The sequence below is a fragment of the Haliotis rufescens genome, unplaced genomic scaffold (genome assembly GCF_023055435.1).
Source record: "Haliotis rufescens isolate VD_foot unplaced genomic scaffold, xgHalRufe1.0.p SCAF_8, whole genome shotgun sequence".
Lineage (NCBI taxonomy): Eukaryota > Metazoa > Mollusca > Gastropoda > Lepetellida > Haliotidae > Haliotis > Haliotis rufescens.
In genome coordinates, this window is record NW_025964372.1 from 45857311 (window position 1) to 46001489 (window position 144179).

The 144179-nt window shown below is 42.0% G+C and overlaps 4 protein-coding genes across 5 annotated transcripts in view; 3 read left to right on the forward strand and 1 right to left on the reverse strand.

The window, feature by feature from the left end:
- Nucleotides 1–5567: 5567 nt before the first annotated feature.
- On the forward strand, nucleotides 5568–36885 carry LOC124143629. Its single transcript, XM_048389606.1, has 17 exons — nucleotides 5568–5651; nucleotides 8262–8569; nucleotides 9086–9240; nucleotides 11616–11850; nucleotides 13241–13340; nucleotides 14134–14230; nucleotides 16470–16565; nucleotides 17741–17791; nucleotides 23604–23688; nucleotides 26070–26129; nucleotides 27252–27428; nucleotides 28536–28662; nucleotides 29337–29445; nucleotides 32184–32256; nucleotides 32519–32683; nucleotides 33896–34032; nucleotides 36551–36885. Exons 1-17 carry the CDS (start codon nucleotides 5591–5593, stop codon nucleotides 36858–36860), a joined length of 2346 nt encoding a protein of 781 aa, XP_048245563.1. The 5' UTR covers nucleotides 5568–5590; the 3' UTR covers nucleotides 36861–36885.
- A 4770-nt stretch (nucleotides 36886–41655) lies between these two features.
- On the forward strand, nucleotides 41656–73160 carry LOC124143575. Of its 2 annotated transcripts, XM_046512600.2 has the most exons (17): nucleotides 41656–41873; nucleotides 45573–45856; nucleotides 46767–46912; nucleotides 50370–50610; nucleotides 51802–51901; nucleotides 55130–55226; nucleotides 56434–56529; nucleotides 57039–57089; nucleotides 57630–57714; nucleotides 61049–61108; nucleotides 62292–62468; nucleotides 63078–63204; nucleotides 64832–64940; nucleotides 66263–66335; nucleotides 67238–67402; nucleotides 68965–69098; nucleotides 71690–73160. In XM_046512600.2, the coding sequence occupies exons 1-17, from the start codon at nucleotides 41819–41821 to the stop codon at nucleotides 71991–71993; spliced, it is 2304 nt and encodes a 767-aa protein (XP_046368556.2). In that variant the 5' UTR covers nucleotides 41656–41818; the 3' UTR covers nucleotides 71994–73160. The 2 variants fall into 2 exon arrangements, with proteins under 2 accessions (XP_046368556.2, XP_046368557.2); XM_046512601.2 differs by lacking the exons at nucleotides 41656–41873; nucleotides 45573–45856 and having other exon boundaries at nucleotides 46801–46912; nucleotides 50395–50610.
- A 2759-nt stretch (nucleotides 73161–75919) lies between these two features.
- LOC124143576 lies at nucleotides 75920–98136 on the reverse strand. The gene is made up of 6 exons (XM_046512602.2): nucleotides 97769–98136; nucleotides 93941–94028; nucleotides 83375–83634; nucleotides 81030–81107; nucleotides 79340–79534; nucleotides 75920–78145 (listed from the first exon to the last, which is right to left on the reverse strand). Exons 1-6 carry the CDS (start codon nucleotides 98069–98071, stop codon nucleotides 78023–78025), a joined length of 1047 nt encoding a protein of 348 aa, XP_046368558.2. The 5' UTR covers nucleotides 98072–98136; the 3' UTR covers nucleotides 75920–78022.
- Nucleotides 98137–137319: 39183 nt separating this feature from the next.
- The window catches only part of LOC124143611 (beta-1,3-glucan-binding protein-like), a 20922-nt gene continuing 14062 nt past the window's right edge, over nucleotides 137320–144179 (forward strand). The window contains exons 1-2 of the mRNA XM_046512636.2: nucleotides 137320–137469; nucleotides 142013–142096. Coding sequence (XP_046368592.2) covers nucleotides 137387–137469; nucleotides 142013–142096 — 167 coding nt within the window. The 5' untranslated portion in view covers nucleotides 137320–137386. The remainder of the gene's footprint in view (nucleotides 137470–142012; nucleotides 142097–144179) is intronic.

Sequence of the window (144179 nt, forward strand, 5' to 3'; positions counted from 1 at the left end):
AGGACGTCAGTATCCTGTGTCTGAGTGGAGTATCCATTTTAAACTGCGGCATGGTATCTCAGTGGGCTGTCACCGACATTTGTCCGGTCCAGTACACACATACACCCACACGCACACAGACTCAAACACACACGGACTCAAACACGCACGCACGCACGCACGCACGCGCTTACTAGGGTGCAATTATCTTGACCACGACGTTGAACCACATCTCACCACACGCACGCACGCCCGCACGCACGCACGCACGCACGCGATTACTAGGATGCAATAATCTTGACCACGACGTCGAACCACATCTCAGCACACAATACCATATATTTCTCGGGGATAGCAAAGATATTTTAAAATAGAGTGGAGTGGAGTGAGTATGGTTTTACGCCGCTTTGAGCAATATTCCAGCAATATCACGGCGGGGGACACCAGAAATGGGCTTCACACATTGTACCCATGTCGGGAATCGAACCCGGGTCTTCGGCGTGACGAGTTAACGCTTTTAACCACTAGGCTACCCGACCGCCCCTTTTTAAAATAGAACAAAAGTGCATTTATTTGGGGTAGTATTCTGTGAGGTCATCCTTAATATTTAAATGTCTCAGATCACATCGAACGACATTCAGCAGGGAAATCAGTGTGCAAGAGGGAGTGACTCTGCCGACTGTCGCGCATCATATAACATATCCAGCGCAAGTGCTGTCCATTAGGAGCCAGCAAACCGATGCTGTAGTGGATTCAAAAGGAAATCATCATTCCATAAAATGATAAATGCAGTACATATATAATGAGCGCTGGGCGAGATGGCATCTGATACAATCTGCGAGTCTAGTCATTATTTCCTGTACACAACGTCAAGGACAAGCATATGTGCAGTTAGGTCATGTTTTATGCGTGCCAAAAAGCAAAATATAATTCACAGGGTAAAATACATCACTTTCCGAGCTTTGGGTGAATGAGTAAGTGAGTGAGTTGGGTTTAACGCCGCTTTTAAGAGTATTCCAGTTATATCACGGCATGTCAGCTTAATGTGGGAAGAAAGCCCGAAGTGATTCAGGTCTCAGACGTTTACTATTTCGGTGAAACCCACGAGCACGGGAACGGTGCTGACAAACCTAGAAACATAATCGGGGCGAACTGGGATTCAAAACCGCAATCATTGGTCTCTGGCGTGCCCCAAAGAACGCAACTCTACACACCGAATCGCGGTGCCTAAGACGACTTGGCCACCCGTGCCCCCTTCGAGCTTTGAGATATACAACTAAGGTCAAGTTCTCATCGAGGTACGATCCAACGACACTCACTTGGTCCGGCCCATGTGGGTTGTTTGTGTGGGACCGACATCATTGTTCCATCCTGCCCATGACGTCTTCATAGGGTTACGTTTAAGTGGGAAGTCGTTCCACGACAGTCTGGAGCACAGCGTGGTGTGTGTGTGGTTGGAAGCAGGAAAACAAGCAGACGGTTGTAGTATACAGGGCGTTGAATGTGTCCCAAAGCGCCATCTTTAGACTTTAGTGTCCGCTTGTTGTGGAATAAAAAGGGACAAAAACCTTTTCAATAACCGTAAGAAATCTCTACTAAAAGCTAAGTCCATTGTACAATTCCGACTACAGTTAACTACGTTTATAACGAACACGCTTATAACGAACTGACGGATATAACGAACTTACTTTTTTGTCCCGACTATCTGCTGTATTATGCTGTATATATGCTTATAACGAACTACGGTTATAACGAACTAAAGTAAGTGGTCCCTTTGAGTTCGTTATAACCGTAGGTTACTGTATATCCATAAAACTCTTTCCAAAGCCACAAGAAATCTCTGCTAAACGATTCCGACTGTATCATGAGCATGTGTTTAAGAATCACTATCAAATAGTGATGATACCAGGTGTTCAAGAAAAGATGGCGTATCCTGTCCCATCGGTTGCTCGCGTCACAAACACATGCAAAGGCAAGTCAAGTGTTCACCTGTGGTAACACGGAAACATATGTTTGAATAACAGATGGGGACTTCTGGAGACGTCTTGCCACTTCTCCGATGGATATTGCAGCCACCCTACCGCACGACCTCTGACTAACTGACTTTAATGACATGGTTTCCAAAACAGGCGGGGGAAGGACTCACCAGTTTCGACCTTTAAAGCAATGTGTGCATTTGATTCAAGCAAATCATGCTGAGCATTTCATTGTTGCATTGGGGTGAAAAATGATTGCATGTCTAAAACAACTGCGTTCGAAAATGACACATTCAAGTAGGTTTCAAGCCATTCAAACACAATTCACTTCATGTACCCATACCTTGAGTTTTCTATATTGAATTTGTCACATAGGGCACATTGCACATTTGTACTCACGTATTTTTTATCACTACATATATTTGATGTTTTTTTGGTTTTGGTTTGTTGTTTAACGCCGCACTCATAAATATTCCAGCTGTATGACGGCGGTCTGTAAATAATCGAGTCAATCAGACAATCCAGTGATTAATATCATGAGCATCGATCCACGCAATTGGGATCGATGACATGCCTCAACCAAGTCAGCGAGCCTGACCACCCAATCCCGTTTGTCGCCTTTTACGACAAGCATAGTCTCCTTTTATGGCAAGCATGGGTTGCTGAGGACCTATTCTACCCCGGATCTTCACGGGTCACATATATGAGCGTTATTTAAACGGTAAAGACAGACAATGGCATGAAACGTTAAATATCAGCTCGATATCTATGAAGTAGTATACAGACTTTAAAACAATTTTCTAAAAAGACGTACCAATGAAATAGGATTTGGAATGATACATCATCTCGGAGATTTGGGCTAAAGGGGGAAATATGAAATACATGTATGTTATTTTGCATTATAGACCGCCTCCGTGGTCTAGTGGATAGTGTCCGCCCGGAGAGCGGAAGGTCCGGGGTTCGATCCCCGGTCGCGTCATATTAAAAGACGTTAAAGGATGGTACTTGTTGTTACCCTGTCTAGCACTCGGCATTAAGGGGCTAAAACAAGGACTGGTCGGCTCGGAGTCCGGAGTCCGGACTAGAGCACACACACACACACACACACACACACACACACACACACACACACACACACACACACACACACACACACACACACACACACACACACACACACACACACACACACACACACACAATCGCAAAGAACAAAGAAGAATGAGACGTGGGCTATTTCACGATAAAACTTTGTTCTATAATGACGGCATTTGTGACATAAGGTCACACCTTGATGTCGTAAATTGGACGAAGCGGGTATTTAGCAAGGTCGACAGATCATACGACAGTCTTACCACGAGAGGTGATATGATGCATTAACCTAGACAAACAATATAGATAACCATCCCTCGTTGTATTTGCTTATGTACCACGACAACCTGGGTGATAAGTAACAAATGTGTTTCATATATGTAACCTGTAGTTGAAGCACAGTTTCTCAAATAATTTAAACATGTACCTGTCAATAAGCTCTGTCGAACATGGAATAATATACCCCAAAGTACATACACACACTGTGTGTATATATATATATTAGAGTATATATTTACCTAAAATATAGCTCAATCTTTTAAGAGTTTAGAACTATTCTGACACGATTTAGATGAGGTTAGGTGAAATGATGCTATTTGTCGCATTCAAGATCGTTTCACTCACCCACACCCCCACACCCCCACACCCCCACACCCTCATTTCACACCCCACATCCCAACCAAACATGATGAAAATGCAAGTATCAACATAAATAACATTAGAATATTTTAACCTATTGCTAGTTTTATTTATCCTAGGATCGGATACACTAGTGAATTCTTTACATTTGAACAATCAATTCAAAGAAACACAACATTTTTTAAATAATATTCATAAAGGGAGGGATGTCTGTTTTTCTTAGCATTTCCCCTTGGACGCTCAGGTTGATAGGTCTGATCCATCTGTTCCATCCATGGTTGATCAAATCAACTGACAATGTGTCAAACCTCAAAGTCATGAAGTCATGTGATCAGCTGATCACCGCTATATTTAAATATCTTTTGTTGTATTGTACTGAATGAATGAATGAATGAATGAATAAATGAATGAATGAATGAATGAATGAATGAATGAATGAATGTGATTTGGTCCGGTCCTGGTGATTTTCTCATTTTTAAGCTTTGTTTCAGTCGTTTTAGTTCGTGTATTTCTATGTCTGTCTTCAGTACAGGATCATCGTCCAGAAGTGGTATCTTTGAGATGTTGTTTATTCCAGAGTCCGTCTCAACGCGAAAGTCGCTGTCAAACTCCGGCCGATCAAGAGGTGATAAAAAATCTGCATAGTAGTCTGCCCACAAGTTGCACACCCCTGATGGTGTATTGCAACAGCGTTCTTTGTACCTGAGGTGTGTATTTACAGTCTTAGATTGTCTTTGTTTCTCTACAATCCTGTAGAATTCAGCAATATCTACTTCACATGATGATTTGTATTGTACTGTATGTAGTATGTAGCCCGCATATGAAATGAATACCCATCCTAACGTGTTGTACAAGACATAACTGCCAGCACCCACCCTATCCACACAACGTTCTTTGCGGGTACAGTTCAGAGTTAGAGATTATGAATTCGGTAAAGTAGGTGTATCTCCTCATTACTCACGACAACAACGTCCCCAATAAATTGTCTGGATTAACGAATCCACTGTGTATACAGGTAAGCAGAAGACATCATCTGGAAGGTGGGTTGTCCAGATTAACCGTATCCGGATTAGCGAGGTTTTATTGTACTAAAGGTATTCGAGATGGTATTTCCGCATACTCTACATGCAACTGATTAAACTAACATACAGTGAGGTGTAAAGTTGAGTAAAGAAAAGGGAACACTCTATATTTAGGAAACCCTCAAATCTCTGAGAATGGGATGAGTTTGGCTTCTGGAGCTGAGGAGGGAGTCGGGATAGAAGGGAGCGAGTTGCTTCAATAACTATTTGCTCTGAGATCTGTAAAAGGAAAGCTGATATTAACAGTCTGCCATTACATATATCTAGCTACATATAACTAGTCCGTGTATCTATCCTTTGTATGTAGTCCGTGTATCTATACTTTGTAGCTAGGCTGTGTATCTATTCTTTGTATCTAGTCCGTGTATCTATACTTTGTATCTAGCCTGTCTATATATCCTTTGTATCCAGTCTGTGTATCTATTCTTTGTATCTAGCCCGTGTATGTATCCTTTGTAGCTAGGCTGTGTATCTATCCTTGTATCTACTCCGTGTATCTATCCTTTATAGCTAGGTTGTGTATCTATATTGTGTATCTAGCCCGTGCATCTATCCTTTGTAGCTAGGCTGTCTATATGTCCTGTGTATCTAGTCCGTGTAACTATCCTTTGTATCTAGCCTGTCTATATATCCTTTGTATCTAGCCCGTGTATGTATCCTTTGTATCTATCCTGCGTACACAAGTCGCTCTCTTCATAACGCCCCATCACAAACTCTGATAACGAGAAGTCACTTAGTGTTCCAAGTGTTATCTTTAATATTGAACCTGGTGATATGATAACACCTGTTATCTCACCAACCAGTCACGTGGCCGGAGACAAAATGGTGGCGACGAACCTCATCCTTCTGACAACGGTCAGTTTAATGCTTGTCATAATGACAGGTAAGTAACATATTCATTGTTGAATCTTCAGTGTTGTGACGCTGTCATTATTGCTGGTCTGTCTAAAACGATGTCTCCCATCATGAAGTCGTACAGTGTTGAGATCACGTGACGATAGTGTCCTGTCCCATACGCTCTGTGAGTGGCGACGATCATTTTACAGCAATCCAGTAGTGGAAATATAATATTCTGCATGTACAGAATATCTCCCTTGTGTCTGTTGATATTAAATGTATTAACACGAGTCGATAAAAATTGAAACCTCCGAAGCTTGTCGATAAGCTTTAGTGAGTGAGTGTGGTTTTACGCCGCTTTTAGCAATATTCCAGCAATATCACGGCGGGAGACACCAGAAATGGGCTTCACACATTGTACCCATGTCGGGAAGCAAACCCGGGTCTTCGAGCGAACGTTTTAACCACAAGGCTACCCGACCGCCCCCCGATGAGGTTTAAACTTTTATCGGCTATTGTTGATATCAAAAGACACAAGGGTGAGATTTTATCATCCAAAATCGTTCTTCCTACTTCCTATCAAGAGTGTAATAAGAAGGTGAGGTGAGGTGAGGTGAAATTTGGTTTAACGTTGCGTCCAAGATTAAAGCACTTATATAGCGACGTGCATGCACGTGTGTGTGTGTGTGTGGCTGCTTGTACTAGACCGGTCGATGCCGATTGATAGTGCTAGCCCACTGAGATACCATGCCGCAGTTTAACATGAATACCCCGATCAGATACAAAATACTGACTCCGAGCTGACCAGTTCTTGCTTTAACCCCTTAATACAGGGTAACAACAGGGTAACAACAAGTATCATCTTTTAACGTCTTTCGGTATGACGCGGCCGTAATAAGAAGGCAGCTAACCAGCTTCAGTGACAGATAGATTAGATTGCGACTGATACTTAATGGTAATCATACTCTTATCTCTGTCCTTTTGACGTTGGTAACTCCATTACCGCCTTCAATTTCTATTTCCTTAAATATATTCATCTTGAATAGGAAATTCACATAAACGTTGATAAATCACCAGGCAGTCTATTGCTTGCTCTCTTCCGGATTATGGTCGTACGTGTAGTGTGTGCAGATGTAAACTATTACGAAAAGGCGCCAAGATTGGTTGGTTGGTTTGTTGTTAAACGCCGCAATCAGCAATATTCCAGCTATATGACGGCGGTCTGTAAATGATCGATTTTGGACCAGACAATTCAGTGATTGATATCATGAGTATCGATCCACGCAATTGGGATCGATGACATGTATCAACCAAGTCAGCGAGCCTGACCACCCGATTCCGTTAGTCGCCTCTTACGACAAGCATATTCACCCCTTACGACAAGCATAGTCGCCTCTTACGACAAGCATAGTCACCCCTTACGACAAGAATAGTCGCCTCTTGCGACAAGCATAGTCACCCCTCACGACAAGCATAGTCGCTCTTACGACAAGCATAGTCACCCCTTACGACAAGCATAGTCGCCCCTTACGACAAGCATAGTCACCCCTTACGACAAGCATAGTCGCTCTTACGACAAGCATAGTCACCCCTTACGACAAGCATAGTCACCCCTTACGACAAGCATAGTCACCCCTTACGACAAGCATAGTCGCTCTTACGACAAGCATAATCACCCCTTACGACAAGCATAGTCACCCCTTACGACAAGCATAGTCACCCCTTACGACAAGCATAGTGGCTCTTACGACAAGCATAGTCGCTCTTACGACAAGCATAGTGGCTCTTACGACAAGCATAGTCGCCTCTTACGACAAGCATAGTGGCTCTTACGACAAGCATAGTCGCCTTAAAACAAAGTACAGTGGGTCTGTAATCATATGTCTTCACCATAAAGAGGGTTTATGGAAGGCTATATTTTCGGTTATTGCGTCTGGTAAGTATGAAACATCATCGCCTAGACATAACGAGTGATGCAAATTATATCAAAGAATCGATGGAAATCAGTGATGACACCAGGTGTTCGCAAACGTGGAAGCATATCGGTAGCACCCGCCACTCACACAATTTGCTAAAAAGTGTGTTTTTGTTTGATGCCCAACATACATGCGTTTTCCCTGAAAGTAGAAACAAACAATCTTGAGGTTACTTCATAACATACTCTTGACATCCAGCGTGTTCAGTGGACAATTTCTTTGGTGAAATCTGGGCAATAGATAATTCTTTACCATATAAATAATGTTATCGATGTCACATACCAATCCGATAAACGTGATACCACCATCCTGAAAAAGTAGGTCACCTTGCAGGAACTACTTTTGTTACATCGATGTGACAACTACTTGCTACAAAGCTGTTGCATAAATTTCCCCAACACTTTTAGATGTGTGAGTACTCATGTCAACAAATGTCGGCACAATATCATGAACGAGACTGTCCACTCAAGCTTTGTATTCCTACGCGGTTTGTAAGTTACAGTAGTGAATAGCAATATGTCCTAAGTTTTGATTTAAAAAAAAAATGACATGATTTCGTTGACGTAGATCTCACAACGTCAAAACCTCGCATTATACAATTTGGATCTTTATATATGATACTTATGACACGTGAACACTCTCGGCTAATAATCTCTATTTCCCAAACCTCTATTTTCCAGAACAAGCACCTGCGGATCAAGCCCGTATTCCTGCCTTACAGGTGGTTGTCGCCAGTAACGGGACCTATCAACTGAAGGTCAAGGGTACGGTCTGGTTAAACAGTGCCCCAACGTTCTTCGTCCTGAACAACCAGAGGTATGGCATTGACGACGGAACTCTGGTGGTTGAGTCCGTCAAGAACATCAGCTTCCCAGGGGATCTTTTGGGACCCGGCGTAGAGACCCGAATCACCTTCAACGCCAACAACGTCACCATTGTCGCAAGTGTCCTCGCATACTCCTCGGACGAGCTGTTGACATTCAAAGTGGTAAGATCTAAGATAGTTGCTGAAGGAGGTAGTGGGTTGGTAGGATTTTACGTCGTCAAGGGCTCTCGTACATATATGTTGCCCAGAGCACCACGGATATGATTCTCTGCGAAATCGAACCCGGACCTTCGACGTTACGAGTTGACCCTTTAACCACTAGCCTACCCAAAATCCGATATCTCCTGACCGATAAGGGTATTATATATGGATTCAGATTATCTATACTCATGTGTTTATTTATAATGTGATTGTTGGAGGTGGTTGTCTCAAATAGTTACCACTGTCATGAAACCCACGAACGTGGGTATGTTGCTGATAATCCAGGGTTCGTAATCAGGGCGTGTTTGGGATTCGAATCCGAGATCATAGGATTTTGACACGTCTAAGGGATGCGTCTCTGCATAGCGATTGTGACGCCTCGCCCGATAGATGGTGACAGTTTTCTGAAATGGTTCCGCGTTTCACAAGCCTTGATGACGCGATGTTAAATTTAACTTTTTTTTCTTACACTTTCAGAACTTCCCCATGGGCGCTACAGACATTAACCACATCAACTACGACAGCGTCATCTGTGGCTTCCCGGGCTTCGTGATGGAGAACGACTTGTATCCCCTCGGCTTCATGTCTCTGGGTGGGGAGTTTGCCGGCTACACGGAGCAGATGGTGGGCAGGTGGGAGAAACAGTCAGCTTAGGGACCGACCATTGTCTCGCAAGCAATCGAGAAGAAATTACCCTTTCAACAGCTTGATTGTTTCCGGTATTTTCTGGAACAAATTATTTTTGTCAAGCAAATCGCACGCCCCAAAATAAAGAATGGTCGGTCCCTTGTAAACATCATGTTTTACTGTCGGCGGCATAACTCTACAACTGGTTTCACTTGTTTTCCAAATTGATAACCCAGTCAAGAAGTTGTTGAGGCCTTGCCTCGATTCGTTGGGTAAGCGTCAATGTAAGGCTTTATTTGTGAGGCATGCATGTCAGTGTAAAGCGTACTGTGCCGTATATGTCAATGTACAGCTTAGTGTGCCGTGCATGTCAATGTACAGCATAGTGTGTCGTGCATGTTAATGTAAAGCTTAGTGTGCCGTGCATGTCAGTGTACAGCTTAGTGTGCCGTGCATGTCAGTGTAAAGCTTAGTGTGCCGTGCATGTCAGTGTACAGCATAGTGTGCCGTCCATGTCAGTGTAAAGCTTAGTGTGCCGTGCATGTAAGTGTAAAGCTTAGTGTGCCGTCCATGTCAGTGTGAAGCTTAGTGTGCCGTGAATGTCAGTGTACAGCATAGTGTGTCATGCATGTCAGTGTAAAGCTTAGTGTGCCGTACATGTCAGTGTACAGCATAGTGTGTCATGCATGTCAGTGTAAAGTTTAGTGTGCCGTGCATGTCAGTGTACAGCATAGTGTGCCGTCCATGTCAGTGTAAAGCTTAGTGTGCCGTCCATGTCAGTGTAAAGCTTAGTGTGCCGTCCATGTCAGTGTAAAGCTTAGTGTGCCGTGAATGTCAGTGTACAGCTTAGTGTGCCGTGCATGTCAGTGTACAGCATAGTGTGCCGTGCATGTCAGTGTAAAGCTTAGTGTTCCGTGCATGTCAGTGTACAGCATAGTGTGCCGTGCATGTCAGTGTACAGCATAGTGTGCCGTGCATGTCAGTGTACAGCATAGTGTGCCGTGCATGTCAGTGTTCAGCTTAGTGTGCCGTGCATGTCAGTGTACAGCTTAGTGTGCCGTGCATGTCAATGTAAAGCTTAGTGTGCCGTGCATGTCAGTGTAAAGCTTAGTGTGCCGTGCATGTCAGTGTAAAGCTTAGTGTTCCGTGCATGTCAATGTAAAGCTTAGTGTGCCGTGCATGTCAGTGTAAAGCTTAGTGTTCCGTGCATGTCAGTGTACAGCATAGTGTGCCGTGCATGTCAGTGTAAAGCTTAGTGTGCCGTGCATGTCAGTGTACAGCATAGTGTGCCGTGCATGTCAGTGTACAGCATAGTGTGCCGTGCATGACAGTGTACAGCTTAGTGTGCCGTCCATGTCAATGTACAGCATAGTGTGCCGTGCATGTCAATGTACATTTTGGTGTGCCGTGCATGTCAATGTACAGTTTAGTGTGCCGTGCATGTCAATGTACAGCATAGTGTATATAATGCTATTATTAATATTTCGGACGGACGAAAGGCGTCAAACGATGGTACGTATTGTTACCCTACCTGTTCAGTAAGAAAGGGCTAAAACAAGGACTGGTCGGCTCAGAGTCAGTACAGTGTGTCGTCGCTGTGCGCGTGAGATATTCTTAACATAAACCCCATGTCACCACACCTCGTTAATATCTTGCTATTATTATTAACACAAAGCCTACATGTTTTCTACCCTTTAATCACTCACATTGTGACTCGGAAATGACCCGAGTGTGTTCCATCATGAAGATATAGGTACAGACATAACGCATATGTCTGAGTCAACGACAAATGAAATGGTTTGGTCAAGACATTATAACTGTCACTCGCTGTGTTGCAGAACAAATGTATTTCTTAAACGTTGCTCATTACCTATAAACAGCAGAGTCTCTGCACTTTACACGGAAGACGTGTCAGTAAGTACGCTAGCATATCACTGGATTGTCTGGTCCAATTGATTGTCTACAGGCCGCCGTATGACAAGAGTACTGTGCAGAGTCAGGCAACAACCACTTACATTTTAAGCGAGTGATTGATTATGGTTTTAAGCCGCTTTTAGCAATATTCCAGCAATATCACGGCGGGGGACACCAGAAATGGGCTCCACACATTGTACCCATGTCGGGAATCGAACCCGGGTCTTCGGCGTGACGAGCGAACGCTTTAACCACTAGGCTACCCGACCGCCCACAATTTAAGCGTCTAGTGTGAGTGGCGTGCTAGGACAGTGCATGCTTACCCTTTTTGCGAACACTTGGTGTCATCATTGTTCCGTTCATTAAGGTTTTATCGCTATTTTCTCTGTTACGCCCTGCGGAATCCGTTTCGGTGAATAAATGAGCCTGGCTGTTCTCTGTGGTTGACGTTTTATATTCTCACCAGGTGGAACAAGACGGCCAACATTCAGGACGGCCTGGAGGGGTCGGCTCCCCTAAACCTTTTCGACAAGAGCTTTAACGCCATCACCATAGGTCCACAGGATAACTTCATGTCCACGTCGTTGTGGCGGGACATCGACAACGACTACGTATACTGGGGAATCATGAGCGGTGTTACCCAAGTTCCAACTAATTTCACATACCAAGTTTTAACAGCCTATTCAGCTGACGTCACACAGGTATTATTACAGTGGTTACATGTCTTGATAAACGATATAGAGTTTTAGAACCATGACGATCCGGGTTAAAATAGATGTTCAGCAACCCATGCTTGTCGTAAGAAGCGATTAACGGGATCAGGTGGTCAGGCTCGCTGACTTTATTGATGAAGGTCATCGTGTCCCATTTGCGTTGATCGATGCTCATGATTTCAATCACTGTATTGTCTGTCCAGACTCGATTATTTACAGACCGCCCTCATATAGCTGGAATATTGCTGAGTGCGGCGTTAAACAACAAACCAACAAACAAAACATGCGTATTTTTATGAGGGAATCAGTTGCGTTTGACGCCGCTTTGATCAGTATTCCATTTATATCACAGCTTGTCAGCTTGATGTCGGGGAAAGTCCCGCAGTGCATATATTAGACGTTTATTACTTTTGTTGAAACGCACGAGCACGGATGTGAGGGTGACAAACCAAGATACATAATCGGGGCGAACCGGGATTCGAACCCACAATCGCAGGTTTCTTGCGTTCCCAGTGGACACAATTCTGCACAGAGAATTGCGGGCCTTGCACGACTGGGCCACCCGTGCCCAATATTGTTATGATGAACTTCGAGCTGCAAGCTCGTATGTTATCCGTAAAGATAATAGCGATGTTCACACCGAACGCTTTCCCTTTATCGCAATTCAGTATGCACAAGGCACCGCAATTCGCTGGTCAGAGTGGCGTCCCTTAGGCATGCCATCATCCTATGACATTCTTGACCAACTCGTGTTATTCCGGGACAAGCCGAAAAGCGACTCGTGCCTCCCTCGTGGCAATTTTTGCGACCGGGTTCCGTCTTGGCGCAAACGGGCATAGCTAAAACAATTGTCAACTCGTTGCGTAATGGTTCACATATATTTCCCCATATATTATATATATTTCAGATGCAAATTAAAGCACATCGGAACATGCCGAATTATACAGTATGATAGACCACATTTAACTGTGTCTTGGGTATATTTTTAGAAGCAAGACATATGTAAAATCAAACATTATTTCTGAGGGATTCTTTGACGAAGAACTTGAAATCATACGCGCATTTTGATTGGTTTGTCGTATTTTCGCACATAACAGTCATCGATAGGGGGGCGAGTTTTCTTGCAGGTCACGGAAAGAGGCGAGTGGTGACGAATGCATCCTATGATAGAGATTCTAATCTCAGATTCGCCCTTATTATCTTATCCATGCTCGTTGGTTTCACAAACCAGGTAAAGGACCTTCCCATAGTCCCTCCCACATTAAGCTGACGCTCATATCTTTGACTGAAAGATTCATAAAACCCACCTAACTCACTTATTTAATCCTATAACGACCAACAGGATGGTAATCTGGTTTGGTTTGATCTGTTTGTTTAGAGCATGTTCGTGTGGGGCAACTCAATCGCCAGCTTATACTACAGGCTGAGCCGCCCCTCCGACCCAGTTGTCAACAACATCGGCTACTGGACCGGAGAAGGTCAGTGACACTACACGAGACAATGTGAGATTGCGTGAGATTATAGATTGAAACTGATAGGTCAAACATGAATACCTCCTTATATCCTTCAATATATGGTGCTTATTATGATGGTATTGCCTTATAGATAAATTTCGGTTGGCCTTTGTTTAACCATTGTTGCATTGTGCGCGGATCCATTGTGAAAAAATGTTTTTAATAATAATTATTATTTATAGTTGTAGGTAGTCATCGACCATCTCTTTAAAAGCTGCAGCTTATTCCCATAGCGAGGCTTATATTACCGTAAATGTTTATATTAAAAAAGAAGAAGTTTTAAATCATGGTAATTATAACGCTAGCGTCAGGTACAAAAAGTGGAACTCAGTTTGGCGAATTTAGACCACACGTTACGTTAGTTCTTTCAGCTTTTGCGTATCGTTCGCTGGCTTTATTCGACGAGTCGTGTGTTGTCATCGTGAATCGAGTACTCTCTTTATCGTGAGCGACAATCACCAGTTACTGAAAAATCAGTGTTCGACTATACACAATCACGAACCGTATCGCTCGCAGCGTGGAGCCAAAAGCACGGGCATGAGCCCAACATTGTGAGAAGCCCCTTTCAGATGTCTAGCGCCGTGATGTAAATAGAGCACAATGTACTGTCAGTCAGTTGTATAGTTGATCACTCTCACAGGTACTGCTGTGGCAAGTTCAGCCGGTAATTTACAAGCCACCGTCACGTTACTCGAATATTTGTGATCGCAGCGAAGACAAACATCCACGCTTTCACTCACTGTGTCTATTTCTGTAGGGTCCTTCTACTACGAGGAAGGGAGTTTCGAGGGTAACTATGAAGACGCCATCACAGCTGTATTTGCAGCTGCAGCTAATAGATCACTGCCATACAGGTAATTCTCCCCGCCGTACAAGTAATTCACCCTGCCATACAGGTAGTTCTCCCCGCCGTACAGGTAATTCTCCCTGCCATACAGGTAGTTTTCGACGCCATACAGGTAATTCTCCCCGCCATATAGGTAATTCTCCCCGCCGTACAGGTAATTCTCCCCGCCATATAGGTAATAATCTCCGCCATACAGGTAATTCTCCCCGCCGTACAGGTAATTCACCCTGCCATACAGGTAGTTCTCCCCGCCGTACAGGTAATTCTCCCTGCCATACAGATAGCTCTCCCCGCCATACAGGTAGTTCTCCCCGCCGTACAGGTAGCTCTCCACGCCATATAGGTAATTCTCCCCGCCGTACAGGTAATTCTCCCTGCCATATAGGTAATAATCTCCGCCATACAGGTAATTCTCCCTGCGGGACAGGTAATTCTCCCCGCCATACAGGTAATTCTCCCCGCCATACAGGTAGTTCTCCCCGCCGTACAGGTAGCTCTCCACGCCATATAGGTAATTCTCCCCGCAATACAGGTAATTCTCCCTGCCGTACAGGTAGTTCTGCGCGCCATATAGCTAATTCTCCCTGCCGTACAGGTGGTTTTCCACGCCATACTGGTAGTTCTCCACGCCGTACAGGTAGTTCTCCCCGCCGTACAGGTAGTTCTCCCCGCCGTACAGGTAGTTCTCCCCGCCGCACAGGTAATTCTCCCCGCCGTACAGGTAGTTCTCCCCGCCATATAGGTAATTGTCCCTGCCGTACAGGTAGTTCTTCCCGCAATACAGGTAATTGTCCCTGCCGGACAGGTAGTTCTCCCCGCCATAAAGGTAATTCTCCCCGCAATACAGGTAATTCTCCCTTCAATACAGGTAATTCGCCTTACCATGCAGGTAACACTCCCCGCCATACAGGTAATCCTCCCTGTCGTAAGGGTAGCTCTCCTGCTGTACAGGTTATTCTCCCTTCAATACAGTTAACTCTGCTTACCATGCAGGTAATTCTCCCTGTCATACAGGTAATTTTCCATGCCATACATATAACTGTCCTTTTCATTCAGGTAGTTCTCCTTGCCATACAATTATTCTTCCTACCGTACAGGTAATTGTCCCTGCCATACAGGTAATTGTTCCTGCCATACAGGTAATTGTCCCTGCCATACAGGTAATTGTCCCTGCCATACAGGTAAGTGCCCCTGCCATACAGGTAAGTGTCCCTGCCATACAGGTAAGTGTCCCTGCCAAACAGGTAAGTGTTCCTGCCATACAGGTAATTGTCCCTGCCATACAGGTAATTGTTCCTGTCATACAGGTAATTGTCACTGCCAATATGATTGGATCTATGGAATCGTACCAGAAGAGCCTGGGCAGCATTGCGGATATGATGATCCCGGTGTTGGGTAGTTGAATGTATCCGAAGGATTGGGGCTTCCCTGAGTTTGCCCCCCTTGATTATGCACAGATCCTGGTGAATGATGAGGGCTCCGGGGCTACGCTGTGTCGCCTCGACCTGTGCATCTAATACAGTGTCAAGCATTCCGAATATTATACCGAGGTTGGTTGGTTGGTTGTTTAACGCCGCACTCAGCAATATTATACCGAGGGTAATGCAAGATTGGGTGGCGGGGTAGCCTCATCACTCTGAGGGCCTTGGTAGACCGTTTGTTGACTGGTAGACTGTTTGTTGCCTGTTGACTGGTAGACTGTTTGTTGACTGTTGACTGGTAGACTGTTTGTTGACTGTTGACTGGTAGACTGTTTGTTGACTGTTGACTGGTAGACTGTTTGTTGACTGGTAGACTGTCTGTTGACTGTTGACTGGTAGACTGTTTGTTGACTGTTGACTGGTAGACTGTTTGTTGACTGGTAGACTGTTTGTTGACTGTTGACTGGTAGACTGTTTGTTGACTGGTAGACTGTTTGTTGACTGTTGACTGATAGGCTGTTTGCGACCACAATATGAATTAGAAGATGACCCTTATGTTTGCTAGTTGCTTGTTTCAAAGCCTAAATGGTTTGGATACCCGCAATAAAGCCATTTTGTTGTTTGTACTAAATGCAAAATAATTAAATACAAACACATCGCTAATGTGAGCCGTCCTATATTTCAGTATTTAGGTATTTATTCTGTTTTATGCGACGATTGGATGGAGGTGATAATACCTTATCAAAGTGGGTGAGGAATGATACTCCAAAAGTCAACCCTGTGTTCAGGTATATCCCTTTGCCCATCTCGCTTCTTGTGCTGCAGCTATGTGGAACTGGACAACTGGTGGTTCACAAAAGGTCAAGGAGGAGGGGTCAAGAAGTGGACAGCACCCACGGACATCTTCCCCAATGGAATCGAGTACGTCTTGAGTGATGTAACATTCAGAATCGAACATGTAATGCACAATACTTGTCGTGACCCTTACAGTAATGTTTTAAAATGACAGACCGCCTTCTTGGCCCCGTTCCACAAAGCGATCTTAGCGCTAAGTCGATCGTAACTCCCATTCTTTAACACTGACTTACGACAATCGTAGCGCTAAGATCGCTTTGTGGAACGGGGCCCTGGTCTGTTGGATAGAGCGTCTGCCCGGGGAGCGAAGCTCGGTGGTTCGCGTCATACCATAAAGTTAAGAGATGGTACTTGTTGTTACCCTGTCCGGTGCTCGGCTTAAAGGGGTTAAAACAAGGGCTGGTCAGTATTATGTGTCTTATGAGGCATGGTATCTTAGTGGCCTTGCACTGTAAACTCGGGTAAGTTCGGGCCAGTACAAGCAGCCACAAAGACACACATATGAACGTCGCTGTATAAGTGCAATAACCTAGAACACGACAGTATACCCCAATTCACCTCAACTTTGTAATTTCAAGTCATCTTTAAAGGATACTATCCCAGTTATTCTCAGGTGTAAACCCTCCTTCAGCAATGTATGCACGATAGGGATATATTGTCATGTATTAAATTCACAAGTGTCATACAGTAGACTACGGTTAAAACGAACACGCTTATAACGAACAGACGGATATAATTAACTTAATTTTTTGTCCCAAATATTTGCTGCAGTTAAGCTGTATAAATGCTTATAACGAACTACGGTTATAACGAACTAAAATTAGTAGTCCCTTTGAGTTCGTTGTAACCGTAGTTTACTGTATTATAATTAACCAGTGTTCGACCGTGATCTTTGCTGCGGCCATGTTCAAGGAACTGTAGTGTTACATTTCACCAGTGGTCGATGAAAGTTGTGCTTTACACAAGGTATAGGAAAGTCCCTTTCGAATTCTCGATCAATCACTGGTATCGCATAGAAGATATACATGCATGGGCGCGGACTGTGCCGGTTCTTTTTTGGGGTGTGGGGTGTGTGGGTAGGGGGGGGGGGGGGGGGGGGTGGTTTGGGTAGGGGGTAGCTCAGGCTTAAAAAACATTGTGTGGGAGTTACCGAAGGTGCACATGGTCTGGATTATCTAGGCCTGTGTTAAGTGTTGCGGTTCTTTGCGTGTAACCTGACGTCATGGCCTCGTCTGTTGTAGGCAGCTGCACAACAAGATTAATAAGCCGATTGTTGCCAAAAATAACTTCTGGTAAGTAAATAGGAACAGTTGTCAGCGGCACTGACAGACACATCATCCCTTCACTATATTTCTTTAAAGTATAACACCATTTATCTCCAGTATGTAACACCATCGTATATCTATTGTATATAACACAACCACGTATCTATTGTATATAACACAACCGCGTATCTATTGCATATAACACAACCATGTATCTATTGTATATAACACAACCATGTATCTATTGTATATAACTTGCCACGTATCTATTGTGTATAACACAACCATGTATCTATTGTATATAACGCAACCGCGTATCTATTGTATATAACACAACCATGTATCTATTGTATATAACACAACCATGTATCTATTGTATATAACACAACCGCGTATCTATTGTATATAACACAACCATGTATCTATTGTATATAACACAACCATGTATCTATTGTATATAACACAACCGCGTATCTATTGTATATAACACAACCATGTATCTATTGTATATAACACAACCATGTATCTATTGTATATAACACAACCGCGTATCTATTGTATATAACACAACCATGTATCTATTGTATATAACTTGCCACGTATCTATTGTGTATAACACAACCATGTATCTATTGTATATAACGCAACCATGTATCTATTGTATATAACTTGCCACGTATCTCTTGTGTATAACACAACCATGTATCTATTGTATATAACGCAACCGCGTATCTATTGTATATAACACAACCATGTATCTATTGTATATAACACAACCATGTATCTATTGTATATAACACAACCGCGTATCTATTGTATATAACACAACCACGTATCTATTGTATATAACACAACCATGCATCTTATGTATCTTATGTATATAACACAACCACGTATCTATTGTATAGAACACAACCACGTATCTATAACGTTTATAACACCACCATCTGTATATAACACAACCACGTAACTATTGTATATAACAACACTACGTATCTATTGTATATAACACCAACACGTATCTATTGTATATAACACAACCACGTATCTATTGTGTATTACACAACCACGTATCTATTGTATATAACACAACCACGCATCTATTGTATATAACACAACCATGTACATTCAGTATATAACACCACCGTGTAACTAGTGTACATAACAGCACTATGTACATTCAGTATATAACACCACCATGTAACTATTGTATATAACACCAACATGTACATTCAGTATATAACACCACCATGTATCTATTGTATATAACACCACCATCTATATTCAGTATATAACATCACCATGTATCTATTGTATATAACGCCACCATGTATCTATTGTATATAACACCATCATGTACATTCAGTATATAACACCACCATGTATCTATTGTATAAAACACCACCATGTACATTCAGTATATAACACCACCATGTATCTATTGTATATAATACCACCATGTATCTATTGCATATAACACCACCATGTATCTATTGTATATAACACCACCATGTACATTCATTATATACACCACCGTGTATCTATTGTATATAACACCACCATGTATCTATTGCATATAACACAACCATGTATCTATTGTATATAACACCACCATGTACATTCAGTATATAACACCACCATGTATCTATTGTATAAAACACCACCATGTACATTCAGTATATAACACAACCATGTATCTATTGTATATAATACCACCATGTATCTATTGCATATAACACCACCATGTATCTATTGTATATAACACCACCATGTACATTCATTATATACACCATCGTGTATCTATTGTATATAACACCACCATGTATCTATTGCATATAACACAACCATGTATCTATTGCATATAACACCACCATGTATTTATTGTATATAACACCACCATGTACATTCAGTATATAACACGACCATATAACTATTGTATATAACACCACCATGTACATTCAGTACCTAACACCACCGTGTATCTACTGTAAATAACACCACCATGTACATTCAGTATATAACACCACCATGTAGCTATTGCATATAACACCACAATGTACATTCAGTGTATAACACAACCATGCATCTATTGTATATAGCACCACCATGTATCTATTGCATATAACACCACCATGTATCTATTGTATATAACGCAACCATGTATCTATTGTATATAACTTGCCACGTATCTCTTGTGTATAACACAACCATGTATCTATTGTATATAACGCAACCGCGTATCTATTGTATATAACACAACCATGTATCTATTGTATATAACACAACCATGTATCTATTGTATATAACACAACCGCGTATCTATTGTATATAACACAACCACGTATCTATTGTATATAACACAACCATGCATCTTATGTATCTTATGTATATAACACAACCACGTATCTATTGTATAGAACACAACCACGTATCTATAACGTTTATAACACCACCATCTGTATATAACACAACCACGTAACTATTGTATATAACAACACCACGTATCTATTTTTCTATAACACCAACACGTATCTATTGTATATAACACAACCACGTATCTATTGTGTATTACACAACCACGTATCTATTGTATATAACACAACCACGCATCTATTGTATATAACACAACCATGTACATTCAGTATATAACACCACCGTGTAACTAGTGTACATAACAGCACTATGTACATTCAGTATATAACACCACCATGTAACTATTGTATATAACACCAACATGTACATTCAGTATATAACACCACCATGTATCTATTGTATATAACACCACCATCTATATTCAGTATATAACATCACCATGTATCTATTGTATATAACGCCACCATGTATCTATTGTATATAACACCATCATGTACATTCAGTATATAACACCACCATGTATCTATTGTATAAAACACCACCATGTACATTCAGTATATAACACCACCATGTATCTATTGTATATAATACCACCATGTATCTATTGCATATAACACCACCATGTATCTATTGTATATAACACCACCATGTACATTCATTATATACACCACCGTGTATCTATTGTATATAACACCACCATGTATCTATTGCATATAACACAACCATGTATCTATTGTATATAACACCACCATGTACATTCAGTATATAACACCACCATGTATCTATTGTATAAAACACCACCATGTACATTCAGTATATAACACAACCATGTATCTATTGTATATAATACCACCATGTATCTATTGCATATAACACCACCATGTATCTATTGTATATAACACCACCATGTACATTCAGTATATACACCATCGTGTATCTATTGTATATAACACCACCATGTATCTATTGCATATAACACAACCATGTATCTATTGCATATAACACCACCATGTATTTATTGTATATAACACCACCATGTACATTCAGTATATAACACGACCATATAACTATTGTATATAACACCACCATGTACATTCAGTACCTAACACCACCGTGTATCTACTGTAAATAACACCACCATGTACATTCAGTATATAACACCACCATGTAGCTATTGCATATAACACCACAATGTACATTCAGTGTATAACACAACCATGCATCTATTGTATATAGCACCACCATGTATCTATTGCATATAACACCACCATGTATCTATTGTATATAACACCACGTATCTATTGTATATAACACCACCATGTATCTATTGTATATAACACCACCATGTACATTCAGTATATAACACCACCGTGTATCTATTGTATATAACACCACCGAGTATCTATTGTATATAACACCAACATGTACATTCAGTATACAACACCACCGTGTATCTATTGTATATAACACCACCATGTAACTATTGTATATAACACCACCATGTACATTCAGTATATAACACCACCGTGTATCTATTGTATATAACACCAAAATGTATCTATTGTATATAACACCACCATGTGTCTTTTGTATATAACACCACCATGTACATTCAGTATATAACACCACCATGTATCTATTGTATATAACACCACCATGTATCTATTGTATATAACACCACCATGTACATTCAGTATATAACACCACCATGCATCTATTGTATATAGCACCACCATGTATCTATTGCATATAACACCACCATGTATCTATTGTATATAACACCACGTATCTATTGTATATAACACCACCATGTATCTATTGTATGTAACACCACCATGTACATTCAGTATATAACACCACCGTGTATCTATTGTATATAACACCATCATGTACATTCAGTATATAACACCACCATGTATCTATTGTATATAACACCACCATGTACATTCAGTATATAACACCACCGTGTATCTATTGTATATAACACCACCATGTACATTCAGTATATAACACCACCGTGTATCTATTGTATATAACACCATCATGTACATTCAGTATATAACACCACCATGTAACTATTGTATATAACACCACCATGTACATTCAGTATATAACACCACCATGTATCTATTGTATATAACACCACCATGTACATTCAGTATATAACACCACCGTGTATCTATTGTATATAACACCACCATGTACATTCAGTATATAACACCACCGTGTATCTATTGTATATAACACCATCATGTACATTCAGTATATAACACCATCATGTAACTATTGTATATAACACCACCGTGTATCTTTTGTATATAACACCACCATGTACATTCATTATATACACCACCGTGTATCTATTGTATATAACACCACCATGTATCTATTGCATATAACACAACCATGTATCTATTGTATATAACACCACCATGTATATTCAGTATATAACACCACCATGTATCTATTGCATATAACACCATCATGTACATTCAGTATATAACACCACCATGTATCTATTGCATATAACACAACCATGTATCTATTGTATATAACACCACCATGTATATTCAGTATATAACACCACCATGTATTTATTGTATATAACACCATCATGTACATTCAGTATATAACACCACCGTGTAACTATTGTATATAACAACACCATGTACATTCAGTATATAACACCACCGTGTATCTATTGTATATAACACCACCATGTACATTCAGTATATAACACCACCATGTAACTATTGTATATACCACCACCATGTACATTCAGTATATAACACCACCATGTATCTATTGTATATAACACCACCATGTAGATTCAGTATATAACACCACCATGTATCTATTGTATATAACACCACCATGTATCTATTGCATATAACACCACCATGTAACTATTGTATATAACACCGCCGTGTATCTATTGTATATAACACCACCATGTATCTGTTGTATATAACACCACCATGTACATTCAGTATATAACACCACCGTGTATCTATTGTATATAACACCACCATGTAACTATTGTATATAACACCACCATGTAACTATTGTATATAACACCACCATGTAACTATTGTATATAACACCACCATGTACATTCAGTATATAACACCACCGTGTATAAGACCATGTCGCAGAATATCTTTAGCACTTTATTTTTCAATATAATCTCCATTCACCTCAACACACTTATTCCATTTGTCCTTCAAGCTTTTAACACCACTTTAATGGAAATCCGCAGATTGACCCCCTAACCACGCCTCTGTGGCAGCCTTTATGTCCTCCTCATTCTGGAAGCGTCGCCAGATTTCATTTGCCGGAACAGGAAATAGTCACTGGGGGCAAAGGACAAATGGAATTATGATCGCATTACAATTTACTTCGCTGTGAGCGATATGTTATTCGACTTCGTAATACACAGAGTTGGTTATATATTTCCGTTGTGAAGGTCAAGTGATACAATCTACGCAACACAAAATCAGGGGCAGTACAACTTCGACATATCCGGTGACATGGCTCTACCCAAAGATGAGGTACAGTACAACACAAGTTTTGTACATACTTTCAGAGAATAACTTACAAGGAAATACGGATAAACTTCCAAGTGAAGTCATCTTCCCAAGGCAAGACTGTCAACTAGCCTTTTTTATCAAAGTCTTGTTTCCACCCTTGCCGCATCAAGCCCACTTTCCTGTGCTTAATATGATTGGACTCTCGCACATATCGATAGTCCAATCAGAGAGCCTTCCACAAAATCAACATATACGACTGGTACACCTTCGCATGAAAGTGATTTACCGGTGGAATATGTCATTTTCATCCTTTAAGGAATGTGGCCTTGTTGTGACAAGGGTAGAAACTAAGCTTTGATGTAGGCTAGTGGACACGCTTGCCTCGGGAAGATGGAGTGAAGTAGGTCCTGATCCTTTCTGAAGAACACAAACTTCGTGCATCTTACTCGCGAGGAGGTTATTCTGTACAACTATTTCTATATAATTATGTTTGTTTCACCGCGAAAACTTCAGCTGAGTCAAGCAAATGTTGAATTGACGTTATAAATTCAGCAATGACGAATCGAACAATATACAATAGCTACGCGATAAATCACAAAGAACAATAAAGAACGAGGCGTGGTTTATTTCACGATAAAACTTTATACCACCATGACGTCATTTCATGAGTTTCGACCAGACGCTCGCAACTGGATGACATCGTAAATTTGTCGACGTTATTGTTTAGAGGGGAGTGAGTTGTTTCCCTTAGATGTAGCTGTGCAAAGCGGATAGATGCAATGGCCGAACGATCGCATCCATGTCATAACGCTGTGAGAATTGTTAGAATATTTAGAAAATACCAAACGTAATACCCTGTTTATAAAATGGACTTGTCAGACATTGCCGAGATCGGATTATAATCAGGTAGTAATCTTTATTTACATACGGGCAAATATTTATAGAGCTTGTAAATTGTATTAACATCCTTAAGAATCCTGTACATAATGCTGATATCTAATATGATAAATAACATGTTTTATTGTGCGATAAACAACGACCACGAGTCGTATATTTTTTATATCTATGACGTCATCTTTAATTACTAATGCCTTGGCATGACGTCACGTTGCTAAGGGCAGCTTCGCAAACAATACTAATTGACCTTCACTTTGTGTGAGTTCATTGGAATATGAACCTTCATAGAGTGAGGGCCAAACTGTATGAACGTCGGAGCTTGGTTCATAATGAACTCACACAACGTGAAAGTCAATTCTTATAAAAAGAAATTATCACAATTTCTTACCTCAAAGGATGTAGGCCAAGATCTAAACACAATTTCATTTAGTACGTGTGACTTCATGTTTACATTGACAGTCATACAACAACCAGCTATATCGCGGAGTAAAATAGTTCCTCAAAAAGAGAGGTGACATGAGCGTATGGATGCACAACCTGCTCTTCAGAAACATCTTACGCAGCACATGTGTTCAAATCATATCCTCATCAGATGAGAAATGTCTGTAAAGAACTACCCCAGTTAGTCAGTCACAATGACGGCGCGTCGTAATACATTTACATCAAGTACAAGACGTCAAAATGGCTGACACGATAAACGTGACGGGAGAGATTTCCAAAGTCGTTAATGAACCTGTAGCGGTTAGATGTGTTAGTCAGCATTGATCAACTGACCGATTATTGAAAGGTGATTAAAGATGCGTCAAACCAAACACTAAGGTAAATTCGTAGATTGCTGGAGATGGTTACTGTCAGCCAAGACACGGATCGAGTCGATACTGACGATAGTTTGGATGTGCATTTCTTCGTTTGCTCATTAGGATGGGCCGTAGCGAGGATATTCGTCAACAATCATGCAGTCAAGCTCTCTGACGTTTTTCAATGTATACTGGAACGCTGAGACCAAAATTAAAGGTTCTAAATGATCAGAAAGAACGCTTTTGTATGTTTTCGTGCTAGGGAATTCCCAGGGGGTTCATCAGGAATGTTGTCAGTCAGCGTTTACGTCATTTCAAGAACACTATCTCGTGAAAAACGTATGAACGTAAAGTTGTGTCGTCCATACACTTATGAACGTCAATTTCGCGGTCATGCGACCGTCCTCTCGTCCAATGGAAAACGTCAAATTAATTTTTGTTATAAAAAATAAGCAACTGGCGTGAGCTATCCAATTGGCATAAAGCGTAAGATTATTCTGATAATGCCCGTGCCCCTATGTGTAAGATATAGGATATAACATACCCATCCACATGGGTTTCACCAAGGTGTTTAAACGTCTGAGACCTGCATTCGGACTTTCCTTTCACATTAAGCCGACACGCCGTGAATTGACTAGAATACTGTTAAAGGCGGCGTTAGGCCCAACTCACTCTTTGTTCACTATATGTGTATTATTCCATGTGCAGGCATTTTGGGACTTCCTGTTCGGGGAAGCAAAGCAATGGGGCATGACTACCTACATTCAGGTAAGTTTTTCATGCAGTGTTGTTGTTGTTTAACGCCGAATCAGCAATATTCCAGCTATATGATGGCGGTCTGTAAGTAAGAGAGTTTGGACAAGACAATCCAGTGATTGTCACCATGCGCATCGATCCACGTAACTGGGATACGATGACATGCATCAAGCAACTCAGCGACAAGCATAGTCGCCATTTACGGCAAGTATGGGTTGCCGAAGACCTATTGTACCCCGGATCGTCACTGGTCTTTTTATGCAGTGAACATTATTAGGTCATTAAAAACATTTTATTTCAGTTTATGGAAACATAAACGCCGCAAAAATAATTGCTTGGTTAGCCCATCAACATGGCAGCTAATTCTGAGAATGTTAATGTTTATGGTTCATGAAGTTAGGTGTACAATGTCAAATGGAGCAACATTGAAAACTGGTTTTCGACTTCCGCCAGTTTGTGTAACATGACGGACACGTCAAATCCATTTCCAATGCTCCCAACGCTGGGCGAAATGAGGTGAGCCGAGTGAAAAAATATGAACAAAACATGATTATTCGCTCAGCTTTCATTTACTGGTGTGCCCGTTTCACACTCGATTATGTGCAGAATGCCTTAATGTGGCTTGCTTAATGCTGACTGCCGCGTTACAATCTAACATTCACTCACTCAATCAGTAAATTACTTTGCAGACATCTGCATATCTGATTATTTCGATAAAAGCACTTAACGATTCCGACTGCATGTACGAATCACTGCAAAAAGTGATGATACCAGGTGCCAGCGAAAATATGCCCCACCCGTTACAAACACATGCAAAGGGAAGTCAACTGTTCAACTGAAAAACCAAGGGGACATATGGTCAAAATAGGGAATTGCATCGTACATCATTTTTGTCACTGATGCGTCACATTTGGAAATCCTTCCAAAATGTCTGCCGTAGACCGTTTTGAAAGCTTTCCTGAGATCTTGAACTTTTGGAGAAGGAATGGTGTGGCAGTCTTTAAAATCTTCGTAGGAAGAGCATGCGCAAAATCCTTTTCTTGGAAATTGGTCAGTATTGATTTATGATGTTTTGAAGTATGTCTACTAATACAAACAAATTAATTAATTGGATCCAATCTTATTTGTTTTCAGGACAACATGACAGAAATATTCCGTCAGTTTGATTACCTGAAGATGGATCTGGACTACGGCAGGGACTGGTTGATGAACATGGGCACCGCTGCCACGAAACACAACATCACCATCCAGTACAGTGGCGCCCTCCCGCGGATGGTCATGCAATCTCTGGAGATACCCGCCGTCACACAGGTAAGTAATAAATACTGTTATGGGGCGGGTCACACAGGTAAGTAATAAATACTGTTATGTAATCAGTTACTGTGTTTGTTTGTTGTCTCACGCCGCACTTATAGGTATATATAATCTCTTTGACGGCGACCTGAAAATAAGTTTTGTTTATTTGTTGTTTAACGCCGCACTTAGCAATATTCCAGCTATATGACGGCGGTCTGTAAATAATCGAGTCCGGACCAGACAATCCAGTGATTGACATCATGAGCATCGATCCACGCAGTTGGGATCGATGACTGCATCAACCAAGTCAGCGAGCCTGGTCAGTCGCCTTTTACGACAAGCATAGTCGCATTTTACGGCAAGTATGGGTTGCTGAAGACCTATTCTTCCCCGGATCTTCACGGGTCCTGAAAATAAGTCTGAACAAGACAATCCAGTGATCAATTTTGTGAATTATATGGAAATTATATGGAGAAGGAACGTTCTTTCTTTGTTTCATTGTTGTTTAACGCTGCACTCAGCAGTATTCCAGTTATATGACGGCGGAGTCTAGAGTCTAGACCAGACAATGAAATTATTGACATCATGAGCATCGATCTACGCAATTGGGTTACGATGACACGCAATAAACCAAGACTGACAACCGATCCCTTTGGCAGCCTCTTACGCCAAGTTACTTGCCACAGAGTTGGTTGGAAGCAATCGTGTCAGAAGCACGCATACAATCGTATGAAATAACGAGACTGACTTTTCGAAAGCTGGTTGGCATCCCGAGCCATGTTTAATTGCGGGCACCACGTACGCGCGTCAAACGTGTGTGAAGTCAAGGTTATAATTAGTTCCTGGTCAATACTGAAGGAAACGCCTTAAATGGCGGTGGTCAGGCTCGGTACATGGTTGGTCCTGCATTACCGTACCCCGACGGCGTGGACAATCACACAATATCAATCACTGGATTGCCTGGCCCTGATTCAATCATATACAAGCCGCCGTATAACTGGAATATTACCGAGTGTGGCGTTCAACAAGAAACAAATTGAATCATAATATTCCTGTATATCCCAATATATTTATTGCGCCGTTGTAATCAGTCGTTATTGTGAACTTTCTCCACGTTGCAAGATTCGAGTGAGCCCCAACTACGGCGCGTCCGAGGACCAGTGGAAGATCGGTCTGACGTCTATATTTGCCAGTGGTCTACAAGTCGCCATATCTAAGGACGGGTTCCTGTCACAACAGCACGAAGGGGGTACTAACTATTAATACTATAATAAATGATAACCTGAATTTACATGTTTTTGATCATTTCTAACTATTGAACGTTTGAGACCCCGTACATTTTCGCCAATTGTCACAGTCTGGCACTGATCATGCATTTTCTCACTACCATACCCCTTGCAATGAAACTAAAATCACCTAGGACCTGTATCACACGGGCTTCCCTCTTCACTAAGCTGATATACCGTGTTATGAACGAAATACGTTAAACGCGGTATTATACCTTATCTATTCTGGCCGATGAAGTGTTATAATGCCCCGATTCTGGAAACTGATGCTCATGGTATCAACCTCTGGTTTCGTTTTTTATTTGCTGATGGACCCTGATAGTCAGGGATGTGGAATAAAAAAATCCCGTTTAAAGTGTATTTTTTTATTTATGCCGAGCCTGATCATCTCGCTTGTGAATACATGCGTGAAGTCCAAGTATTGATGACTGTTGGCTGTTCTGTTTGTAAGTTCCCAGGGAATAAATGTGGGATTCCATGTATTGAGGACAGTCAGCTGTTCTGTGTGTACGTTCTGGGGGAATACATGCGTGATCATGAAGTACGCATATTGATGACAGCTGTTTTTTAGTCATTTCGTTGGGCCTTAGTGCGGGAGCACAATTTATTGATGATTGTTTGTTGTTCTGTTCATAAGCACTGGGGGATCCCAACTCAGAGCGGCAGGGTCTGATATCGTCCCTCAGTAAGGGGATGTTTGAAACTGGCGACGAGGCGTGGAAGTCCAACACCACCCTCATCATGAAGTGAGTACAGCTGAACGAGGGACACGTGTTGACATATACACAAAGAAAAAAGTTAAGCATACCCTAATATATTTCATTATTGTTTGGTCCCGATATTGGTAACAGTCATGAAAGATATAATTACGGGAAGAATTATATTTCTCGAGATGATGTACTCAGTCATGCGTCACGAAAGCTCGGTTTTAAACAGTTATTCGATGACATTGTGTGACCATGGCATAAGGGCAATGATCAGACGCCACACGATGGCAAATAATCGGTATGCATAACGCAGAAATGTCTTGTAATTCCATTGGTCGGGATTTGGGGTATCATCACACTGTCGTTAGCCGTTTAGTCGAGAAATGGGTAATGTACAGGACCGTTCCAGATCCGGAAGACCTCCTGTGACGACACGTCGCGAAGACAGGGACCTTCTTCGTCTCCTTCGCCGAGAACCCTTTTCAACAGAGTACTCGTCTGAAACAGCTGTGGTTACCCAATCGTCGTTTCAGCACCAGAACCGCCAGGAACCGTCTGAAAGCAGCAGGACTGAGGGCTAACGAGTTATAAAGCGTCCCTTGTTGAGAGATCACCACAAAGCTGCTCGTTTAGCATGGTGTATTGCGCGACAGAACTGGAATCTGAGAACTTGGAGACGGATCCATTGGTCAGACGAAAGTAACTTTCTTCTCCACGTCACTAATGGACGAACGAGAGTTTGGGGGCACTGGAACACGGCCTACACCCCCAGGAACATAAAACCGACAGTTGCATACGGCGGGGGCTCGGTAATGGTTTGGGGGTGTATCTCTCATAATTTCAGGCTGGCTTTGTCGCCATAAGAGGCAACTTAACAGGGGCTCAGTACATCCGGGACGTTTTGAGGCCAGTCGTCGTTTCTGATTTTGACAACCACCCTCTTGCTACTCGACCTCAGTACATGGATGACAATACCAGGCCTCATCGTTCGCATGCAGTCGTGGATTACATGAGGGTCAATGCAATAACGACTCTAACCTCGCCAGCAATGAGCCCAGATTTGCCCCCCCTTGAACATGTTTAGGATATTCTGGGGCGGCGCATACAGGGACGAGATCCTCCTGTACAAGACTTACGCCAATTGGAAGCAGCATTGGACTAGGAGTGGTTGTTGTTGACGACACATCAACAAATCCAACGTCTGACTGGAGGCATGAGACGTAGGGTGGAATTCGTCATCCGGGCACGTGGCGGTTATACCCGCTACTGATCTGTTTCACATGTCATGTCAAGTAGAGACTTTAAGGAACATTTTCACATGAAACATCATACGTAGCTCGTTTACTTAATCCTGCAGCTCTATACTTTGTTAGGTATTGTCTAAGGTCAAAAACAGTACCTGTGTTACCGTGATATTTTGTCAGTATATTTCAGTCACAACTCACCAATATCCTCTTTATTTGTTATCAAATGTTTGTTCTATCCGATGACATTGGTATCGCCCAGCTCCTGTGGTCAGTCATCCCATGCCATGATTTTTACCATTTGTCATGGTTCAGAAATAGGGGTGTGCTTAACTTTTTTCTTTGTGTATATAATGATAAGAAAGGATAAATGTTTCATTTATTATATATATTCTCACTTATCTCATAGGTCTTACGATCGCCTCCGTGGTCTAATGGTAGAGCGTCCGCCCGGAGAGCGGAAGGTCCGGGGTTCGATCCCCGGGCGCGTCATACCCAAAGACGTTAAAAGATGGTACTTGTTGTTGCCCTGTCTGGCGCTCGGCATTAAAGGGGCTAAAACAAGGTCTGGTCGGTTCGGAGTCAGTACACTGTGTCTGATTGGGGTATCCATGTTAAACTGCGGCATGGTATCTCAGTAGGCTAGCACTGTAAATCGGCATCAGTCCGGACAAGTACAAGCAACCACACACACACACACAGACAGACACACGTGCATGAATAAGTGCAATAATCTTGGACGCGAAGTTAAACCCCATTTCACCTCACCTCACCTTGTACACTCATGTAATTATTTACATACCGTCGTCATATAGCTAGAATATTAAACGCGTTAAACAACAAACAACAAACAGGCGACTTTATTTACCCCTCAAATCATTAATGTTTTAGTTGTCCGTTTTTAACTGATTTTTTAATTTGATTTTTTATAATTTTCTAATCCACCAAATGAGATGATCGGCAAATCAAATATATATATGGTGTATACTGATAGTTATGACGCTTTTGTCGTGTGCAAAACGGAATTCCATTGTGACGTTTCTAGGTCGCGTGTAACTTAAGGGTTTCAAGGCTGCAAGTATCGCTAGATGGCTTCCTTTAAATGCTTGGGCTCTGGATGATATTCTATAAAATTGTGATAGTTTACCTCCTACGGTGGCCCATAAGGGACATGGAGTGGAAATGTTATCACCGCGATGGAAATAGTTTTCTGTATTTTCGTTTTAGTTTTTGACATTTTCGCTTTTGTTTTTGACATTTTCGTTTTTGTTTTTGACCTTTTCATATTAGTTTTGACCTTTTCGTTTTTGTTTTTGACATTTTCATTTTAGTTTTTGACATTTTCGCTTCACTTTTCAGCAATTCAATATCTACTTTATACATGATTTATCACATATTTGTATGACAAATCATGTTAATTTGCAAAGGGTTATGATAACAGTAAGTGAAATATCAAAATATTGAAAAACAGACTCCATGTCCCTCATGGGCCACCGTAACATCGTGTCAATGTACCCCACAATAACCCACCAGGAGCTGCCTAAAGGATGGAACGATTCTGAGACCGGATTTCCCCGTTGTGGCAGTTGACGCCCAGCTCATGCAGGTGGGAATACGAGGGATGGGGTTAAACTGTTTTCAAATGGATTTAATGGATTTATCGAATATATATATATTATCCAATATATCCAATGTTATTTCCATCTATAATTGAAACTGTAACGTCTTGTCCATGGAACATTTACATATCGTAACATTTACATTGATTGATATCACAAAACCTAAATATTTTTTCGAACTGTTAGACTTATCCCTTAAACCTGCTTACCAACATCATTATGAATGTATGCAACGTTCTCCCATTGTAGAGGGCGTTCCAAGATGGCAGCGGCCCAGTTGGTGAAGTGTGGGCGACGCTCTCCACCGTCACAAGGATGGGGGATGGCCCTGAGCTTAAGTTTGGAATTATCTTTGCTTCCAATCTCCAAGGATCATACGCCATCACACCCTCCATCGCCGGCTTCACGTTTGAGGTAGATCAAAGAAATACATGAGTATACAAATTAATTGGTAAAGCGTGTTTCTTGTTTGACGCAGCACTCGGCACTATTCCACAGCGGTCTGTAAATTATCGAGTCCGTACCAGACAAACTGTTGCCTGTTGCCTGAAAAACAACATCGTTTGGTGACGTATGAATCCAATTTACTGGCGTATTACGACTAGCTCATCACTTGATTGCCTGGTCCAGACCAAATTTTGTACTGACAGTTGTCATAAAACTGGGACATTGCTGATCGCGGCGTTAAACAACATCGTTAACAACAACAAAAAACAAAACAAAAAAAAGCATGCTGAGGGATGAATGCTGACTTGAGTTTCCACTGTGTGTATTTATTAAAACACATTCTCCTTTCACAGAAACAAATGGCGTGTTTTGAAGCAGCAGCATTCCACATGTTTATTGAGAGGCTTGGGCGGATAGCTCATTGGTCTATAGCGCTGCCATACGCTGTGTAGATGAGTGAGTGAGTGAGTTCGGTTTAACGCCGCCTTTAACAGTTTTCCAGTTATATCGCGGCGTGTCAGCTTAATGTGGGAGGAAAGCCCGAAGTGATGCAGGTCCCAGACGTTTACCACTTCGGTGAAACCTACGAGCACGGGTATGGTGCTGACAAACCTAGAAACATAATCGGGGCGAACCGGGATTCGAGCCCACAATCATAGGTTTCTGGCGTGCCCATGGGACGTAATTCTGCACAGCGAATCGCGGCGCCTTAGACGACTGGGCCACCCGTGACCCCGTTGTGTAGATGAAGTTCCGCTGTCGTCGGTTCGAATCCTCGAAACACTGGTGTCCATCCATATATATATATCACATTTCTTAACATTTACGCAGGGACGGTGGGGTAGCCTAGTAGTTAAAGCGTTTGCTCGTCACGCCGATGACCCGGGTTCGATTCCTGACGGGGCTTCAGTGATTGCAGCCCATTTCTGGTGTCCCCCGCCGGAATATTGCTTAAAGTGGCGTAAAACAATATTTGCTCGCTGACTAACATTTACGTAAGTTCGGGGGTCATTCTACATCACGTTAATATGCATGACTATTGTTATCACTGGAATACTGTTCAACGCAGCGTTAAACACATTTACTAACTCACTAAGTTATTGCGTTAATGACACTGTGAGTTATGCTGGATCTCTCTGTATTAGCCCACCTCCACTAAAATAAAACTCTGTCTTTCAGTTTCCAAAAAGTAAGATCTTCAACGCCAAGGATCCCCGAGAGCAGCACGACTTCTCCGAAGACAAACCCTTCACGCTGACCGGCTGCACCGCCGACACCTTCTGCCTCTACTACACGTCTCCTGTCATCAGCCTCAAGTGAGTATTACGACTGACTGAATATGTCTGTTTAGGTGCACATTGAGTGAGTGAGTGAGTTGGGTTTAACGCCGGTTTTGACGTTATTCCAGTTATATCGCGGCGTGTCAGCTTAATGTGGGAGGAAAGCCCGAAGTGATGCTGGTCTTTGACGTTTACCACTTCGGAACCGGGATTCGAACCAACAATGATAGGTTTCTGGCGTGCCCAAGGGACACAACTCTGTACAGCGAATCGCGGCGCCTTAGACGACTGGGCCACCCGTGGCCCCAGGTGCGCATTGACGACTCCACAGAAAAGACATATATAAATCCCTAAATTTTAAATCCCCGGGAACAATTATATAACGGCTTCCACTCAGTGATTAAACCCATGGATCACATATAGTACGCCTCGTTAAATATCTCCAATGTAAATTGTGCTGCACGTGCTGCACCGCATGAGACTATAAACACTTACTTGCTTATGAAAACTGTGTGAATGGCGGCTGCTACCGGTTGGGCAGGACATGAGTACCCTTTTAACGAACACCTGGTGTCATCACTGATTGTCGTGGTCCATTCATATCGTTTTTACAGGTATTTTGCCTTTTCGCCAGTTTGAATCTGTTTTGGTAGATAGTCTAGACTGGTTATTCTCATGCGCTGACAATATATATTTCCATGCAAAACGTGAATATTGGCTTTGCGTCGAACGTAAGTCAGAACATTAAAGATACCACCATATAAAAGTACCCTGTCCGAATCTAGACAATCGGCCTCTCATCGCTGCACTTTGTGATAAAAGCATGAAACTTGGCACTGCAGTATGTTGTGATATCCTATTTTTTTTAATTCCACATAAATACTCTATTCCAAGATTTTTTTGGGGGGCACGGGTGGCCTAGTCGTCTGAGGCGCAGAGTTGCGTCCCTTGGGCACGCCAGAAACCTATGATTGTGGGTTCGAATCCCGGTTCACCCCGATTATGTTTCTAGGTTTGTCAGCACCATACCCGTGCTCGTGGGATTCACCGAAGTGGTTAACGTCTGAGACCTGCATCACTTCGGGCTTTCCTCCCACATTAAGCTGACACGCCGCGATATAACTGGAATACTGTTAAAAGCGGCGTTAAACCAAACTCAATCACTCACTCCAAGATTTTGGAATGTATTTACCCAACACTACATATATAAAGTAAAGTAAATAATTATATTATAATAGACTATTTATCTTAGTTTATAATATGTAATCTAAAGTGTGACAAAATATGATTTCTCTCTTCAAAGCGAAAGCCAATTACTACAGCTATTTAATATATCAAAATATTGTGTAATAATATGGACAATAACAGGACGTGCAGAACATGCATGGATGTTTTGGTTGGCTCGTGACAATAAAATACGGCCACAGCAGCGATCACATCTACAAAGTGATGTACAAATCAACATATATGCACTTGCTCTGTACCCATCTTACATCTACATCTCAGGATCTCCAGGCATAACTTAGTATTGGTGTTAGTGTTAGTGTTAGTGTAGTATACAAAGGCTCATAGCCAGGTGCTACTGATCTCCCCATCCTCTCACAGCTGGTGTGGAAAGGTCTGTTTCAGCCTCCAGACTTCGTCCCCAACAGTGGCCAGCTTGAAATGTAGCTCTTTTGACATGTTGGTACGAAGCAGCTGATATGGGAGGAATGGAATAATTGCTCTATCTTTCCTTGTGATTAATTCTTTGTGTGCCCCGTCCACTTCTGTACAGATACTGGCCTAATTGTACGTTAAGATCACACACCGCTCAATGACTGACAGACACGTGTCGATCCGGGGTAGAAAAGGTCTTCAGCAACCCATGCTTGCTGTACAAGGCGACTATGTTTGTCGTAAGAGGCGACAAACGGGATCGGGTGGTCAGGCTCGCTGACTTGGTTGATGCATGTCATCGTATCCCAATTGCGTGGATAGCATTGATCCCAATTGCGCGGATCGATGCTCATGACATTAGTCACTGCATTGCCTGGTCCAGACGCGATTATTTACACAGACCGTCGTCATATAGCTGGAATATTGCTGAGTGCGGCGTTAAACAACAAACCAACCAACCAACAACAATGTATTATTTTGATCAACTGATTCGAGAGATATATTTCAAATCTTTTTGCACTATGACCAGTAGTTTCACAAAATGCACGTTCAGAATGGGCAGTAAATTCATGGCTTCGAATCAACTGCAACAACAATTGCGTGACGTCATCATAATGTTTTAACTTTGGGTATTTTCATTTTGGCAGTGATGTTTGGTTGGTTGGTTGGTGTTTTGTTTAACGCCGCACACAGCAATATTCCAGCTATATGATGGCGCTCTGTAAATAATCGAGTCTGGACCACTCGATCCCGTTCGTTGCCTTTTACGACAACCATAGTCACCTTTTACGGCAAGCATGGGTTGCTGAAGACCTATTCTACCCCGGAATCTTCACGGGTCGGCAGTGATGTTTGTGGGGATTTATGTGAACTAACCAGACTTCTGTCTGCGCAGTAACAAGGAAGTGCTGATCATGGGCGAACTGGACAAATGGATACCAATGTCAAGACAACGTGTTATCAACGTCACCCTCAGCAACGTCATCACCATCGACTTGGTAGGGGCCAAACAGGAGAAGGTGGAGATGTGGTTTTCTGTGAATGGAAATATGGGGGCCCTCGCCATCGATGTGAATAACAACGGAGCGGCGTCACTGGTATTCGAGGACAAGTTAATCAACTCCGGAGGACGTGGTCAGCCTCTATCCGTCGTCGTTGCTGCCGTCGTGGCGTTAGTTGTCACCTTTTTCTGTAAACAGTTATAGTTATAAATGTAACTTGGATCATTAAGGCTGAGTTGTTATGTATATGTATAACAGTATAAGTTGCCAACCGGTCTCGACTGGTACATGATGTCCCATTGCGATCTACAAATTAGGATAGTAAATTCATTTGTCACTATCCTGGTCGAAATTACTGATTAAGTTAGTAGAATTCAAAGTAATTGTTTTTTTGTCAGTGGAGGGGTATATGATGTGATGTACCTTGTGTGAGACGCTTTGTACCCCGAACCGGTACGCGAGGGTTACACTTTAAGATGTAGCAGGATCACGAGGGGTACCATTCGTGACCAACTCGTGTTGGACAAGCCGAATAGCGACTCGTGCCCCTCTCGTGGCCATTTTTGCGACCGAGTTCCGTCTTAGCGCAAACAATTGTCAGCTCGTTGCGTAATCGTTCACATATTGTACCAATATATTATATATATTTCAGATGCAATTTAAAGCACATCGGGACGTGCGGAATTATACAGTATGATTGAACACATTTATGTGTGTCTTTGGTATATTTTTAGATGCAAGACATATGTAAATTCAAAAATTATTTCTGAGGGATTCTTTGACGAAGAATTTGAAATCATACGCGCATTCTGATTGGTTTGTCGTATTTTCGCACATAACATTCATCGATAGGGGGACGAGTCTTCTTGCGGGTTACGGAAAGGGGCGAGTGGTGACGAATGGAGGGGTACATGGGGTTTTATGCGTCCCGCGTGAGTTTTATACCACGAGCTGGAGGCGAGTGGTATAAAACCTTACGAGGGATGCATAAAACTCCATGTACCCCGAGTGATCCTGCTACAATGAATATATCTTACCGACATGTTTTAATACGAAATTGTAAAAGAATTAAAACAAATTCAAAATTGATAGTAAACAGCTGTTCAATTAAGCGAATTTCAGCTTGTGTTATGTCACGTGACTTTTGTTTCCTCGTAAAATGCGTGAGGCTTTCATGATTTATTCTGCTTCTCAGAAATCCACGTGCAGCATGTCTTGCTCGTGGCGGATTTATTCACCCGCTGAGAAATCTATTTCCCGCAAATGCGGGGAACATGGTATTTTATCAAGATCACGTGGCCAAATCAGATCTCATTATTAGACATGGGGTATGATGAAGTATCGTACACAGATACACTATAACATGTACCTTGAGGGACCAGTTGACAACGAATTGATCTCACCGGCACATTTTCGCCGTTTCATGTCAAATGTCCAGCGAGCCGTTTCTCTGACATCATGACAACTGGTAAACGATAAACACATCCAGAGTTGTCGCCCTTGCATTACACTCAGCGATGCTTGGCATTTACACTTTACTGTTAGCGGGATACTGGAACCCCACTGACCAGTCAGTACCCGCTCACAAACTACAACCTTATATAATACAAGGTGAGATAAGTTTATCATCACTGGCCTGCGACATGGATGCATGCCTGTTTCACAATTCAACGTTACAAATTACCAAAATGAAGTGAGTGAGTGAGTATGGTTTTAAGCCGCTTTTAGCAATATTCCAGCAATATCACGGCGGGGGACACCAGAAATGGGCTTTACACATTGTACCCATGTCGGGAATCGAACCCGGGTCTTCGGCGTGACGAGCGAACGCTTTAACCACTAGGCTACCCGAACGCCCCACCAAAATCAAGACATTTAGTGACATTGGTTTTGTGAAATATCTGTTTCAATGACATTTTATATAGTGAATCTGTGAAATGTTTATGGTGTGTTTGTTGTTTAACGCCGCACTCATCAATATGCCAGCTATATGACGGCGGTGTTTAAATAATCGAGTCTGGGCCAGACAATCCAGTGATTGTCATCATGAGCATTGAATTGTTCATGGTAAATATATTAAGGTATTAAAGGTAAAAATATTTGAGATGGTTCCTTGCTTCCTCTGCGTGGTTCTGCTAGTATGGTTTTTTTTCCCTACATTGATGCAATGTGCGAAACCCTGATGGCTGTTCCCATTCATAATATGGCTGGAATATTGTTGAAAGTCGCGTACAACTCACTAACTCGGTTACCAGAAAGGAAACGAAACCTTTGCTGCTTGTTCCAAGTGTAGCAACGTTAAGGGCTTCTGACCATCTAAATGCATCTTCCCGAGGACTTTTATAGTCCGTTAACTCCCTTGCCTCGGGAAAATGATCTAAATGGTGCTTTGAAATTGAACAAGAGAATAATTCATAAGAATTTCTTCCGAATCACTGTACACAGAAGCCATTTTATATTTGTCAGGATTACTGAAGCAAATCCTGTGAATAAACATTTTTAATAACTGGTTTTGATGGTGCCATTCATGTATGAGTTTAAGTACACACCGTTTGCTAAACTGGGACGATAACTAAAAAAAGATGATCGGATTTACTTGACAGCTTCAGTTTATTGCTAACACTCAAAACCTCATCGTTTTTGTCTTCAGCAACCCATGCTTACCGTGAGAGGCGATTATGCTTGTCGTAAGAGGCGACTAACGGGATCGGGTGGTCAGGCTCGCTGACTTGGTTGATGCATGTCATGGAATCCAAATTACGCAGATCAATGCTGATGATGCCAACCAATGGATTGTCTGGTCTAGACTCGATCTGGTCCAGGCCGCCGTCATATACCTGGAATGTTGCTGAGTGCGACGTTAAACAAATAAACAAACAAAAGGCTGCCTGTCCTCGCCACTTGAAATAGAATCACGAAATATAGCGATAATTAATGAACGAAGATAGCTGCATGTCTGCCAATACTTGAACAGTGAAAAGAAGCCATTCCGCCGATAAGGAATATTACTTTTTGGTTTGGTTTGGTTTGGTTTGTTGTTTAACGCCGCACTCAGCGTATATGACGGCGGTCTGTAAAATAATCGAGTCTGGACCAGACAATCCAGTGATTGACATCATGACCATTGATCCACGCAATTGGGATCGATGACATGTATCAACCAAGTCAGGAAGCCTGACCACCCGATCCCGTTAGTCGCCTTTTACGACAAGCACAGTTACCTGAATATTACTTACAACAATGACAAACATTGCAAAGTGCTTTTCAAGAAATGTCAGTTTTCTTAGCGATAAACAACAAAACTGAGATACCTTGCCACAGTTTAACATGGTTATCCCATTCGGACACAGTGTGCTGTTTCCGAACCGACCAATCCTATCTCCTCATAACAGAGCGCAAGGCAAGTCCCGAAACGGGGTAGTTAAAAGTGAACGAACATCCCATTATCATACTTTACAAACATTCACATTCATGTGGCTGTGGTGTTTTTTTATTGTTGCAGCTTGAGTCTTGTCAGCTTCCCGAGGCAGGAGACCGCCTCCGTGGTATAATGGTAGAGCGTCCGACCGGAGAGCGGAAGGTCCAGTTTCGATCCTCGACCGCGTCATACCAAAAGACGTAAAAAGATGGTACTTGTTGTTACCCTGTCTGGCGCTCGGCATTAAGGGGCTAATACAAGGACTGGTCGGCTCGGAGTCAGTATACTGTGTCTGAGTGGGGTATTCATGTTAAACTGCGGCATGGTATCTCAGTGGGCTAGCACTATAAATCGGCATCAGTCAGGACTAGTACAAGCAGCCACAAACATACATACACGTGCATGCACGTCGCTATATAAGTGCAATAATCTTGGACGCGACGTTAAACCCCATTTCACCTTACCTCACCTCACCTCACCTCCAGCGCAAGCAGCTACAAGTAAAGGCACATCAGTTCACTTTAGTCCAGAGAGTGCAAATTTTAAGGCTCGAGATGGTACAACGTTTGACATCCACCAGCATGGGAAGCTGTACTTCTTGCACAATACTGCTCCATCCAAGTGTGTTGTGCATTCAGCCAACAACTGGCACAGAATCCTTGGACACTGTAGCATGAAAGATGTGATGTGATGAACCTTGAGAATATTGGAAAGGGAATGAAGTTAGCAGGTAAAGATACTGAGCTATGTGACACCTGTATCCAAGGGAAGATGTCACAGTGGAGAAAAAGAGATCCAGACAGAATGGCGACAACTCCACTTGAAGTTATTCATTGTGACGTGGAGGGACCTATTGACCCAGCAGCACGAGGTTACATTCGATATGCGTTGTCGCTTTCATCAAGTTAGATGGACTGGATCATTCTTCAAAGTAATAGTTTATCAAAAGATCAGGATTAATATCAGTCAATGCCCCGCTAAAACAAAACTCGTGGTTTTAGCAGAAATGAGTACATCTTATGTGAATATGTTTGTCATCACAGATCACCAACTAACTGTTTAATTTGAAGAAACACATCATATATGATTAATCAGAAATAATAATTGTCCTGCTCAGACTTGCATTTCTGCTTTTTTCTTGGAGGGGATAAACATATTTTCGCCTCAGATCATTCATCACCACTTGTGATTTCTGATTTTACATATGTTTTGCGTCTAAAAATATACCTAATATACAAGTTTAATGTGATCAATGTTACTGTATAATACCGTAAGGCATAAATAGTAACTGGCTTACATAGATATATGGGGGACATATACGCTAATCATTACGCAATGACAATTCAGTATGACAATTCTTTAAGCTATGTCCGTTTGCGCTTAGACGGAACCCAGTCACCCGTATGTTTCTGCAATATATTATGCAAGTAACGGAATAAGCAGAGCTGACCCAAATGACTCACGTAAATGTACGAAAACGTCCCGCCATGTACAGTAAACATCCCTTTTCACCACATACGTTCCATATTTAAAATGAACCAATCCACAGAGTCCCTAATTATCATATCGGATAATGGCGGCTTGATAACAACCGCTTTGAGTATGGGTCAAGTGATTACTGGACTGAAGAACGACACGATTTGTAGCCATTAAGTGCACTTTGGTCAAACGAAATGAAATTCCCGGGTCACTGAGGTGAACGCGAGATAACGCCTACCCCACAACAGTGGTCAGCAACTAAAGCATGGCGCGCTTCTGGTCTGGGGTAATACTGTGTTTCACCTGCTTCCTAATTACAGGTACGTTACGTCTGTTTCGTGTAACAGATAATATTATCAATATATTAACGCGTGTTTATAAATAGGTAGAGTTTCCTGTTATCTCACTGACATGTCCCTACCGCGAACTGTGGCCTAGATAATGAGTCGCCTACATGGGACAGTAACTATTTATTGCTGGCGATTGTGATATTCATTTAGGGAGCCTTGACGCGAATTATGAAGTTTTACAACTGAAAAGTTTTATGTCAATAAATATAACGTTACATAGACATGAATAATTGATTACAGATGAATGAAATTTAACTTAACATTTGTGTTAATTGGAAATATGATCCTAAACCCGTGAAGATCCGGGGTAGAACAGGTCTTCAGCAACCCATGCCTGCCGTAATAGGCGACTATGCTTGTCGCAAGAGGCGACTAACGGGATCGGGTGATCATGCTCGCTGACTTGATGCATTTCATCGATCCCAATTGCGTGGATCGATGCTCATGATATCAATCGCTGGATTGTCTGGTCCAGACTTGAATATTTACAGACCGCCGTCATATAGCTGGAATATTGCTGAGTGCGGCGTTAAACAACAAACAAACAAACAACATGATTCTAAAGCTACCTACAATGTGAGTTTCGGAAGAGGCATGGGTTGTATCGTCCAAAGTGTCGGCGATTGTGGTCCTGCAGATACCCTGATTAGACACCTTAGAGTAGAGTTACGCCTGTCCGCCTACCACCGGGATATTGCTCTTGATTAAAATACAGTCAGTCTCAGTATGCTTTAATGTTCACATTACAATTTGGTTGGTTGGGTTGTTTGTTTAACGCCGCACTCAGCAATATGACGGCGGTCTGTAAAAAAATCGAGTCTGGACCAGACAATCCAGTGATTGATATCATGAGCATCGATCCACGCAATTGAGATACGTTGACATGCATCAACCAAGTCAGCGAGCCTGACCACCCGATCCCGAAAGTCGCCTCTTACGACAAGCATAGTCGCTTTTTACGGCAAGCATGGGTTGCTGAAGACCCTTCTACCCCGGATCTTCATCACATTATGAGTAACATACGCTTGATTAGTGGAAACATACTTCTTTCTACATTTACCTCTGCCATGACGGTTCCATAGTCTATACAGAAAACTTTCCCTTCCTGTCTGTTTCGGCATTAACGGAAGGTGCATGTGGATAGTGAGGGAGGTAAACAAAGGAGGTCAGATTGATTCATAAGCATTTTCATTTTCCATCGTATCCTGAAATAACGGACTCTCTCTGGTTGACTTAATGTACGTCTCTGTTCCGTGACCGAACCCCCTAATTCCATACATCCGTGCTCTGGACGATCCTGTTGGTAACGCCCACTTATGTCCCCAGGAATGTCACTCCGACCGTAGCTTGTGATAGCGTGTGATATCACAGCTTTCTACATTTCACCCGCCCCCTCCTCCCCTTCCGAACCATCACTAACCGACACACACACAGTCACACACTCATCACTCCCACCAACCCGTCCCCTCCCCACCCACACCTACACCCACACCTACACCCACAGTGACACACAAACCCAAGCCCGTACCAAATGGACACGTCACCCATGTAAGTGTCTTATCGACCTTTAAGTAGAAAATAAGACATTATACCCTTAAGAAGAAAATATAACGATTTTCCCTTTAACATAAACTAATACATTGCCATCAGTCTCGAGACGATTAATGTTGTTATTGCGAAATCTGGCGCGAATCGTTCTTAGGGCTGACATTTGACACTTGTTCAACGGTGAAATACCAACGTCACCTAGGTACAGTATCAGTTGTTGCTTTGATTTCGCAGGTCAATGCGGGTCGTATCTGATAAGAGTGCATTATACCTTTGACCCGGTGTCGGTGACGGGAGTGTTTGTCTGTCCGTGGCTACATCTAATCTTATCACGATGTTCACACACGATCACTGGCCTCACTGCAACAATGCGGCGAGAGTGAGATGCAAATGAATTTTAAAGAATTTCCACCTGTCTTGATTAAACCTAAATACAGCGTTTCCTCGTCGTATAATTGCATTCTCTCGTGTTCCCTGACAATAATCTTCGCGTTCCCTCACTGTACTAAAAAGTTCGCTTGCAACCGTCACCACACGCTCCTCTCCGTAACCTGCGGGAAGACTCTTCCCCCAGTCGACGAATGCTATGAACGAAACTATGACGAACCAATCAGAATGCGCGTATGATTTCAAGTACTTCGGGCAAAGAATCCCTTGGGAATACATTTTGATTTTACATATATGTTTGGCTTTAAACATATACCCAAGATACAGTTAACGTGTTCAATCGTACTATATAATATCCTAAGTCCGGCCGGTTTTACTTACATCTGGAATATAAAAGCAATATTTGGAAAATGTACGGGAATGATTACGCAACGAGTTGACAATTCTTTTTGCTATGCCCGTTTGCGCTAAGACGGAACCTAGTCGCAACAATGGCCGGGAGAGCGGGTCTTGTTCCGGAATAACACGGGTTGGTCACGAATGCGCTCGCTTGCGGTACCATAGGGTTCCATTATTACACTAAAACCCTCGCAACAGAATGATGTTTTCTCGCTAGGGTGTCGCTTTCCCTGGCTATATACTCTCCCCAAAACGTAAGGGATATTCGAACATAACAGATGGTTACAGCAATTCAAAGAGGTATGGAGTGATGGTGATGGATGGATCAGACACAGGAAGAACAAACTGTAACATAACAATCAACAGCACACGTAGGAACCCGTGAAGATCCGGGGTAGAATAGGTCTTCAGCAACCCATGCGTGCCATAAAAGGCGACTATGCTTGTCGTAAAAGGCGACTAACAGGATCGGGTGGTCAGGCTCGCTGACTTGGTTGATGCATGTCATCGATCCCAATTGCGTGGATCGGTGCTCATGATGTCAATCACTGGATTGTCTGGTCCAGACTCGATTATTTACAGACCGCCGTCATATAGGTGGAATATTGCTGAGTGCGGCGTTACACAACAAACCAACCAACTTTCAAACCGCCCGTTAACAGCCTTTACCTCAGAACAATTGGCATACGTTTAATAGAGAGATAAGTGTATTGGCTCTTGGTTACGAACCATACGATTGCATATGGATGATTAATGAGTGGTGGAATTTTGCTGAGTGCGGCGTTAACCAACAAACCAACCAAAAGCACACATAGGACGCGTATTGTAATGGTGAAATCAACAGGGCCATACAGTAAAAGACTGAACTTTTGCGATGACATTCCTTTATACGAAGTTTGCTTGTTTGTATGTTTGTTTTTGTCTTACGCCGCACTCCGCTATATGACGGCGGTCTGTAAATAATCGATTCTGAACCAGACAATCCAGTGACTGACTTCAGGAGTATCAATCCACTCCATTGAGATAGTTACGTTGACATGCATCAACCAAGTCAGCGAGCCTAACCACCGGATCCCGTTAGTCGCCCCTTACGACAAGCATAGTCACCTTTTAGAGCAATCATGGGTTGCTGAAGACCTAACGGGATCAGGTGGTCAGGCTAACTGCATGTCATCGTATTCCAATATGCGTGGATCGATGCTACTGATGTCAATCACTTGATTGTCTGGTCCAGACTCGATTATTTACAGACCGCCGTCATAATGCTGGAATGAGTGCGGCGTTAAACAACAAACAAACAAACAGACAATATTATAACTGAACATTTATTTATAGCTGAGGCCGACGTCTTCAATGTAGTTCACTTCCCCGATGGACGTTACGCGATTCAGATCAATGGTGTCACATGGTTAAACAGCGCCCCTACGTTCTTCGTCGTCAACGACACGCGCTTCTCCACCGAAGATGGCAGCCTCCTTCTCGACAGCATCAACACTACGATGTCTGGGTGGGGACCATTCGGAGTTTGGGTCGCCACCAACTTCCATTACCGAGCTGGTGACGTACCCATCGTCGCGAGTATCTCCATGTCTGGGGTTTCAGTCATTACATTTATAGTGGTGAGCAGTATTTAAAACGTCTCAACGTTAATATCAGTTTGCCTTACAAAAACAGCCTTTTTTGAGGCGAATGTTGACTTGCAAAATTGTAAACATCAAACATTTTTTGTTTGTTTCTCATGTACTGGGTAAAGTAACCGATTCTCTCAATATTCTCTTTTGAATATACATTTCACTCAAAACTCTGCGCTCTTTTAGTAATGATGTCATCTGATAATTTGGGGTTGTGTTCGCGTCCGTGCTTCATTCGTCACCACTCGGTCCTTTCTGTAACCTGCAAGAAGACTCGTCCCCCTATTGATGAATGTTATGTGCGAAAATACGACAAACCAATCAGATTGCGTGTATGACTTAGAGTTCTTTGTCAAATAGATTTTTGATTTTACGTATGTCTTGCGTCTAAAAATATACCCAAGACACAGTTAAATGTGCTTTAAATTGCATCTGAAATATATATCATATATGAGGAAATATATGTGAACCATTCCGCAACGGGTTGACAATTGTTTTCTGTATGCCCGTTTGCGCTAAGACGGAACCCAGTCGCATAAATGTCGCAAATAAGATTATGCAGGGGGGGGGGGGGGGGGGGGGGGGGGCGGCTGGCTCCCCGGCTGCCCCCCGGCTCCTTTGTGACCCCTCCACGCTGCCCCCCGGCACTGAATCTTGGCTGGAAATTGGCCGGAGTGTGCCTTCACTTGGGACGGTTGGATGGCTCTGTGGTTGTAGCGTTGTTCAGAATCGGTTACTTTCAGACGGGATTTATGGTTTCGGCGTAAAACAACTTTCACTCACAGAACACGCCATAACCTAAAAATCAAACACGTACATGTAGATCATTTGGTTTTCGCTTATGTCACAAAATAGATATCATATATAACATTTTAATTGGTTCTTTTCATTAATGAAGCGATTCCCCGACGGAGTTTCAAACATCAATCAAACCAACTCAGACGGTGTTATGTGTGGATTCCCGGGATTCCAACTGGACACCACGCAAAAACTTGGATACATGTCTTTCGGGGGAGCTGACATTACAGAACAGTCCGTCGGAAGGTAAGCTTTATGCTCATTATTATACTGCAAGGAACAAGGCTTTGGCTAATCGACAGTCCCACAAATTTGGATTCAAGACCGTTCTACCATTTATATCGTTATAGTAGTATATAGTTACCCGACATACACGCAGAAATTACAAATGGCAAAATTAAATGTTAAGACCCATACAGCAAACTGACAATTGGCATTGCAGAACTGGACCCATCGACAAAGTGATCTGATTGGCTGGTTGGTTGGTTGGTTTGTTGTTTAACGTCGCACTCAGCAATATTCCAGCTATATGACGGCGGTCTGTAAATAATCGAGTCTGGACCAGACAATCCAGTGATTAATATCATGAGCGTCGAGGCACGCAATTCGGATCGATGACATGCATCAACCAAGTCAGCGAGCCTGACCACCCGACCCCGTTAGTCGCCTCTTACGACAAGCCTAGTCGCCTTTTACGACAAGCATGAGTTGCTTAAGACCTATTCTACCCCGGATCTTCACGGTTCTAATACAATGTCCTAATCCCTTGTTCGGTTTAGGGATTCCGGGTTTGAATAGGACGCCGTCAAGCTATGTTTGTAAAAGGCGGCTATATGCATCAGGTGGTCAGGCTCGGAGACTGGGTTGATTGCGTGTCATCGTATCCTGACGGCTTGGATTGTTGCGAACGATATTCATCACTGGATTTTCTGGTTCAAAGTGATCTGAACGCTGTGGCGATTGGTACTTGCATCCTTTAACATAGACTTACGACAGCATTAGCACGAAGATCGCTTTGTTGAACCAGACCCTGTAAAACATGTTTCTGTTTTATATTCACGCACACATCTGAAGAAATGCTTCTTTAAATTACGTTCAGTGAATGGCTATATACGTACATGTAATGGCTTGTATTAATAATGCAGTTGCCATTGACTACAAACAGTAGTTGCGATTTTTCCTGGTCAATTGAACGATGTGGGGCAATAAATATAGGTTGTGTTCAACATCCAATTGAATGACACGACCTTGAACTCAATACTTTGACAGTACTTCTGCGTTTCAAGCTGACCATATCGACCAAATTTGATTTATCTTTGTCTCAAAGTATGTGCCCTTTGGGAATTCCGGGTTGGAATTGGCCGTAAGAAACCAATGCTTGTCGAACGAGACGAAGTAATGGATCGGGTGTCCTGTTTGATCACATGTGATCGTACCTACTGCGTTGTTAAGTTGCCCTTTCTACCAAGATTTCAAAGAGCGCCATACGACTCTTGCTCAGAAGTTGTTTGATTAAGGCTACAACATTCAAGGCCTCAGTAAAACTTTCAAAAAATTATATGGTAGACATGTGGAGGACATTCCCAAATTTGACGCATCAGTGACAAAAATGATGTCGGATGCAGTTCCCTATTTTGAATTGTACCATTTGTTACCGTGTTTTTTTTTTCAGGTGAACAATTGAATTGCCTGTGCATGTGTTTGTGAGTGCCACCGATGGGGCAGGATACGCTTACCTTTTCTCCGCCACCTGGTATCATCACTATTGGATATTGATTCATTAACACATGCTTATGATATAGTCGGAATCGTACAATTGTACAAAGATTTATATTGAATATGGAAAGGGTTTTGTCGCTTTTATTTATCACGATATACTGGGTTACCCGGTAAGGACTCGATTGTTTAGGGGCACTTGTCATGTAGCTCGTAATATGCACATCATAAGTACATTTACGTTCATTTATGTCATCTGACCATAAAATGAGACAAAGCTAACGTCAGCAAATGGTAGGCAGGGTTTAGGTATGGTATGGGAGTCTTCCTTCCTTACTGGGGTCACGTGTGGCCCAGTCGTCTAAAGCGCCGTAATTCCCTGTGCAGAGTTGCGTCACTTGGGCACCCCAGAAACCTATGATTGTGGGTTCGAGTCCCGGTTCGCCCCGATTATGTTTCTAGGTTTGTCAGCACCATACCCGCGCTCGTGGTTACACCGAAGTGGTAAACGTCTGAGACATGCATCACTTCGGGCTTTCCTCCCACATTAAGCCGTGACAGGCTGTGATATGACTGGAAAACTGTTAAAAACGTCGTTTAACCCAACTCACACACTCGCTCCTTCCCTGCTGCAGCGGTTCTGTCAGGCGACCTAGGCGGGAGTCGATCTATCTGAATTATCTCTTACTTGCTGATGGAGCTGATCCATGGTGGAGTTGGGCTCTCTTTTCCGGTCTCTATCGTCCGGTCTCTCTCTTCTATTGTCTTAAGGAGGCACGGGTGGCCCAGTCGTCTAAGGCGCCGCGATTCGCTTTGCAGAGTTGCGTTCCTTGGGCACGCCAGGAACCTATGATTGTGCGTTCGAATCCCGGTTCGACCCGATTATGATTCTAGGTTTGTCAGCACCATACCAGTGCTCGTGGGTTTCACCGAAGTGGTAAACGTCTGAGACCTGCATCACTTCGGGCTTTCCTCCCACATTAAGCTGACACGCCGCGATATAACTGTAATACTGTTAAAAGCGTCGTTAAACCCAACTCACTCACTCACTATTGTAACTTGTTAATGAGTTCAAACACATTGGGATTTGCTTTTGACAGAGATCTGTTTAGCTTGGAATGCCATTCATCAAGATGGTTATTGGTTCGTGGTCCAAAGTCTGGTTTCACACCATAGCCTTGAAGGATGGCTCATCATCAACCCATGCGGATGTCACATCAGTAAACTCAGTTACCCTCGGCCACTAACATTTCTAGCCATACATCTAGCTCTTGGTTAAGAGGCAGAGATGTTGATCGTCTCACAAGAGTATTAGTTTTTTCGTCAGTACTTTCGAAGGGTGATATGTTGTCACAGGAAGCCAGTTCTGACCATGCTTCTACAGCAGCTTATCTTATATCATATCAGTAGATGAGACCTGCATCACTTCGGGCTTTCCTCCCACATTAAGCTGACACGCCGCGATATAACTGGAATACTGTTAAAAGCGGCGTTAAACCCAACTCACTCACTCACTCACTCATATCAGTAGATAGGGTAATATGTGTTTACTTGAGGCCACTTCTCACAAGATGCTATAAAACAATATAGACACATATCTTTATATACTGGTCTCTATAATTTGTGTTAAAAGGATAGGTCTATGATTGGAAGAGGAGACCTGTATTCAGTAAGCATTCAGTCATGTGGAACTAATCCCCTAATAAACCTTACGTGTATTATACTGTAAGTAATCTGTTTATTGTATCTCGTGACCTGCACAAGTCACTTTTCTATAAACCTTATGTGTATTATACTGTAGGTAATCTGTTTATTGTCACTTTTCGTTTGTGGACAAAACATTGCAATATCTCCTTTGCTGTCTAGAAGATAATATCTCCACATTAGTGGATTCCTCTTGATTCCCCAGGGTCAAACACAAACAGATGACCACATCAAACATTTCGGACTCTCAAATATTACTTATCCGTTGAGTCTTCTGCTTCAGATTGGGTCCGTCCGCTTCTTTTCAGGACGGTCTGGAAGGTTCCAGCCCCTTCGCGGTGTTTGACCCGAGTGGAAATTCAGTGGCATTTGGACAGTTGGATAATGTCATGACAACACCAATATGGCAGAACAAAACCAACAACTTCCTGTACTATGGAATTATGGGAGGAATCGATCAGATCCCGACAAATTTCTCCTACCAAGTTGCCGCATTATATACCTCGGGAGGGGGGCCTGAAAATGTAAGTATAGATTCAACAATCTTGATCAGCTCTATGAATTATTTAAATGATCATTATCGATAATTGTATTTGATACATTGCTAGTGTAACGGCCATAAAATTACTGAGTCCCGTGATGGGATTCGATTCACGGACCTTCTGATCCGAGGTCGGACGCCTTGTCCACATGACCAAAGAGGTTAACCCCGTCAGCAAGCTGACAAGGTAAGGATGTAATCTGTAGGATGACTCCACGCCCTGCTACACTAGATAAACAAGACAAAGTACGACCTGACAACTGAATCCGCGGATGTTCATAATCATTGAAGTCAATATCAATATCAGGGGTGGAAGGTGGGCTACAGTACATGTGTCCAGTCGTCGTAGCGCATTGACGAATGGACGAACAGCATCTAGTCTACGTGCAACGGATCAAACTACACCGCAGTCCCCCCTTCAATGGGAATGGATTCTTCCAATACACCAGGAACTTCTACTGTCCTACACGCATTGTTCATGCAGATTACGGATGTTATTACTGGGCACCGTGCTATTGGTGTATTTCATTCGGACACATGAAAGTCAGTTACCTGCTGCTATGAATATCCTCCTCGATATTCGAGGGTATATTTGCTATGTTGTCCCAATATCAAAGTTTGGGTTCGAATCATTGTCAGTATGGATACATCATTTTTTGAATACATAGCGTTTATTTGGACGTGAATATAGGGCTGCTATCGTAAAACAAATAAAAAAGATCCCTTCAAAACCAAAATACATACGAAGCAATCAAAGGTTGGATCAACGGTGATGAAATACATAATACCATCAATAGAGTACCAAACATTCACTGATTTTTAGCCGTCAATTCATATATTTTTTCACAGCTTTTTTCACATTATCGCCAAATTTATTCTGTTTCGGCGGATAATCAAGACTGCATTCACCAGAAATATATTCATAATAAAGGATAACCAGTACAATATGATACGCTTGCCACACTTGCCACACAAAATGTCATCAACAAAATATTGGATGTAAACAATTTGTTTCACAGTCACATATGTCTGCTTCTGAGACTAGCTGTGTATGGTTTGTTGTTTTATGCAGCACTTTGCAAAATTCCAGATATATGACGCCTGCATACGTGACGCCACGGAATCTCTGTCCCAAAGACCTGAGGAATTGATGCTTCTGTTTTCCTATTTTCAGAGTCTTTCGACGTGGGGTTTCGTAATCAGAAGCATGATCTACAAGCATGACAAAACCGAGGATCACACCGCAAAATCACTCGGATACTGGACAGATGAAGGTGAGAGCAAGTCATTTTATAGATGGTTTAGACCTTATTTGTAACCCTTTGTCGTCAAGTGATTACAGTCCACGGGGTTGTGAGAATATCAGTTCATTCAGCAAAGGCATAAGGAAGACACTCCTGAAACAATTTAAAATCACAATTTATCACTTGTTTCAGAATAAATGTACAATAACACATTAAATGTCAAGTATCGATCTGCTTCTTAATAATTCATTACATCATTACAGCAGATACACAAATTAGTTCTGACTTGATATCTAATCGGTGCAAATGTACCTTCATATACAAATACAATATAATTACACATTATTAAACGCATAACTGAGGAAATCATTAAATCAACAGATAATCATAATATGCATAATGAATCCACGACATGAACATATTATATAGATAAACTATATACAAAACATACCCTGTGTGTGACACGAGAGTGTAACATGCCTTCTGCCAGTCGTCTCATTCGACAGTCACATGACCCTAAATACAGATAAAATATTAATTATAACATTGTAAATAGCATATAAATATTTGAGACATATACGTGCATCACTAAAATACAACTTCAGTCATTCATACCACTACCAATAAATACATGCATACATCTGTTGAAATAGAACCCGCTGTGAAATAGAAAAACCATGATACCTTATCTACACTAAAAATACTTACATATTTACAAGATGCAGAATTAACAACTACTACATAAATATGCCCTAAAAGACCTTGGATTTGAACGAGCAGTTGTGAGCATCATGTTCTGTTTCAACGACAATGAATCAGCTGTTGTAATTACCAGACACCTATGATCGTGGGTTACAAGCTAGCATCACCCTGAATGTGTTCCTTTCTTTGTCAGCACCATACCCATGTTCGTTCCAGGGGCCTACTATTCCCATGGCAATGTCCCAGGGGCCTACTATATCGATGTTACTGTTTCAGGGGCCTACTATTTCGATCTCAATGTTTCAGGGGCCTATTATTCCCATATCAATGTTCCAGGTGCCTACTATATCGATCTCAATGTCCCAGGAGCCTACTATATCGATCTAAATGTTCCAGGAGCCTACTATATCGATCTCAATGTCCCAGGAGCGTACTATATCGATCTAAATGTTCCAGGAGCCTACTATATCGATCTCAATGTCCCAGGAGCGTACTATATCGATCTAAATGTTCCAGGGGCCTACTTTATCGATCTCAATGTTTCAGGGGCCTACTATATTGATCTCAATGTCTTAGGGGCCTACTATATCGATCTCAATGTTCCAGGGGCCTACTATATCGATTTCAATGTTTCCGGGGCCTACTATATCGATTGCAATGTTTCCGGGGCCTACTATATCGATTGCAATGTTTCATGGGCCTCCTGTTACGATCTCAATGTTTCAAGGGCCTACTATTCCCATGTCAATGTCCAAGGGGCCTACCATATCGATCTCAATGTTCCAGGGGCCTACAATATCGATTCCAATGTTTCAGGGGCCTACTATATCGATCTCAATATTTCAGGGGCCTACTGTTTCGATCTCAATGTTTCAGGGGCCTACTATATCGATCTCAATGTTTCAGGGCCCTACCATTCCCATGTCAATGTCCCAGGGGCCTACTATATCGATCTAAATGTTTCAGGGGCCTACTTTTCCCATGTCAATGTCCAAGGGGCTTATTATATCGATCTCAATGTCCCAGGGGCCTACTATATCGATCTCAATTTTCCAGGGGCCTACTATATCGATTTCAATGTTTCCGGGGCCTACTATATCGATTGCAATGTTTCAGGGGCCTACTATATCGATCTCAATGTCCCAGGGGCCTACTATATCGATCTCAATGTTTCAGGGGCCTACTATTCCCATGTCAATGTTCAACAGGCCTACTATATCGATGTCAATGTCCCAGGGGCCTACTATATCGATTTCAATGTTTCCGGAGCCTACTATATCGATTGCAATGTTTCAGGGGCCTACTTTTTCGATCTCAATGTTTTAGGGGCCTACTATTCCCATGTCAATGTCCCAGGGGCCTACTATATCGATCTAAATGTTTCAGGGGCCTACTTTTCCCATGTCAATGTTCCAGGGGCTTATTATATCGATCTCAATGTCCCAGGGGCCTACTATATCGATCTCAATTTTCCAGGGGCCTACTATATCGATTTCAATGTTTCCGGGGCCAACTATATCGATTGCAATGTTTCAGGGGCCTACTATATCGATCTCAATGTCCCAGGGGCCTACTATATCGATCTCAATGTTTCAGGGGCCTACTATATCGATTGCAATGTTTCAGGGGCCTACTTTTTCGATCTCAATGTTTTAGGGGCCTACTATTCCGGTCTCAATGTCCCAGGGGCCTACTATATCGATATCAATGTCCCAGGGGCCTACTATATCGATTTCAATGTTCCCGGAGCCTACTATATCGATATCAATGTCCCAGGGGCCTACTATATCGATTTCAATGTTCCCGGAGCCTACTATATCGATTGCAATGTTTCAGGGGCCTACTTTTTCTATCTCAATGTTTTAGGGGCCTACTATTCCGGTCTCAATGTATCAGGGGCCTACTGTTTCGATCTCAATGTTTCAGGGACCTACTATTTTCATGTCAATGTTTCAGGGGCCTACTATTCCGATCTCAATGTTTCAGGGGCCTACTGTTTCGATATCAATGTTTCAGGGGCCTACTATTTCGATCTCAATGTTTCAGGGAACTAGTATTCCGATCTCAATGTTTCAGGGACCTATTATTCCCATGTCAATGTTTCAGGGGCCTGCTATTCCGATCTCAATGTTTCAGGAGCCTACTGTTTCGAACTCAATGTTTCATGGACCTACTATTTTCATGTCAATGTTTCTGGGACCTAGAATTCCGATCTCAATGTTTCAGGGACCTACTATTCTCATGTCAATGTTTCAGGGGCCTGCTATTCGGATCTCAATGTTTCAGGGGCCTACTATTCCGATCTCAATGTTTCAGGAGCCTACTGTTTCGATCTCAATGTTTCAGGGACCTACTATTTTCATGTCAATGTTTCAGGGGCCTACAGTTCCGATCTCAATGTTACAGAGGCCTACTATTCCCATATCAATGTTTCAGGGACCTACTATTTTCATGTCAATGTTTCAGGGGCCTACAGTTCCGATCTCAATGTTACAGAGGCCTACTATTCCCATATCAATGTTTCAGGGACCTACTATTTTCATGTCAATGTTTCAGGGGCCTACTATTTCGATAAGACCGATGGCACATCAACGTATGAAGATACATTGATCAATGTGTTTTCTGATGCACGAAATAGAAGTATACCTTACAGGTACGTTTGTAGTTTGATAGAATAAAACATCATTGATAAGGTAAACGGTTCGCGTTTGGGAGACGATGTTGTATGTTAATATACTGATAACTGAATCCTGCGGGTGACCCAGAAATTCACAGTGCAGATGTGTAAACTTAGAATAACTGAATTGTTTAGATTAGATCAAATCTTCTGAATTAGCTTTAGTGGCGCGTTATATCAGTACAAGAACAATACAAGAACAAACTGATATACCAGCATGATCCCCCTACGCAGTGATGTAGCATTATTCCTTGATATCCTCTTGTGCAGCAGAAACATATTTTTTATCCTTGCACTCTTCTAGATGTATCCTTACTCCTTGCACTCCTCTAGTGAAACATACATCCTTATTTTTTGCACGCCTCTTGTGAAACACACATCCTTACTTTTTGCACGCCTCTTGTGAAACAGACACCTCCATACTACTTGTACTCCTGTGAAACAGACACACCCTTACTCCTTGTACTTCTCTTGTTAAAGACACATCCTTATTCCCTGAACCCTTTTTTAACACACACACCCTTACTCCTTGAACGCCTCTTGTGAAACAGACATATCCATATTCTTTTCTCTCTTCTTGTGAAACAAATACAGCCATATTCCTTTCTCTCCAATGTTAAACAGACTAATCCTTACTCCCTGCACTTCTCTTGTGAAACAGATACATTATATATTCCTTGCTCTCCTCTCTCTTGTTAAACAGACATATCAGACTCATCCTTACTCCCTGCACTTCTCTTGTGAAACAGATACATTATATATTCCTTGCTCTCCTCTCTCTTGTGAAACAGACATATCCATATTCTTTTCTCTCTTCTTGTGGAACAAAAACATCCATATTCCTTTCTCTCCAATTGTTAAACAGACTCACCCTTACTCCCTGCACTTCTCTTGTGAAACAGATACGTTATATATTCCTTGCTCTCCTCTTGTGAAACAGACACATCCTTACTACTTTTACTCCTCTTGTGAAACAGATACATGATATACACCTTTCTCTTCTCTTGTGAAACAGACACATCCATATTCCTTACTCTTCTCTTGTGAAACAGATACATCCATATTCCTTGCTCTCCTCTTGTATAAGACATCGTTCGCAGCTGACCTATCCTTATTCCTAAAGCTTGCTCTCCTGTTGTTCTGCATGTATATCCATATTCCTGTTTCTAATCTTGTCCTGCAGGTACGTGGAACTGGACACCTGGTGGTTCACAAAAGGTCAAGGCGGAGGGGTCAAGGAGTGGACAGCACCCACGGACATCTTCCCCAAGGGAATTGAGTACGTCTTCAGTAATGTAACATTACTCGTGATAAATCAGTGGCGATGATACACGTATTTATGGTGTATTATCAACGATTTGCAGTGTAGTTCTAAATATAAGCATCCTGATCGTAGACAATTGTGTGCGATTTACATCTTTGTAGAGGATAATGCATGGTCGTCCATACGTTCTTCAAATGAAATTTATACGCTTGATGAATCAAGGACGTCTCCAGCACCAACCATGTTTTCTCCTGGCTGTACTGATTTTGGCTTCTTGTCAATGTCACACAAAGAATAATGAAACGCTTCGATCCGACAAAAGCGTTTGGTCGAAAGGTAGTTGTCTCGCCATGTCCCATCTAAAGACATGACATTACAACAGGACGTTCAGTCTAAGGTAAATAACATGGATACTATTGCAACTGAAGTGTATTATACAAGTTGCTACCTCGGGGATCACCATCAGCACGATCTGAGACAACAAGAATACAGATGCTTGAGAATTCTTTCTGGTTCGGTTTCAGATATGTATACAGAAGTTTGAACGTACCCATCGTTGCGAAAAATAATTTCTGGTGAGTTGTGAGAGCGAGTATCGCTTTAAGCAATGAAGTAATATTTGTTATTAATATTAACAGCTCCCTAAACAACTTCTGTTATTAAGTGTTTGACGGTGTGGTCGAAACAAGAAGATGAAGGTGTTCTTTGTGAGAGGTGTGTGTGGGGTGTGTGTGTGTGTGTGTGTGGAGGGGGGTGGGGGGCTGGGGGTGGGGGTGCGCATGCAGGACATAGTTTCCTGGTACATGTATATTGATATTAGGACTATGATTTCTAGGCGGAAATGTGTTCTGTTGCATTGATGTCGTGCGACTGTGACATCTACAACATCGAATCCGAGTAAACTGGAGTGGACTAAAATACACCAACACCGTTTAGTTGTCCGTCAGTCCCACCCCTTAGCCTACGAAACCCGCTATTAGCCTATTACTGATTTGAAGGTCTTTTTCAAAGAACCATTACGAAAAATCTGGAATCAGTTAATCAAGATCTCACTGTGGATGACTTGGGAATATTCAATCACAGGAAGCCGATTCCACATCCTTTATCTATTGCAGGTCAAGTGACAACATATACGCAACACAAAATGGTGGAACCTTTAATTTTGAAATCGAAGGTGACATGGCAATACCGACAGATGAGGTATGAACAATTAACAATAGATTATATACATTTATTTATAACATTGCAAGTTGAACAGTTTCACTTTTATGTCTGGAATTGGTTTTGAGTCTTAGATGATTAATTGAGCCATTTTGTCAGTCAAGAGGCTAAGTCATGTAGAAGGCTTAAGGTTTCTTCTACACCTACTACATAAAAAGTCTTACTATACAGTTTGTTCCAGGAGAGCCATGTGAACACTTCTAGGTACTATGCAATCCCAAATAATAGGGTAGGTAAAAAGCTAGAGGCAGTCTAATGCCAGGTACCAGTTGTAAAAGTTAGGTTCATTATACATATTTTACATATCTGCACGGTACAGAGGTACTTCAGTGGCCAACAAAGCTTTCTAGTTGTAGATTTGAAAAAAAATAAGCCAGTACCTGTCATGACAGCCATTTTTTAAAGATGGCCGACGTTTGTCAAAATGACCATTCTAAAAACAGTATGGTACATACCTATTATTAATACGTTTCATTCACACACTAAACTAAATATATTAGGTTATTAGCGTCTCATAATAATTCCCTGATGTAAATCCAGTTACGATTATCTCATTACATTAATTGCACTACGCATTATATGCAAATCTGCTCCTATTTTCAATGGAGACTTCCGTACAATAACAGGGAGGCGAAGTACAACATAAACCGTTAAAACCGGCTCTATGCAGCCCGCGTGAAAGCAAAGTGTTATGTGATGGAGGGCGTGACCCTTACAGCATACCATAGTAGGCAACGATTGCGGTGCGCTAGACAACGCCAGGGACGAGCTGTGCGCCAATGGCATTACACCATGTTTACAGACGAATCAAGGTGCCGCCGATTTACAGATGGCAGAAAACATTGTTGGCGACGTATCGGTGAGCGGTATGCCAAAACAACACTTAAGCTTCTTGACAGTGATTTGGTATGGGGGCAGTAGTATCATGGTTAGGGGCGGTATTACACATGACAGGCGAACTGATTTGGGTATGGACATTTGCGCCTTGTCATTGTTCCATTCGCAAGAATTACTTTGAACTGCAAGATGGCAATGCCAGACCACATCTAGCCCAGGTAGTCATTGTTTTTACCTCCGAAGAGAAAGTATACGGAGATTGGACAGGCCCGCTAAGTCACCTGACATGTCCTCAATAGAGCGTCTGTGGATGTTCTCGGTCGGAGAGTGTACACCAGAGACCCAGCGCCCGCCAAGGTGGCCAAGCGTGGGGACGCTCTTCAGGCGGAATGGTGGGCAATACCAAGGGATGCCCACAGTATGTCATCAAGGTGTTGTGCATGTATCGCCCAACATGGTGGACACACAAGTATTCATCAACACGCCCGAAATAGATTTTACATTTCATCGTCATTACACCTTCATTACCATTTCACCAATTCCCTTATTGTTGTCGTCAGTACGTTTAACATGGATACATTTACCTTCACCCATGTAGACACAAGCACCAGTGGAAGGTAGTTCATTTGGCACTGCGTGCATATGTTCTTGTACGACATGCTGACCGTTTGCATTTGCCAGATTCTATTCTAACAGTCTCTTTTGGCGCTGATTCTTTTTTGGTCCCTAACACAGGCTGAATTACACCGTCTTTTATCTTCCAACCATGCCCATCAACAGATGGAAGGTTGTGCATGGCTTACAATGCCCTTCTCCAAACATGGTCTTGGTAGATTGCTCGTTTTATGTGCTGAATAAGACTGTTTGAAGTCAGAGGTAACCTTTCGTTGTTGAGCTGCTTCTTACAGCATAGGCAGTACTTGCCTTCTTGCCCTGTCACCAGCGAGGCAGAGGGGTGCATGCTAAAACGGCACCTCAGTAAAACGTCACCGATTTCTCTGGCGACTTCTCTGTAGAGTCCGCAAAATCCCCATATAGCCTTGCTAATTCTTCATCTAACTCCAGGGATTCACCAAAATGTGCTAACTAAAAGTTAGTTTGGTGAACTTAGCTGTCCTGTAGCGAAGTCAATGTTTTTCTCTACCCTATTCCTCATAGTCAACTGTTTGAGTCGCATCCGGTGAGTGCCTGCAGTGCTAGTGGGGTTTTACATATATGTGGTCCCAACTCTTGAGCAACAGAATGCACAGGCATGAACCTCACACTGACAGAAGAACTAACTTATATTGTGAACTTCACTGTCCGTTCAGACACTGACATGTTAGTGGACTTTACTAATCAGTTAGCAATTTGTTTACTTGGTGGTCTATCGTCACTAAGTAAAAATGGCGAAGGAGTAATCAAATATACTTTCAATGTCAGTTTCCTGTATGAGAGAAAGCTTGTGTGGGTGTCATCTCTTTGGCCTCTCACACCTGGTCTCATTGCAACCCCGTTTGTACTTATCCCACAGCCGTGAAATTACACTTTTTGATTTGCCAAACATTCGGACAATTTGGGATATTGATACCGTCTAAAATATCACTCCACGGTACAAACTTGCTAAAATGTTATACATTTCAGTTACACATATTGATACAGTACAAGTGCAGATACCTTATCAAATGTTTCGCCATTCCATGTATTCTAGCATTAAGAGGAGAACCTCCTGGCCGTACACCTTTGCATTACAAAATGCCTATTGATATTGTTGAAAAGTGTGCATTATTGACTGTCAATACCAAGTCAAATATTTCGTTACTAAAAACTAGGCTTGGAATAGCAGCCATTTAGTCAAATGTCTATCATGGCCGATCGGTATTGGAACTTGACTGGATTTACATCAAGGAATAACTAGGCACTTACACACTAAATATGCTCAGTTTTATGTGTGAATGAAACGTATTAACTTGAAATCTTTGTTGGTCACTTAAGTACGTCTGAGGTATGTTTCATAAATTTAGGACTCATGTTACAGTATATTGCCTTTATACCACCATGCAAATATATTTATGAAATGAACCTAATTTTTACTTACCCTACAATTTGGGATTTCGTAGTACCAAGCAAAGTTTAGTAGACTCTCCTCGACCAACTGTAATGGGTGAGTGAGAGAGTTGGGTTTAATACCGCTTTTAACAGTATTACAGCTATATCGCGGCGTTTCAGCTTAAGGTGGGAGGAAAAGCCGAAGTGATGCAGGTGTCAGATGTTTACCATTTCGGTGAAACCCACGAGCACGGGTAAGGTGCTGACAAACCTAGAAACATAATCGGGGCGAACCGGGATTCGAACCCACAATCATAAGTTTTTTGCGTGCCTAAGGGACGCAACTCTGCACAGCGCCTCAGACGACTGGGCCACCCGTGCCTCCTTATGTACCAAAGAAAACAGAAATGAACAACGCGACGTCAGTGCATGATTTGCTTGTTGTCAGACGTTCTGGGACAAAATCTTCAGTGAGTCGAAGCAGTGGGGACTGGCCACCTACATACAGGTAGGTCATGCCACCAAACACGCTCAAGTTTATTGTGAAATTATATCCATCGATATTTCTGTGAAGGGGGGCATATTTTGTAATTGTTGAATGACGTTATCGTCACCTCATTTAATGGTTATGACGTCACTAATCAATCAGAAGTTTCTGAATCATTCACGATGTAAGGAGGCAGTGAAATGTTTCATTGAAAATCTTGAACAGAGCAGGGTATTTAGCAGAACTTTTTTGTTAAATATGTCACAGTGCTTATCATTATATACATGCAATATTGTTTTATGTCCACACGTTTTGACACAATCCGTTATATAATAATATAAAAAATCTCTGTTATAAGTCCTACTTTAACATAAGCACGTGTTTGTTAATCACAGAGCATGTGTTTGTGATTATACCAGGTGAACGTTTCCTGCTCCACCGATGGCGACATGGACTGAGACAGTACTGCAGCTCCAAAATCAAAATATAAAACGTCAAAGCTCACGATATCGGTGATGACACCAGGTGTTTGCGAAAAGCGTAGACAATACACTTACTCTTCAGTGCCTCACTGATCCTCCAGTGCTTGTCTGACTGATCCTCCAGTGCTTGTCTGACTGATCCTCCAGTGCTTGTCTGACTGATCCTCCAGTGTTTGGCTGACTGATCCTCCAGTGCTTGGCTGACTAATCCTCCAGTGCTTGGCTGGCTGATCCTCTAGTGCTAGCCTGACTGATCCTCCAGTGCTTGGCTGACTGATTCCCCAGTGCTTGGCTGACTGATCCTCCAGTGCTTGGCTGACTGATCCTCCAGTGCTTGGTTGACTGATTCCCCAGTGCTTGGCTGACTGATCCTCCAGTGCTTGGCTGACTGATCCTCCAGTGCTAGCCTGACTGATCCTCCAGTGCTTGGCTGACTGATCCTCCAGTGCTTGGCTGGCTGATCCTCCAGTGCTAGCCTGACTGATCCTCCAGTGCTTGGCTGACTGATTCTCCAGTGCTTGGCTGACTGATCCTCCAGTGCTTGGCTGACTGATCCTCCAGTGCTTGGCTGACTGATCCTCCAGGGCTTGCCTACTGCCTACTAGTGCTTCAGTGCTTGATTGTCCAAAGTTGCCCTGTTGTTGCTTGCTGTGTAAAATGGTTACAATACTGCCAATGTCGAAATCATGTGCATCCCTCAACAGGATATTTTTCTTCCGCAGGACAACATGACGGAAATATTCCGTACTTTCCCACGGATGCAGACGGACCTTAACTTTGGGCGAGACTGGCTGGTTAAAATGGCGGATTCTGCTTTGAGACACAACATCACCATCCAGTATAGTGGCGCCACGCCTATGATGGCACTCATGGCTCTCCAACTACCGGCTGTAACCCAGGTGAGAAACAGTCGTTGCTGTTGATATCGGTACATTCAGTATATTCTCAGTATCTGGAGTTGTCATACGCTTATTATGGTTCCCGTTCAGGACAATGCATCAAATGTGTTATAAGAACAAGAAAGGTTGTTAACACGTCCAGTCCAGTCCTTAAAATCCGATGTTTCCTTCTAATACGATACCTCTCTGCGTAAGGGATGGTGGTTTAGCCTAGTGGTTAAAGCGTTGGCTCATCACGCCGAAGACCCGGTTTCGATTCCCCACATGGGTAAAATGTGTGAAGCCCTTTTTCCGGTGTCCCCCGCCGTGATATTGCTGGAATATTGCTAAAAGCGGCGTAAAACCATACTCACCCACTCACCCCTCTGCGTAAAGATTTGAGAACACGCGACAGGTGAAATGTTTTGATGGTTTATGATGTAGAAGCCATTGCGTATGAAACGACAGAGCGGATGAAATAAACACAGCAATGAAATTGCGCCTTGTATTGTTTGCTTTCGGAACTGGCCCATTAACTTCATTTGGAGATTCAGAAATCAAATATTCTGGTCTGAGTTCTTTTCACTCGTGCCGGAAATTTCGACCTGATTGTAAGCATATTTCTTTCAGGTGCGCGTCCAAAGAGGCTATGGCACAGGGTCGGACCTCTCTAGTATTCCTGTTTCTTCCGTATTTTCCCAACTTTTAGGGATATCGGCCTTTAAAGACGTGTTTCTTACTGAAGACAAGAAGGGAGGTGGGAACATTATTTCATCATTGTTGTCGTTGTTATTGTTATTATATGGTGTTGTTATTAGTGTTGTTACGATAATTATTGTTACTCTTATTGTTATTTATCAGCAGTGGTTTTGCCCAGTGGTGTAATCAGGCCGAGAACATGGTTGCCATCCCGACGTGAATGAAATGCAGAATCCATTTCAGGGAATCCGAAATATGGAACCGGTTATGATCATTTGTTCACACAGACCTGACTGACTAACCCACAAAATTAGATAGCAATTCATTTTATTGAAATATACTGAATCGCAAAAGAAACGTCACCATGGATAGATATATGGGCAACCTTATTTGTCCAAACACTGTAAATATACTTCGAGACATATTAAAAAGATGAAACTGATCATCAAGGTTGTAATGCCTTGGTCGGACTTCATTCGGCCGTTTTTGAATCTCGTCCTACAGGTACTCAATGGGATTTAAATAGGGTCTGAGGGCAGGCTACTGCATAATTTTGATGCCAGTCTGCTTGAGGAAGGCTCTTGTTGCTCTCGCAGTGTGGGCACGGGCGTTATCATGCTGAAACTCGTGGTAGCGGTGACGTGCCAAAAGAGGTGTGGCGTGTGGTATCAAGACTTGATGAATGTACCGAGCTGCTGTGACACCATTGCCTCTCCCTGGGCCGATGTTCTGGAAGACTACAGGGCCGACCCTCTGTGCAAGACCAAATCCACCCCACACCATGATGCTCGGACCACCCCATGAGACTCTCTCAACAACACAAGTATCCGAATAACGTTCCCCATGGCGTCGCCAGATTCTCTCTCTGCCATCTGCTGTTGAGATACAGTAACGGCTCTTGTCTGAGAAGAGGACACTTCTCCACTGCTGGTGGCGTCAATGCTGGTGCTACGTTGTCCACTGAAGAAGGTCCCGGTGATGACGTGGTGTCAGAATGGGTCCTCGGCGTGGCCTGTGACAGTTGAGGTGTCTACTCGTCAATCGTCGACGCACGGTGTCCGCACTAATGTGTCGCTGGTGTGCCCCCCATGGTCTGTCGAGCAGTTTCCGCAGCAGTAACAAAGCGATCTTGCAGATTCTGTTGCACAATCTGACGATCCTGACATCGGGGAGTGACCCTTGGTTTTCCACTACGTGGTCGGTCATCTGTAGTGTTGGTGGTCTGGTAACGTTGCTGGAGCCTGTATATGGTCCTTTCGTGGACTTGTGGCATGTGCATTTCAATCGGGTTACCATGGCCGTTACCGTGATACGTTTGGGCGATCGGTTTTATTTTCATCTGCTTTGTTTTGTTATCATCAAATTTCATTTTTCCAGACAAGGTAATGTTACATTTTAGAAACTTTGAAAAAAATACCCAGATATTTAAATGGCAACTTTTTACGCAATGTTACTTGGGGTGGCGTTTCTTTTGCGGTTCAGTATATATACAAATATGACATGGCTATCCTTAAACGAAGCGAAGTTCGAAATCTAACGAATGACGACGACCTGATTACATTACTCATGTTCGACACATCAACTGGAAATGATTCTGCTTGCGTAGTACATTTAATACCAATATGGCTGAAGATATCCGATGTGGTGCAGTTGAGTGTTGGAAGGCAGTGCTTTCTGTTACCCAGACACTGGAGGAATATCTGCGTCCAGGAGAAGTGTGGAGGCTGTCCTGTCCAACGGCCCTGTGGGGATTGGTGACCAGATCGGACATACAAATACTTCCATCGTCAATCGGTAGTTACCTTATCTCCTAGTGTCCCAGTTCAGTTTCAGTTGTCTATACGCATCATCTTCTCAGCTCTAGTATCCTATACTCATCCTCCTCTCGGCTCTAGTAGCCTATACTTATCTTCTCAGCTCTAGTAGCCTATGCTTATCTTCTTCTCAGCTGTAGTAGCCTATACTTATCTTCTCAGCTCTAGTAGCCTATACTTTTCTTATCAGCTCTAGTAGCCTATACTTATCTTATCAGCTCTAGTAGCCTATACTTATCTTCTCAGCTCTAGTAGCCTATGCTCATCCTCTTCTCAGCTCTAGTAGCCTTTACTCATCCCCTTCTCAGCTCTAGTAGCCTATACTCATCCCCTTCTCAGTTGTAGTTGCCTATACTCATCCTCCTCTCAGTTCTAGTAGCCTATACTCATCCCCTTCTCAGTTGTAGTAGCCTATACTCATCCTCCTCTCAGTTCTAGTAGCCTATACTCATCCCCTTCTCAGTTGTAGTAGCCTATACTCATCCCCTTCTCAGTTGTAGCTGCCTATACTCATCCCCTTCTCAGTTGTAGCTGCCTATACTCATCCTCCTCTCAGTTCTAGTAGCCTATACTCATCCCCTTCTCAGTTGTAGTAGCCTATACTCATCCCCTTCTCATTTGTAGCTGCCTATACTCATCCCCTTCTCAGTTGTAGCTGCCTATACTCATCCCCTTCTCAGTTGTAGTAGCCTATACTCATCCCCTTCTCAGTTATAGTAGCCTATACTCACCCTCTTCTCAGTTGTAGCTGCCTATACTCATCCCCTTCTCAGTTATAGTAGCCTTTACTAACCCCCTTCTCAGTTCTAGTAGCCTATATCGTCCCCTCCTCAGTTCTAGTAGCGTGTACTCACTCCCTGCTTTGTTGTAGTAGCCTATACTACACCTCCTTCCCAACACTAGTAGCCCTTTGATCATCCCAAACTCAGTTCTAGTAGCCTATACTCATCCGATTCTCAGCTCCGGAAATTAAGAGAAATTAATGAGGTTTCCTTATTACTTTCGTTCCCTTATAAAATTGTTTTGTTTAACCTTATACATAACTTTATTTCCGGTACTATATTTTTAGTCTGATGGCCGTATGGATATGACACATGTTGCATTCGTTGTCAAGCGAGACATATTGTCATTTGTGCGATGTTACCTGAACGAGCATTGGTCTGAGCGCTTGCTAGAATCAGGCGACTTCGCCGCTGGTCGATCGTCCTCATGTTGTCACGGGTGATGGAGGAATATAGTGTGTACACAGCCCGGGAAGTATTGTTGATGACAGAAATTAATCCCTGACAAATGTCTCCACAGGATGTGTCGGGCTGATGGAACTGTTCTCAAGCCAAATAATGCAGCGCTCGCAATAGATGCTCAGGTTATGCAGGTGAGAAGCAGTGAGTGGCCTTAACGTCACTTTTTAAACAATATTTCAGGAACCTAAAACGAGAAGCAACAGAAACTCTACCTCTCAGTTGATTTTATCATTATATCCAAAGATAAATTGTAATCGCCCTTAGTCAGACATCACAGGATACTTCTGCATGATTGGTTTTTTTTCGATATTGACTTTAAACTGTTTTCAATTTCAAGTTTTTCGCTTAATACACAACTGCTCATGGATATCTTAGACATATTATCTTTGAAGACCAATAAATAGGCTTGTATCGGCACCAATTTAAACCATATGAAACATGGTAGGGGTCACGTGGTTGCAATTCATTTCTTACCACAGTCTTCGTTAAACCAACTTATTTCTACAAAAAATTACCTAGCCACAGATGTTTTACAATCTGTTGCAGGAATGAGTGATGGTTAAATAGAGGCAATCAAACTTTACAACAGTTCTTTTAATTTTCAATGTACATAAAAAAACCTCGATAATCTACCCCTCGTTAACGTTAACATCTTAGTGAAACAAACGATTGAAGGTATGGCGCAGACCAAGGATCATAATCTGGGTGAACCTGGATCCATGAGTAGCGAATCCTACCATGGCTAAGGGACACAACTCATAAAAAATGGATTGACATTCCTTATTTGCTTAAGGGTGCAGCTCACGGCTCTGTTAGGCTTAACGTTAAAATTTGTGACATCAGCTGTCATATTTTGAAGATAATGCGGTCGGGTCATTAGCGATAACATACTAATATACGCGCTAGATTGATAGTGCCAAAGTCGTGTTTGTAGGTGCAGACAAAGGAGATGAGTCCTCAATACGTGTTTATCAAGACATGCCCTTTCCTATTAAAGGCCATAAAATTGCAAATGCCGTTCACTATTTACTAGATGGCATTTCAAGATGGCAGCGGCCCTAACGCCGAGATATGGGCGACAGTCTCAGGTGTCTATGAGGGTGGATCCGCGCCGAAACAGGTGTATGGGATTATCTTCGTTTCCGGTTTGAAGAATAATTTTGACATCACCCCGACAAAAGCCGGTATCGGGTATGAGGTTAGTATGACATATGCATTGAAAGAAGCAAATCGACAGTCCTAGTTTATGTCGAAACTGCATGATCAGTGATTTGTATTGTAAGTCAGGGAACAAAATAGTTGTTCGTAATACAGTGTGTATTGTTGCTATAAAAAGTGCGTTTAGTTTCGAATGGGGGTCTTGCACTTTTAATGAGCTCCCTTCTCGTACCACCGATTTTGCATTTCGCTAGTTTACTGCCAACTCCAACTGTTTTATATGTGTATCTCAATGTTTAGTTAAGGACCGCCTCCGTAGTCTAGTGGTAGAGCGGAAGGTCCGGGGTTCGATCCCCGACCGCGTCATACCAAAATACGTTAAAAGATGGTACTTGTTGTTACCCTGTCTGGCGATCGGCATTAAGGGGCTAAAAGAAGGACTGGTCGGCTCGGAGTCAGTATACTGTGTCTGAGTGTGGTATTCATGTTAAACTGCGGCATGGTTTCTCAGTGAGCTAGCACTATAAATCGGCATCAGTCCGGACTAGTACAAGCACAAACACAAACACAAACACAAACACACACACACACACATACACACACACACACACGTACATACACGTCGCTGTATAAGTGCAATAATCTTGGACGCGACGTTTAACCCCATTTCACCTCACCGCACCTGTTTAGTTAATGATTACCTACCCTGATACAAATTTTATGTCGAAGAATAACACGTGGCATTTCTTCGTACAGTCGACTCCACCCCATTCCCCAACCCCGCCCCCACCATTATGGCGGTGCACAAGAATGAGGAGTGAAAACCCGAAGTGTGAGACAGGTCTCAAACGTATACCATCCTGGTGAAACCCATGAGCACGGGCATGGCGCTGACAGGCCTAGAACCATAATCAGGTCAAACCGAGTTTCGAATACATGATCATAGGTTTCTGGTGTGCCCAAAAGTCACACGTTATCTGCTTTCATTTTTCACAAAACAAATCCTGAAGCATGGAACATGGAAATTCAAGTGTTTCGATGGTCACCATTCGCTGCTCCAGTAGCCTACTTTCATCCCACTCTCGGTTCAAGCAGCCTACATGTACATTCATCTCACTCTCGGTTCAAGCAGCCTCTATTCATCCCACCCTCAAATCCAGTAACCTGTACTTATCCCACCATCAGCTCTAGCAGCCTATATTCATCCCACCCTAGAATCCAGTAACCTGTACTCATCCCACTATCAGCTCTAGCAGCAATTACCCATCTATTTCTCAGTTCTAGTTACCTGTACAGTCCGATTCCCATCCGTTTCTCAGCGCTAGCAGCATATATTCTATAGAGCTATAATCAGGGCAAGCTTTGATTCGAATGCCCAAACGTCTGATATGATTTACTTTCATTTTTGACAAACAATTCCTGAAGCTTGGAACTTGGAGATGTAAGTGTATAGATGGTCACCACCTTCAGTGGTACATGCCCAATGGATCAAGGAATGAAGGAAAAAACCCGAAACAATTATTAATGGCGGTATCTGAGACAACGGGGCCACCCCGTCTTCATTTAATCGTAAGCATCCTAACATTAATTTTCCTGTTCCAGTACCCAGTCAGCAAGATCTTCTCTGCAGCGGATCCTACAAAGCAGTACGACTTCAGCGACAGCAAGGCCTTCACCATCCCGCCATGCCAGCAGGATTTCTGCATGTACTATGCGTCACCAGTTCTAAAGTACAAGTAAGAATCATCTATCATCAGCTTCAGATTTAGATCGATTCGAGATTGCTTATCGTCCATGCATTCTTTTTAGCAAAAGGTGTATGTTCCATAGGGCGATAAAAACAAGGAATTAAACTTTTCGTTCAACTGTTGTAGTTAAGAGGCTGCCAACCCTTCTTTCGTACGCGGAATTCAGGGGTCTATTTAGAGGTTATTCGGGCCGCAGGACGCATATATAATCGTATTTGTTACGCAGATTCAAAATTAAATGGAAACGGCTAAGGGTGTACGTACAAAACATAGTTTTCGATATTATTTCAGTAATTTAACTTCATATGGGACCATTTTATAACCTAGGAACGTGGTCTATGAGTTTTCGTTCTGCCTTTGTTGAGTGCATCCTGATATGTGCTTTTGAGTTTTGTGATAAGTAGTATTCGGCAGTGAAGAATTAGATGTCATTCGGGATTCAAGGGAGGGTGGATTTTCACCCTCAATTAAACTGACTGGTGTTATTTGGCAACGCGTAAGGCATCAACATTGATATCATTGTTACCTCTCGCCTTTTTCGTGGATGTTCCGAACAACTACAATAATTTTGTCAATGTATGGTTTGTTAGAATCCTAAGCCATCCTAGGGCGGTACTGCAGAAATATAAAAACACTCCAGAAAACGTTGTGTTGTGTTAGGCAGCAAGCAAAACTACTTTTTTTATGCAAGTTGAGTGGCAGGTGCTACCGGTAGAGCAGAACATGCACACCCTTTTCGAGCACATCTGGTGTCATCATTGACATTCAGTGATCCAGTCATAGAATCGAGACAAATTTTTCTCTGGCGTTGACCTTTTATATTTACTGCAAATACTTTATTTTCTTAAAATCCTGGCACTGACATGACCTTAAATTGATTACTTGGAGAAGCATCAAAAACTTAAACTGACAAACATGAGTCACCTTCTCAATCAGCAGGAGAGCTCCCCCTATTAATATACAAATGCTGTTGAATGTCTTTCAGAGTGCGTTAAGTCAGTGCGCGATGTTGTCATTGGTAGAATGCACAAGCTGAAAAAGAGAAAACGGAATTGGAATTAACCCATTCTGTCCCAGCCAGCTGTCATCCAAATCCTGGCTGCCCTACATGAAAAGTTTGTTGTTGTTCCCACTGACGAGGCCTCACATAACATAACCATTATATGTCAGCATCACTACATTAATTGTTTGATCAAATAACTTGGTATAAATAAAGAAATCTGCTGAAACAAGATACTGTCAACTTTGACTTGACTCTAAAGCCTGAAGACATGTCCATTCCTCTTTTGTACTGGATTCCAAAGCTCCAGATAAATCTGTACAAAGAGATATATATTGCTGGGTCCCACAAATCCCTCTCTCAAAGACTAACCATAATCCTTCATACAAATCAAGGAAGGACCTTTTTTATATTCACAGAAAGTATTTGAGACAACTGGAATTAATGCCATGTGGATTCTCAAAAACGATTTGCTTGTCTTTTTGCAATCTAAGAAAGGAACCAAGTTCCACTCTGTCAAAACTTTTGATTTCTTAACTTTGTACATCTCTATCCCACATGACGAACTTAAGGAAAAAGTTCATTCCTTAATCCATGAGCCTTTTGTTACAAAACGTGGTGAACACAGATACAGTTACGTATCTATATTCAGAGGGGCATTGTTAATACAGTTCCTAATTCTTTAGGACATTACAACATGAACAAATTTAAATTTAGTTTGTATTGTTAAATTTGCATTGCTAAATCTAAATTTTTGGAATGGTTACAGAGATTTGATAAAGTGATATGCTTACAAATACATTTTTTTAATGAATCTTAGAATAGTGTGTCGTGTGCTAGCCTAGCTAGAGTCATCTCGTAACAATTAATCGCGAGCTGACAATCACCCACAGTAGAATGCCCTCCTGCCGAGTTCAAAGAAAACCACCCTGCTCACTTTTGAGCAATATGTTTACCCTGTTCCCCAAAGTGTATAGGCCGCATATTGCTGAAGGATGTTTGAAAATGCAGTGACACGCCAGACTGGCATCTCACATTGTGCGTGTGGTTGTTGTGGAAAGCATTTATATTGACTGAGTTAACTTAAATTGACGGGACACCGCTCTGAGCAGTAGTCCAGTTCTACACAGGCGAGAGAGCAGAACACCAGAGACGTTTACCACAGGTATTTGGCAGCATGTAGGACCAAGTTGTAGGGACCAGGGTTAGGATGAAACCTGAAGTGGTAAATGCCTCAAACAGCAGTATACTGTGCAATGCATCTCCGGGGTTTCCAAAGTCCTTTACGTACGCTTCGATACATCACCCATGGCGCGTTTGCAAGTGTTATGTCCAATACCATACTTTCCTGTATTAAAGGTACGGTAATAAATTGTATTGAACCTGCTGTCATTCTGTGAGGTTGAGTCGGCTCAAATACCACATTCGCGTTATAGTTTTAGGTTTGTCAGTCCCATATTCTCTTCCACGTGGATTTCACCATTTAAGTGGTAAACGTTAAAGACCTGCATCTTTTGAATTACGGAAATACTGTTTAAAGCTGCGTAAATACTCACCTACACTCTTAAATTTGTTGCAGAGAGAGAGAAGTTCTGATCCTTGGTGAGCTCAACAAATGGGTACCAATGTCCGTCAACAGGGTCGTCAATGTCACCCTCGGTGACGTCATCACAGTCTACGTCACGGGTCAGTCAGGGGAGACTGTTGAGATTTGGTTTGCTGACGGTGTAAGGTTCGGGGCATTAAAAACTATTCTAGGGAAGGATGGCCAGGGTAGCATCATCTATGAAATCAAATCTCATGTTCACAATTCCGACCTCAGAACAGCTTCAACAGTTTCTGTTGTGATGGGTATCCTAGCAACCATCATGGTAAGGATGTAAGAAGAAACTGATTGCGTTGCTGCTTATGTTGGCACCAGATGGCTAAATCACCACCTCTTCTCATTGTGTTAATATAGTTTCACTTTTTTATTATATATTTAATCTCATTTCATGTGACAGACATGCGACTGGAGACTCCAGCATCTGATCGATTGTTCTTTTTAATTTCGCTGCGGTTAACCGATACATATTAACCTCCCAAGAAGACGGAGAAGAAATGTTTGTTATTTTAACATAAATGAAAGGCGTCTCTTATACAGATATAAATATCCCAAAATCCCAAGCAAGTCTGTGACCTGCTGTACTGGTCTGAAGGCGAGGTCACTGTGACCTGCTGTACTGGTCTGAAAGCGAGGTCACTGTGACCTGCTGTACTGGTCTGAAGGCGAGGTCACTGTGACCTGCTGTACTGGTCTGAAGACGAGGTCACAGTGACCTGCTGTACTGGTCTGATGGCGAGGTCACTGTGACCTGCTGTACTGGTCTGATGGCGAGGTCACTGTGACCTGCTGTACTGGTCTGATGGCGAGGTCACAGTGACCTGCTGTACTGGTCTGATGGCGAGGTCACAGTGACCTGCTGTACTGGTCTGATGGCGAGGTCACTGTAACCTGCTGTACTGGTCTGATGGCGAGGTCACTGTAACCTGCAGTACTGGTCTGAAGGCGAGGTCACTGTGACCTACTGTACTGGTCTGATGGCGAGGTCACTGTAACCTGCTGTACTGGTCTGATGGCGAGATCATTGTTGTCGCCATTGGCCCATTATTGAATTTTGTTAAGACAGAGCTATAGCTGTCTTTCTGTTGTATGCGTATTCTTTCCACGACAAGAAATGTTGAAATCGTCCACAAACAGTGTACCATCAATACTATTGTTAAATACTTTAGTGAGAATATTAATTTTATGCTGACTGACAGTATGCTGCCTTGGGGGACGCCCTGGTCTTGATCGAAATGATCAGACAGGGTAGAGCCTACAATTTTCTGTTGTTTAAAAAATGAGATATAGACTGTGGTAATTTGTTCCTCAATCCAAATTCATGCAAATCTTTTAAAATACCATGTTTCCACGTTGTATCATGTGCCTTATCTAGGTCGAGAAGAATGATGTAGTATGTTGTTTGTTGACAATGGAATTTTTAATAAATGATTCTAAATGCACCAAATGGTCAATAGTACTTCTGTTTTTTCGGAAGCCGCACTGGATGTCACTCAGGACGTAATTGGTTTCCAAGTGCCAGATTAATCGATTGTTGACCATGTGCTCTATGGTTTTACAAGTTAATGATATTGGACGGTAATTTGATGGATCTGTATTATCCCGTCCAGGCGTTGGTATAGGAATAATAATAACATTGTGCCTAGAAGGAGATAGATTGCCGGTTTCCATATTTCATGAAATATATCAAGTAAAGTTTCCAAACATTGATCTGGCAAGTGTTTCAGGAGTTGATAGTGTATGTAGTCGGCTCCTGCTCCAGAGTCATGGGCTTGCCCGAGGGCAGTATGCAAATCATGGAGTGAAAATGTTTCATTGTAATCCCCACCATTATCAGAGTTAAAATTTACTTTTTTCTTTTTCTGATTTTTTTTAAACCTCTGACATTGAGGATTATAATTGGATGATGAGGGATGATTTGCCACAGTTTCACCAAGCTTGTTGGCAATTTCGGATTTAGTGTTTAATAGTGTATTATCATCTTTGAGATGGTAAACCAGATTTTGATCCTTTGCCCTTAATCTTTTGAATCGTGTTGAACGCCTTGTACATGGGTGTGCGGGATTTGAATTCAGATACATAGTTCCTCCAGGATTGACGTTTGTTTTGTTTGAAGGTACGTCTAGCTTTGGCGCCCGTGATTTTAACATTATTCAAGTTGTGGACAATGGGATGTCAGCGGAAATATTTCTCCGCTTTTTTCCTATTTTTTCTAGCTTGTTTACCATTATTATCGAACATGGTTTACCTATATGAGGGTTTGCAGAGGTCTTAGGAATGCTTTCGTCTCCCATAGCATTTAATATATCTTTAAAAAGTTGCATAAGATCAGGACCATTCCTGAAACTGTCCGGTTTTAGTTGTCCTGTACATAGTGTTTGGAATAAAGACCAATTGGCCTTTGTAAAGTTCCACCTTGTTGCAAGTGGTATGTCAGCGGGATTGAAAGTTGTAAGTCCTGTTGGAAAATTGCCACTTCCACAAAGATCACCATGGACCAACCATTCAAATTCGTTTAAAATATTTGAATCTGTCAGTGAAAGGTCAAGGGCAGAGTATGTACCAGTGGCAGGATGCAGATATGTACTAGATCCATCACTGAAGCAGTATAAATCTTTGTTTGAGATAACATCTTAAAGGACTTTTCCCTTATTATTTGTATCAGTACTCCCCAGTATGGGATTATGACCGTTTAAATCGCAATGGTGATAAAGGGCTTCGGGAGGTGATCCTACTGAAGATCTGATTGACACCTCACATCATTTCTGCAGTCAGTGGCCTCGTGCTTGTCACCGCAGCGGTAACAGCAGAGGGATGGCAGGACTTGGATCCATGTCCAAACGCTTGGCAGGTGTATAACCGGAGTGGATTGGGGATGTACACCGCTTCAATTTGACAATTTGTTCTCCGGTCATGTCAGACAGACCGTATGCTCTGTCGTGGACAATGTCCTTACATGAGTTAAGAGTTTTGTGCTAAGAAACAGAAACCTTAATGTTGACAAACTCTTTCAATTTGAATAGCTTGACGGATTGCTGTTTCTTTGAACCCTCTACAAGGAGAGAACCTGAATGAAGTTTAGTGACATTGAAAACCTCTCCGCAGATACCAGCGATACCTTCGGAGATTACAAAATGATTTAGCTTGATTGGTTCTTTGTCACATGCTTCAATTACCAAAAGAGACGTGGCCAATAGTCAGATCGAATGGATGTATTCTCGTCAGAATCTATTAGTCATCGTTTTTAACCCAGGTGCTTGGAAGCCATGTCGAATTAAAAGGATTCAGCACCCCTTTTCCCCACCCACCACGGAGTGTTAACACCACATAGTGTCTTATGCTGCAGCGGATTTCTAAGCTGAAAAAACGGAGGATGAAGGGGTGGTATGCTCCAGCAAGTTTTACACGAAAAGCTGTTGCTATCTACCAAATTAAAGGTCAATTGGAGACGTACAGAATTCTGAGGTCAGCATCACCAGGTTGATGAGCCACATCCTTCTAGGCACAGGGCTCCAAGAAACATTTCGAATAGATTTATTTTTAAGTACCAAACGGTTGTGCGAAATAGTGTATGCACAGGACAGGACATGACATGACCAGCCGACAGATATTTGTTAGATCTATGTGATTTCAATGACTACCCCTGCCGTGCGGTTTGATCTGGCATCCATACTGACTGTGCTGAGAAGTTCTTTTGATGCCATTGTATGCAAGTTGCACTGTAGACAATATGTCAATACATCGATCAAGGGATTAAAGTGTGGCAGCCGTAATCCCTGGACCCTGAAGTCGTTTGATTAGCACCGTAGGCAATAAGAAAAGACGCCCCAAAAAGTTGCCTTGAATTATTATACATGTCCCCATCTTTTCATTATGTTGCATCATTATTCATAATTAATGCCATGTTCACAAGGTTATATATGTGCATCCACACCAATGTGGTACTTGACACCCTTAACTCGGAATCTCAGAGTAGACCATGTCGCTTGTTTGTTGTTTCCACTCTCCAGTCACCAACGTTCAAGCTGTATCACAGCGACCTGTACATCGAATCTTGGCCATGTACGTCAAACCAGCAATGTCCATTGTTTCTTCCAGACTCGATTATTTACAGGCCACCGTCATATAGCTGGATTATTGCTGAGCGTGGCGTTCAACAAACAACCAAAACTAAAGGACAGGGACAAAATACACAACACAAGCAGACAAGCTTAATTCACAGTTTATTTGGCTTAACAAACGTGTTGACAAAAGCCACAATGTGGAATGGGATATGAAATGAAAATCTACATTATGTATGTGTTAAAACATTGAAGACGGTGATAAATATAACGCAAAAAGTTTACAGAGTGATTTGGTAAAACTTGAAAGCAATGAGGCATACCCTTTATCGTAACTATGGTCTTCAAAAAAAATGATATGCAAAGCCAGATTTGTGTAGGGTAGGTAGATACATTTATACGAGGAACCGTACAAGGTATTGAGCCAAAATATTGTGGAGAGAACATTTGGTGAGTGTAGTTATCTCAGTTATCGGTACATAGGAAAAGTTCCAGGTAAAGGTCAGCTACCATCAATAACGCGCATGTCCCCCGTTGGAATCGAAAGACATCTCCTGTCCATTGAAGAGACGAGTATGCGAATCATATCCTGGGAAATGGTGGCCCACTCGGCCTGCGACGCAAACGCCAACTGCTGCAACGTCTGGGGTTGTGGTTGACGTCGCCGTAGCCGTCTATCAAATTCATCCCACAGGTGCTCTATCGCCTTGGATATGGACCAAACCTGCCCTGCCATGATGAGAGATACCTGCCCACATCATAACACTACCCTCACCAAACCTGTCCACTTCCTGTACGCAGTTTTCGGCGTAACGTTCTCCCCGACGTCTGAAGACCCGTACTCTTCCATCCCCTCGACGGAGGAGAAATCTTTATTCGTCACTGAACCAGATGTCTCAGACAGGCGTTCTTGACGATGTTGTCGACTCAATATGACGCGTCGAAGAGGACGTCTTGCTCGTAGACCTGCTGCTGTTAAACGGTTTCCTACGGTCTGGTCGGAGATTCTGCGTAGTCCAGGTATTTGGGATGCGGCTGAAGTGGCTGTGGTCGTCCTTCCACGTAGGTGGCGCAGTCGGATATTGCGATCTTGAGCGGGGTCGGTTACTCTTGGTCGTCCCGACCTTGGGCGATCCCATAGCCTTGTGATGGTGCTGGGCGCTACATTGGCTACAGCTGATTGGGATTCCCCTGCCAGCAAGCGGCCTATGACGTTGTTTCGTCGCACTTCTGTTACTCTTGGCATGTTGTTAAACTGTCACTGTTCGATTGACGCAGATGCCAGGCAAACCCTCTACTTTAATACCGTTCATAGTGCTGCTGCACGTCTTAATCCACCGTGTTAATCCACTTGGTGCGTTTTTCCGAGTCGTACGTGTTTCACGACTAATGGTTTGCATGTCTTTGTTGTGATCATTTTGATGCGGGAAATTTGTCACTGACACTATAACACATTAAACCTCTTGGGTCGCTAATTTTGCTTTTATGGCCAAAGATATCCGTATTGCGTTTTTTTAAAGAGTATATTTAAATTTAAAATGGCAATGACAAATGTTTGAGATGATAAAGGATGGGAAATTATAATAATGACACAACTTCAAGCTTAATGCTTTTAGAACATAGACATTACGTTAACTAGCCGAAGTGACATTACAGGAAATAAGAAATGATTCGTTACTTTGAAGCATAAATGCAGCCGGGGTAACTAACATACCATGGAAATATCAATTTGGGGTGGATGAGGGGGAACTGTTGAACCCACATGGGCTGAAAAGGGACTGCACTGACGATAAAGGGTGCAAATCTTATATAAGGCAGGGAATACTGGAGAAGGGTTGGGAATAAAGTTGCAACTCGCGGATGTGCGAGATGCGCTATATATGAGGTAAGGTGAGGTAAAGTAGCGTTTTCACGTTCAATACATACACTATATGAATAGATAACATAACATACATGTATGTCAATTTGTTTAGGAGAAAGGAAAGTGAAATCATCAATCTCCAACACTGCCCAATCAGGATGTTCTGCATTTCAATAACTTTTTCAAAGAAAAAAATGTGTAACTTCATTCATCAAAATATCAGTGAGTCTTCATCAGGTGATCATATATATTCGCAAGAGGAGGCACATTAATGATCTAGCATAACACAATAGCCACGTAACCGGACATAGGAAATGTGCGAGGCTTGAACTAAGGACATTCCCAGCAAGAAGGTAACAATAGTATGCACTTATGGTGGCGGGTTCATTAGGGGCAGCAGTTGCTTACACGGATGATGTCAGTGTCCAAGCTAGAACGGACATCAATTACATCAGCATCGCCTAAACCGACGAAAGGCATGCTTGGGGACGATTCTCCGTTGTAGTAAAGCTGAAAAAGGAACATAATACATATTTTACTGAATCGGATTACAGTTATACTACACACAACTATGCCCAATTTCGTTGTATCAGATTACAGTTGTTCTACACAAATTTATGCCCCATTTCACTGTATCAGATAACAGTTAAACTACACACCACTATGCCCAATTTCGTTGTATCAGATTACAGTTGTTCTACACAAATCTATGCCCCATTTCACTGTATCAGATAACAGTTATACTACACACAACTATGCCCCATTTCGTTGTATCAAATTACAGTTGTTCTACACAAATCTATGCCCGATTTCGTTTTATCAGATGACAGTTATACTACACACAAATATGCCCCATTTCGTTGTATCAGATGAAAGTTATAACACACACAACTATGCCCCATTTCGGTGTATCAGATTACAGTTATTCTACACAAATCTATGCCCCATTTCGTTGTATCAGATAACAGTTATACTACACACAACTATGCCCCATTTCGTTGTATCAGATAACAGTTATACTGCACACAACTATGCCCCATTTCGTTTTATCAGATTACAATTGTTCTACACACAACTATGCCCCATTTCGTTTTATCAGATTACAATTGTTCTACACACAACTTTGTCCCATTTCGTTGTATCAGATTACAGTTTCCTACACACAACTATGCCCCATTTCGTTGTATCAGATTACAGTTGTTTTACACAAATCAGTGCCCCATTTCACTGATTCAGATAACAGTTATACTACACACAAGTATGCCCCATTTCACTGAATCAGATAACAGTTATACTACACACAACTATGCCCCATTTCACTGATTCAGATAACAGTTATACTACACACAAGTATGCCCCATTTCACTGAATCAGATAACAGTTATACTACACACAACTATGCCCCATTTCACTGAATCAGATAACAGTTATACTACACACAAATATGCCCCATTTCAGTGTATCAGATTACAGTTATTCTACACAAATCTATGCCCCATTTCGTTTTATCAGATTACAATTGTTCTACACAATCTATGCCCCATGTCGTTTTATCAGATGACAGTTATACTACACACAACTATGCCTCATTTCATTGTATCAGATAACAGTTATTCTACACAAATCTATGCCCAAATCTATTTCGTTGCAGCAGATGCGATTAGTCGCTTCGCTTTTCCCTAAGATGAATGTTTTGATATTTACCCAAATCAGGTCCGAGGACCACATGATGATTAAGGAGATCTCCGAAGCTCCGTCTGAGGTGATAGCGTGTTTGTCATGATCAGTCCATTTCCCTTGCGTTAATCCTGACCATTGTATGGTCCCCTCAGTGAAGCTCATGTGTAATCGAGCAAGGATTTGTGCGGTAGCGTGATTGGAAATTTCTATGGTGATACTCTGAAACAATGGAAATTATGTGTGCATGTTATAAACTGGTATGGTTTCTATCTACCGTGTTCGCCGTGAATAGCTGCAAGATTGCTGCTGTGACGTTAAGCCACAATTACTCACTCCTTCCAGATACGTCTGCCATTATATACCCACTGCCAAAAGAAACGCCAACTACAGAAACATATAGAGAAGTATCTACGTTGAGAAGAGATGTTTCAAATGTGAATCAATTAATGACAAAACTAGCCACCAGACAAGTGTTACCATAAAGTGACTTTATTCTTATCACGATATACTGCAAGTGATTTCCAAACTGTACACGCTATCCTGCAAGAGACAAATGGTGCATCTCGTGTCATGGATCTATGACGTCGCATGCGATGCGTTCGTGAGCATCGGTTCACACAACATACCAGTATGTTCGTTTGTGCATCGAACCAATCTAATACCATTGAATATCAAGTCTCATATATTACACCCCTGTATTCGCGTTTCGGTTGGCGGTGAGTATATAGTTAAAGGGCAAGTTCACACGGAAATGAACCTATTTTTCTTGTACTTTTTCCACATTAAAAGTGTTAACATAGAAGTGTCATAGACAAAAATATAAAAACATCATATTTAATTAACATATTTTTTGCATTAAAACGATTTATATTTTTCACATTAACCAAGTGTTCTATTTCCATAACAAAAACACCATGGCTTATGCCCCTTGCAATATGACGTCATTGGTGCCAATTGATAAACATTATGACGTCATCATGCTTTGTTAGAGCCGCTTCACGTGGTGTAGGTACAGTTTTGTGATTCTAGCGTCTCAGATGCCAGCCATAATTGTGTTATGCTGACTCATCACAGCGCCGGAGTGTGTCGTAGACCATGTTGTTTTACCGCAAACTGGTCCTTGATATCTTTTGCGTTGAGAATAGACAGGGACCCAGTTGAATTGGCACCAATTACGTCATAATCTAAGGGGGATAACTCAGGCCTATTTCGCTCGTAAAACGAAGGCCTCATAACGGCATATTATTTTAACACTATTGTGAGCTTCCTACTTTCACTGTGAAAAAAAATGAGTGTATATTTTCAAACACAGATACTAACTAATTCTAAAATTGCGTTTTGTTTAGAAAAAGAAAGAAAGTGATTTTTGCGTGTACACTTCCCCTTTAACACTGTTGTAAATACTGCTGTGTGGACCAGGCAAGCCAATGCAGTGGCATGATCAGCAATCACCTTCGTCGGTTGACATTGTCACCTTATCCCTATTTTGTATTATGGGGTGGGGTAGTCGGTTAGGAATTTTTCAATAGATACAACTGTACTGTGAAAGAGGCTCAACGGATAATTTTAATACAACCTCAAGCAAATGTATTTTGTTCCAGTGTGTTCTTGAACAAAGAATGGACGGTGATGACGGTGAAGTTGAAAATGAGGCTGACGGTATGGTGATGGTGATGCTATATGATGTTAAAGATGATTACCCAGTAGCACTCACCAGCATCGAAGTAGCCAATCTTGTCACTATAAAGTTGGATTCCGTAGTCAAAGGGCAGGATAAGGCTCTCCTTTCGGCCTGCGGTGGAACAAGAATAGATTTTTCGTAATAACCATTATTATCCAATGCAGACTGAAGGTGGTGTAGTCCTGTGGGTCAAGTGTTTGCTCATCGCACCAATCGGGTTAGATTCGCCAAATATGCACATTTGTGGGTGTACCCGATGGTTTGTTTGTTTGTTGTTTAACGCCGCACTCAGCAATATTCCAGCTATATGACGGCGGTCTGTAAATAATCGAGTCTGGACCAGACAATCCAGTGATTGACATTATGAGCATCGATCCACGCAATTGGGATCGATGACATGCATCAACCAAGTCAGCGAGCCTGACCACCCGATCCCGTTAGTCGCCTTTTACGACAAGCATAGTCACCTTTTACGGTAAGCAGGGGTTGCTGAAAACCTATTCTACCCCGGAATCTTCACGGGTCTCCACGCAATTGGGATCGATGACATCCATCAACCAAGTCAGCGAGCCTGACTACCCGATCCCGTTAGTCGCCTCCTCCGGCAAGTATTGCTGAAGACCTATTCTACCCCAGATCTTCACGGGTCGTCCCCGTTGGTGAATGGCTGCAATATTGTCACAAGAGTAGTACTACAACTAGCACTACCACACCCATCTGGACCGAACATTTTCTTCAAGTTTCTGTTCAGGTTCTTATTGGATGATTATCTTTACATGGCATTACTTTGTATTAGTTGTACTCGATATTTACTCACTCACTCACTCACGCATTAAAATGCCGCTATGTGCATCAGAAATACGTGAATCCAGTGAGTGAAATGGGGTAACAGGGGAACAGCGAGCGAGAGTGTGAACACGTTTTTCACCATATGTTTCATATTCCGGCTATATATCTCAGGAATGGAAGACAGGTCTCGACGAGTAAACATTCGGCTATCCTACCACTCACATAATGAGTAAGGGATGGGCTTCGCGCCTGTCATCACCGTCACCGTTATGCTTTGTCCGTAAGGTCCCTTGGAGCGGTGGGGTAGCCTAGTGGTTCAAGTGTGTGAAGCCCATTTTGTAGGCCAATTTCTGGTGTCCCACCCCGTGATATTGCTGGAATATTGCTAAAAGCGGCGTAACACAATATCCACTCACTCACTCTTTAGTCCCACGAGCCAACAATATAGGGCATTATATGTGGTCCAACAGTTACTCTGGAAGTCAAGCTTGAGATGCTGGGGATTTGTTCTCACATCTGACAAACAAATATCCAAATGACCAAACTAGACCATGCAGTGTTATCATAGTAACCTTGGCCAAATCGTCACAACTCGACAGTTTCCGTAAGCTCTAAGACACCCCTAAAGCAAGTGGGTGAGTCGGGTTCAACGCCGCCTTGAACAAAATTCCAGTTATAACACGGCGTGACAGCTTGATGTGAGAGGAAAGCCCCAAGTGATGCAGGTCTCAGACGTTTACCGCCTTGGTGAAACCCACCAGCACAACAAACCTGGAAACATCGGGGCGACACTCCTTTACCTAGCTCTAGTAATAAACGTTCTGTGAGAAAATATGACAGTGATATCAGAATTCGCGTGTGACTATTAGTATTCTGTCAAGAAATTCCTAGACTAACATCTAGTCTCTGAAATGAACACATCGTACAGAAAAAACAGTTGTTCAGTTATCTTAATAAAAATATAGTAAAAGGGAGCCCAGTGACTCTCTTCATTTTCAGATACCTGATACTGCAGTTATCTAGACTTGCCAAATATTATAGACTTGCATGGGCTGTATTTGATATACATTTGTATCAGGGTCTGTAAGACAGACTAAGAAATTCCCTATGAACCATTTTTGTAGACATTTCAGATATTTTTGTTATAAAACACTTATTTAAATAATGATATATGACGCGGTTGATTTTTAATTTTTAACTTGATTTAATGTTTTTATACTGGCAGATTAAGACACGTCAGTAAGATAAATCCGGTGTCGCAGTACCACGAGTGGTATGTGTGGTGTGATACTCCTAATGGCGCGGTCTTAAAGTTTTAGGTTTCTTTTGTACAAAAGTACAATATGTGTGGCCTGTGACACTAAAAATGAGTTTTCATGTCGCGAAATAAAAACAATATGATGCAGTCTGTGAATGGATAAATAGAATATGGCGCATTCAATGAAAAGATAAATAAAATATGGCAGGGGTCTGTACCAACAAAACAACAAATAGTGCATTCTCAAACTGCGTTGTTAAAGCCTTTTCCCGAACTTTTGGTTTCCATGGGATAATAATAATTCTGCTATTTTATCAACCCCAATTCTTACCACGGTCACAAAGTCAGGCATGCACTGGAACTCCGAACTCGCCCATTCTCCTGTTGGCTCACATACAACTGTTCCAGTTCCACACATTATGTGGTTCGGGTTACAGACGTAGACTGCTTTGTCACCCACGTCGTATCCCGTCACAGTCGCCTTGGCGTTTTCCTCTTTTCGAGGCGAGCCACATTTCGGAGCCACCGTGGTAGTAGGTGCTGTTGTCCATGATGTAGCGGTGGATGATTCAGAGGATGACCAAGTCGATTCTGAAGGATGTTGTTAAACAAAACACAAAATGTTTGGGTGCAATATGTGAAGCCAATCTTGTTGTGCTCAATGCATTGGTATTGTCACTCACATACATATGTAAATATCCATTCATCCTCACTCACTTACTACCAGTGTGTGTGTGTCTCCCTGTTATACATCAGTCTATCAGTGTATGTGTGTCACCCTGTTATACATCAGTCTATCAGTGTATGTGTGTCACCCTGATATAAATCAGTCTATCAGTGCATGTGTGTCACCCTGTTATACAACAGTCTATCAGTGTATGTGTGTCTCCCTGTTATACATCAGTCTATCAGTGTATGTGTGTCACCCTGTTATACATCAGTCTATCAGTGTATGTGTGTCACCCTGTTATACAACAGTCTATCAGTGTATGTGTGTCTCCCTGTTATACATCAGTCTCTCAGTGTGTGTGTGTCTCCCTGTTATACATCAGTCTATCAGTCTATGTGTGTCACCCTGTTATACATCAGTCTATCAGTGTATGTGTGTCACCCTGTTATACATCAGTCTCTCAGTGTATGTGTGTCTCCCTGTTATAAATCAGTCTCTCAGTGTATGTGTGTCTCCCTGTTATACATCAGTCTCTCAGTGTATGTGTGTCTCCCTGTTATACATCAGTCTATCAGTGTATGTGTGTCACCCTGTTATACATCAGTCTCTCAGTGTATGTGTGTCTCCCTGTTATACATCAGTCTCTCAGTGTATGTGTGTCTCCCTGTTATACATCAGTCTCTCAGTGTATGTGTGTCTCCCTGTTATACATCAGTCTCTCAGTGTATGTGTGTCTCCCTGTTATACATCAGTCTCTCAGTGTATGTGTGTCTCCCTGTTATACATCAGTCTATCAGTGTATGTGTGTCACCCTGTTATACATCAGTCTCTCAGTGTATGTGTGTCTCCCTGTTATACATCAGTCTCTCAGTGTATGTGTGTCTCCCTGTTATACATCTGTCTCTCAGTGTATGTGTGTCTCCCTGTTATACATCAGTCTATCAGTGTATGTGTGTCACCCTGTTATACATCAGTCTATCAGTGTATGTGTGTCTCCCTGTTATACATCAGTCTCTCAGTGTATGTGTGTCTCCCTGTTATACATCAGTCTCTCAGTGTATGTGTGTCTCCCTGTTATACATCAGTCTATCAGTGTATGTGTGTCACCCTGTTATACATCAGTCTATCAGTGTATGTGTGTCTCCCTGTTATACATCAGTCTCTCAGTGTATGTGTGTCACCCTGTTATACATCAGTCTCTCAGTGTATGTGTGTCTCCCTGTTATACATCAGTCTCTCAGTGTATGTGTGTCACCCTGTTATACATCAGTCTCTCAGTGTATGTGTGTCACCCTGTTATACATCAGTCTATCAGTGTATGTGTGTCACCCTGTTATACATCAGTCTCTCAGTGTATGTGTGTCACCCTGTTATACATCAGTCTCTCAGTGTATGTGTGTCTCCCTGTTATACATCAGTCTCTCAGTGTATGTGTGTCACCCTGTTATACATCAGTCTCTCAGTGTATGTGTGTCACCCTGTTATACATCAGTCTCTCAGTGTATGTGTGTCACCCTGTTATACATCAGTCTCTCAGTGTATGTGTGTCACCCTGTTATACATCAGTCTATCAGTGTATGTGTGTCACCCTGTTATACATCAGTCTATCAGTGTATGTGTGTCTCCCTGTTATACATCAGTCTCTCAGTGTATGTGTGTCACCCTGTTATACATCAGTCTCTCAGTGTATGTGTGTCTCCCTGTTATACATCAGTCTCTCAGTGTATGTGTGTCACCCTGTTATACATCAGTCTCTCAGTGTATGTGTGTCACCCTGTTATACATCAGTCTATCAGTGTATGTGTGTCACCCTGTTATACATCAGTCTCTCAGTGTATGTGTGTCTCCCTGTTATACATCAGTCTCTCAGTGTATGTGTGTCTCCCTGTTATACATCAGTCTATCAGTGTATGTGTGTCACCCTGTTATACATCAGTCTCTCAGTGTATGTGTGTCTCCCTGTTATACATCAGTCTCTCAGTGTATGTGTGTCACCCTGTTATACATCAGTCTATCAGTGTATGTGTGTCTCCCTGTTATACATCAGTCTATCAGTGTATGTGTGTCTCCCTGTTATACATCAGTCTATCAGTGTATGTGTGTCTCCCTGTTATACATCAGTCTCTCAGTGTATGTGTGCCACCCTGTTATACATCAGTCTCTCAGTGTGTGTGTGTCACCCTGTTATACATCAGTCTCTCAGTATATGTGTGTCACCCTGTTATACATCAGTCTATCAGTGTATGTGTGTCACCCTGTTATACATCAGTCTCTCAGTGTGTGTGTGTCTCCCTGTTACACATCAGTCTATCAGTGTATGTGTGCCACCCTGTTATACATCAGTCTATCAGTGTATGTGTGCCACCCTGTTATACATCAGTCTCTCAGTGTATGTGTGTCTCCCTGTTATACATCAGTCTCTCAGTGTATGTGTGCCACCCTGTTATACATCAGTCTATCAGTGTATGTGTGTCACCCTGTTATACATCAGTCTATCAGTGTATGTGTGCCACCCTGTTATACATCAGTCTATCAGTGTATGTGTGTCACCCTGTTATACATCAGTCTCTCAGTGTATGTGTGTCTCCCTGTTATACATCAGTCTATCAGTGTATGTGTGTCACCCTGTTATACATCAGTCTATCAGTCTATGTGTGCCACCCTGTTATACATCGGTCTATCAGTGTATGTGTGCCACCCTGATATAAATTAGTCTATCAGTGTATGTGTGCCACCCTGTTATACATCAGTCTCTCAGTGTATGTGTGCCACCCTGTTATACATCAGTCTCTCAGTGTATGTGTGTCTCCCTGTTATACATCAGTCTATCAGTGTATGTGTGCCACCCTGTTATACATCAGTCTATCAGTGTATGTGTGTCACCCTGTTATACATCAGTCTATCAGTGTATGTGTGTCTCCCTGTTATACATCAGTCTATCAGTGTATGTGTGCCACCCTGTTATACATCAGTCTATCAGTGTATGTGTGTCACCCTGTTATACATCAGTCTATCAGTGTATGTGTGCCACCCTGTTATACATCAGTCTATCAGTGTATGTGTGTCACCCTGTTATACATCAGTCTATCAGTGTATGTGTGCCTCCCTGTTATACATCAGTCTATCAGTCTATGTGTGCCACCCTGTTATACATCAGTCTATCAGTCTATGTGTGCCTCCCTGTTATACATCAGTCTATCAGTCTATGTGTGCCACCCTGTTATACATCAGTCTATCAGTCTATGTGTGCCACCCTGTTATACATCGGTCTATCAGTGTATGTGTGCCACCCTGTTATACATCAGTCTATCAGTCTATGTGTGCCACCCTGTTATACATCGGTTTATCAGTGTATGTGTGCCACCCTGTTATACATCAGTCTATCAGTGTATGTGTGTCACCCTGTTATACATCAGTCTCTCAGTGTATGTGTGTCTCCCTGTTATACATCAGTCTATCAGTGTATGTGTGCCACCCTGTTATACATCAGTCTATCAGTGTATGTGTGTCTCCCTGTTATACATCAGTCTCTCAGTGTATGTGTGTCTCCCTGTTATACATCAGTCTCTCAGTGTATGTGTGTCACCCTGTTATACATCAGTCTATCAGTGTATGTGTGTCACCCTGTTATACATCAGCCTATCAGTGTGTGTGTGTCTCCCTGTTATACATCAGTCTATCAGTGTATGTGTGTCACCCTGTTATACATCAGTCTCTCAGTGTATGTGTGTCTCCCTGTTATACATCAGTCTCTCAGTGTATGTGTGCCACCCTGTTACACATCAGTCTATCAGTGAATGTGTGCCACCCTGTTATACATCAGTCTATCAGTGTATGTGTGTCACCCTGTTATACATCAGTCTATCAGTGTATGTGTGTCTCCCTGTTATACATCAGTCTCTCAGTGTATGTGTGTCACCCTGTTATACATCAGTCTCTCAGTGTATGTGTGTCTCCCTGTTATACATCAGTCTCTCAGTGTATGTGTGCCACCCTGTCATACATCAGTCTATCAGTGTATGTGTGTCACCCTGTTATACATCAGTCTATCAGTGTATGTGTGCCACCCTGTTATACATCAGTCTCTCAGTGTATGTGTGTCACCCTGTTATACATCAGTCTCTCAGTGTATGTGTGCCACCCTGTTATACATCAGTCTCTCAGTGTATGTGTGCCACCCTGTTATACATCAGTCTATCAGTGTATGTGTGTCTCCCTGTTATACATCAGTCTATCAGTCTATGTGTGCCACCCTGTTATACATCAGTCTATCAGTCTATGTGTGCCTCCCTGTTATACACCAGTCTATCAGTCTATGTGTGTCACCCTGTTATACATCAGTCTATCAGTCTATGTGTGTCACCCTGTTATACATCAGTCTATCAGTGTATGTGTGTCACCCTGTTATACATCAGTCTATCAGTGTATGTGTGCCTCCCTGTTATACATCAGTCTATCAGTCTATGTGTGCCTCCCTGTTATACACCAGTCTATCAGTGTATGTGTGCCACCCTGTTATACATCAGTCTATCAGTGTATGTGTGTCTCCCTGTTATACATCAGTCTCTCGGTGTATGTGTGCCACCCTGTTATACATCAGTCTATCAGTCTATGTGTGTCACCCTGTTATACATCAGTCTCTCGGTGTATGTGTGCCACCCTGTTATACATCAGTCTATCAGTGTATGTGTGTCACCCTGTTATACATCAGTCTCTCAGTGTATGTGTGCCTCCCTGTTATACATCAGTCTCTAAGTGTATGTGTGCCACCCTATTTTACATAAGTAACCGCACTACTGTGTGTGCGTGCGTGTGTGCCACACGTAAGTAGACGCACTATTGGTGTGTGTGTGTGTGTGTGTCACTATGTAATGCATAAGTAGACGCACTATTGGTGTGTGTGTGTGTGTCACTATGTAATGCATAAGTAGACGCACTATTGGTGTGTGTGTCACTGTGTAATGCATAAGTAGACGCACTATTGGTGTGTGTGTCACTGTGTAATGCATAAGTAGACGCACTATTGGTGTGTGTGTCACTGTGTAATGCATAAGTAGACGCACTATTGGTGTGTGTGTCACTATGTAATGCATAAGTAGACGCACTATTGGTGTGTGTGTCACTATGCAATGCATAAGTAGACGCACTATTGGTGTGTGTGTCACTATGTAGTGCATAAGTAGACGCACTATTGGTGTGTGTGTGTGTGTCACTGTGTAATGCATAAGTAGACGCACTATTGGTGTGTGTGTCACTGTGTAATGCATAAGTAGACGCACTATTGGTGTGTGTGTGTGTGTCACTGTGTAATGCATAAGTAGACGCACTATTGGTGTGTGTGTCACTGTGTAATGCATAAGTAGACGCACTATTGGTGTGTGTGTGTGTGTGTCACTGTGTAATGCATAAGTAGACGCACTATTGGTGTGTGTGTCACTATGTAATGCATAAGTAGACGCACTATTGGTGTGTGTGTGTGTGTCACTATGTAATGCATAAGTAGACGCACTATTGGTGTGTGTGTCACTATGTAATGCATAAGTAGACGCACTATTGGTGTGTCTGTCACTATGTAGTGCATAAGTAGACGCACTATTGGTGTGTGTGTGTCACTATGTAATGCATAAGTAGACGCACTATTGGTGTGTGTGTGTGTGTCACTGTGTAATGCATAAGTAGACGCACTATTGGTGTGTGTGTCACTGTGTAATGCATAAGTAGACGCACTATTGGTGTGTGTGTCACTGTGTAATGCATAAGTAGACGCACTATTGGTGTGTGTGTCACTGTGTAATGCATAAGTAGACGCACTATTGGTGTGTGTGTCACTATGTAATGCATAAGTAGACGCACTATTGGTGTGTGTGTCACTATGCAATGCATAAGTAGACGCACTATTGGTGTGTGTTTCACTATGTAGTGCATAAGTAGACGCACTATTGGTGTGTGTGTGTGTGTGTGTGTGTGTGTGTGTGTGTGTGTGTGTGTGTGTGTGTGTGTGTGTGTGTGTGTGTGTGTGTGTGTGTGTGTGTGTGTGTGTCACTTTGTAATGCATAAGTAGACGCACTATTGGTTAGTGTGTGTGAGACATCTACGTCCACCAGAGCTACGTTTGCTTTCGAACGGAAAGCAGTTTACCATTCACGCTGTAATTAAACTACAGACATCAATCGACTGCCGTACTTAACATTTAATGCATTCATGGGGTAATATGTTGAAATCTACAAATCGAAACCCCAATCTAACGACAATGATTGTTCGTTAGAATTAAAGAACTCGGTGCCCCCAGAAGAATCTAATAAGTTCCGCATGTTCGTTATGACTCTCATTGTTATTTTTAACGGAACTGGATCGAAGCAGTTGTATGGATTATTGCAACATGTTTAGCAAATGCTACGATGGACATGTGTGGCAAGATGACAAACAAACAATGAAGCTAACCAACCAACTACCTTTACACCAACTCCCCTGCCCGCCTGTCCTTCCACCCACCCACACACACCTCCCTCCCTCCCTCCCTCCCTCCCTCCCTCCCTCCAACCCTTATGTTCCTGAGATACAGATGCAGTTATCATCAAAAACGTTTTCATCATGATAATATATGTTGCATATTTAGAAATATCACCAATTAGCCATCATGTTTACACCTGGGAAACCCAGCCGGGCGTTGCAATTTTACAATACAAGTACTTAATTTTTTCATACATTCGCTCACAGTCACTAGCTTATTATTAGTGAATGATTTCATGACGGATGTCATGCAAGGTGATAATGGAACCCTGATGGTTTGTGATTGTTTGCTTTATTAAGTCAATACAAACAAAAATAGTCCCAGTTCACCGTAGCTCACCTTCATATATAGCCAACATTTTAAAACGTCAACAAAGATAGCCTCTTAACATTGGGATTTTCTACATAAAGTGTTGAGGACTGTACATTTATTAATTGTTTTTGAATCTGAAATATTTGTTTCAAAATATATATAGTTAAAGATGTAAAACGGACGCCGTGACGTTTAATTTTAGACATTGTCTTTTCAGTTGTTTTAATACGAATTAAGTTTTAATTGTTATGCTTTTCGCAAAATTAAACCTTCTAATGGTGACAAATATAAAGTTAAATATTATTCGCTAAACCGTATCAGGGGAAGTGGAAAAGTGGTCAAATTACAGGCTGAAACAGAAGCAGTCTCGCAGCGTTTCCTTTAACATATAACTTGTAAGCTATATACAACTACGATTATACATAATGAAAAATGCGCTTCCGGCGTATCCTAAACTAGGCCTTCGAAACAGGAGGTCTCGCTAACTTTATAAGAAAGCGGTATGGTTACATCCTTTCTTGCTCATCACACGCCAATTGTATAATATCGGTATAATAATATTCAAATCATATTGATACATGTGAAAGACAAAAGACATGTAATGGTAATAATGCCCTGGAAACTGAAAATACACAGCAGATCGGGGTTAGAATTCATCTTTAGCAACCCACGCTGGTTGTAGGCGGCAAATAACGGGATCGGGTGGTCAGACTCGTTGACCTGGTTGATGCATGTCATCGTAGGGTAGATCGCTGCTCAAGGTCTCAATTACTGGATTGTCTGACAAAGACACGATTATTTGATTGTTTTGTTTGTAGCCTTATTGAATATGCTTTTAGATTGTTTGTTTGTTGTTTAACGCCGCACTCAATAATATTCCAGCTATATGACGGTGTTCTGTAAATAATCGAGTCTGGACCAGACAGTCCAGTGATTGACATCATGAACATCGACCCACGCTGTTGGGATCGATGACATGTATCAACCAAGTCAGCGAGCCTGACCACCGATCCCTGTAATCGCCGCTGAAGACAAGCGCAGTCGCCTTTTACGGAGAGCATGGGTTGCTGAAGACCTATTCTACCCCGGATCGTCAAGAGTCTGAGGTGGTCTGACGGGTCCGAGGCCGTAGACCCGAGCGTCCTTGATTCCATATAGTGACCTCGCAAAGAGTGTTGTTTTGTCATACCGGAATTCATTGATTAAGTGCTTAATTTAAGCTTTTTGACAGTCTTGTTTCCATTATATCTATGATTCAATCGAAATCATCTTCGGAAATATAGGCGAACCGTTACCGCTACATTGCCACACGCAGACGCCATGTTGTTTTCTAGCCGATGATGTCAATATCCATCACGTGACATGTCAATAGTGAACATGTGACGAATCAATATTCGAGGTCCGTCACCATTTTTAACCAATCCGTTTCGGGTCAGTTTTCTCTTGTTAGGTCAACGTTGAATTTTTGTTGTCATGTTGGTCAACAAGGGAACTGAAGAATATATGACAATTATCTATAACTATGCTTATCCTTACCTGAATTCTGATCTTGACTTCTAACATATTCTGACCAAATCCTCCGCAACAAGGCGCATCTCTAGCGTTATTAAGGATAGGCTCCACACACAGTGGGCCTGAGCCGAGTCAACACTATGCCGACTCACAGCCACACATGGGAAGAAGACTATTCCTTGAGACTATAACTAACTTACCCCACACAGAGTGGGCCTGGGCCGAGTCAACACTATGCCGACTCACAGCCACACATGGGAAGAAGAATATTCCTTGAGACTATAACTAACTTACCCCACACACAGTGGGCCTGGGCCGAGTCAACACTATGCCGACTCACAGCCACACATGGGAAGAAGACTATTCCTTGAGACTATAACTAACTTACCCCACACACAGTGGGCCTGGGCCGAGTCAACACTATGCCGACTCACAGCCACACATGGGAAGAAGACTATTCCTTGAGACTATAACTAACTTACCCCACACACAGTGGGCCTGGGCCGAGTCAACACTATGCCGACTCACAGCCACACATGGGAAGAAGACTATTCCTTTAGACTATAACTAACTTACCCCACACACAGTGGGCCTGAGCCGAGTCAACACTATGCCGACTCACAGCCACACATGGGAAGAAGACTATTCCTTGAGACTATAACTAACTTACCCCACACACAGTGGGCCTGGGCCGAGTCAACACTATGCCGACTCACAGCCACACATGGGAAGAAGACTATTCCTTGAGACTATAACTAACTTACCCCACACACAGTGGGCCTGGGCCGAGTCAACACTATGCCGACTCACAGCCACACATGGGAAGAAGACTATTCCTTTAGACTATAACTAACTTACCCCACACACAGTGGGCCTGGGCCGAGTCAACACTATGCCGACTCACAGCCACACATGGGAAGAAGACTATTCCTTTAGACTATAACTAACTTACCCCACACACAGTGGGCCTGAGCCGAGTCAACACTATGCCGACTCACAGCCACACATGGGAAGAAGACTATTCCTTGAGACTATAACTAACTTACCCCACACACAGTGGGCCTGGGCCGAGTCAACACTATGCCGACTCACAGCCACACATGGGAAGAAGACTATTCCTTTAGACTATAACTAACTTACCCCACACACAGTGGGCCTGAGCCGAGTCAACACTATGCCGACTCACAGCCACACATGGGAAGAAGACTATTCCTTGAGACTATAACTAACTTACCCCACACACAGTGGGCCTGGGCCGAGTCAACACTATGCCGACTCACAGCCACACATGGGAAGAAGACTATTCCTTGAGACTATAACTAACTTACCCCACACACAGTGGGCCTGGGCCGAGTCAACACTATGCCGACTCACAGCCACACATGGGAAGAAGACTATTCCTTGAGACTATAACTAACTTACCCCACACACAGTGGGCCTGGGCCGAGTCAACACTATGCCGACTCACAGCCACACATGGGAAGAAGACTATTCCTTTAGACTATAACTAACTTACCCCACACACAGTGGGCCTGGGCCGAGTCAACACTATGCCGACTCACAGCCACACATGGGAAGAAGAATATTCCTTGAGACTATAACTAACTTACCCCACACACAGTGGGCCTGGGCCGAGTCAACACTATGCCGACTCACAGCCACACATGGGAAGAAGACTATTCCTTTAGACTATAACTAACTTACCCCACACACAGTGGGCCTGGGCCGAGTCAACACTATGCCGACTCACAGCCACACATGGGAAGAAGACTATTCCTTTAGACTATAACTAACTTACCCCACACACAGTGGGCCTGAGCCGAGTCAACACTATGCCGACTCACAGCCACACATGGGAAGAAGACTATTCCTTGAGACTATAACTAACTTACCCCACACACAGGACGGCCGATGCAATCTGTCCACTACACATTTCTTCCCAGACTCACAGCTTAATTGGGAACAGCGTCCTGCCAGAGACTGAAACGAAACCAGTATCTACATTGCCTCTTGAAAATAATTATTAATTATTCACAAAACACTAACGACTTTATATTTAAAATAATATTATTTTTAAACGGGGCACACAGGTGGCCCAGTCGGCTGAGGAGAAGCAACTCGCTGTGCATAGTTGCGTCCCTTGGCCGTGCCAGGATCCAAGATTCTCCCTGATTATGTTTTGTAATTTTTCAGCACCATATCCGGTCTTGTTGGTTTCGTAAAATCAAAGAACTCAATCACATAATAGTCGTTGTAAAACTGAACCACTGTTCCAAGCGGCGTTAAAATGATTCAATCTTTTTTTTTTAAACCGAGCAATTTTAAACAAATTAGAGTGAGTGAGTTTGGTTTAACGCAGCTTTTAACAGTATTCCACTTATATCGCGGCGTGTCAGCTTAATGTGGGAGGAGAGCCCGAAGTGATGCAGGTCTCAGACGTTTACCACTTTGGTGAAACCCACGAGCACGGGTATGGTGCTGACAAACCTAGAAACATAATCGGGGAGAACCGGGATTCGAACCCACAATCATAGGTTTCTGGCGTGTCCAAGGGACGCAACTCTGCACAGCGAATCGCGGGGCCTTAGACGACTGGGCCACCCGTGCCCCCTAAACAACTACCACATAGGTTTTGCAGACCAATACGTCTTATCAAAACAAAATATCCTCTACTTCATGACCAGAAATCTGATTAAGAACAACGGATAAACGCACACTTGCATTGAGGCTATATTTTAAGCGGCCGTGTAAAGTCGTAGGGTTCAACGAAATATGATCGTATCACGTGACAAGATTGTCGATATGGAATCTAGTATTTACACAGATTTTGTTTGGACGCGAAAGAAGCATACTCTTATGAATGAGTTTTAGGTTCAGGTATAGACATATTAATAAATTACATGAGTTCAAGTACAGTAACAATAGACAGAGTGCACAAACGGACACAACGAACCGTTACAAAATCCCCGATTTATCTCCTTCATGTTATCATGTAAAACGTAGGTTAGTCACACATTCTCCACGAATTAATGTATACAGTGAACTAATATTTGATCACCCGCAAGACTATAAGCTCATAGTTTAAACAAAATATATCTGTTTTTTTGTAGCGGCAGCTGAAAGATATCTAATCTCTCTAAAGCTCCTTGAGGATCAGGATGATGTGCACTAGACTTAACCTGAGTTATGCCCAACTAATGCACAGCTTGTTGGAAAACACCCCACATGAGATCAGAGCCCTGATCTGACAGAACAGTCCAAGAAAAACCAACAATAGGGAAGAACTTTACCAAAACTTGACCGTAATTTTCCATAACAGAATAGCCTCAATCGAGCCTGGACCAGACAATCCAGTGAATGACATCGTGAGCATCGATCCACGCAATTGGGATCCGATCACATGCATCAACCAAGTCAGCGAGCCTGACCACCCGATCCCGTTAGTCGCCTCTTACGACAAGCATAGTCACCTTTTACGGTAAGCATGGGTTGTTGAAGACCTATTCTACCCCGGATCTTCATGGGTCTATTTAACACCGTACTAATCTTATCTCAACTTATGACGGCGGCCTGTAAATAATTATGTCTGGACCAGACAATCCAGTAATTAATATAATGACCAGCGAGCGACGCCATTGGGGTATGATGGAAGGCCATTGGGTATGATGACACGCCATTGGGGTATGATGACACGCCATTGGGTATGATGACACGCCATTGGTCATGATGAGACGCCATTGGTCATGATGACACGCCATAGGGGTATGATGACACGCCATTGGGTATGATGACACGCCATTGGGTACGATGACACGCCATTGGGGTATGATGACACGCCATTGGGTATGATGACACGCCATTGGGTAAGATGACACGCAATTGGGTATGATGACACGCCTTTGGGGTATGATGACACGCCATCAACCAAGTCGCCGAGCCTGACCGCTCCATTAATAAAGTCGCCAATTCTGTCTTTGAACCCCAACGGTTCTCTGTTTAGTCGCCTCTTACGACTAGCAACGTGGCACATTCAACACAGTACTCCAATATTACAAAAATCAGGAGCGCTTCTAGAATTTTTTTTAAAATAAGCAGGGGGCGTGTGATGCGCACTGTATGAGCTTCACGACGTTAACAAAAATACATAATACTTTGGCATGTTTGATGTCTGAAGAAAAAAGGAGATGCGCCCCAGAACCCTTCATCTGGAAAGACTGTTCACACTGGCGTTAATTCACTCCTTACAAGAGGACAAAGTCACCAATATCCCCTGCAATGTGTGTTTGTTTATTGTTAATCACTGGATTATCTGGGCCAAACCGCCGTCACAAAGCTAGTGAGTTGGTTTGTTGTTTTACGCCGCACTCAGCAATATTCCAGCTATATGACGGCGGTCTGTAAATAATCGAGTCTGGACCAGATCATCCAGTGATCGACATCATGAACATCGATCCACTCAATTGAGATCGATGACATGCATCAACCAAGTCTGACCACCTGATCCCATTTGTCGGCTTTTACGCCAAGCATGGATTGCTGAAGGCCTATTCCACCCCGGACCTTCACTGGTCCTGGAATATTGCTGAGTGCGGCGTTAAACCGTGAAACAACAAACTTATCAACCAACCATGTTAATCTCCACCCCCACCCCCACAAGCATGGATTGCTGAAGACCTATTCTACCCCGGACCTTCACTGGTCCTGGAATATTGCTGAGTTCGGCGTTAAACCGTGAAACAACAAACTTATCAACCAACCATGTTAATCTCCACCCCCACCCCCACAAGCATGGATTGCTGAAGACCTATTCTACCCCGGACCTTCACTCGTCCTGGAATATTGCTGAGTTCGGCGTTAAACCGTGAAACAACAAACTTATCAACCAACCATGTTAATCTCCACCCCCACCCCCACAAGCATGGATTGCTGAAGACCTATTCTACCCCGGACCTTCACTGGTCCTGGAATATTGCTGAGTTCGGCGTTAAACCGTGAAACAACAAACTTATCAACCAACCATGTTAATCTCCACCCCCACCCCCACAAGCATGGATTGCTGAAGACCTATTCTACCCCGGACCTTCACTGGTCCTGGAATATTGCTGAGTTCGGCGTTAAACCGTGAAACAACAAACTTATCAACCAACCATGTTAATCTCCACCCCCACCCCCACAAGCATGGATTGCTGAAGACCTATTCTACCCCGGACCTTCACTGGTCCTGGAATATTGCTGAGTTCGGCGTTAAACCGTGAAACAACAAACTTATCAACCAACCATGTTAATCTCCACCCCCACCCCCACAAGCATGGATTGCTGAAGACCTATTCTACCCCGGACCTTCACTCGTCCTGGAATATTGCTGAGTTCGGCGTTAAACCGTGAAACAACAAACTTATCAACCAACCATGTTAATCTCCACCCCCACCCCCACAAGCATGGATTGCTGAAGACCTATTCTACCCCGGACCTTCACTCGTCCTGGAATATTGCTGAGTTCGGCGTTAAACCGTGAAACAACAAACTTATCAACCAACCATGTTAATCTCCACCCCCACCCCCACAAGCATGGATTGCTGAAGACCTATTCTACCCCGGACCTTCACTCGTCCTGGAATATTGCTGAGTGCGGCGTTAAACCGTGAAACAACAAACTTATCAACCAACCATGTTAATCTCCACCCCCACCACCACCCCAAGAGCAACATAAAGATAAATACCTTTTGAAAGGAGTTCATCTTGATAAAGACGACGTCTTCATCTTTGTGCATTCCTGGAGCATCAGTGTCAACCAAAGCGCATGACATGGACCCTTTGCGGTAGCTGATGGACTTGCATTTGTTCGCCATCTGGCAGTGGGCGATGCATTTGTAAAGGGGTATCCCTCGGTCTACCCTGTATACATTTGATATTGCCATTATGTTGTCCTCCACCTGTCCATGCAGACATCCTAACTCAGAGCCAGAGGACTTGTACACATGCACCCCAAGGAAACACGCCACGATGGCCCGGAGAGCCACCATTTTGCAGAACGGTAAACACCGACTTCACAAGAAGAATGGTGGTGGCTTTGTGCTGACGGTTTAAGTGCCAGGTTGCACTGCACACCATCAACCGAATTGATTTATTTTCATGTAGATAAAACGAATCATATCAAAGCTGCATGTGTTGTCGGGGGCGTTCATGCGTGGAAAGTGTTCATTCGTCTGCTGTTCGTCAAATTTGTCAATGATAAAGTTCACATTTTGATAATGCCACACTCATTTTGATATCGCAATATTCCGGCAGTATGGCTGCAAGTAACATCAGTCTGGACCAAAAAGACCAGTGATTGATATTTGTCAGCAACGATTAACTCCATCGTTTGTTTGTTTTTGTTTTTTTTGGTTAACACCGCACTCAGTAATATTCCTGCTATATGACGGCGGTCTGTAAAATAATCGAGTCTGGACCAGACAATCCAGTGATTAATATCATGAGCATTGATCCACGCAATTGGGATACGATGACATGCATTAACCAAGTCAGCGAGCCTGATCACCCGATCCCGTTAGTAGCCTCTTACAGCAAGCATGGGTTGCTGAATTTTGTTACTATCGATGCCATTTACACCCTTAAAACAAGAAACGCAGAAGTAGTATGTAGTTAATGGAACCTGACTAAACAAAAAATCCGGTATATAAATTGGATATATGTTATTGGAAAATGTTGGTGGCCTGACATTCGACAAACGCAGCCATTGTCGATTTGCAATGTCTTTTCACACTTGTCCAAAAAGGGGCGGTCGGGTAACCTAGTGGTTAAAGCTTTCGCTCGTCACGCCGAAGACCCGGGTTCGATTCCCGACATGGGTACAATGTGTGAAGCCAATTTCTGTCATTGCCGTGTCATTGCTGGAATATTTCTAAAAACGGCGTAAAACGTAACTCACTCACTCACTTGTCCAAAAAGGTCATGGAGTAAAACAGTAAAGCAAAATGCACGTGCAAGTTATGGCAGTCGTAACTCGTGGAGATGGCTATAAAACGGCAAGCATAAGCCTGCAATTTGTCATTCAATTGTCACCATTTTTCAAGTTCGAAATTCCGAGGGGGCGGTCGGGTAGCCTAGTGGTCAAAGCGTTCGCTCGTCACGCCGAAGACCCGGGTTCGATTCCCGACATGGGTACAATGTGTGAAGCCCATTTCTGGTGTCCCCCGCCGTAATATTGCTGGCATAAAGCTAAAGGCGGCGTAAAACCATACTTACACTCACTCACTCGAAAATGCCGAGACTCAGCGCTGCCGATCGACTTTATTTGGTACAATAAATATACTAAACATCTACCTGTGCGTTTCTTCTTTTGAAGAGTGTATATATTGCTAACGGGTAAAGGAAAATATATCACAAATGCCAACTCTGTACAGAAATGTACCTACCTTGCAGAAAATTACATTTTGTGCAGAACTCTTGTAAAACTTTGCAGAATACGTCAAAATAGTGCATAACTTTGATATGTGGGATTTAAACGTGTGACTATATATATTTCATTTTTCAAGTGCAGTGGAAAAGTTTATCATCATAATTGCCTGCCAGAAGTCAAGCAGGCGCACAAATACAAAATTCACGAAAATTAAGCTCACAAGTTTGCAGAATTATCAAAATTGCGTTGCAAAATTTACAACTGACCTCACAATTTAGATTTTGGGGCCACTGAATACAGCGTATAGTTGGAACAGTCGTTTTAACATTCGTCCAGTGATCAGACCCGTGAAGATCCGAGGTAGAATAGGTCTTCGGCAACCCATGCTTGTCGTAAAAGGTGACTATGCTTGTCGTAAGAGGCGACTAACGGGATAGGGTGGTCAGGCTCGCTGACTTGGTTGATGCATGTCATCGATCCCAATTGCATGGATCGATGCTCATGTTGTCAATCGAGTGAGTGAGTGAGTTAAAATTTTACATCGCAGTATCGGCAGTATTGCAGCCATTTCGCGATGAGAACAAGGTAGTTACTACACTTAAAGACCTGTCGTCTAAGGACAGTAAAACAGTAAGGTAAATATCACAGTTTAGATATAAAACAAACCTAGGCAATAATAAAACAAAGGATTTTTAGTAGATTAGTTCATATAAATTAAAACCAGGCTATAGACCACTAGCAGCATAGTTGGAACAGTCGTTTTAACTCTCGTCCAGTGATCAGACCCGTGAAGATTCCGGGGTAGAATAGGTCTTCAGCAACCCATGCTTGCCGTTAAAGGTGACTCTGCTTGTCGTAAAAGGCGACTAACGGGATCGGGTGGTCAGGCTTGCTGACTTGGTTGATGCATGTCATCGATCCCAATTGTGTGGATCGATGCTCATGACATTAATCACTGGATAGTCTGGTCCAGACTCGATTATTTACAGACCGCCGTCATATAGCTGGAATATCGCTGAGTGCGGCGTTAAACAGCAAACCAACCAACCAACCAAGCCTTCAAAAGTTTCATTTGTAAATAACATCACACTATTTTAAAACATTCAAAATTCAAAATTTATCAAAAAATTCTATTTCTTTAAAAATATCGAGAATTAAACGAGCATTAACATCGTTAAAAAGATCCTTTAAAGAAGTTGAATGATAATAGGTATCCCTTGTGAGAGAAAAGTCTATACTGTCAAGCAGGACATGCTTGACTGTGATTCTCTCATCACAAGGGACACAAAACGGAGGATCCTCACCTTTCAAGATATACTCATGTGTGTAGCGACTGTGGCCAATGCGACATCTTCGCATAACAACCTCGTCATGTCTGGATTGGCAACCCAAGTAGGTGTAGCCTAATTTGGGCTTAAATTCATGGAGTTTATTTATACCTACTTTGGTGTCCCATCGTTTCTGCATCAAACCTCTCACATATTCCTTGATGTAAGGTTTAAAATCACTGTAGGGAAGCGAAATGCAAGAGACGGATTTTTCTAGAGCTGCTTTAGCTGTAGCATCAGCTCGGGTGTTACCAGCAATACCAACATGACACGATGTCGTATTTGCCAGTGGCAAGAGTATTGTATAATTCTTAAATATCAAGAATGAGTGGATGATTTGAGCGGACGTTTTTAGAGCCTGTAGGCATGACAAAGCATCATGGAAAATGATGAATTGTTTACATGTATTTTGTGTCTTAATATATTCCAAGGCTGTTTGAATAGCCTTGGCCTCAGCAGTAAAGATAGAACTATTGTTTGGTAGTCTGAAAGAAATTGTTTTTGATCACTGGATTGTCTGGTCCAGACTCGATTATTTACAGACCGCCGTCATATGCTGGAATATTGCTGAGTGCGGCGTAAAACAACAAACCAACCAACCAACCAATGGTATTGATCTTAGCTTGTTGGCTTTTTTACTATAAGGAATAGGTCTGTCAATGATATACTTGTTGTGGCTCTCGTGTTTGGTTTGGTTGGTTGGTTGGTTGGTTGGTTTATTGTTTAACGCCGCACACAGCAATATTCCAGCTATATGACGGCGGTCTGTAAATAATCGAGTCTGGATCAGACAATCCAGTGATTGATATCATAAGCATCGATCTACGCAATTGGGATCGATGACATGCATCAACCAAGTCAGCGAGCCTGACCACCCGATCCCGCTATTCTACCCCGGATTTTCACGGGTCCTCTCGTGTTTAAAGTGATAACAATTTAGGGTTGGTTTCAAAACTTTATATTTATTGATAAAAAAATTCGCCAAACGCAACAATAGGTCAAATATATATATATATATTTCTCCTTTAAACCAAACAGAATAAGGTAAAGGTCAAATTTCAAATTGTGGACACTTTTCATGAAGTGTGCTTAATAGTGATCAATGCCAAAATCAATGAACTTTGTTCACACTTGTTCCTAATCCATTTTACAATATTCGTACACGGTAAAGAAGCTTCCACGAATAAACACGTCAATGTTTTGTCTGTCTAACAAGAGAGTGGTAATGAGGGCAGATGTGTTGATTCTGTATGTAATATGCATGGACATCGCACTGTTGTGACACGTAATTGCTTTCGCTTACCGTTATCAATAGCATAATCGGTAAACTGTTACTCAAAACCCGTTTACAGATGGTCCAAATTAACTGATTGAATCTAATTGCTTAGTACATAATCAAGAATACGAATCTAATAACTCACATAATCAAGACACCCGTGAAGATCCGGGTTCGAATTGGTCTTCAGCAGCCCATGTGTGACGTGTTTTGTGGCGTTAGTTTGTTGTAGGAAGACTTAATTAACCAACAACACGTCAGCTGATCCAGAGTAGCATTATTTTACTTCTCAAATCACATTGTAGGAACAGAGTTACTTCCCTTGTTGCCGTACATAACAATTATGCGCGCTTATCATAAATACGCCACACCATGCTTGCCCTAAAAGGCGATTAACAGGATCAGGTGGTCAGGCTCGCTGACGTGGTTGATGCATGTCATCGTATCCCAATTGCGTGGATCGAAGTTCATGATGTCAACCACTGGATTGTCTGGTCCACACTCGATTATCGGTTGGTTGTTGGTTTGTTTATTGTTTAACGCAACACGCAGCACTTTTCTAGCTATATGGCGGCGGTCTGTAAATAATCGAGTCTGGATCAGACAATCCAGTGATTGATATCATTACCATGGATCAACGCAATTGGGATCGATGACATATATCAACCAAGTCAGCGAGCCTGATCACCTGATCCCGTTAATCGCCTTAGAATTAAATATTGATACTGAAGAACTTTTTGGAACTTTACCACTGTAGATTCATCAATGTTCCTTGAAAACAATAACAAATGCATCAGGTTTCTTTCAGAAAGTCATTGTCGTGAAAGCATATTCCAAGTCTTTCAATGGCATTTAGAAGTGATACACACAAGGAAGAGAGTTTATGGATGTCAATTCTTTATTATGAGGAAACAACATTTCGGTGTATATGCTTATACCTTCATCAGGTGAATGAATGCTATGAGGTAGAGAGCATAATAAGATAACAAAAGGTGGAAACTAACAATGGAGGACAACAGATAATTGCCGCTGATAGGTGATCAGTAAAAGACAATGGAAGCCAACACTTTACAGTAATGAGGTTATGAACAGCTGGAAGCCAGCCCTTAAATTTTCATTGATTGCTAATGGACAATTGGCAAACGGGAGGCCGGGGGTATTTAGCACTTCCGGGTCCATTTGTTGTGTAAAAAACGATGTCATTAGGTCGCGCGACATTCTAGTTTAGAATGGCTTTACAACGTTGTTAAGAGGCTTTCGTAAAACGGTCGTTTGGATATCATTACGGGAGGAGTATGGTTTTACGACGTTGTTAAGAGGCTTTCGTAAAACGGTCGTTTGGATATCATTACGGGAGGGAGTGTGGTTTTACGCCGCTCTTGGCAATCTTCCAGCAACATCACGGCGGGGGGACACTGGAAATTGGCTTCACACGTACCCACGTGCACGTGGGGAATCGAAACCGGTCTTCGGCGTGACGACCGAACGCTTTAACAACCGTGTCATACGTAGCGGCTACGAGGTCTTTCTCCGCATTGCTGATAAAATGATTTCTGCATAAATATTGATGACAAAAAAAATAACATTCAAATCTCATAATTTGAACAAATGTGATGTCTTCATAACGAAAAACATACAAACCAAAGTTTATTCCCTCAAGCCGGCAATTTCAGAGAAGATATTTACAGAGCCAAAATATCTATTTTTGAAAGGGTACGGTCAGAACAAGGTCAAATCTTAAAATATTGCGAAAAACGGAACATATGGTTTTTTTTAATACGTAACTAACTAAACGAATACCAATTTCATTCCGTTTATTTTACAAACATTAACGAGAGTCATGACAACAAACAATTTTTTTTAAAAGATTAGGATGTTTTGGCGGCAATTCTGAAAATCGGTGGTGTTTCCGAAGAACCAAAAATTCATATTTCTCCCATGAAAACAATATTATAATCAGTTTATGGCAGGAATATAATAAAATTGACAAGTTATCTGTTTTGAAATCATGAAACAAAGAGAACGATATTCACGAGCTGTATTTCATCGCCATTACAAAAATTACACTGAAGAGCAGAAGAAACTATATATTGCCTATCATAATTTCAATTCAAGACTTTAGTCTCAACAACATACATTGCGTTTACAATACGATCTTTCTTGTCAGCATGGGTTCTGTATTTTCTCTGCTAGTACATAAAAAGTAAATTCTGTATATCTGACAGCTGTCGTGGTCAGTCGTGTTTCACAGCTCTCTGGAAAATGTTTTCATCTGATACACTTACTATACAGTTGTGATTTTCTGCAAAGGGATTGCTGACACTGCAAGCATGACATTTGTGTCCACAAAATGTGGTATTTACTTCTCTGAAGGTAAATATTAACTCAAACTGTACAAATTTGACAATAATATTTTAGCTGGGTCCAATCAGCCCCCAAGCTGGGTCTTTCGTCATGGATGAGCCCTTACCACAGCTCTTTGTATGGCTGGCTTGGCCTCTGGAGTAAAACAATGGCTGAAAGCGACGAAGTCCACGCTACCCAGCCCTCTGACGAGTTGGATGAAAATATATACTTGGAAATAAAAAGAAAGCTGGGACACTTTGACAAACTCAGTTTTCAACAAGAGCTCTTAACCATCTACACTAGGAACGATATTGCGATTAACCATGTACGGGAAAGTCTATACGGCTATGCAAAGGACAAATTCTCATTCCTTCCCTGCTGGTCAGTTAGTGCGGAGAAGATTAAATAATGCAAACCGAAAGACTATCCTCGAAAAGTACTCGCAGGACGTATACTACTTCTTTCACTTCATTGAAGGAGGACTGCCTGAACATGTTCTGCAATCCAAAGTATTTAGCAGAGCTAGAACATGGTCAAGTAACAACTCCATATCCATAGTATTAGCGGATGACACAGTTAACGACAGTAATGAAAACAGTAGCCAGGGCAATGAAATACTCAGAACAAGAGTGGATGACACAGAAGCTGTAAGTGCAAACGACTCAGTTACCTTATCTCTAATCCTCAATCACATAATGCAGCTAAAGCAATGTGTATCTAAAAACACGGACCATATGTCAAATAGAATCTCCTTACAGGAAAAACAATTTCAGGAAGTTAAGGTGCAGCAAACATCTGAAATTGAAGCTGAGGGCTCGGAAATTATCATTCTCAAAGAAAAACTTATGGAATCAGAAAACAGACGAGCTGAGGCACGATCTGAATTAAAGCTTCAAAACCAGGATATCAAAACGTACAAGGACAGGGTAAATGAACTGGAACACGAACTCCTGAGATTAAACTACTCAATAGATTCCAAGCTCAAGGCGACAATGAATAAACTGGAAGGCATATCCTGCAAAGTGAAATCGTCTTATGCTGAGGCTGTAAAGTCTACTACAACGTGTCATACATCTGACACAATCCACGCAAATACTTCTACACATGACGCTTTGCCCCCAAGTGCTCAAAGAACAACTCCATGTGACCAGCCAAACCCCTCCCAGGCATTACAGACAGAGAGCATTTCTGCTTCCACTGCTACCGAAAACGATCCTCCAAGGATTCCTGGTAGTGACAGTGGCCATCACTCACAGACTAGAAACACTAGGAATGAAAGTACAGATGGCAGAACCCCCTTTCATGCAACTAGGCAAGATAGGACCCATATGCATCGGAGCCTTAGCAGCAATACATCACAGCATCAACCAAGACCATCAAGCCAGATCGTCAAGAGAACATCTTATGAATTTATATTACGAAAACCACTATGGATTTACTTTTGGAAACACAGTGCACAACGCAGAGTCTACACATGCACAACGCAACACAACGAAGACTGTGAAGGAAAAAACCACAGAATATACGATCTCCGGCTAAATCCTACTCTTCACTAGAGGGTGTATTTCGTGTTCGAACCAGTCGGATCGTTCTCTCCAACATTCGTCAAGATAAAACTTTTGATGAGACAAAGAAGTTAATCTTCGACTATTGTCAGCAACACCATGTGCGCGCAACATATGTTAAGCTATTGAAACAGAGACGTCATTACGACACATCGGAGACCTTCATCATACAAGTAAATATTGACTCTTCTGACTATAAGACTGTCATGTCCAATGAGAAATTCTGGCCTCCTGACATTACATGTAGAGACTTCATACCATGGAACAGAAGTTATGGAGACACAGGTAACAGCGAAACAGGTGGCAGTAGTCACCCTCGTTATTGATCTAAATGGTTAACTAACTGTGCAATGCAACTAATTGTCATCATTCATACTTGTACATTATTCCTAATGGCTATTAACCTTCTTACCTGGAACGTACGTGGGCTACTTTACAACACAGACCAGATCTGTGCATTAATCCCTAATGATATAGCTGTATTAGCTATACAAGAACATTGGCTTTACAAAACCAATAAGGATAGTTTTGATGTATTGTCATCATTTAAGCTAGTTGATTGTAAATGTGAAAATAATATAAACTACATACGAGGATCTGGTGGGATTGCTATCCTTGCAAACAAGCACTCAAAATGGAAAATACAAAAGCTTAATATCAAAAGTCAATTGATTGTTGGGTAACTATAACATCTCCCCGTGTTGACACAATTTGTGTATTAACAAGCCGCCTTCCTTCTACCAGTGTACTTCACTCTGTTTATGTCGATGCCCTAAATGAACTAAGGGATGCTTACGACCATTTTAGTGAAATTGGCGATGGTATCATTCTAGGTGATCTAAATTCAGATATTAACAAAGATATTCTAATGCCGCGTGACAAATTGCTTTTAGACGCTATCAACCAGCGGTATCTGCTTAGTGCAGTGTCCAAGCTACGTACACGTGGACCAGGCTTTACTCGTAGGAGTTAAACAACTTACATAGATCACTTATTGACTACATACTTCTACCATCTCACCTGAAAACCCCAGTTGTTAGACGTGATGTGTTAGATGGATGTACGTATGATGGATGTATCAGATCACTTGCCCTGCTACGTGTCACTCTTCCGTACGGAATGTAGTACGAGTGGAGATAGGAAGAAAACTGTATACACAAAGTGGGCAAAAGCAGGTAATAAGCACATAGCCCAATACCGATCCGAACTAGACCTATGTTTACAAGATATCAAATTTCCACCAGGTGATATATCACCCGAGAGCGTGGAAATGTATAACTCCGTGATTACTAATGCTTTGTTAATATCTGCTAAACGTACCATTCCCGTCTCTGTCTACAGTTCCCACTTAAAACCTTACTGGAAGGGGAATGACTTACATAATATTCACTATGAAATGAGAGCTGCCAGAAGCCTTTGGTGTGCTGATAGTAAGCCTAGGGGACGTAACTCTACAACATATGCTGAATATAAAACTGCTAAAAGCGAGTTTAGGCGTTTACATAGGATCGCCAAAAGGAGATATAGTAAAAAGGTGCATAATGAGTTAGCACAGTCCCGTGAAGCAGACATTAACACTTTTATAAAACTAAGGAAACAAAAACGGCAAAATCGATCGGCGACGAAGCTCAGTTACGGTGGTCAAACAGAATCATCTACTTCTGGCATATGCAAACTATGGGGAGATGACTACGTTGACCTATCCCAGCCTTTCTACTCTCATAGTTTTAATGATAATTTCAAATGTCACATATGCGACAAGCTTAAGGAGATAAAGGACAATATGGATGGTGATCAAACTGATATAGATGAAGAGTTATACAGAAGTATAGATCCTAGAGAAATCTTCTTACAAATTAAGTCTGTGTAAGAACAAAAGTCCAGGTCCAGACAACGTGTGCAATGAAAACTTGTTGTTTGCAAGCAGTAATCTTCACGCCAAACTTACCACTTTATTTAACATAATTCTCAAAACGGAATATCTCCCAAACAAATACAGACTTGGGATGGTAATCTCAATCTATAAGGGTAAAAAGGATAAATCAGATCCAAACTATAGGGGAATTACACTAACATCATGTCTGGGAAATCTTTGAAAAAGTAATTTTACAACGATTGGAAGAATGGTGTAAGGTACATTGTCCATCCTTTCCAGACCCTCTACAATTCGGATTTCGAAAAGAGCATGGCGCCATCATGTCTGTCTTTACATTACATGAATGTGTTAATTATTATTTATCCAGGAAATCACCAGTCTATGCAGCCTTCCTAGACAATGAAAAGGCCTTTGATCGTATTTGGCATGCTGGTCTATTTGTAAAACTGTATGATTTAGGCATCAAGGGGAAGATGTGGCATCTTCTCTATCAAAGTTACAGCACTAGTAGTTCATATGTCACCTACTGTGGTGAAATATCACATACTTTTCCTGTTGAGCAGGGTGTCGGGCAAGGACGAGTACTTCCTTCGTGGCCCTTTCTTGTTTATATTAATGACCTGATCTGTGAACTGAGAAGAAAAGATTGTGGTATTATTGTACACGGATTAAAAGTCCCAGTTGTTATGCTTGCTGATGACACTACATTAGTCAGCGCCACACCTGCAGGTCTACAAGTTGCTCTTAACACTGTTACACAGTATGCTTATGACTGGAGATTAACTTACAATGCCACTAAAAGCCAAACTGTTATATTCAGTAGATTGAATTCCCAACATAATCCCTTCAAATTTCAACTGGGTAGTGTTCCTATTAAAACATCAGATTGTGTAACATGTGGGGGAGACATTCTAAACACTAAGTTGACATGTACAAATATGATAGCGCGATGTTGCCAAAACGCAAGGCGCACAGTAAACTCTCTCAAATCTGTAGGATTAAATAGCTATGATCTCCAACCTATTGTATGTGTTAAAATATGGCACCGAATGGTTCTCACTACCAGCTTCTATGCGTGTGAGCTGTTTAGCGGCATACGTGGTAAGGATACGATTCAGACAGAAAATGTTCAACGGCACTTTGCCAGATTCATCCAAGGTCTAGACCAAAAATCATTAACTGATTCAACCATAGCAAATCTTGGAATGTGGACGCTGACAGGATACATAGACAAATGCAGACTAGTACTCCTCGGAAGACTGTGTACAAACTCATGCTTCTCTCCTATGAAACATATCATATGTGCATACTTAGCCTTAGTCAATATTGATAATATCAAAACTAGCACTAGTATATGTGACACAATCATATTAACTGCTTGTAAATATATACTTAAAAAAGTCATTATGGACTTGATCAGTAATGGAATATTTCCTTGTAAAAAAGAATGGAGAAGAATTGTATGTGATGCGATATCCTCATATGAAGAAGGTGGGGGGAAACTCAGACTGTCATTGAGAGAGGATCTGGTCCGATACAGGTCAGATCACTCTAAACTTAAAACTACATGTATTATGGAAACTAGCACTAATTTATCCTCATCTTAGGTATTGCATCCATTATTCCATGATTATGACAGACATGTACTTCTACACTGTGAATAATTTATAAATGATCGAAGTGAATTCTTCTCCACCCTCATTGACAAACTGGATATCGAAAGTTATGTTCAACTTGAACGTCTGGAAGAAAATGATATGCTCGCAGTATTCTGGGGCTCAGTAAACATACAATCTGGAATGATGAACCAGTTTACATGGGAAAACATATCATTGATATTCTGTGAATGTCTTTAATTTCAGAAACGTATTAGATTAACCTCAAATTAATCTGTTGTATCCTAATTGTGCTCACTTGTGTACATAGTAAATAACGAAAATATATGCCTGTGTGTGTGTGTGTGTGTGTGTGTGTGTGTGTGTGTGTGTGTGTGTATATATATAGTAATAAATAAGTAGAGTAAGATTGAACACAGTTTAAATAGGCTTTATGATAGAGCATCATCCAATATATATGTAGATGTATTTTATGTGTTAATAATGCACCCATCTATATAAATACTAGCACAATGCATTTGCTCTGAGAATATCAGAGATTTTGTAAATCTTCGGATGTAACTTCTGTAGGAAATTCATTCATTCATTCATTCATTCATTCATTCATTCATTGTGTATTTCTGACCAAACGCTGATTTCATATGTGACCCGATTACAAGTAGTTTTGTCTCCCCTTTTCCGAACAGACAATACTAATTTAAACTCGTTAGTAACCACGAAGGCAATGTTAAGTCAAGGAAAGATACTTCTTCCGTCGGTGTAAGAACATCAATAGACCTGTAATAAAATCCGGATCGATTACCCGACAAAAAAACAAAAAGTATTAATCGCGAAAGGAAACAAATATTAATCGCGATGAAACTAGTCCTTTCCTCATCATGTTACAAACGACCCTTTAAATAATAGACAAAACGCTGCAATAATCATAAAACATTTCTGCTAAATGCAGAGTCGATTTACGATTCCGACTACATCATAAGCATGTGTTCATGAATCACTATCAAATAGTGATGATACCAGGTGATCGCGACAAGGTGAGCGTATCCTGCCCCATCGCGGGCACCCGTCACAAACACATGCAGAGACTAGTCAACCGTCCATCTGAAACAACACCGGGACGTATGGTTTAGAACAAAATAGGGATGTCCATTCTTTCTGTCATTGATACGTCAAATTTTTTAATATCCTCTACCATAGAAACCTTTTTTTTAAATTTAATTTTATGTGCCACGATTGGCTGGCCTAACGGATCCTGGTATGTGCATTAGAAGACATTACTTGGGCAGAGCTCCTGATATTCGCGACCAATGAAGACCCGGGGTAGAATAGGTCTTCAGCAACCCATGCTTGCTGTAAAAGGTGACTATGCTTGTCGAAAGAGACGAGTAACGGGATCGGGTGGTCAGGCTCGCTGACTTGGTTGATGCATGTCATCGCAGCCAAACTGCGTGGATCGATGCTCATGATATCAATCACTGGATTGTCTGGTCCAGTCTCGATTATTTACAGATCGCCGTCATATAGCTGTCTGATATTCGCTCTATCATAACATGATCAAATTATATTCACTTCCATCCATTTAAAAGAAACCGACCCAAAATGGTACGTAGGACAGTTTGACAGTAAAACAAATAATGTTTTATTGTTTCGGCACTCCACATCATTTACATTTTTTACTGGTCTTGATTCTAATTTTTTGTAAATATATGTTACATGGAAATATACTGTGAAGAATTTTGAATTGTAGTTGTCTGTATTTGTTTTCGATTATCAAACCGTTGATATTTTTCAAATTTATATAAATCTATATCTACAACGATTTGGCTGCCTAAATACGAATACCAATACTTTCAATTTGTCGGTACGTCAGATATAGCTTCTCCATTAATTGTAAGGTTGTCACTAACATTTTCGGGAAATATTAATCTTTCAAATATATTCTGCCTGACAGCCCTTAGCACAGCGTTTCTACAAATCCTATATTTATGATAAGTGGTGACAATATTATATCTGTGAAACAGGTTTATCTTGGTATGGATTGGTTTGGTTGGTTTGTTGTTTAACGCCGCACTCAGCAATATTCCAGCTATATGACGGCGGTCTGTAAATAATCGAGTCTGGACCAGACAATCCAGTGATTGATATCATGAGCATCGATCCACGCACTTGGAATCGATGGCATGCTTCAACCAAGTCAGCGAGCCTGACAACCCGATCCCGTTAGTCGACTTTTACGACAAGCATAGTCACCTTTAACGGCAAGCATGGGTTGCTGAAGACCTATTCTACCCCGGAATCTTCACGGGTAACGGCAAGCATGGGTTGCTGAAGACCTATTCTATCCCGGAATCTTCACGGGTCTCTTGGTATGGATGTGACCGCCATGATCAAATAATTGTGAGATAAAAGTAATATCAGCAGTTTGCCATTCTTTGTCAAACAGGCTCGTCCTTTTGATAATAATGTTTTTTTTATTATTTCTACCAGAGCACATATTGAAAGCTTTACTGAGGCCATGATGTCATATTTTTTAAGGCTAAGACATTTAAAAATAGCTTTAAAAAATTACTGGCCCACGGTCGACGTTATGATTTAATATTTAGAAGATCATGTGCGAGTTATCATATTTTCATTTGACTACAAATCATTCGGATATCTAAAAAACGTTTGACTTGGCAGTAATGTCTTGTTATGAGCTTGTTTTATAGTGACGCGTTGTCGATAAGATGCTAGTTGGCCCATATGATATGCTAATGGCATGTCTTGATAGCATTTTAATACGTTAACGCAATGCCTCGACGTTTTCAACATCGCGATAGACTGGGGACAGTTCATACTATTTGAAAGGGGAGATGATTTCTATTCTTTCCATGCACGCATGCACACAAGACGCATTTTAGCTCTCCTGGCTGAGAGTGAAGTGGTAAACATCACCTCATAAGATTAGACCCGTGAAGATCCGGGGTAGAATAGGTCTTCAGCATGCCACGCTTGCCGTAAAAAGCGACTATGCTTGTCGTAAGAGGCGACTAACGGGATCGAGTGGTCAGGCTCGCTGACTTGGTTGATGCATGTCATCGTATCCCATTTGCGTGGATTGATGCTTATGATGTCAATCTCTGAATTATATTTACCGACCGCCGTCATATAGCTGGGATATTGCTAAACAACAGCAAACAAAACCAAATCACAAGGTTAGATTCTGAGTTCTAATATGACCGCCAGAGCAACCATATTGGTAAAAGCTACATATTGGTCTTTGCAAGATTTGTATGTTTTATCTTGTTTTGTCCATGCTCTTAAATTCATCCAAAATGCATACTTGATGCATTAAACTTCTCAGAAAACACCAAACAAATAAATTAAACTAAATATTTGCATGTCAAAGCTGAGGGTAACTTTTGCTAAGTGGATGTCTTTTTTTACCATTTAAGCTGCATATCCAGGTGAGCTACAGTCACATGGCACTGCTACTTAGTATTTCATTTTTGTTTCGCTAAATCTTTAAAGTTAGATATATATATATCACGTCAATTTTCGTGTTGGTATTAAAAACAAAAATGTTTCAATCTTTCTTCCCCGATCACATCCCCCAAAAATAAGATAGTCCGTTACTGTCTTGAGCTAAATGGATGAGTCTAATTTAAGGTATGGTGTTAAACATTCAGGCGTGTTCTCATGATGGTAGACAGTGTGGTGTTCGTTACAGTTCTTGGCACCCTGCGGGGTATAGGACGAAACAGAGACCCAACGATATCTCCCGCTATCTCGCGTCTACATTGTGCAATACAGTGCAGCAACAGTTACGTCTGCGGTGCCTTCTTCTACGACGTCACCGCCGCCAATTGCTACTTACGTGGAATGCCTTTTGTCGGAGACGGGATACAAAATTCTCAGCAACCAACACCCTCCCATGTTGGGTACATGTACCTTGACAAAGGTAGGGCATTTTGCATGTAGTCATCTTTATCTATTGTTTAACGCTGCACTCGGCAAAATTCCACCTTTATGACAGCGACTTGTACATATAATCGAGTCTTGCCCAGACAAAACCGTGATTTATATTATAAGGGAACTCCCGATGCAGTGTGTCGCCACTTTCTATCTGTAAATGCGACTGTGTTTGTAAGAGGCGACTGGCGGGATCTGATGGTCAGGCTCGCTGATTTGGTTGATGCATGTCATCGTATCCCAAATGCGTAGATCGATGCTCATGATGTCAATCACTGGATTGTCTGGTCCAGACTCGACTATTTATAGTTGGTTTGTTGTTTAACGCCGCACTCAGCAACATTCCAGCTATATGACGGCGGTCTGTAAATAATCGAGTCTGGACCAGACAATCCAGTGACTGATATCATGAGCATCGATCCACGCAATTGGGATCGATGACATGCATCAACCAAGACAGCGAGCCTGACCACCAGATCCCGTTAGTCGCCTTTTACGGCAAGCATGGGTTGCTGAAGACCTATTCTACCCCGGAATCTTTACATGTCCGATTATTTACAGACCGCCGCCATATGGCTGAAATATTGCTGACTGCGGCGTTACATAACAAACAAACAAACTTTATATCGTCATAGGTTGATTTAGGAAACCAGACGTTAATACTCTATTGTTCATTCATGAATCAAGATTCGTGAGACGCATATGTAACTATAACTTTATTAGTCATTCGCTTTTGAATAACTGAATAACGAATCATATTTCAAATGTAGTTATTCATGTTTCACCCTCCTAATTGTCAAATATCAAACCATTAAGTTAATTGTCTTTCACATATCGGTGACACGGGTGACCCAATCGTTTAAAGGCTCTGCAAATCGCTGTGCAGAATTGTGTCCCTTGTGCACGCCAGAAACCTATGATTGTGAGTTCGAACCCCGGTTCTCCCCAAATATGTTTCTAGGTTTGTCAGCACCATACCTTGCACGTGTCTTTCACCAAAGTGGTACACGTCTGAGACCTTTTTACTCCTCCAGTTAGCCCACACGCCGTGATATAACTGGATTACTGCCCAAAAGGCGTTAAATCCACTCACTCAGTCAATCTTTCACATTTGAGTTAAATATGTTTTATTCACAAAGAAAAGGATTGGGCACAAGTTTTCACAACTTAGAGCGCCCTCTCATCAAATATTCACATGATTATCGATATACAAAAGTTGTACAAAGGACGGAGTATATTCAGAGAGAAACATCAGTTTTACTTTTATTTAAATCTTTTGGTGCAGTTGATATACTTAGAGTGAAACAACAGCACATTTTCGTTGAAGCTGAGATGAGAGTTCCGATTTAATAATAATAACATTAGAACCAGCCTGTTTTCACAGATTTCTATCATGCTATAAAACATTATATTTCTTGCAGTTTGAGAAAATGGATATTCCATTAAGTGGGGATAAACAACAGAGATAGTTTGGGCTGTCTGCTAAAACAGTTAATTTAACCGAGAGCATGAAAAGCGTAAGTTTGTAAGCAATATATTGTACGTATATAAAGCGACAAAACCCTTTCCATATCCAACAGAAATCTCTGCATAAAGCAGAGTCGATTGTACGATTCCGACTATATCATGAGCATGTGTTTATGAATCACTATGAAGTTGTAATGATACCAGGGGTTCGCGAAAAGGTAAGCGTATCCTGCGCTACCGGTGGTACCCGTGACAAACACGCAAAAACAAGTCAATTGTTCACCTGAAAAAAAACATGGGAACATATGGTACGAGTCAAAATAGGGAATTACATCACGTTTGTCGCTGATGCGTCAAATAAAACCACAGGAAACAAGAAAACACTGAATGGTATTGATATATTTCGTGTATTTCTTAACTTCTACACATTTAATCTATCAGCAATATTTGGTAAACGTTCACACAAGTAACAAGGGGTGATGTAGTTGTTTATTTTATAAAACAGCAAAGCTTGTGGTACGTTTTTCTTTCTGCAAGCGTATTCCAACCCGTGTCAAAATAGAGTGCATATCGGGGAGCATATTTGGGTAACCTTGTGACTATATGAGCTGCCTCTAACTGGATTTTTTCCCGCACCCAACAAGCTTATTCAACTTTAGAACATATGAAACTAGTATAAATAGTGTTAAGATTCTTTCTATTTGACGTATACTTACATTTTCTCATGGAATTAACCATTTTGCAGTGGATTTTATTAATTAACATTAGACCATTTACCATCCGAAGAGAATGTTGATGAGCACTTACAGTTTGAACTAATTTTGAGTCAAATATTAATCTCATGTTTAAATTAACTTGTTTCATAGTATACAATTTCGCTTCTGTTTTGGGATGTATGATAAGTGTTTTGCCCAGTCGTTTATGAAGTCATGATTACTGTTCAAAATGGTTTCTTTAATATAATGCTGTGTAGAAGTGTCATCTGCAAACAGTCTTGCTGCACAGGCAAGACGAAATATCATCTACCTATATCATAAATAAGAAAGGCCAAAGCATCGAGCCTTGTGGCACTCCGGCAGTCAAATAGTGAGGAATTTCCAGTCAGATTAACACGTTAGTTTACAGACATTGTACCATCTCCTTGCACAACAGTCCTATGTGCCATTCACGACCGAAGCTCTTTCACACACAATATCATACAATAATCCTCTCGCCTCTCTAAAGTACAGCAAAAATTGTGAAAGAGTTCAATGAGTTCCACAGTGGAATGTCCAGATTGCAGGCCTGACTGATATCCAAACAATAGCTTATTACATGTATCAAGAAAGTAATTGGACATTTGCTTTAAAACTACTCTTTCAAATATCTTGCCAACACAAGTAATTAGCGATATTGTTAGATAGTTAGAAGCACGTATTCTGCTACCTTTTTTTGTGAAGCGGCATCACATGTAAGGTTGCTGTATTGGCACATTTATCGTATTGCAATATTGTAGTGTGTATTGTGATACATATTACCATACGAGGGCTGGTCAAAAGTTCTAAGCTAGATTAACTTTCAACCATGGGCCTAAACAAAGTGAACTAGTCGATGTAGTACATAGTTTGAGTAGTCCATTGCAAGTGTATTTGGTCTGTTGAGGCCGTTTGCATATTAGTGACAGCCAGTTGAACGTGATAGGGGTCGAAATGGACACAGAAATGGAAAAGAACGAGAATCAAGGTTTTTTTTACTTTAGAGACAAGTACTCCCCAAGAATTCATGACCGCATGTCACAAGTGTATGGGGATAAGTGCCCAGCTGTTTAACTGTTAAACGTTGGGCAGCTATGTTTAAGGTTGGGAGAACAAGCCTTGATGATGACCCTAGGTCTGGACGTCCCTCAACTTCCATCAGTGAAGATTCAATCAAGGAGATAGAAAAGGCGAATTGCTGAACTAGAGGAAGACACAGGTCTAAGCCATGATTCATTGAAACTATTTATTCATGAACACTGACAGATGAATCAGCTATCTGCTCGCTGGGTGCCAAAGTCTCTAAATTCTGATGTTAAGGAAAAATGAACTGACATTGACAGGAGAAAATTCAGAGCTAGTTGAGGAGGATTTCGTCAAATTCAAAAAGAGATTGGTAATGGGTGATGAAACATGGATCTACCACTATTATCCCGAGTCAAAACGTCAATACATGGAATGGCACTATTCGACTTCTCCGACACCAAAACAATTCAAGACTTCAAGATCGGTGATGAAAGTTATGGCCACTGTATTCTTGGATGCAAGGGATGTGATCCTTGTTGATTACTTAGAAAGCTGCTTTGCTTTGTCGCCTGAGAGATTCTATCAATGAAAAGTAATGCTGACTGCTGGAGTTTTTCTACTTCATGACAATGCCCCACCTCAGGTAATTTCCACCTGTTTCCTAAACTGAAAGAACACCTTCATGGAAAGCGCTATGACGACAACGATGACATCAAAGCTACCGTGAATGGGTTTTTCAGGGTGGCTTCAGAAAACTTCTTCCTGACAGGAATTGAAAAGCTTCAGTATCGATATGAAAAGTGTATTGAAAAGCAGGGAGATTATGTTGAAAAATAAAATTAAAATCACATTGATTTCCCAATTGCTGGTTGAGTTTGCCCACGTACGTATCGGGGCCTAAATTAGATATATTTGTACTATTCAAATGGTACTTAACTATGGGAATGTTAATATGAACAACATGAAGCTGGGATGGCCCAGGTGTTTAAGGCGCCGCGATTCGCTGTGCAGAGTTGCATCCCTTGAGCACGCCAGAAACCTATGATTGCGGGTTCGAATCCCGGTTCGCCCCAATTATGCTTCTAGGTTTGTCAGTGGTCAACGTCTGAGACCTACATCACTTCGGGCTTTCCTCCCACATTAAGCTGACACGCCGCGATATAACTGGAATACTGTTAAAAGCGGCGTTAAACCCAACTTACTCACTCGCTGTTTCCGTAAAACGAATTGTACATAAAAACTAGACGTCCGTTGTTCAAAGTAAGGGAGCGTTTATTTCTCTGCATTTGTATTACAAATAGAGGAGAAATATTTGCTTAAGATTATCCGAGAACACGGTTTGCTGTTTATTGTAACAAATGTTATTTTTGAGATAACAAAAAGTACGAGAATCTGTACCTTACCAAGAAAGTGTTCTCCCAAATATAACATTTTTACATTTGACCACTTTCTAAATGGCATTGTGTGTTCATGGTTGTTTATCGTTTTCTTAAGAAAGAAGTGAAGGGACAGGGTTTGATTTTTAACTATTAATAATACGACGTGAGACTTTCCAGTACGAAGGCTTGTTTTTCCTGATACATATCACTTAAAAGGTTATCCAGATTTGAGTAAAACTATTATTTTGCATAATAAACTGGGCGGCAAAAGAAAGTATAGGTCGATCTCCATGATCGATAAAAAATAACAAGAATAGGGTTTTGTTGTGAATTATAATATAATCTAGGGAGGGGTAACAAATGATCGATCAACCACAGTTTGAATGAAATTGTGCAATCACAGGTAATGTAAGCTCAAGGTAAACAATGGTGGGGTAAGAAATTTCATTTTCAAAAGTTGTCTGAAATGTCACCAAATAATTGTCAGACACGCCACAGGTTCATTGTCAACACAGTTGCCTTCAATAGCGTGTATGACCTCCAGCTGCCTCAATGCATGCTGTGATATGCCGCCTTATCGATGACGTCAGTCTTCTGATGACGTGGACTGGAATCCGTTGCCACTCGTCTCTGGGGGCCTGCTACAATTCTTGTCTGTTGACGGGAGGCTGATGGCGTGCTCTACTCTGTCTGTCAAGATGGTCCCACAGATGTTCAATAGGATTCATATCGGTTGAGTGGGCAGGCCAGGGAAAAACGTCAACGTTCTGCTGGTTTAGAAAGTTCCGAGTCAGTCTTGCAGTATGGGGCCTGGCATTGTCGTGTTGAAACAATGTCCCCTGCTGTTGGTTTTGTAAGAACGGAAGCACAACTGGCTGCAACACTTTGTCTCTGTACTGCACAGCGTTCAGGTTTCCCTGTATAATCACCAAATCAGTCTGATCTCCACAAATACCGCCCCACACCATGACACCTCCCCCGCCGAATTGATGGACCTCTCGAATACACGCCGGAGCCAAACGTTCCCCTCTGAGTCGATAAACTCGTTCTCTGCCGTCATTTCGAAACATCAGTAAACAGCACTCGACGCCAATTTCTCACTTGCCAGCGTCGAACCTGCCTCGCCCATTGCAGTCTCAGGTGTCGATGTTGAGCAGTCAGTACCATACGTCGGAAAGGACGATACGCTCGGATTCCAGCAGCACGAAGTCGTCGTAGTACTGTACGTTGGCTAATGGGATGTCCCAACGCTGTTGCTGCCGTCGCCGTCGAATCTGTTTCGCAGGTGAATGAGCCGTATCTGACCGTCTTCCAGTGGTGTTGTCAACGCTTCTGGGCCTGTCCTGTGTCCTCCCTGTCTGCCTGTACCGTTGAATCAGCCTGGCTACTGTCAATGGTGTACAACCAAACCTTCTGGCAATTTTGACCTCTTCCTGCATACGGGACGGTCGGGTAGCCTAGTGGTTAAAGCGTTCGCTCGTCAAGCCGAACACCCGGGTTCGAATCCCGACATGTGTGAAACCCATTTCTGGTGTCCCCCGTCGTGATACTCACTCACTCTTCCTGCACACGGGGCCTAGGTGGGCCCAGTCGTCTAAGGCGCCCTGATTCGCTGTGCAGAGTTGCGTCCCTTGGGCACGCCAGAAACCTATGATTGTGGGTTCGAATCCCGGTTCGCCCCGATTATGTTTCTAGGTTTGTCAGCACCATACCCGTGCTCGTGGCTTTCACCGAAGTGGTCAACTTCTGAGACCTACATCACTTAGGGCTTTCTCACTCACTCACTCTTCCAGCATACAGTTTTCGTCATAGAAAAGTAACACTCGACAATCTACGTAGACGCTCGTTTTCTTGTTAGTCCATGACGGAATAATGTCAGTCTTCATTGTGATCCATGACATCTCTCACAATGAATAACACAACATATTACAACGTTACATTTACTATGGAAATTAAAGTACGTATGTTAATGCAATGGGTGAGTGAGTATGGTTTTAAACCGCTTTGAGCAATATTCCAGCAATTTCACGGCGAACGCTTTAACCACTAGAATACCCCCATCGACCCTTAATGTGAGTGAATGAGTGTGTTATAATTTAACGACGCATCGGCATTATTTCAGCCATATAGCGACGAGACCAAATTAATATATTCACAATCGAGTACTCTATGTAGAGTAATATTTATAAACAATTTATGAAACATATTTGTGCATACGTTATTTAAAAAAAATCATGAAACATATTTGACATGTATAGTGTTAAAACACGGGATACAGGCCACCAGTAATCAAAGCTAGGCCACCTGGCTGGGGATCATGGGGACTTACAGTACCTCTGCTTCCTGCATGATACCCAGCAGGATTTACGGCATCACTTTAGCCACTGGTGGTTGTGCACAATGATAGCCAATATTTTCAAATCCTCGGCAATGAGTTGGCTCAAAAACACTGGTATGTAATGAGATCGTGTCTTCAACATGGACATGGTCACGCGTTGTTTGGTTTACCTTTCCCGTCTTCATAATGAGCGAAATACGGACATACTACTACTTCATTAAGGTACGACGAATGAGAACGAAACTTGCCATGGAAACACATGATTTGGTTGGTTGGTTTGTTGTTTAACACCGCACTCAGCAATATTCCAGCTATATGACGGCGGTCTGTGACACAGACTGGTATCTCTGTTCCATGTCAAAAGAAAAGCGATAATAATCTCCCTCTGTGACACTGTTATTCCCGACTCCCAACCCAATGTGATTAAATTCAGATCATTTACTCCCATACGATACTTCTATGAAGATGTAAGGACACATCCACAGAAGATTGTGTCTGTCAACGTAAAGAACTCGTTGATTCTTGTGCCAACTTGATATCAGGTTTTTATAACAATTCTGCTTCATTTCGATACCATCTTGTAATTGGTTCGGAACATTCCTTTCACCATTCTTCCTTTTGTGTGTAGATGCCACGTCGTTCAGAAGGGGCAGGGTGCAGAACATATGGCGCAGCCTTATTTATCTCCTTTCGGAATTTGTCATTTAAGTTCGTTTACGAGATACAGAAATCAGTTATGCTAGTCAGAATTCTTCACGAAGTGGTACCGAGAATAGAAAAGCATCTACGCTGGTTGACTGATAGTATTACACAAAAGCGACAAAACTATTTAAAATAGTTTTTCTTTTATCCTTTGTACTGGACTTTTAATTAAAATTTCACTAAATATTGTTTCACTTAACATTTTGCCTGGAATTATCGTTAAGCTATCATCCGCTATCCACGCACAGTCATAATCGGCAAATACGATGTTTCAACGTTGTTTTCTGTTATCTGTTTGTTGGCGTTTCTTAGTGTGCAAGTGGAAAACAATCGAGTTTGCGGTTAGAAATGATACAGAGGACACATACTGTCGAATAGTTCCGTCCAAATGAACATAAATTAAAATGTGGATTTAAGATGATGTAGGCATGAATAAATCACAGTTTAATGCAGTGATGTAAACAATTGTAAATAAAAATATTATAACGACTTAGAAGTGTCACGAAGAGAAAATAGTACGAACTCTTGCTGTTGCATATCCTATTGTTCGTTTTTCAGCCAGGACGTGCTTGCAGGTAAAAGATTACATGTACTTTCGCTCACCAATGCTGTGTATTAAGTTTGATCACCGAACAACCGTCTGGACTAAAGCCAAGAAGAAATGCGAAAAAGAAGGGGCAAGATTGTTGATGTTGAACAGTCGTGAAAAAATAGACATTGTGAAAAACACGTGCCACATACTAGGTAAGCGGTTTGACTTATTTAATTTGGGCTCCACGATACGCAAACCTCGATATGGAACGCGATATTTGCCTCCGATCTATCACGATGCTAAACTGTCGACTTTTTATCCATGTTAGATGTGACGTGCATGACTGGATTAATTTAGCCTCGTACATATGGTATCATGGAGTGCGATTTAGCTTGTCAGGTTATTGAAAAAGTTGAACAATCAACACAGAATTCAAACATGATTATTCGTGTAATCGGGTGTAAACCCGCGATCCAAGGATACGTTAAGGACGAACCTGGGGCAAAATTGTTTTCACGGTATCATGTGTGTCTCCATCATCCCGAGGTAAGAGAGTTAAGTGACTTTAAAAGTCCAGTTTCCACCCTTGCCGAACTAGGCTGGAATTCCGGGGCTCGATCGTAGCGCCACCAGTGGTTATTATGAGTTATGTCCCCTGTGAGCCTCTCCTCTGGACCAATCCCATCCCATCACTTGCATTTGTTCCAGTCAAGACGATCTGATCGATAATTAAGATCTATATTGTGACAAAACGGGTCTAACATCGCGAAGTGCATCAAATCACTTGAGCACCTTGCTTAAAAACATGAAAAGGTTTCGAAAATATCTGTTGCCAATGAGATGGCGGTGCACATATTTTGCAAATCCTGCAATTGACCGTTTTTGATTGGACTATGCATAGACTCGTTAGTCCAGCCAAAATGTAACACCATAATACCAGCCTAGTTCGGCAAGGGTGGAAACTTGACTTTTATAGTCTGTTAACTCTCTTGCCTCATTAAGATGGTGTGTCTAAATCTCGCCATTATTTAACTATTATGATGACAGTTCTTGCAGTTGATTCTGAGCCAGGAATTCAATGGCCATTCTGGTGCTTTTTAAACAATCACAGCTTACGCAACTTCAGGAAATTATGCAGAATTAGGATATAACTTATACATCAATCCTGACACGGCTTAAGTCTGAGGACTCACTCGAATCTGTTGTTTCCGAAAGGAGAATCAACGCATTCTCATGGTTTCTCAATTACATTATCGGCAAGTAGCTCGGAAGAGTATCGATAGTTCTTCTCCCAACGCTGTACCTGTTATTTCAGGATTCGAACATGCGTCTTGGAACCTGGGAGGAAGGAAGGACTCATCCAATGGTCAGTGGACGTGGGTGGATGGACGAAGGTTTGATGAAGCAGATCATCAGCTATGGGGTCCTCGGGAGCCGAATGGTTTAGACATACATCAACAATGCCTGCAGACAAAATTCGACGTTCCATTTGGGTTGTATGATGGTTGGTGCTTTAACGCAAGGATGGTGATTTGTGAAAGACTGGTGGATGAAGGAGCATCTCACAACACTAAATAATCCTCGTTAATGTTTATACGTTGAGGGTTACTTGGAATGGCCAAAGGCGGAGATATATCGAGAATCTCACCCTCGTCTCTTTTGATATCAAATATATCAACACGAGTTGATAAAAGTAGAACAATTCCGAAGCTTGCCGAGAATTGTTTCCCACTTTTATTAACGAGTGTTGATATATTTTGATATCAAAAGACACGAGGGTGAGATTATATTTATCGTCCAACATCATTCTTTTAACTTTTTCTGTTTGTAGACAGTAATTAGCAGTGTCTTAAGTCCCCGTTACACTATCAAAAACTTTGATAAAAATTTCAAAGTCCATTTTGACCAAGTGTTTGATAGTGTAACATGCCGTCAAACACTTTGACAAAGTTTTTGACGGGACTTTGATGGAAAAGAAACCGATCCTATTTCTCATCAAACATTGATCAAAGTTTGACGACGTTGATTTAATTTAGCCAATAAGACTGCAAGGAACATTTACCCCTTTTCAACCGGAAGTGCATAGAGTCAAGTCAAAATGAGTCAACTATTTTGGACTGACGAGATGTTGAAAGGAATTAATTGATTCGTTTCAACATCGAGCAGCTATTCTCGGGACCAGATATGCCTTTGCCTACCCCGACGCCGCCTTCTCAACATGGTAATACACAAAATACATATGACAACAGCAAACAATTCTTCGTCAGTAGCATCCACCTTGGCAAGATAATTCCCACCAGAATTTTGAGGGCCTGCCAAAAACTTTGACGAGTGTAAACAGTCCAACTTGGACCAAGAAAACTTCGTCAAAGTTTTCTTTGATCAAAGTTTTTGATGGTGTAACGGGGGCCTTAAGTGTAAAAAGTATTGCTAACAGCTTCAGTGGCAGAGCCATGTTTGATGTCATTTGATTGTGACGTCATGGTAACCAGTGACGTCACAATGGTCTGCAAAGCAATGTGATGCAATTTCAGAATCGCGACAGATTGTTATTATCCACGTGGTGAAGATACGGGTGGTAAGATACTAAATCGTACAAGGTTGACCTTGTTTTATTCGTTTTGATTGGATAACCGTGACCTCTGCCACACCGGGACTTATTTTTTCATTCATAACAAATCGCGAGACGCCATTCATTTTGCAACTACAAGGCAGAACTGAAGCAATCTCATGAGAACGAGAGATATATACAATCACTTTATTAAACCAAACAAGATAGTCACACGCATCAAATTCGGTTTGCACTCTATATACTTTATGCATTGAGCTTCTACAGACATTATATAATGTACGACTACCGTTCAATAGATCGAGGGTCCCAATGAGCGTGACGCACCCGACCACTTTCGCAACTTCGAATTTGATTTAACGTAAAAAGGATAAGCCTGGTGAAATGAAGTCAGTTTAAACAATCTGGACAGATATCTAAACTTACTTGGGATGATCCGGGTGTGCCATCAGTATCCTCTTCGAAGCGTATTTTGTGGCACTGTTTCGGGAGTTGTTTGTTCACGACTGCACGACCAGATCACTCAAAGTGAACATTTCCGATACAAATCGTTCTAAAACTCCGAAGAAGTGTTCCTGATTTCTGATTATGTGGCCCAAAATATCCCAAAGGTGAATAATAACATTCCCTATCTCCAGCGTAAAACGCTGAGTAGATCACGGTTGTCTTTATTATTCCGGTTGTGACCTTGCCCTTCGTTCGAAGCTGTCGCTGACATGCAAGCAGACTTGAGCGTGTTGATTTTCACGTCTTCAGTATAGGGTGGTGCAGTAAACATGAATGGCTTTGGCGAACACTCTGATTTCCCTCTTCCAAAATGGTACGGACATGATATAAATTCAGCTGATAGATCAATGAAACCGAACCATTTTGAATGCACAGACGGGACCCCGGCAGTGGGAGTGACCGATTGTTGATCCGATATTCAAAGTGCGGCGCTAATGTGACTTTTCAAATTTTCTTATAGGTGTCCTGCGTACTAACAACATGGCGCTTGAATTCTCATAAGTTGAAGAAAACTTTGCAAAAGGATCTCGAGCGTCGGTGCTGTAATGTTTGCAAACACAACTGCAGGCGCAGGCGCATGTTGTTAATGCGTATGCATAGAAATGTCAACAATGCTCATATTTGGGCATATATCAATATTCATGCGCAACCAGATTTTGCAACCGGTTTCAGTTCGGTCCGTCAACGAACAAAAGTTGTCATGTATTTACATTTACATATATATTTAACGTGCGTAATGAATAAAATACCTCACTCATTCTTTGTTAGCTACCATTTTTACGAATTTCGCTCGGTCAGATACCATAGAAAGTCCATTCGTTTCGTTAAAAGGGTATCTAACGAGAATGAGTGTTGTATTCTCAGTCTATATCTCATCCAAGTGATATCCCCTGTGGGAGCCAGTTTTGGATGATAATACAATATTCATCTGTCGCGATTCTGAAATCCACAGTCCATAGGAAGACTCAACTTGCAGTAAATGTTGAAGACTGATGTTTATGTTACAATCAATGTGAAAAATGTTTGTTTGTTTGTTGTTTTACGCCGCACTCAGAAATAGTCCACCTATATGACGGCGGTCTGTAAATAATCGAGTCTGGATCAGACAATCCAGTGATTGACATCATGAGCATCGATCCACGCAATTGGGATCGATGACAAGCACCAACCAAGTCAGCGAGCCTGACCACCCGATCCCGTTAGTCGCCCTCTTACGGCATAGTCGCCTTTTACGGCAAGCATGGGTTACTGAAGACCTTTTCTACCCCCGATCTTTACGGGTCGAAAGAATTAAGTAAGTCTAGATTTGTGTTTATTTTGTTGAACTATCGCTGTTTCTTTTTCGTTGAAACCTGTAAGAAGACTAACATAGACGTCATGTTGAGGTGAGGTGAGGTGAAATTGGGTTTAACGTCGCGTCCAAGAGTATTGCACTTATATAGCGACGTGCATGCACGTGTGTGTGTGGCTGCTTGTACTAGCCCGGACTGATGCCGATTTATAGAGCTAGCTCACTGAGATACCATGCCGCAGTTTAACATGAATACCCCACTCAGACACAGTATACTGACTCCGAGCCGACCAGTCCTTGTTTTAGCCCCTTAATGTCGAGCGCCAGACAGGGTAACAACAAGTACCATTTTTTAACGTATTTTGGTATGACGCGGCCGGGGTTCGAACCCCGGACCTTCCGCTCTCCGGGCGGACGCTCCACCACAAGACCACGGAGGCGGCAACGTCATGTTGAAGCTCGCGATGACTTGAAATATGAAACCATCTGAGGTAAGGGCGAGGGTTTTTTTTATCTCTCAGAAAGTTCATCTTCCCGAGGCAAGGGATATAACTGACTATAAAAGTCAAGATTCCAGACTTGACGAACAAGCCAGGAATCATAAAGGTTATATTTTCGCTGGACTAACAAGTCTATGCAAAACGCAATCCAAATCGCGTAACCAAATCGACATCCGGTTCGTAAACTGCCTTGCAAATTTCAGTCGACTGCAGGATTTGTAAAGCATGTGTACTGACAACTTAGCGTGAACAGATATATTCCAAATCTGTTCATGTTTTTAATCAAGGTGTTTTGATGCAGTTCTTAAAGTAAGACCTTTATTACAGTAAAGATCTTGTCTTTTCTTTTTTCTTTTCCCTCTTTATTCATCTCAGCAGGTACAGCATTTATATATACATGTCATGTCAATACAATTGTGGTACATGGTTTTCAAAAAATGTACATCTTTCCATACAATAGGTTCTTGCCTGAAAAGTCAAATGTACTGTATCAGTGTATCACTGTTTCACTTTTTAACAAAGTGTGGAAGGAAGACCAAAAACTAAAAAAGTTTTCATAGTTACAATTTGTGAATGACATAACCTTTGTAACATTGTAATAACTTTTTATCTCCCGCTGTATGTGTTCAAAATGTGGCTATAATCCTTTCCTACATTGTCTGCATATTACTTGTTTTGTTATTAAAAGTACAATATTCAATGGGTTGTTGTGTTTGCCTTGAAATCCAAGCAAAACATTTTCTCTGTATAAATCAATGGTTCCTTCCACAAAGGATTTTATCCAAATATACAGTCTCTCCCAAATCTTTCACAATCATACAACATATGGATTATAGTTTCGGGTTGATTTGTACAGAAAGTACACATATGAGAATGAACATATCCAATTTTATATAAATATTTGTTAATTGTAAGAATGTAGTGAATAATCTTAAACTGAAACCATCTCACTTTGAGTAAAGTTCTTGATTATTGATCAGATCGTCTGCACTGGGCGACGCCATTTTATGTGAAGCAAATGCAAGTGATATCAGGCCTCAGACCACAATTATTTTCCTTCTTTGCTTTCTACAGTGACATGACATCCTTCCATTATTAATAGCGGTCGTAGGCTGTTCTCCTGTTGCATGCTGACCAACCTGCCACTTGCACCTGCCACTTAACCTGCAAAGTATCGGCCTGGATCCAGCACCTAGATTTCCCAGTAACCACTGTCAACAATGCTCACTGGTTGTTTCGAGCTGAAACACACACAGCAGCCTTCAACTTGGGGTCAATTCATGGAATGCTGGAATCAATACCTAGCACAGATTGTGCCACTATATTCACCAATTTTCCTTCCGGTTGATAAAAGTTAGGGGGCTCACTGTGGTCTGATGACATATGAGAGGTGGAATTTGATTGGGGAATAGGAAAGGCATCGAAGGTATATATACCTCGTAATAGCCACTGGTGGCGCTACGATCGAGCCCAGAAATTCCTGTCTCGTTCGGCAAGGGTGGAAACTGGACTTTAACAGTCAGATAACTCCCTTGCCTCGGGAAGATGATCTCGGAAGCTTGACCACTGTTGCGACGAGGTGATTATTATTCTCGTCATTGTCTTTTTGACGGCGCTCACATTAATCATTGAATATTGTACTGCCACTCTATTATGTACTCCCATTGTAATTGTTTTCAGTAATGTGTATTGATTTGTAAACATAGTTAATTTTGAAATACAATTGTTAATTGTATACTATTTGTTGGTTGTTTGTTGGTTTGTACTTGTTAAACTGCAGCAAAGTTTCTTCGTGGGCTATCACTATAAGTTCGACAATAGGCGGGACGAGTATCAGCACGCACGCACACCAAGACACACGCATGCACGCACGCACGCACACCCATGCACCTCCCCTCACTGGAAATGTGACGGTCAGCTAACACTGGCGCTGGACCCGTGAAGATTCGGCTCAGAATAGGTCCTCAGCAACCCATGCTTGCCGTAAAAGGCGACTAAGCTTGTGTTCAGAGGCGGTCAACGGGATCGGGTGTTCAGGCTCGCTGACTTGGTTGATGCATGGCATTTATAGACCGCCGTCGTATAGCTGGACAATTGCTGGACTTTAACAACGAACAAACAAACAAAATATATACTTTATTCAATAAATCAAGGAAACTCAAAATATAAACCTATCCTCCACCCTCAAAATCCTTACATTACCCAACATGCCGTTTTGACTACTTTTCTACCTAGCCGGTTTTCCCTACATCACTCTTAAGATAATCCTGCATCCCTGCTATGCACTGCACTTCCGTAAGATTTCACCCGCCCCGCCCACTATCCTACCGGTTTCCCAAAGAGTCGGGGGCGGTCGGGTAGCCTAATGGTTAAAGCGTTCGCTCGTCATGCCGAAGACCCGGGTTCGATTCCCGACATGGGTACAATGTGTGAAGCCCATTTCTGGTGTCCCCCGCCGTGATATTGCTGGAATATTGCTAAAAGCGGCGTAAAACCATACTCACTCACTCACTCACACTCCCAAAGAGTCTTAACTCTACCAAATTCCTCTCATATCTTATTAAAGAAGATTTGGACATAGATCCCTCACAGATCTACGGGGAACTTACTCCGTCACCGAGTTAAGAGTGGTGCGGTCACCTCACCTGTATCGATCAACCGATAATGCATGACAGTCTACCCCAGGTGTCAAGCCCCCTTATATTTACCGCGCCAACCGACCTTGACCTCTTCCCGCACCTATCCTAGATGCGTTTGGTCAACAATCCGCCCGTCACCCAATCAGAACGCTCCTATCAGACGCTCTGACCGGAACTTGAAACTAAAATGCACCCACGTGCAGACCATCCGATAGGAACCCAGCTGGAAATAAACATTTCCCCTATTTCACGGCCAAAAGGTAAGTTTTAAAGGAATATAAAGGTGGTAAATTGACTACGAGTCACCGGGAGCACACTGCATATGTTACGGTAATATTTTTAATAAAACTGTAGTTAATTTTTTATTACTGAAAATACGTTTCTGTCACAAAACAAACAAACACACTGGCGTAATGACGGTCTGGGATGGGATAGAAGGAAAAAAGGCTGTTTAAGGAGTGTGCCTTTCAAGCAGTTGTTGTGTGTCTTGTGCATTGAGTTCTAAGGAACTTTATATCCCTGCAATTTAGTAAAAAAGGGGGTATATGCCGTTTGTCTTTCGCATGCAATTCACAAGACAATACTTTAATAACTGGTATTTTAAAGGCTTAACTACACGAAACAGTACTGAACCAAACATGACGATATATCTATTTTTATATAGCCCGACATGATACACAATATAACCTATCACACGTTCTCAAATGATGTCTGTGGTTCAACATTGTTCGTCGAGCCGAGCTAAAGTAAACGGAGCTCAGCAACGTTGAAGATTATTGTACTTATCTAGCGAAGAGCTTGCACGTGTGGGTCGCTGCTTATATCAGTTTCAAAGTGCTAGCCCACTGGGACACAAAAGTCCTCGAACAATCAGACAATCCAGTGAATGACATCATGAGCATCGATCCACGCAATTGGGATCAACCAAGTCAGCGAGCCCGACCACCCGATCCCGTTAGTCGCCTCTAACGACAAGCATAGTCGCCTTTTATGGCAAGTATGGGTTGCGGAAGACCTATTCTACCCCGGATCTTCACGGGTTTGTTTAGTATCACATACTTTCCCTTTTCGCGAACACCTGGTGTCATCACTGATTGTCAGTGATCTATTCATATAATTTTCACCACAAAAGTGCCTTTTACGCTCAAAGGATGAAAAAAAAAAAATTTAGCAGAAAATCGAGACTGATTATTCTCTGGCGATGACGTTGCTTTTCTGCAGAAACACAGCAATACGTCTTCGGAAATGTATTTAATACTCATAAGCTTGTCAGTGCAAGAATGATTAAATTAAAAGTTCCGACTTTGAACTTAACCCATAGAACAAACGTTTGTCTTTATAGTAACCGTAACCAGACACTTGAATACATCCGTATTTTGTTGATATAAAATATGTGAATTGTCATGATTGCACTGAGGATTAACCTTCTATACACTGGCATACATGTCCGATCACAGTCGGCCTTGAGCATGCATCATCGTGGCATGCTAGTCCTGTTAACAGTGACGTGATGTGATCGGGAATCGAGGACGTATCAGATGGCTCGCCAGGCTGTCAATAAAAGCGCAGAGTATGTTACATAAGCTTTCAGCAACGATTCGCATGTTGGGCACACGAGGGTCAATCAGTCAGTAGGGTTTTACGCTGCATTTCGCAATATACCATGTCAAGGCGTGAGTTGGGCTTCGACAGGACGAGCAAACGACTTAACAACTGGACACATTAGGGGGTTGGTTGGTTGGTTGGTTGTTTAACGCCGCACTCAGCAATATTCCAGCTATATGACGGCGGTCTGTAAATAATCGAGTCTGGACCAGACAGTCCAGTGACTGACATCAAGAGCATCGATCCACGCAATTGGGATCGATGACATGTATCAACCAAGTCAGCGAGCCTCACCACCCGATCCAGTTAGTCGCCTTATACGACAAGCATAGTCGCCTTTTACGGCAAGCATGGGTTGCTGAAGACCTATTCTGCCCCGTAATCTTCACGGGTCTATTTGGGGGGTTGAATAGAGTAGATATACTATATATAGATTGTTAATGCAAGAAAATAACCAGTCTAGATAATATAATGGACCACTGAAAAATAGTGATGACACCAGGTGTTCGCGAATAGGGTGATCATGTTCTGCCCTACTGGTAGCACCCGCCATTCACACAATTTGTATATATTATTTGTTTGTTTGTTTGTTTGTTTGTTGTCTAACGCCGCACTCAGCAATATTTCAGCTATATGACGGCGTCGCTAAATAATCGAGAAGGGTCCAGACAATCCAGTGATTGACGTCATGAGCATCGATCCATGTAATTGGGATACGATGACATGCAACAACCAAGTCAGCGAGTCTGACCACCCGATCCCGTTAGTCGCCTTTTACGACAAGCATAGTCACCTTTTACGGCAAGCATGGGTTGCTGAAGACCTATTCTCACCCCGGATCTTCACGAGCCGAGAAGAAATTGATCTTGGTAGAATCACAGGTCATTTTCGCATTACCACCATTTCATAATATAACAGCTACTCCAGTCGGACTCGTTCCGAAAAAGTTAACTAATCCAAACAATGAACAAATTCATCAAAAGTTCAGACTTATTCACCATCTGTCGTTCCCCGATGGAAAGTCTATAAACGACCACACATCACACGATGTGTCAGCAGTCAAGTACACTGGCTTAGCCCAGGTGCTGACCATGATACACGAAATTGGTAAGGGTGCATACATTGCGTAAATTTGGTATAAAACCAGATAATCTTAAAGTTCTCGGCATACAATTCAAACATAATTTCAACTTTGACAGATATCTGCCATTCCATATCATGTGCAACATTTGAAAAAATATCACATTTTGCAGTGGGTAAGAATTTTATCGCTCATCTCTCCTTAACAAGAAAATGTCCTCGCACGGCAAGGTCGTATACCTCGGCCTTAGCAACATGGCAAAAGCTACATGGTGTGCATGAGGTAACATCCCATTTTCTTATTCAGAAAGCCTTGATCGGATTTGTCAGACAGAAACAGAAGGCTGACACCCGGCCATCAATTACAATTGATTTGTTGTCTGTTATTGCCGATAATTTGTGTTTCAACGTATGAAACGTCTCTTTTCACAGCTTCATAACTGCTTGCCTTATTTTGATTTTTTCGAATCAGTGAGATATTATGACTACGATGCTGCTAAGTGTGTTTTAAGTTTCCGATGTGCATCGTCTCGAGTTATGTGGTCCGATTCTGAGACCATCTGGCCACGATCTCGGACTCTCGACTTTCGGGTACCCAGTGGCATGCTACGGGCGGAATGAAATGTGGTGACTTTCGGAAGGCAGTGGATGCACTTACTGCCCGACATCCAGAGCCTAGTTCCTGGTGATGCATGATCGAATGATCTATGCACGAAGGGGACAAAGGAACTTTTCATTACTACGCGTTTGGACATTACTTATGCCCGACTTAAACTGCCCAAAACAGAATTGGTTTGGTCGGCCATGTTGCCTCGATCGGCAGACGTAGGGAGGGACCAGAAATGTGCGGCAAAGAAAAGACACTACATAGGCGGATCCCTGGAATGTTCATGGAAGAGGAGGGTCTATGGCGTAGCCATCAGATTCAGCATGATGACCCAGTTTATACTCCTCGGGAAGTACACATAACCGGGGACCCGTGAAGATTCCGGGGTAGGACAGGTCTTCAGCAACCGATGCTTGCCGTAAAAGGCGACTATGCTTGTCGTAAAAGGCGACTAACGGGATCGGGTGGTCAGGCTCGCTGACTTGGTTGATGCATGTCATCGACCCCAATTGCGTGGATCGATGCTCATGATATCAATCACTGGATTGTCTGGTCCAGACTCGATTATTTACAGACCGCCGTCATATAGCTGGAATATTGCTGAGTGCGGCGTAAAACAACAACAAAACATAACCGGGTGGACATGGCCCAATTTAAAACAAATGCCTGTAGGGCATCACGTCATTCTAACAAAGCAACGCGTACGGCTTCATCTTCATCATGACGCCGTACTCAGCAACATTCAAGCTATATGGCGGCGGTCTGTAAATAATCAAGTCTGGACCAGACAGTCCAGCGACTTGCATCAACCAAGTCAGACAGCCCGACCACCCGATCCAGTCAATCGCCTCTTACGACAAGCATAATCGCCTTTTAGGACAAGCATTGGTTGCTGAAGACCTATTGTACCCCGGATCTTCACGGGTCGTTGCTTATTGTGAATGGACATGCATCATATTCATTACAGAGATGGCTGACCATCTGTTCAGGGTACAAAATGAAAAACTGATGTTTGGGAGGACTTTGCTTGTGGCGTTATGTCATCAAATAAAGAAACAAGGCGACACACAGCAATATGCCACATTTTGACATGTTGTCTCTTTCTTAGTCTCATCGCAAAATGCGTCACCACACGACCAATTTTCGTTCAGCCCCCAGAACACGTTTGAGAAATGAAGCTGTAGGTTTTCTCCCCCGATCAGGTACTCTTGTCCTCTATGTACGTCTCGAGTACCAGTTTGTGACCTTTAAAAACATAGCATACTGCTTACACAAGCTACCACATTGAAACTGGATTGCTGAGTGAAGACTGACAATGCTGGGCAAAGTCGAGTCGGCTTCAAGGATTAACCTGCTTCTTGAAATGCGAACTTGTTTGCACGGACCAATAAAATATTAAGCATGTATAAATAATGGATGTATGGATAATAACGTTTACTTAAGTTGTGAATACAACATTTACATCACATTTTTCCACAACCAACGATTTGATTTTTTTCCAAGCTAGAGCACAGTGGAAGTTTCTTGCCATAGATCAGTCGATACGTGTTTATACTCATGAGTGAGTGAGTGAGTGAGTGAGTGAGTATGGTTTTACGCCACTTTTAGCAATGTTCCAGCGATACCACGGCGGGGGGCACCAGAAATGGGCTTCCCACATTGTACCCATGTCGGGAATCGAACCCGGGTCTTCGGCGTGACGAGCAAACGCTTTAACCACTAGGCTACCGACCGCCCCGTTTATACTCCTGAAAACAATACCAAAGGGAATGTGTTCGAGTATGGACCAGCTCAACCAGTGATTAACATCATGAGCAACGTCCCACGTCGTAAAGGGACGATTATGCGGAATCCACCAAATTACCAATCCTGACAACGTGATCATTTGAGTCTAGATCTAAAGATATGCATAGGTTGCTGGGGAAATGTCGATCTTTAGTTTTGCCGAAACGCTATCTCTAAACTGTATTATTGCATAACACGACGAACAGAAGCACAACGAACAACGTCGTCGGACGCATGGCAGAAAAAGTACAGAAGTTGTTGTAGCGATTCAGTGTGTCAAAGAACATCATCTCCAAACTTTGGTATCGGTACCATCGGCATGTACGTCACATGACTCACAACGGCAAATCAGGACAGCTTCTCATGGCGACATTATTTGCGGAGTTAAGCCTTCGCCGTCCGTATCCCCCCTAAAAAATATGTAAAGTATGTGAAGTCGTGTAATTGTGAGTGATCTCTACGCAAGCTGTATTACGTTTTTGGGATGTTTGTTTTTTATTATATTTCCAGGGCTTATTATTATGATTGTGATAATGCACTCTGAATAAACATGGCTGTCATCTGAACCTACAAGTACCTTTGTGTTGTGTGTGTGCCCGACCAACATCTACCCCATACTCGCTGCTGCAATTCCATGACTGCAAAGGATATCTGCCCAGTCAGTGGGAAACCGCCTACGTCTCAGAGTCATACGACACGTCACTGACAGACGATGGGCATTAGAACCTGGCATATTATGAAAAGACTTGCTATTGACTCGTATTCTTATTGTTGTTATCATGAACCCCCTCAGACGTTGCTGACTTCTACCACATCATTGTCTATCGTCGTAAAAAAATGGAATCTGTTCTATATTTTGACCCGAGAGACGCCGCTCTTAGCAATAGTTCAGCAATATCAAGGTGGAAGAAACCAGAACGACTATCCCGACGTCCCTCCCGAGATTGTGAAGTAATTTATCTTCTCACGAATATCGAAATGTGAACTTCTTTGTCAACATACCTCAACAAAGATCTTGCATGTTGTGTAACCCAGTTCTCAGTGGAGGTTGAAATGTCAACAGAGCTGGTCGGTGTATTGTTACTGATTCCACATGACGGGATCCGCGAAATACGGCCTTGACCCAGATCTGGAGACGGCGGGAAGTAGCGCCATGCTCTACCATGACCTTCTGTCTGTGCTAGAATAATATACAGGATGGATTCACGTGTACATCACCTATCCAAACACACATTAACATATCCATGTATCATTTGTACGAGCAGTAAACACAATGCGAATACGCAAATCAATCTGACACCAATCACCAAATCAAAAAGACCTCTCGAACTACATGTAGGTCAATAGGGCTTCAACAATGACATATGCACGCATTTTTCTTTCTGTTCGTGCAGGTTGTGAACATAGGTTGCACACACTGCTAAATATAGCCGCTCGTAGTCACCTGACTTCCGATTCCCACGTGGTAAAAACTAAAAGATTGTCATTATTGCCAACAAAATGGAAATTTCGCACTTTGCAATATTTTTTATCATTATTGTTAATATTATTAGTTATGGCCGCAATTACTTGTTTTTACTCAATAAGTATTAGAGCACATGCGGCAATCTACGTTGAATAATCATCGCGATATTTTGCGATTTTATTTCAAGTGGCAACGACTATAATATTGCTAGCCTATTGAGATTCCAGCCGCAGTGTAGCATCAGACACCCCACTGAAAAACAGTGTACTGTCTCCGAGCCGACCAGTCCTTTTGTATCCCCTGAATGCCTAGCGCCAGGCAGGGTAACAACAAGTACCATCATTTATTGCCGAGGGATCGAAACACTGACCTGCTCTCTGGGCAGACGCTCTATCCACTAGGCCATAATGTACACCACTAGCAGATAGAAGTTACACTCTTCAACATAAGAAACGCACTGGTAGTATGTAGTTCATTGAACCTGCCAAACAAGAAGTCCGGTATATAAATTGGATATGTGATATTTCAAAAATGTTGGTGGCCTGATATTCGACAAACGGTGTGTCAAAACGCAGCCACTGTCGATTTTCAATGTTTAAAACGGCATTGTTTTCACACTTGTTAAAAAATGTCATGGAGCAAAACTGTAAAGCAAAATGCACGTGCAAGTTATGGCATTCGTAACTCGTGGTAGTGGCTATAAAAGGCAAACATAAGCCAATAATTTGTCAGTCAATTGTCAACATTTTTTGAAAATGCCGAGACTCAGCTCTGCCGATCGGAACATCGCCATAGGACGTATCCAAAGAGGGGCATCGCGGTCTTCTGTTGCACGCCACTTTAACGTCCACCACAGCACCATTTGCCGCATTTGAGACAGATACACACAGTTTAATTCCACTGCAGACCAGAACCATACCGTGCTCTTGTGCCCTTGGTTTGTCAGAACCATACCGTGCTCGTGTGCCCTTGGTCTGTCAGAACCATACCGTGCTCGTGTGCCCTTGGTCTGTCAGAACCATACCCGTGCTCGTGTGCCCTTGGTCTGTCAGAACCATACCGTGCTCGTGTGCCCTTGGTCTGTCAGAACCATACCGTGCTCGTGTGCCCTTGGTCTGTCAGAACCAAACGGTGCTCTTGTGCCCTTGGTTTATCAGAATCATACCGCGCTCGTGTGCCCTTGGTCTGTCAGAACCAAACGGTGCTCGTGTGCTCTTGGTTTGTCAGAACCATACCGTGCTCGTGTGCCCTTGGTCTATCAGAACCATACCGTGCTCTTGTGCCCTTGGTTTGTCAGAACCATACCGTGCTCGTGTGCCCTTGGTCTGTCAGAACCAAACCCGTGCTCGTGTGCCCTTGGTATGTCAGAACCATACCCGTGCTCGTGTGCCCTTGGTCTGTCAGAACCATACCCGTGGGTGTCACCAAAGGGATAATACTCATCTAAGATCTGCGTCCCCTTGCACTTTGTACTTAAACTTCAAGCTGACACGTGGTGCCATAATTGTTCTACTTTTTCAAGGCTCGCTTAACCCAAATCACATACTTACTAAATCCCCAACCGGACGTTACCGTGAATAGATATTACCCCTATCCCTTAGACACGCCCCCTACCCCTTTGGCTAACCCTGTGACTACCCTGCACCCTACGTCACGCTCTGGTTCACGCCCCTGACGTTATGCAAGTTCTCTCTACAAGTACCTGGATCCCCTTGCACGGGCAGGGCAGTCTCAGCGAACAGGCCAACAGACATGGTGGGATTTGTCAGGACAGCGATCGTCGTCATCTGTGTGGCGTCATCTGTCTTTGCACAGTCTGACGACACGAGCCCAAAGTAAGTTATAATAATAAGCTACAGTGAAACCTCGTTAGTGCAGTCTCCGTTAATCCGGAAATCCTACTTCAGGACAGTCCTGTTGGGGAACGGTCATTTGATATTCGGTAACGAAAAATATTTTGTCCCAGAAATTGCTTGAAAAAAATAATGATGCTTTAGACTGCTGAAAAAGAAGTTGTCTGCCACAAAGAATAAATTGTTGCAAGATGCGTTTTAAAAAATATTTAGGCTCATAGTTTTAATTAAACTACTCCATGCCGTCCATTCAGTAATCCGGACATGTATTAATCCGGCCGATTTCACTTCATACTGTACCCTACAACGTGTGAAGCCCATTGCTGGTGTCCCCCGCCGTGATATTGCTGGAATATTGCTAAAAGCGGCGTAAAACCAAACTCACTCACTCACTCATACTGTACCTGATTAACGAGGTTTTACGATATGTGTGTATATTCGTTTTTAACCTGGTATAAAAATGCAATGAGAAAGTGCACTTATGGTCTAATACACTTGCAGAATGATTTGCTTGATATCGTCTCGCAGTGAAACAATGTTCACATAATGTTGGGTGACGACTTTTATTAATAAGGCTGCTTTACAAGCTAAAATGTTTTCAAACCCTCAAGCAACTTGGAAATGTAACTTTAATACATTTTTCAAAATCTTTGACGACAAAATTAGCCCTATTTTGATGGATAGATTTGGGATTCAGAAGATTCATATAGATGCTATTGAAAAGATTCATATACATGCTCGTAAGAACTTTCTCGGTGTTAAACATAGCACTCCAAATATTATGGTATATGGTGAATGTGAAAGATGTCCATTGTTCATAAACGCTCATATAAAAGTTATTAAATACTGATTAAAATTACTACAGATGCCAAATTCAAGATATCCAAAGAAATGCTACAACATAGCGTTACTCTACGATCGTCAGGGTAAATCAAACTGGGCATCGTATGTCACACAGTTAATTAATTCAACCCGGTATGGTTTTGTGATCACTGGACAAACTGTAGCTCTACCAGAGAGATATATTATTGACTTCACAACGTTTTTAAAAGTCACGTATTTCCAAAAATGGTTATCTTCCCTAGTCCAATAAATGAAATCACCTTTAGGATATGAAAACAAACTGAATTAGAGAGCATTATTTGTGCGAAATAGATATAAAGAAATTCCGAGGGGCGTTGGCACGATTCAGACGCAATTCTCATGATCTTCTTATTGAATCAAGCGGACACTATAGAATTTAAAAAGAAGACTGTCAACTGTACAGTTTTAATGATATAGAAGATGAATATCACTTTTTACTTGTTTGTGCATTCTGTGTTGGCATTACAAACTAATTCATCAATGATTACTTTTTTAAGGATCATCACTTGTATAAATTTTACTTATAAATTAAGACTTAAAATACTGTAACAATTAAACATTTGTCAATGTTCATTTTCCATGCCATGAATCTTAGAAATCAGGCACTTATTCAACGACGTGATGTAATTTAACAGTTATTATGGCTATTAATGTATATTATATTGTATAAATGTACCCTCAACTACCTTGTATACATGATTAACGAGGTGCCGTCAACTGTACAGTGCCAATGTACATATCACTGGAATAAGAACCAAAGACATTTTGAATGTGAACATTCCAAGCAAGGACACTCGACATTTAGACATTATGTTCGATAGACCGTTAGATACCTCTTCAAAACGTCAAGATATGTCAACCCTACTGTTTTCAAAGTTATCTTAACAACGCCATGCTTTGTATTCCGATATGTGTTCTGTGAGAAAACGTTCGGGGTGAGGGAAAACCTGCAACACTATGTGCTGGTTTCAAGAACACGGTAATGTCTGCATATCACCCGTGAATGGTGATTATTCAAACATTTGTTAAATACACTACAGTATGATTTCATTAAAAGTTAAACATTTTTTTAACAAACGGATAAGGACCCTTTTAGCCCACTAGATGTGCATACCAAAACACTTTAAAAGACTGTACTTGTTAAGCTTCCTTGCGCTCGGCATCAAGGGGCTAAAACAAGCACTTGTCGACTCGGAGTCAGTATACTGTGTCTGAGTAAAGTATTCATGTTAAACTGCGGCATTGTATCTCAGTGGGCTAGCACTCTAAAATCAGCATAAGTGATGACTGGTACAAGCACACAGACAAACACACACACACGTGTATGCACGTCGCTATATGAGTGCAAACTTTTAAGAGACGTTTAACCCCATTTCACATCACCTCACCACTGGAAGTGCATTATGTACAGAATTGCGATTTTTTTGTTGAAGTTCTTATTAAATGTGTTCATATGAATGCAATTGTGTTTTTCATACTTGAATGTTTCGGATTTTGAGATTGTCAGAAAACAGTTCTTATGTTGTAAAATGGGCAATGTTTGAACGCAAAGACATATTAAAAGACATGCGCCTAGTTTGATTTTCTCTTGGAGTTAAGAAATGTACATATCGCATTATTTATCCACTTTCGTTATTTTCTCATGCCATATGTTCACATATTGAAAACTAAATATAAAAGACTGTCATAAGAACATGTTCAGTATTTCAATGATCCTTTTACTAAATTACCAGTGGGCCAAGGAGCCGTCAGCACAGCTCGTCCTTTATAAAGAGAGGGTTGGGGGTTGTTTCTGGTGTCATCACTTCGTAATAGTGATTCATACACACATGCTTATGATACAGTACAATGGACCCTGCTTCTAGTCCAGAAGATCCGGGGTAGAATGGGTCTTCAGCAAACCATGCTTGTCGTAAAAGGCGACTAACGGGATCGGGTGGTCAGGCTCGCTGACTTGGTTGATGCATGTCATCGATCCCTATTGCGTGTATCGATGTTCATGATGTTAATCACTGGATTGTCTGGTCCAGACTCGATTATTTACAGACCGCTGTCATAGAGCTGGAATATTGCGGGGTGCGGCCTTAAACAACAAACAAACAACCAGATTTATTATGTTTACGGGATGTGTTTTGTTGCTTGTATTGCAACTCCCGGAGTAGCCCTGATGCAATGCCCATATCAATGCCCTGATACAATGTCCATATCAATGCCCTGATACAATGCACATATCAATGCCCTGATACAATGTCCATATCAATGCCCTGATACAATGTCCATATCAATGCCCTGATACAATGCCCTATCAATGCCCTGATACAATTCCATATCAATGCCCTGATACAATGTCCATACATCAATACATTTATATACACTTATTGTATATACTTCGATTCTCCACATAGGTACAGTGTATGAAGCCCATATCTGGTGTCCCCTGCTGTGATTGCTAAAATATTGCTAACAGCGGCGTAAAACCATACTCCCTTCCTGCGACCCCAAGATGATTCCCAGGAAGAATAGGTCCACATAACCACCTGTTTTAGGTTAGAGTTGACTAAAACTAGGATCTGATGGTCACAATGCATGACCTTCCTGATTGGGTGACGTCATGTGCCCGACAACTTGGCTTGTTGTGCTTGTTATCAATCACTGGTTTCCCTGAACCATATTTGATCATGTACAGGTTACCGCGGTATTATTCAAAAGAAAGAAGAAAACAAAATGAAAATATGTAAAATAGACACAATATTAACTATTTTTTAGTTCAGGCCTTTCAACGAAAAATGAATTTATACAATGTAACTCTCTTCCCCAAACTTTTACCTATAAATTCTGTTATATCCCTTGACACAATTGTTTCTATTACTTCTGTATTGTGTCAGGTTTGACGTGCATTTGGTTTCACCATTGCAGGGATATATCGAACACATTACATGATAGATTAACTAAAGTAATATGAAAGAATCGGGCGATCGTTAACCTTGGTGTAGATACGTAAGAACTGAGACAGGACCCGTGAAGATCCGGGGTAGAATAGGTCTTCAGCAACCCATGCTTGCCATAAAAAGGCGACTATGCTTGTCGCAAGAGGCGACTAACGGGATCGGGTGGTCAGGCTGGCTGACTTGGTTGATGCATGTCATCAATCTCAATTGCGTGGATCGATGATGTCAATCAGTGGATTGCCTGGTCCCGACTCGATTATTTACAGACCGCCGTCATATAGCTGGAATATTGCTGAGTGCGGCGTTAAACAACAACAACAACAACAACAGAGACATCATCTTACATTGGCAGGGGTTTCACGGTAAGAGGGTTGAACTGACCACAATCACACCATATTTGTCATAGAAAACGACTAAAATACGGGATCGGATGGTCTTGATCAGTGACCTAGATTATTGTTTCCAGCGTACATGGGCGGTACGTGTTCGGGCTATCGTCACCTGGTTTGCTTGCTCAAGGCTTTATTGTTGGTGTACCGCCATGCTAACGTTTTCATATTGCTGATTGGGCACAAAAAACTTATGTTACTAATGTTAGAAGCCTGATGTCTGTCATTGAGCTAACTCACTCACTCACTCGCGCCTCCCACCACTCACTCACTCACTCACTCGCACCTCCCACTACTCACTCACTCACTCACTCTGTTCTTCAGTAACTGCCCCTACGCCTGCCAGATATCGGAGAGATATACCGAGGGATGTGGTTGGCTCAACTGGTCCAGATGCACCAAATACAGGTAAGTATGGAATGCTGAAAGGGACATTCTCGCACTTTTACCATTGTCGACTATTTAGTGTGTCCTAAAGGTCGAAAACATGACAATGTCCCTGGCAAACCATGTGCACGTTTTAACTTTTATAGCGAGTAGTCTAGAGATCTTATAGTTTGTACAGTGATACCCCGTTAATACGTCCCATTTTCTGGATTTCTATTGTGTCTCACTAGTTAACAAAGGCATGTAACCCAATCCCTGTAAAATAGCATTAGTTTCTTTCAGTGGGACTCACCCATTCGTCACCACTCGCCCCTTTCCTTAACCTGCAAGAAGACTCGTCCCCCTATCGATGAATGTTATGTGCGAAAATACGACAAACCAATCAGAATGCGCGTATGATTTCAAGTTCTTCATCAAAGAATCCCTCAGAAATAATTTTTGATTTTACATATGTCCTGCGTCTAAAAATATACCCAAGACACAGTTAAGTGTGTTCAATCACACTGTACAATTCCGCACGTCCCGATGTGCTTTAAATTGCATCGAAATATATATAATATATGGGGATATATATGAGAACCATTACGCAACGAGTTGACAATGGTTTTAGGTGTGCCCGTTTGCGCTAAGACGGAACCCGGTCGCACAAAATGGCCATGAGAGGGGCACGAGTCGCTATTCGGCTTGTCCCGTAATAACACGAGTTGGTCATGAATGGGACTCACCCTGCCAGGAATACAGCGGGTCACTGTATGATATTCCATAGTGCATTCTATCTTACAGATAGACTCGCTTCTGTTTTACGTTCAAGTATATGTGAATGTCCTCCTTCTTACATGGACATTGTAGAAGTTAGTTATTGGTTTTGTCAATGCGGACTTTGTGGCACTGTTATTCACTTAACGGAAAATATTGTGAAATACTGAAACATATCGCAGATCTTCTTAAACATTAACATACACTGTAGTATATATCGTAAACCATTTGGACATCTTGCAGCCGTTATTGTAAAAGTGTCACGTATCTTGTGGCAGATATTGTATAACATTTATATAACCTGTAGCAGACATTGTATGACATTTACATACCCTGTAACAGATATTGTATGACATTTACATACCCTGTAGCAGATATTGTATGACATTTACATACCCTGTAACAGATATTGTATGACATGTACATACCCTGTAACAGATATTGTATGACATTTACATACCCTGTAACAGATATTGTATGACATTTACATACCCTGTAACATGTATTGTATCACATTTACATACCCTGTAACATGTATTGTATGACATTTACATATCATGTAACATGTATTGTGTGACATTTACATATCATGTAGCAGATATTGTATGACATTTACATACCCTGTAGCAGATATTGTATGAGATTTACATATCCTGTAACATGTATTGTATGACATTTACATATCACGTAGAAGATATTGTATGACATTTACATACCCTGCAGCATGTATTGTATGACATTTACATATCCTGTAACATGTATTGTATGACATTTACATACCCTGTAGCAGACACTGTATGACATTTACATAGCCTGTAGCAGATATTGTATGACATTATCATAGCCTGTATGATATTTACATACCCTGTAGCAGATATTGTGTGACATTTACATATCCTGTAACATGTATTGTATGACATTTACATATCATGTAGAAGATATTGTATGACATTTACATACCCTGTAGCAGATATTGTATGACATTTACATACCATGTAGAAGATATTGTATGACATTTACATAGCCTGTAGCATGTATTGTATGACATTTACATATCCTGTAACATGTATTGTATGACATTTACATATCCTGTAGGAGATATTGTTTGACATGTATATACCCTGTAGCAGACATTGTATGACATTTACATATCCTGTAACATGTATTGTATGACATTTACATATCATGTAGCAGATATTGTATGACATTTACATACCCTGTAGCAGATATTTTGTGACATTTACATATCCTGTAACATGTATTGTATGACATTTACATATCATGTAGAAGATATTGTATGACATTTACATAGCCTGTAGCATGTATTGTATGACATTTACATATCCTG

What these genes read in the sequence shown, in the direction of transcription:
- LOC124143575 (XM_046512600.2), top strand. Translation starts at nt 41,819, where the DNA reads ATGGCGCGCTTCTGGTCTGGGGTAATACTGTGTTTCACCTGCTTCCTA. An exon ending in CAGTCATTACATTTATAGTG is followed by an intron (nt 45,857 to 46,766) that starts GTGAGCAGTATT and finishes TCATTAATGAAG; the next exon opens with CGATTCCCCGACGGAGTTTC. An exon ending in AAGCCGGTATCGGGTATGAG is followed by an intron (nt 67,403 to 68,964) that starts GTTAGTATGACA and finishes TTCCTGTTCCAG; the next exon opens with TACCCAGTCAGCAAGATCTT.
- LOC124143576 (XM_046512602.2), bottom strand. Translation starts at nt 98,071, where the DNA reads ATGGTGGCTCTCCGGGCCATCGTGGCGTGTTTCCTTGGGGTGCATGTG. An exon ending in TGCCTGACTTTGTGACCGTG is followed by an intron (nt 81,108 to 83,374) that starts GTAAGAATTGGG and finishes GTTCCACCGCAG; the next exon opens with GCCGAAAGGAGAGCCTTATC. An exon ending in GATTGGCTACTTCGATGCTG is followed by an intron (nt 79,535 to 81,029) that starts GTGAGTGCTACT and finishes CCATTGTTTCAG; the next exon opens with AGTATCACCATAGAAATTTC.
- LOC124143629 (XM_048389606.1), top strand. Translation starts at nt 5,591, where the DNA reads ATGGTGGCGACGAACCTCATCCTTCTGACAACGGTCAGTTTAATGCTT. An exon ending in AATGCTTGTCATAATGACAG is followed by an intron (nt 5,652 to 8,261) that starts GTAAGTAACATA and finishes TCTATTTTCCAG; the next exon opens with AACAAGCACCTGCGGATCAA. An exon ending in TTGACGCCCAGCTCATGCAG is followed by an intron (nt 32,257 to 32,518) that starts GTGGGAATACGA and finishes CTCCCATTGTAG; the next exon opens with AGGGCGTTCCAAGATGGCAG.